The sequence below is a fragment of the Eptatretus burgeri genome, chromosome 9 (assembly GCF_056783735.1).
Source record: "Eptatretus burgeri isolate ZD-2024b chromosome 9, Ebu_testis_v1, whole genome shotgun sequence".
Classification (NCBI taxonomy): Eukaryota; Metazoa; Chordata; class Myxini; order Myxiniformes; family Myxinidae; genus Eptatretus; species Eptatretus burgeri.
In genome coordinates this window covers 23,022,794-23,145,259 of record NC_140969.1, presented here as the reverse complement: position 1 = coordinate 23,145,259, position 122,466 = coordinate 23,022,794, and the positions used below count along the sequence as shown (strand labels likewise).

Below are 122,466 nucleotides of genomic sequence, written 5' to 3'. Positions count from 1 at the left end.
CGTCAACCTGAACGAGCGGTTCGTGCTCAGTCACCCTGAGCAAGCGGTTCATGCTCCGTCAGCCTGAGTGAGTGGTTTGTGCTCCATCACCCTGAGCGAGTGGTTCGCGCTCAGTCACCCTGAGGGATCGTGTTCCGTCACCCTGAGCAAGCAGTTCGGTTCGTGCTCCGTCACCCTAAGCGAGCAGTTTGTGCTCTATCACCCTGAGCGAGTGGTTCATGCTCCGTCACCCTGAGCGAGTGGTTCGTGCTCCGTCACCCTGAGCGAGAGGTTGGTGCTCCCTCACCCTGAACGTGCGGTTCATGCTCCGTCACCCTGAGCGAGTGGTTCGTGCTCCGTCACCCTGAGCGAGCGGTTCGTGCTCCGCCACCCTGAGCGAGCAGTTCGTGCTCCATCACCCTGAGCGAGTGGTTCGTGCTCCGTCACCCAGAGCGAGCAGTTCGTGCTCCATCACCCTGAGCGAGCGGTTCCTGCTCCGTCACCCTGAGCGAGCGGTTCCTGCTCCGTCACCCTGAGTGAGTGGTTCGTGCTCAATCACCCTTGAGTGCCTGCTGCGCCTGCTGCACGACCCTGACACACATCTGTTGAGAAGGATTAATGTTTGTGAACATATCCCTGAAATGTCTATATAAATGTTACGTTGTTTTTCGGTGAAAGCTGCTCAAGGTTTCTGGGTTGTATACAGTACGTACTGCAGTTGGTAAAGCATGAGCCATATTTGCTCTATGGCTAAGATACGGCGGCCGTACCCCCCCTGAATTGACAGAAATGTGCGGCGGCCGCAGTTTCTGAGGTGGCCTCAGGATGGCCCTATGCCGTATGGCTATCTTTCACAAGCCGTTGGGGTCTCCGTGGAATTAAAGCGCGGAGTTATAACTTTTTTTCATTTCTAGGTTGGCCGTAGCAATTCGACAAGCCGTAGCCATGACGTAGATGTGTTCCACGTCGACCATACGTAGGGCGTACGGTTGGCTTGCGTTATTCGTGTGGCTGCCGTAGGCTCTTATCAATGAAAAATGAATTTTGCCAACCCCCAAAAAATTACGGCGGCCGCACTATTTCCACGGTCGCCGTAGGGTAGTCCTAAGGCATCCGTGTTCACCGTATGGTGGCCTTGCAGTCTGTGTGACTACCTACGGGCAACGCAGGGTCGACGCACGGTTCCCCTAAGCCCGCTGTGCGTCCTACGTACGGCCTCCGTGGCAGTCTGCGTCGACCGTGCGTCCACCGTGCGCTACCGCTAGAGATCGGAGTATAGGTGTTTGCCACACACATCATCACATTTCACCAGCAGCTCAGACCAGACACAACACCATGCCTCCAAAGAAGCGATCAACCATCTTTATATAACCTGGTCCAGAATCAATATGACAGATATGAGATATGATATCCTTACGGTGCCGGGGGTCGGCCACGAGCCGACCGCTCTGACGGAGCCGCAATTCGAGTCGGCCCGACCGATCGCCCGGAATATAGATTGCTGCCCGGATAACTCCGAAGCCGACGGGTCCTTGTGCAAGAACCGTGAAGGGTCAATTTTTCCACCACGTGGTACAGGGTTATTTGCCAATTCTTCAAAATACCTAGAGACCAAGTGGCGATCCACCGAGCCTCCACACCCTCGACGGAACTCGTACGAAACAAGCTGCTTAAGCGAGCCTGTCCTGTGCGCGATTCCGAGCGGGTTAATCGCCAAGAACCGTCGGTCTGAATGTCCCCCTTTTACGTCAAACCAATGGCTTTCTAACTACCAACACACAAAATGCTCAGTCAATGAAAGAATTGATGCGACGAGCTGAAAACATTTAACAATTGGGGTATTTATTAATAATAATGGGGAATTAGGGAAGCACATAAGAGCAGAACTATACCGACTATACGAAATACAATGCAATCATTTACAGCACACAAAGCACTTAACAGTTTCCTACTTGTTAGACGGGCCCAGAGACACACATATGTACACACACACCCAAGAAATGGTGACTGATGCCTTTACTAAGGACTCCAACTCAGAGGACAGATGAGCTGAAACCCAGAACCTATCTCGAACCTCTCCACCTCGTGTGGTCTTCAAGCTGTTCGGACCCGGGCTCCAGTGAGAGCGAGCTGGATCCAATCGGCGTGAGCCCCGATCCTTCCCGAGCTCCAGTGAATCCTCTCGCGCTTGTGAACACGTGCTGGTGAGACGAGGCGCCGATCCTTCCCGTCGATGCGTCGCTATCTCGAAGAACCACCTCCAAGATGAAGCCAAGGAGTCGCACCAAGCTGGGAGCCAAGCGGAGAACAAAGAGCTTCGAGCCGAGCAACCAGCTCAACTCTCTTCCGATGAACAAAGCCTCTCACAACACGAATCAAGAACTCTGAGCTGAGCAACCAGCTCAACTCTCTTCCGATGAACAAAGCCTCTCTCTTCCACGAACCAAGCCAGAGCCCAAAAAGCGAACCGAGCCAAGCTGAACCCGAAGATCTGCTGAAAAGCCAAGCCGAAGCAAAAAGCTCCCCAAAAAGCCTCCACCTCGCCAAGCAGAACCGAAGCTCACTGAACCAAAAGTCTCAACCCTCGCCAAGCAAAACCCAAAGGCCTGCGAAAAGCCAAGCCGAAGCAAAACGCCTTCAAAGAGCCTTTAAAAAGCCTCGACCCTAACCCGAGCCAAGCAGAAGCCGAAGCTTACTACAAGCCAGCCCGAACACATGAACCAACTGGAGGATCTCTTCCTTATCCTCCTCTGGGAGGGCTCTTCTTCCTCTTCGCAGAAGAGGGGGAGGGGCGTCTTCCTTTGTGTTGTGATTGCTTCCTCACTATTAAATTAAATCACAGCGCGTTTAATCAATTTCTGCCCATTAAACAATGGAAGGTGACCTATCTATAGAACATGCACTTATCGACATATCTGAGCTAAAGGAACCTGTATGTCGAGTGCGATCGAATTCCAAATTCGTAACTATATATATATATATATACATATACATATATATATACATATATATATATATATATACATATACATATATATATACATATATATATATGAAAAAGAACTGGTATATATACCCACTCGTTACCGTCTGTCTGGCCGCACGTTCGCCTTAGGGCCCCCCTGCAGTCGCCTTGCGGGCACCTTGCGTCTGCCTTGAAAATTCTATGGCCGCCGCAGGGACGCCCTAAGGTCACCGTGCGACATCAAATCAAAGACCGCACAGCACCCCCACGTTTTCAGTCTCCACAATTTCTAAATACCCCGTGCGGCTCCCCGAAAAATAAAAACATATGTGACTGCTACATTGTGTGACCGTGGAAATACTGTGGCCGCCCTATAATTGCGAGTGGCCGTAGATTTTTTAGACCCTACGGCCGCCGAGCCAAATGTGACTGAAGCACAAACACACTGACTCCAACCTGCCGATTCCCCCAAAAACTGCTGATATTGGCCAAGCACGTGTGTGCGTGTTTGTGTGTGTGTTTTTCATTACATATTCTTTCTGCTTACTCATATGTCTGCATATATGTAGATATATATATATATATATATATATATATATATATATATATATATATATATATATATATATATATATATATACATATTGATAAATTTTTGCTCCGTCACCAACCCCAACCCTAACAGCTGCAGATAATAAATGCATATACATACATACACATACTGAAACGAACCCCCTAACTTGACGAGTCTGCATGGTAAAAATCGAGTTCGATCACAGCGCCTGCTGCACGACCTGTCAGCAACAAGCATCACCTGCCACGTGAACACATTGTCTCTGCCCTGCTGATCATGAGGCAGGAGGTGTTTTTATATATATATATATATATATATATATATATATATATATATATATATATATATATATATATATATATATATTTAATCAACTTGTATATGAATCTCTTTATAACCACTTACTCACTGACAGATATTAAAGATTCTTCTTTAGATTCTTGGTGCACTTTCCAGGTGATGTAGAAAGCTGAAATTTTGCATGCCAATGGACATCGATGCTGGTACACTGGGAAAAAAAATCACCGAATCTTCAGACAACATCCATCAATGAAAATATTAATAAATGAAAAACGAAATGCAGATGAGTGACCCGAGACAATGGGGATGCTCGGTTCATTTGCTCACACAATGTGTAAGCACACTACGCTATATATATATATATATATATATATATATATATATATATATATATATATATATATATATATATATATATATATATATATATTAGTATATATATATATATATATATATATTAGTATATATATATATATATATATATATATTAGTATATATATATATATATATATATATATATATATATATATATATATATATATATATATATATATATATATATATATATATATATAGTTACGGATTTTAGAATCCGGTCTGATGAATGCATCCACACATCCAGGTCCTCAGACAGTTATTTCCTTAAATGCATGTTCGGATTATCCCCATCCCCACGTCTAATGGGAACTGAAATGTGACTCGCCAAACCCGCGCTCTGCGCGAAGTTTCGAAAGTGAGGGTTCGTTCGGACGTCAATATTATCCAGTGTTCACAATGTGCTTTATCGAATTTCTTTATATACAATGTTTCTTGTTACATTTTTCGTGTCAAATGCACCTTCTGAGGTAGTCAGCATGTTCAGAAGAGGGTTTCACATTGCAGACGCTGTTGTCTCAGAGTGGCATTACGCCTCTCAGCGGTGGTCTGTAGACGACAGACGTAATGACGTCAGCGAATGACAGACGATGTCATGACGTCATTACGCCTCTCAGCGGTGACGTCACACGTCGCCGTGCAAACGAATGTAAAAATTAGAAAATCGCCAAAAATTCCCAAACCTGTCCGTCTGGCGTGATCTCACATAGTCCATGCTGTTCATTAGACCACAGACGACCCACATGCCGAAAGTGGCGACAATCATTCCGGCAGTTTCGGAGGAGATACGTCAAATTACGCGCAGACATTAACAGAAAAATATATATATATATATATTTCTATCTTCTTCTTCTTTCAGCTATTCCCGTTAGGGGTCGCCACAGCGGATCATCCGTATGATCTGCATAGTGATTTGGCACATGTTTTACACCGGATGCCCTTCCTGATGCAACCCTGGTCGCCTCTTACGACACAGGGATATGGTACACCTATTTTAACCAGGGTATACACTGGCCCAGTATACTGGTACTCATTTCGCCGACCTCAGAGGATGACAGGCTGAGTCAACCCCCTGGTGTATTAATTCAGTGGCCCAACGGGGCTTGAACTCAGGACCTCTTGGATCCCATGCCGCTGCCCAAACCACTGCGCCAACACCAGGCTCATATATATATATATATATATATATATATGTATATATATATATATATATATATATATATATATATATATATATATATATTTATATATATATATATATATATATATATATATATATATATATATATATATATATATATATATATATATATATATATATATATATATATATATATATATATATATATATATATATATGATGCGATCATTGATCCCTGGACAAAGGACCAACAAAATTAGATTGGAGTGGGTGCAATGAACCTGCATTTTGGGAGTTTAACCAGGAGAGAATCAATGGAACACTGCGGACATCTTCGATGTGGTGGGGAGGTCTGAGTGTCTGGGAGAGCAGAGGAAGCTGGACCACTCTGACCTGGCAATGATTTGAAAGAAACAGGCCTTGTGCGTTGGCGTCATCTTCTGGCATGTGTGAGTACTGTGTGTAATAATTTTGATTTATGTTGATAACTTTAGATTCCACCGATGGCAAGTGAGACACATGATATTCTGGGATCCAGCCTGGAGGGGAAAGTGCTCTTGCATTGAACTTCAGACTTAACCATCTTAGTCTGTGATTAGTTTTGATTTTTCAAAGCATAATGGAGGATGCTCAGTGTGCAGCTAGATTTAGAGGCCAGCTTTCCATGTGATTGGCCCAAGAGAGGTTGTAGCTCATGATCAGGCCTTTAAATTCAAGACACTGAACCTCTTCCATTGGCTGACCATTTACATATATCCGTACGTCACTTGGTTTCATGAGCCTTCTGGAGAAACAAGGTGAATCTACGTGATCTTCCAGGATTTAAAGATGTGTTCCATTTGTCTTATGAACAAACGAGCAAGGGGGTACCCAGCATTGCCCGTTGTTGTTCGAATCCTGCTGTTCTAATTTAAGATTTTTTTGTGGGGGGGCTTAAAACACTTCCCTATACCCATTAAGGAATGGGGTCAGGGATCATTATTTAATACCTTTCACATAGCTATAAAGGCTTAGACACAAGAGAGTAACTACAAAAAAAATTCAAACTTTTTCTTAATCAAATTTTTTTTTGCCTAAAACGCTTCCCAGCACTCAATGATTAATCTCTGAGAGTTTGACAAAGATCCGTTAGCTCCTCTCTGAGAAAATGGCGACAGTCAAAGAGACAGATATCTCTCTTTCAATGTAGAATATAGATAGTCAAGTCCACATAGAATATGGGACTTTCAAAATTATGAAATTCACCCCAGGATGCTTGGCGAGCATGTGCAGAAACCCTTAGAAATAGCGATCTTTGCTTCTTCGGAACATGTGACCTGCTATTTTGTGTGCACGGTAAAGATTATTACCTGATATGGCTCACTAATCTTCTAAAAGAAGCCGAAAATACTTGGAAAAGTACCTGAGAGAAAGCTGGGGTGTGTCTATGCACAATGAAAGAGCTGGATTTGAGGGAGACAATGTATCTGGTTTGGGTGCTTCAAAATACCAATCGGAAGAACATTTCTGGGGCTTCCGAATGCACAGAGTAAGTTTATAATCAACCTTTAAAATGATTTTACTATTAATAATGTTTGGGGAGAGGTTGGTGGGAGCTGCGAGGGCTGCTATAAGTATATTGTTTGTTTGGTTCTGGCAATACAAGAGAAACTATATTCGATTTTTGCATCTATTGCTAAAAGGAGGGGTGGCGGTGTGTGCATTTTATATAGTTATCAGATTAAAACAAGTGTTTTTCAAGGTCACAAGATAATACCAAATATATATTCTAAACATTTTCAGTAGTTGCTTTAGCTCACTCGGGGGTGGTGCAGTCAGGCATGGAAAATCCATTCAAACCACTGTTTCTGTATTTGCCGATTCAGTGGTAAGCATAATTTTGGTGTTAATCAATTGGTTCACTTTGTCTGTCTGTCTGCCCACAAATGTCAGTTTTTGATCGAGGAATGACTTCATTTCAATTGAAGGTTATATATTGAACACAAATCGGAACACGAACTTGTAGTTTTATAGTACTGGACTTTGGCTCTGAATTCGTCCTGATCACACATCTGCAGAGGATTGATATCTTTTATTTTACTGTCTGCCTGTCTGGCAGTCAAGCAAAATTGAGAATCATTCTCAACAGGAAACTTACTGTTTTTAAGGACGTCACAAAGGACACAAACAACAGATACGAATAACCAATGTAACTCTGCATCAACAGCAATAAACTTCCATAAAAAGTTTTTTTACTACAATCTTTAAAATACTTATTTTACTTCAATTGAATTATATACTGTACTTGAAAACTGCAGAACACATATCGCTTTTTTGGGACTTTCAAACCCTTCCATTTAGCAGTACCATGCCAGGACATAATAGTACAGCATTTTACGTACACCATTCAATTTTGCCACTCGCAGACCCCGCCCATGTCCTTGTTTCTCAAGACTGTGTGGGGTAAGGTGTTCTATGAACTCTTTCTTGTTCTGCCTCTTCATGTCCTCTTCCTCTTTTCATCAACACCTTCAATCGATATGTTTCAAACAGGAGAGGAAGTTAATCATAAGTTAATCATAAGGTCACAGAGGTCAAAACGGGAAAATAAATTTTAACTCAAAATTTGATATTGGATCATTCCTGGTGGAACTTTTTGCCATCTTTTAACTTCGCCTTCGTTGGGAAGAGTGGGGGTATGTGATGGCATGTCATCGACGTTGCTTTAGTGGGTACTGTACTATTAACATGTAAGTTAATCCTCTTGAAAATAACACAAAAATTGGGGTCTTGGTCATCCTTATTGTATCTCGTTTTATGTTAAATGTAACTTAACTCTTAGTTACATATCATAGCTACCTTTTCCCTATAAATTTGAATCCCTTTTTGTTTTTATTTCACCGTTATGTATGGGTAACGTGGCGGTGAAAGGTTTTCGTGGCTAATCTCCATCAGAGATTCAGCCAACGTAGTTACTCACGAAAAGCTTGATCAACCAGCAGACCGTATACCTCGAATTTGAATAAATGTGGAATACTAGGTTGAGTTAGAAAAGATTGCACACACTGAAGACCGATGTTGATTTAGTGTTGCTTATCAGCCTATGACAACAAAGTCGGACAGGTAACTGGTGATTGCTTTTAACCATAGTCAGTTTTTGTCACCAAACAAGGATAAATCAAAGTGTGTTTTTGTTGCAGCTCATGAGTGTCATGAAATCGGATACACAACGAGTATCTGGCAATCAGGTTTCAGCAAATCCAGTAGTTGACGACTCAAAGGATTTTGTGCTATTGTGAAAATCCAGTTCATCTCTTGTGGTTGTCTGGTGGGAAGTTGACAGTGGGTATTAGGTAGCCCGGAAAGATTAGGCGTTTTCCCGAAGCTGTTGGGCATTTTCTCCCAGCCTCATGTGCAGCACTCTTCACCATCTGCCCACCCATAATGCAATTCCTTTAAACATGTTACAGTTCAACCTTAATAGCAACTTATTTGAAGGAACAATCATTCTGTGAGCAGAAGAGAAAGATGTATTTTGCGAAATAAATAAAATAAAAAGGTCATGATTATCTCTCAAGGCTTAACACACAAAAATGCAGTGTTCACAAAAAAGCTCACTCTGTTCCCTGAGAGTTGGTAATACAAACGTTGTCAATGATCGATTGTCGATAGTTAAATTTACAAGATTATGGATGAACGAGTTGAACGATATGTATGTGTATCTGCTACTACTCACGACAACATCGAAAGTGGGCCCAATTATTCCCACCTTCTTGTGGAGTTGGTTGGCAACGTTTGACCAAAACTTTTACGAACAGTTGGCCAGACCTGCCATCAACACGTCGCTGGCAGGAATTCCGAATTTGGCCAGGGGTGCATGGTATGATTTGCCTACTCTACACGAAAGGCACTATGGGATCTTTAACATCCACCAAAGTCTCTAGTGTTGGCAGACGGGCCCTCCAATTTAACGTCCTTCCAATGGACAGCACGTACATCGATGCCTCACCCTGCAGGGCAACATCAGTCGGTTCGAGATTTGAACCCAGGTGAGATATCTCATAGGCAAGTGTGCAAATCTTTGAGCAATCCTGCCAGCCCATTTGTGCATATGCAGTAATATATATATATATATATATATATATATATATATATATATATATATATATATATATATATATATATATATATATATATATATATATATATATATATATATATATATATATATATATATAATTCCAGCAATCTCTGTGTGTCTGTGTGTCTGTGACCGCTGTTTCTCGACAACCACTGGTCTGATCTCATTGAAACTTGCCAGGTATATTGCTGGGGACCTGAGTATGTGCCTTTTCAAGGTTTGATATTGATCCGACAAGTGGTTCCCAAGTTATGGCCATTTATTTGACAGGACATGGTGCTATGACGTCATGATTGACGTCACAGTTCTTTTCTTTTCCTTTTTTTTGCACGTACGGGCACGCGAAAGCGAAGGAACGGCCTGTGTGGTTGTTGTTTCTGGCACGCGGTTTGAGTTTTTTATTTTTGCACGTACGGGCACGCGAGAGTGAAGGAACGGCCTGTGTGGTTGTTGTTTCTGGCAAATTATGGCCATTTATTTACCAAACCAATGACAAGACATGGTGCTATGACATCACGATTGACGTCACAATTCTTCTTATTATTCTTTTTTGCACGTATGACAACGCATGTACGGGCACGTACTCGTATATATATATATATATTTTTTTTTTTTTTGCATGTTTGTTTGTTTTGTTTCGGTTCTGGAAACCGCATCCCTCCAACACCAATGGCATCCAACATACAGTGGTCCCCAGAGAGTTATTTCATTAATGCACGTAAAGATAGTCCCTTCCTTCTTGCCTAATTGGACAAATGGGACAAGTGCGTTGTGTGAATCTCATAGTTCGGTCATATTATATCTCTGAACTCATTCCTATTCTTTTTCTCTATTCCTGAGGTAAATCCAAGCAAGGGGTCCTCGCAAAAGCCAGCAGGCACTACCCTCGGACACCCACCTGTAGAAAACTGCGGCCGCACCCTTAGCCGTAAGAACACGTCCTCACAGAAGACCAAAAGGAACAAAACACCAAATGGCCACACTGCACGAAACACGTGCAGCACAGCGATAATTTCCACCCATTGGGCAGAAGAGATAGGAAAGATAACCTACATGATGGCATGCTGCAGGAATGTCGTGCTGAGGAAATATAAGGAACAACACACCAAATGCTAACTTACAGTACGCACGCGGCGCACTCTTTTCAACCCATTTCTGAGTCTAATAATTATATCTTTCTTCTTCTTCTTCTTCTTCAACCCAAACCAACATCTCATAATTCTATCCATTCTTTTCCTTCGATTCATGACACAGATGAGCACTGGCTCCGCGCACACCGCTTTTGATAAATGACCACATGCTCGATGGCGGTAGATCCACGCGCAGCCCCGGGGTAATTTGTTGTCGCACACAGAGCAGGGCACGAATGGCACATATCTTGTTCGGGCCTGCGCATGTGTTTACCATAGCATCTTACCGACGGTCTTCTCCGGGTGTCTCCCGCTGACGGGGGAACGTCCTCTCGCCTCTCCGCCCGGTGAGGCTGCAGACAGGCAGAGGCGCGCTGTATGGCACAGACCACATGGCTTACAGACAGGCAGCGCATTGACCGGCGCTGACCGCCGGACGCCGTGGACGGCTAAGGAGTTCGGTGCAGGGTGATTCGTGTCACGGTGCACGGAGCGAGATGATTCCACAGCTTGGAACCATCTGGCCAGATGTAAAGTGGAGCCGCTTCCGGCCATCATGGCTGGGCTGTGTGCTGACCAGGGCCCAACCAGAGCTCCCAATTCGGATGACGACACATCGTTTCGGGTCGTTCGCCCCGCCCAGCACCACAGGATCTATAAAAGGACGGGTTGCAGGGCAGTTTGAGCATTCCTCATCTACTGATTCCACCTTCATCACCAATTCACCTGCTGACTCCGCCTTCGTTACCAACTCACCGGTGATTCCACCCCTCCACCCTCCCACCTGATCCTGTCTGCCAATCCGCCCACTGCTCTGGGGTCCGCCTTTCTCCACCCACTGGCTTCCGACTCCACCCAGAATCCTTCCTTCACGCCTGTCGGTCGCACTCCATTCTCTGGATCGATGCTTAGCTGCACGAAGTGCCTCAAAGCAGGAGACGACGTGCCAGCCGTCAGGGAAGCAGTGCCGGATTAAGCCTCGGCTGGTCCTAAGGCACATTTTGAAATTTTAGAGAATGGCCTGAAAATTTTAAATTAGATCTCGGGCTCATGGAAATGGACCCCAGACAAAAGATGAACTGATTCAAGAACAAAATATTTAATACAAAAAAAGACAAATATTTAATGTGAAAATAATTTTTGGCCCGAATTTTTGGCTGGCCCGAAGGCACATGCCTTGTCTGCCTAATGGTTAATCCAGCACTGCAGGGAGGTATCACCCAGTGGAGGATCCCCCCAAAACATACTGGTGGCACGATCAGTCAATCGTGCAAGTTATTGAGAGACCATTAGCATCATCTCCTCTCCTCTTTCTTCTCATTAACTCCTCATCAGGGTGTGTGTGTGTGTGTGTGTGTGTGTGTGTGTGTGTGTGTGTGTGTGTGTGTGTGTGTGTGTGTGTGTGTGTGTGTGTGTGTGTGTGTGTGTGTGTGTGTCATGGCGCCTGTCCTCGTTTAAGTTAAGAGTGTGGAAGAAATATATCAGGATAACTCTGCTCTGTGTCTGCTATTGGAAGTTTCTTGTATTATTATTGCACCTTTCACATTTCTTGCCTCCTTACATCCAACAATAAAAACTATTCACTGTGCCACATATCTTTCCTGGCCTGGCTGTTAATAAATTATTAGTTGAAATGTTTTCAGCTCGTTTTTGTCTTTTCTTTCATTGATCCAGCATGGTCCATATCTTAGCCTAGCCAGGACTTTCTTCCCAACGATCCGTTCCTGTAAGCCGGTACGTCCTTGGCAGTGTCGCTTGGCTGCATCTGATCCGGTAAAGTGATCCAATTCGGACAAGGCGTACCGAGGGAATGTCCCCCGGTAACCCGGATAACACGTAGACGGAGGACCCTAGGTCACGTGGTTGAGTTATTGACATTCACGGTCGGTTCGTGACCCGCCGCGTCATGGAATTATCCGTGTGCCTGCAATTCCAGGGAATCTAGTGGGAACCCGAGATAGCTTCCACCCCTGGTGGTCTTCTCACCCACCCCTAGCCCACAACACTATATATATATATATATATATATATATATATATATATATATATATATATATATATATATATATATATATATATATATATATATATATATATATATATATATATATATATATATATATATATATATATATATATATATATATATATATATATATATATATATATATATATATATATATATATATATATATATATATACATATATATATATATATATATATATATATATATATATATATATATATATATATATATATATATATACATATATATATATATATATATATATATATATACATATATATATATATATATATACATATATATATATATATATATATATATATATATATATATATATATATATATATATATATATATATATATATATATATATATATATATATATATAGTTATATTTTCATATTGATGCGGATCCGGGGTGGCGGGATTCTCACCCGGTCCTGGGTGCCACCCTCACCACCACCGTCTCCGGGGTTTATAACGCCGGCCGGCTCAGCACAGGCTTCGGGTCACGCGTCTTCAATCGCGATACCAACGAAATCCTTGTACCTTGCCAGTTGGGGAAATAGAACCCCTGGTTACAGACTGGTTTTGTCAGATATGATATGGTTTTGTCAGTCAGATTTGTCAGACAAGATATGCCTTAAACAACGTGCAGACAAGGACAGACAGCATCTATGCAAGACAGAGTACTTGGTGATGTCTCATGGATGAGAGGACAGTGTCAAAAGCACGAATGTCGCTCGCAACAGGTGGATGTCCATGAATTCGAGCTCCAGCTCGAACGCTCCGCGTGGCGAAATGGAGCTCGTCCTCCTTTTGTCGCAGACCTCACGCACGCGGTCTCCGCGCACTCTGACCCCGCATAAGGTCGACAGCACAAGACCGCCAGATCAACGATGGGCCTCAGCCAATCTCTTTCAAGGTCCAGCATACAAATCCAGGCCTGGCCTGTTCTCCAGACAAGGCCCAAGTCGAGGTGCCGAGCTCCGCAGGCGGATCGACAAATGTGTCGAGCCGTGAGGTGAGTAACTACGGAGGCTCCGCGTCCAGACGCAGGCCGAACCTGTCGATTACCTCCCCATACGAGTCGATCGCCGACTCGACATGCAGGCTGCCTCTCCCACTGCCCAAAAAGGCAGACTCGACGTGCAGGCAGCCTCTCAAAGCCCACTGCCGTTTCTCTAAACTCAACTCCTTTTCTCTCTTTTACAGTTTTCTTTTGTTCGCTCGCTTCGAACCATGAGCACGCCTCTCTCAGCGAAGCCGACAAACTCCTCCCCTTCGCGTCACTTCCTCTTTTTGGCCACACCCTCTAAGCCGACTGGGCGGGGCCTCGTCCGGGATGGGGAAGGAGAAGAGGGGTTCTCGTTCCACCACCACCGCACAACAATAATACAGCCTCTTCATCTCCTGACACACATATAACGTCCATTTTACCAAACAACCTAACTATACATGCATTTCATGGGGGATCTGAGCTAATCCTATTGTTACGAATCTGCTGCCCGCCCAGCGTGCGAACGACCGCTTTTAGCCGAATCACGGCCATACGCCCACCGGACGAACAATTCAGTCGCGACTTTCCGGAACAACGCCGGAAACCAGTCACAGGTGTGCTCCAAGCGCACACCATCACCTAGTCAACACTCTACCCACGCGTGACAGGGTCAATCGCCGAATTGTCGATATACCTCAGTATTCGCGCGGGCAGACTACCGAGAGACCGTACCTCAGCGAGGTCTGCTTGGACACGAACCGCTTAAGCGGTTCGTTCCTTCTGAGATAGCCGAGCGGTGTATTGTCGCGAGATCTCGCTGGACCCAATTCTTTTATCGGCTCTTAAAAAGCCCGCTATTATTCCGAGATACAATATAGCATTTCAATTAGGGGGAAATGGCACGACGAACAGGTCAACATTTAAACAAGCACATTTATTATTTACACGTATACACATGCATGTATACAGAAAAGCAATGAATGGGTGAACACGCATGCAGTTATGCAACCATACAAAAGCAATGAATGCGGGACGGGGACTAAACACTACAATCATCTATTATTAATGTACTGTCACTTAGCAGTTCTACTTATCGCGACATTGCGCCACATCATTCACACAAAGAAAAGTAAAGAAAGACCCCCTCAAAGACAAGGGGGTCAGACTGGACCCGGAGGCCTTTATGTCCAAGGAGCTTGGTTGACCGAAGGAACTCCAAGAGGCCGCCGCAGGTTACCTTCACCCTCGTGGTGACTTTCTTGGGCGACCCTTGATGGTCCTTCTCCAGTGACCCACCGACTGCGGGGAGTCTGGACTTCAGGCTCCAGCGCGGCTACCCACAACTCCGCACTCCCACATGAGCCCAGATCTCCACCGACTGACTGACTCCGAACCCAACTCGACAACCACCTGCTTCTCTTCGCTTCTCGACTCAGTTCTCTCTACGCAGCTCTCCACGCTGCGTCCAGCGCGCCCTTTTATTTCCAACGCTCCCACCCCTCCCCTCACGGCGCGTGGGCGAAGAAGAATTCGCTGCCCTAGCCCCAAGGGGGTGGGGTGCCGGGCCCATTTTTCGCCCAAAAACAGGCCCCCACTCTACATCACCTTTGACCCCGGGTCAATCTGCCCTTCCCCCATCCCGAAGTGCGGGAAAGCAGGAGGGAAAATCCCATGCGTGTTATTGGAGCTTCTTCTTGTTCTCCATGGCGTAGATGTTATTCGCTGCGGCGAGGTTTGTGGTGTGGTTGTTTGTTGTGGTGGCGTGGCCGGTGGTTGGCGTTGTGGTTGAGATGGTGGTTAGGTGATTGGCGGGGTGGAGAAGGTGGTGAGGTGATGTTGGCGGTTGTGGGTATAGTGGTGAGGATGGCGTAGTTTGTTGAGATGCGGGTGTGATTGTGGTGGTAGAAAGGCGGTTGGTCTGAAGCAGTTGTTGAGAGCGATGTTGGTGGTGGTGGTGGTTGGTGTGTGGTTGGTGGTTGGTCCAAAATAACGATAGTAAAGAAAAACGGCTAACTCAAAGATCACAGCCCTGTCCACACGGATAAATCCCATTAAACAACGGTGGGGAAATCTAACTGAACACGGACTTATCGGCATAATTGAACTAAGGACCTATATGGTGTTCTGCGAATTTCCACAGCCATAACACCATATTTAGTAGTCCAATAAGGGCCATTTCCGTAACAATATATTTACCTATAGATATATACACATGTATATATACACATGTAGAAATATTATATATATATATATATGAGTACCAGTATACTGGGCCGGTGTATACCCCGGTTAAAATCGGTGCACCATATCCCTGTGTCGTAAGAGGCGACCAGGGTTGCGTCAGGAAGGGCATCCGGCGTAAAACCTGTGCCAAATCACTATGCGGATCATACGGATGATCCACTGTGGCGACCCCTCACGGGAGCAGCCGAAGGAAGAAGATATATATATATATATATATATATATATATATATATATATATATATATATATATATATATATATATATATATACACACATATATTTACATATATATATATATATATATACTTATATATATATATATATATATATATATATATATACTTATATATTTATATATACATATATATTTACATTAACATATATATATATATATATATATATGTAAAAACATATATATAAACATATATATATATATAAACATCTATATATATATATATATATATATATATATATATATATATATATGTTTATATAAATATATATGTTTATATATATATATATGTTTATATAAATATATATATATATATATATATATATATATATATATATATATATATATACACTGTATATACACATACACATATATATGTATTCGTATATGTGTACATATGTACACATATATATGTATGTATATATATATATATATATATATATATATATATATATATATATATATATATATACACATATATATATATTTGTATAATAGTGGGTATGGTGGGTACAGGAAGGGACGAATTTGAGACCTTGGCCTTTTACTGAAGGCAGAGTTTAAGAACTCTGCTTTTTCTTGGGCAATGTCCAGCATGACTCAGTTCTTTAGGAGGGAAGGAATGGAATGGAAATGTGTACTAGACATGGACTGACCTGACCAGCTCCCACCAGGCTTTGGAGGATGTTGAGCCCTGGATCTTTGGAGGACAGATGCATAATGTTTCTGTCGAAGAAATTCTCAATTCCTCCTGTACATTTGAGTCATTTATTAAACACAAAACATAAACAAATTCAACCAAACACAAACATTTCGATATGAAGAATTATAGAGGAAGTTGAGCAACACAGTCTTCCTCCGATTTCTGAAATACATGGAAATATTGAATTCTTATCTAGTATTCAGTGAGACGAGGTCTGTTCATCCTCCAAACATGCTGACACCACAGCTGATGCGTTGAGGGTTCAAAGGAGATATCATTCACAGCTTTGTGGCAGCAGCCATTTGGAAATCAGCTTAATTTTGAAGGGCTGAGGAATATTTATGATCTGAGGGTTGATAGAAGTTTTTTATATAATATTCAGGGATCAGAGCATTGAGATCATCCTCGGAACAGAATGGCATCAAGACTGCAACCCTTTGGGTGCGAGGATGGATCACACATGGCTCCTTGGTCCGGAGGTCAGAAAGTCAGCCTGCATTAAATAAGGCTAGGGAACGGTTTATAATCCGAAGCTGACAAGAGTGCAAAAATACATCTGGATATCACCTTAAGCAAACATTCCATTGAAGCTAGAATTGTGCCTCCAGACTTCCAGACACCAATATAATTTTTTTATATATGAGAATCCCTTAACAAGCAGAATAAAATCACATAATCGGTGATTCTATTATACTGAATAATAATTAAAGATTATTTGAAAGGCCAATCTGCTTTGGGGGACAAGGGGCACTTTTACTGTGCAGATTGATCATCTTTCAATACAAAAAAAAGAGATATAAAGTCATTTAAAATGCAAATATATATTATTAAAATAGACACATGTTCAAGCACATTGATGTAATAACCATGTCATATTTGAGTACATTTCCCATTAAAGAGTTACAATAATATATTGTGCTATTAACTAAAAAAAATATTTACTTTTCAATAAAGTTTAATTATCAATCAAGTTTAATTGGCAACATTTTATTGTTATTCTTATTTTTATCACCCTCAAACCCATTATGCTAATTTGGGAGAAATTTACATCGACAGTTCCAAGCTGTGCAGAGACTGTAGGTTGCCAAAAGTTAGGTTTGTCAATGGCTTCGTTGCACCACCACCGCACAGTCTTATTGTGCTGTACAAGTTGCAACTTTTCAAAAATATTAGTTACACCAAAAAATGACTGACCATTTTTGTTAATTTTTACGTAACTGGCTTTAAAGCATAACTTTAATGTGGGGGGGTGGGAGGGGTTGGGGTTTGGGAGAGTGGTCAATCAATGGGAATTACAAAATGTAATATTGTGAATTAACAAAAGATGTCACCTATTTTTTGTTGAAACTAAAACTAATATTTAATACTAACTAAAAGTTGTAGCCTTGTTTAATTTTCTGACATTAGTGTTCACCCCTGTTTTTCTGTTTGTGAGCATGAAATCTCAAAACGTTAGGGACATATTTGGACAAAATTTGGTGGACAGATTGAGTGTTTCACAAAGACGAATTGATTCGAATTTGTTGCAGATCCGGAGAGAATAATTTTTTTTTTAAATTCTTAAAGTGATTCTTCACCATTGAAAGACGGGGGCCAAAAACGATATACAGCAGGATATTTCAAAACGTTATATTAAGGATGGAATTGGACAAAACGTGGTGGGCAGGTTGAGTGTGTTAAAAGGACGAATTGGTTCGATTTTGGTGAAGATCCGGATCTGGATCGCCTATCTGCGAGATACAAAACATATCTGTGGGATACAAAGCATTTAGTTTTCGTCTGTTATGTCCTGATCCATTCAATGTACTAGCTCTTCCATGAGCCTTGACTGTGTATCCCAAAATAATAATAAATAAATAAAATTGCTCAGCCAGTCGGAGGTATGTGCTCCACAGAGTGCCGTTGTACTCAATAATGTATTTGAATCACAAATATGTTGATGAATGAAGATGGGATTTGCCTAGTCTATCGGGTGTTCTGTTATCATTGGGTTTTGTGACATTTAAACAGGATATAAGTTTTACTGGTGCAAGCATTTACTCGAAAGAACAAAGAAACGAGAACAGCAATCTTCGACGTCATGACGTCGACAGATATGCCTCTGCCCACATTATTACATCACAATACATACTTGTACCAAGTTCAACTTAGATCCCTTCAGCCATTCTTAAGTTATTGTGTTAACGAAAACCTATCACGGACAGACAGACAACTTGAAAGCATAATGCCTCCAGCGACTTCATCGGCGGAGACATACAAACTGTGTACATTCATGCACAAAATGTCAGTTTGGTTAGTGTGTCCGCTCTGAGTCCGAGAGCTCAACGGTCCAATTCTGACCCCGGGGAGGGGGGGGGAAATAAGAGTACATGATCCCAAAGACTAAAAAAAAAGTACATGTGTTGCTTCTTTACCTCATGCTCACCATTTTGGGGCTGATGCTGGGACAAGAAAGATGAAATGGTCAAAAAAAAAAAAAAACAACTGCTGAAATATTAGTTCCTGGAAAGGTGAAAGGAAAACGTTTTGAGGGACACAGATGGCATCCAAAGCATTCACGGAAACAGTGTTCTCTTTCAAACAAATCTTGAGGGTCGAAACACCAATTGGTACTGAACCACGAGATGTCCAGACATGCTCTCATACACATAGATATTTCTGATTTTAAGTTACCTGTTGTTCATGAGCACCTCTTTCACATGAAGACTTTCTCTCAGACACATCAATGTCTTGCTCAACGTCGTGGCTTTCACCAGCAACTTTATTTTGCTCTTCAAATTCCATCGCCATTTCAACTGCTTGGTTTTCTCGACCACTTACGAACTTCATCTCCCGACTGTTCACGCGAGGACCAGGTACGCAGCAGGAAAACACCGCATTCAAAGCACGTAACGTCGTTGCTCGGACGTTTCCCAGTCGTCTTCTTCCTTCATCAGCAACAAAGAGGTGTAAGAAGGGATCCAATGCACTGTTGAATGATGTAAATACGAGTGTTGTACGGTAAGCACATTCAACGATGCGCTCAGTGCTGCAACTGATGCAGCCGACGTGAAATTGGCTGCGCAGCGTGCGAACAAGAAGCACAATGTGGTAGGGCGCAAATGTGATGACACAAATGGCGATGAGTGCCAGGCTAAGGGACACGACCTTCACTTTACCCTGCGTTCCCAATCCCTGGCATCGGCTTGCAGCGTGAATGACTAACGCATAGCAGGTGACCAGAATGACTAACGGGGCAAAAAATCCGACCGATATCCGGAAATAATTGATATTTGCTGACCAGTGTTCCAGTGGGTAGGATGGAAAACAAAGTGTGAGGTTCTGCTCTACTTGAATGAGCTCTGAGTGTGTTAACAGAGGCACGTGAGCGAGAAGGAGCAGAAGCCAAACGGCAGCAGTAGTCAATGTGGCCGCAGTAACCGAACGCAAGCTGTGACAGCGAAAAGGGAAAATGATTGCAAGGAACCGTTCAAAACTAATGCAGCAAAGAATCAAAATGGTGACATAGTTGTTGGTGTAAAACACAAAGCCTGCAACGTTGCAGGCTGTCTCTCCGTAATCCCACTCATGCCTCTGCAAACTGTAGGATGCCCAGAAAGGTAGGGTTAACAAGTAAAGCAGGTCCGAGATGCAAAGGTTCAGAAGGTACACTCCAAGAGAATTTCCCTGTTGGATGATATTGGGTATAAGGCACAGGGCCACGATATTGGAAGGTAAGCCAATGGCAAAGACCACGGAGTATACTACAGGAAATAGAATTCGGTGGAACGGAAACTCAATATTGCAGTCACTGGGACTTCCATCAGGAATGTCTTTACAGGTGTTGTTCCCAAAGGCTTCACTAAGGTTGAAGTGGGAAAGGTGCATGTTGTTAATATCTGCAGGAATGACAAACAAGGTGGCAAGAAGGTACATCATTAGTCTCACATTTGTAAGTGAACAAAACAACCAAATTGTGGCCGATTAAGTGACCAGCAGAGTAAATTTCAATCTTCTAAGTTACTAGAGCAACTAGAGTTACTAGGTGGAGCAATGGGCAACTCAGTCTGTGAAAGTTTAAAAAAAAAATTTTTAAAGCATGATCTTTGGGTATTTATTGTTAACCCTTTGAACCCTGAGCTCCTTGAACCTTCGGCTCGCCCACCCTGGGCTCCCTGGAGAAAAATCCTGCCACTTGGGTATATGGAGTTTGAACAGTGGCAAGTAAACCGGCCACTTAGATATAGGGAGTTTGAACAGTGGCAAGTAAACCGGCCACTTAGATATAGGGAGTTTGAACAGTGGCAAGTAAACCGGCCACTTAGATATAGGGAGTTTGAACAGTGGCGAGTAAACTGGCCACTTAGATATAGGGAGTTTGAACAGTGGCAAGTAAACCGGCCACTTAGATATAGGGAGTTTGAACAGTGGCAAGTAAACCGGCCACTTAGATATAGGGAGTTTGAACAGTGGCAAGTAAACTGGCCACTTAGATATAGGGAGTTTGAACAGTGGCAAGTAAACCGGCCACTTAGATATAGGGAGTTTGAACAGTGGCAAGTAAACCGGCCACTTAGATATAGGGAGTTTGAACAGTGGCAAGTAAACCGGCCACTTAGATATAGGGAGTTTGAACAGTGGCGAGTAAACTGGCCACTTAGATATAGGGAGTTAGAACAGTGGCAAGTAAACTGGCCACTGAGATATAGGGAGTTTGAACAGTGGCGAGTAAACCGGCCACTTAGATATAGGGAGTTTGAACAGTGGCGAGTAAACCGGCCACTTAGATATAGGGAGTTTGAACAGTGGCGAGTAAACTGGCCACTTAGATATAGGGAGTTTGAACAGTGGCGAGTAAACCGGCCACTTAGATATAGGGAGTTTGAACAGTGGCGAGTAAACCGGCCACTTAGATATAGGGAGTTTGAACAGTGGCGAGTAAACTGGCCACTTAGATATAGGGAGTTTGAACAGTGGTGAGTAAACCGGCCACTGAGATATAGGGAGTTTGAACAGTGGCGAGTAAACCGGCCACTTAGATATAGGGAGTTTGAACAGTGGCGAGTAAACTGGCCACTTAGATATAGGGAGTTTGAACAGTGGCGAGTAAACTGGCCACTTAGATATAGGGAGTTTGAACAGTAGCCAGTAAATTGGCTACTTAGATATATGGAATTTTGAACAGTGGCCAGTAAATCGGCCGCTTGGGTACGAGCAGATGGAGATTTGGAGAGTGGCCAGTAAACCGGCCGCTCGGGTATATGGAGATTTGGATCGTGGCCAGTAAACCGGCCACTCGGGTATATGGAGATTTGGATAGTGGCCAGTAAACCGGCCACTCGGGTATGTGGAGATTTGGATAGTGGCCAGTAAACCGGCCACTCGGGTATGTGGAGATTTGGATAGTGGCCAGTAAACCGGCCACTCGGGTATGTGGAGATTTGGATAGTGACCAGTAAACCAGCTGCTTGGGTATATGGAGGTTTGGATAGTAGCAAGTAAACCGGCCACTCGGGTATATGGAGGTTTGGATAGTAACCAGTAAACCGGCCACTCGGGTATATGGAGGTTTGATGAGCGGTTGGTAAAACGGCCACTCGGGTTCAAGGGGTTAAGCGGTGAAAGCACAATGTACAACTGGCTAATTGCTTAAAATCGCACACAATGTGCCAACTGCACACTGAGGCGATGGATTACACTGGGTGGTTTTGCCTTTGCTTTGCCTGTGGTATCCAGGGCAGGATTTCATCACTTGTTCAGGGTGTTGGCGATAACTCTCCAAATCTTCGTTAAAGACGCTGCCTGATCTTCAACGATCACCAGCTAATGTTAGCAGACTGGACACCCGGCTTAAGGAGCAGGCGACGGATGACAAACTTTGAAACACCGATCCCACAGTTTGTCATCGAGTCGGGAATTTAACGCAGACTGGACAGCTGAAAGGTCAGTGTGCTACCTCTGAACAATCCTGTCGGACTACCAGGATACTTGTACGATGAAGATTTTTAAATTCAAGGTGAATTTTTATCTCATGCTAGAAGTACAAGAGATTATCTATTGATGATGTACACAAATAGGGCACTACCTCCAACCACTGACGACACTTTCCCCAATCAATGAAGGACCACTGATGTCGTTTGAAGATTTATTATATCCAGAAAACAAGACACAAGAGTCCAAGGGAAGGGCTAAGTCACTGAGTCCATTGTTCTGGTTTCTTTTCCTTCTTTATGGAACAACCATGTGTGTAGCCTTGTTCCTAGTAAACCTCCCAAGAAGGTGAGCTATGCAATGGTAGCTCCAGCAACTCTGGGTTAAAGTTTCACTCCAGTCTCTTTTCATCTCCATGGAGTGTGGAAGAACCTCCGCCGAACACAGCAAGGTATTGTTGTGAAGTTGGGAGAAGGGATTGGGCGGGGGTGGGAACAGGGGGGTGGGAACGGGGGGGGTGGGAACGGGGGTGGGAACGGGGGGTGGGAACGGGGGGGGGTGGGAACAGGGTGGTGGGAACGGGGGAAGAGGGGTGAGGAGAGGACGGTGGAAGCAGGATTGCTTTAATATAATTCAAACCAGAGAAATAGTTTTCCAAAAAAAAATCTGAATTAATTAATTCCTCAGTATTCTAGCCTGGTGTTGGCTTCGTGGTTCGAGCGGTCTCTTTGGATCCTACGGTCTTGAGTTTGAGCCCCAAACCGTTGAATTAACACCAGGAGGTTGACTCAGCCTGCCATCCTTCCGAGGTCAGAAAAATGAGCACCAGTGTGTTCAGGTAAACCTCCCATCCATTGCTCTCTTAGATTTTATGTATATAGTATATATACATATATATGGGCACTGCATCAGCGGCACAGCTGCGCCCCTAACCAGTGACGCAACCAGCAGCCAAACAGGTTGTACACGAAGGGAGGGGGGTTCGGTATTCTGATTCTGATGTATCATACTCTATTATGAAGCATTGGTTCTGCTGCAGTAATTTATTAGCAAGGGTTATACTGGGTGGTTTGCCATTGCCTTCCCAGCAGTAGTTAGGGGAAGAATGTGGCCAGAGTGCCAGAGATAGCTCACCCACTCTTCATTAAAAACCATGAGATCTTTAACATCCACCAACTAATACCGGCAGACAGGACTCCCATTTTAACGTCCATCCGAGGAACGGACCACACATTGATGAATCACCCTCCCTGGGAAACACCGGGATGACAGTTTGTAGCTGTGTTGGGATTCGAACCCAGGATAGACAGCTTGGAGGTGAGGATGCATACCTCAAGGCAATCCTATCAGCCCATGACAATGATACATAATGATAATGATAATGTTCCATCTGCTTGGAAATTGGCCAACATCACAGCATTACATAAAAAAAGGTGCAAAAACAGATCCCCCTAACAACTGCCCAATTAGCTTCCTGTACTTCCAATCATCAGCAAGGTCATGGAATCGATTCAGATTTTTACCCGGTCACTCTACCTTGATTTATACCTGGACATGATATTTCTACTCTCCCAACAATGGATGGAAGCATCAAGTCATGAGATCAGGGCTGTCTCTCTGGACACATCTCAAGCTTCCGATGCAGTCTGACATCCTGCCTTGCCTTGCTCTCCAAACTGATTGCCGATGTAATCAAGCCAAGCTGAACTCCGATCAACCTACAAAGTTTTCATACATCTTGATGGCAAACTGTTCTCCCCTCTGGAGTGGCTCCACTGCCTCACATCTTGCTCAGATTGACGCCATGGAAACCATGCCTCTCTCTGCCTTATTCTGACTCATTTCTGGTCTTGTACCCTCTGCCCTCTGCCCTCTGCGTGCTTTGTCCCCCCCCCCAAGGTATGATGCACGCGGTCTATCAGCAACCCCCTCCCTCCTTGTGAAACTGCTGTCCTCCACTCATTTATTCCTCTTTTTCCCCACATATGGAACCAACTTCCACAGTCTCTTCAATCTCGTTCTTCCCTCCAGGTCTTCAAGACAGGTCTTCACCACCATCTCAAGTCATCCCCCCTCCAAAACCTTGATCTTTTATACACCCATTGAACCCCTCCCCTCCCTGTTGTTTGTCCTTCTTCATCTACTTTTAATGAGTTTTTTGTTTTTTTACAGAAATAGGTTCTTCACTAGATAGCTCCATTTCACCAAGTCAAGTTAATTTTCACTATTATTTGAATGACCCTCACTTTAATTCTCTATCTTTTTTTTTTACCCCACACCCAATTTGAAGTCTGTGATATTGTTTGTTCATATAAAAATAGGAAGGTTTTGAATCAGCCGAGTCCGAAAGTAATTAAATCATTGATTGTGCACATTAGTAATACAAGTCATGATGTCATAATGTTCAAAATTAAATTTAAACAAAGGCATTTTCCCAAACAAATCGAAAGTTGCTCAGGTTACATGATTTTTTTTTTTAATTGGGACAAAAGAGAACTGACAAATTACAGGCCCGTATTAGTTCTTCCAATCATTTACAAAACACTGGAGAGAATTGCTTCTGCACAGTCATTCAAATTCCTCGACAAACATAATATTCTTTCCCAGTCACAGTAATGATTCCATAAAGGTCACTCAACATCTTTGGCATTAATTGATCTTTCCCAAGAGAATAATCGATATATCTGAAAATAATTGTCAAGCCATAGGTGTGTTTGTTGATTCTTCTACAGATATGATTCATAAAATATTGTTTTCCAACTTATACTATTATGGATTCCAGGTTGTTACATATGTTCTCAATGTACAAGGAACAAATCCTCTCCAGGTCAGAGTTGAAGTGAGTTTTCTGTGGTATTCCCCAAGGTTCGTTACTTGGTCCATTATTGTTTATTTTGTATGTTAATGACATTCATAAATCCACTAAATTACCTTCTCTTATTTTATATGCTGACAATACAAATGTCTTGGAATGGTGATAAAAATTTTGATTCTTTATTCAATGTTGTAAATGAGAATCTCTTTAAAGTATGTGATTCGTTTTAAAGCTTGGGAGGTTGGGTAGCAGGTAGCATTTCAGGTAATGCTACCTGAAATGCAGGTTGTCTGTTATGCCTGGTGTTGGCTTAATGGTTAGGGTGGTGGGCTTGGGATCCGAGGATCCTGAGTTCAAATCCCACTCGGCTGTTGAATTAATACTAGCTAGGGTTGACTCGGCCTGTCATCCTGAAATCCGTGTCCTGTGTCCGAGTGGCAACCCGTCCAGTATTGTGCCCAAGAGGCAAGGAGACTGCTTAGGGCAGCACCAATGCTCTGCACAGAGTATGGTCCCAATGGATGGTTGTCTGCTAACTCAAAAAAAATGTAATTATGAATTACATTGACTTTCGTAAAAAAATTCAAATGTACTGATTCTCCGACTGCAAATGTCTCTATCAGTTCTGACCTAATTTTGGAAGTTTGAAGACACCAAGTTTCTCGGTATATATATATATATATATATATATATATATATATATATATATATATATATATATATATATATATATATATATATATATATATATATATATATATATATTAATTACAAACTTTCTTGGAAATATCATATTCAGGAAATCACAAATAAAGACGCAAAAATATTGGTGTAATCTATAGATTTAGAATTATTTGCTCCCAAATACAATACTTTGATTTCTTTATTGCTCACTTGTCATTCCATATCTTACATACGAGATTCGTCTAAAAAGTAACGGGACTGAGCCTGCTGTGTGTTCCACTTACACAACTTGAATGAACGGGTTGTGTCACAGTCTTTTGCAACATTCCAGCAATATATATGTGATTGGTGATGGTTGACTGCGCACATTGCGTGATTTTTAACAGGTCGTGCTTTACACGTTGTCGAGTCTGAGTCGTCGCGCTATGAGTCGTGAGCAGAGAGCCAATCTGAAGTTTCTTGCCAAGTTTGGCAAAACACCTTACAAATCCTTCGCAATGCTGCAGCAAGTCTACGGGGAGGAAACGATGTCATGTACACGTGCATTTGAATGGCACAAGAGGTTCCAAGAGGGACGAGAGGAGGTTGAAGACTATCCATGGTCTGGAAGACCTTCAACGAGCAGAATGGCGGACAACATAGAGTGTATGAAACATGGTGCGCGCAGATCATCGATTCACAGTGCGGATGATTGCTGATGAACTTTTTATCAACAAGGACACTGTCTGGAGCATCATCACAGAAAATCTCGAAATGCGCAAGGTGTGCGCAAAGATGGTCCCCAAGCTGTTGTCCGAGGACCAGAAACAGCAAAGATTCACTGTCTGTCAAGACATTATCGAGCACCTCGAGGACGATCCAGACCTGCTCGGGAGAGTCATTACTGGCGATGAATCGTGGATATTCGAATGCGATCCCAAGACCAAACGGCAGAGTCGTCAGTGGAAAAGTCTGGCATCACCAAGACCAAAGAAAGCGAGGATGTCGAAGTCGAAGGTCAAGGTGATGCTCATCGCGTTTTTTGACATCAAGGGCATCGTCCACTTCGAGTTTCTACCACAGGGTCAAACAGTGAATCAATACGTGTACAAGGAGATCCTCTGGTGCGTCATGAGATCAGTCCGGGACAAGAGGAGGGATCTGTGGGAGAACAACGTCTGGGTGCTCCACCATGACAACGCCCCTACTCACAGTGCTCTGAGCATCCGACAGTTTCTGGTGGAGAGGAACGTGCCAACTCTGGAGCAACCCCCGTATTCACCAGACTTGGCCCCTTGTGATTTTTTATTATTCCCCAAGCTCAAGGGGGTGATCAAGGGGACCAGATTTCCTGATGTGGAGGCCATCAAAAGGGCCATGACTACGGAGTTCCGGAGGATTCCAGAAGAAGCCTTCCGGGGGTGCATCGAAGCGTGGAAGAAGAGGATGGACAAGTGTGTGAGACTAGAGGGAAACTGTTTTGAAGGGGACAAGCTGTGATTTCAATATATTTTTTGGAATAAAATTTCTGTGAAGTCAGTCCCGTTACTTTTTAGACGGACGTCGTACACTACTATAATTTAGTTTGGGGAAATACATTTCAATCACATTTAAATAAATTGGTAGTATTGCAGAAAAAAAAAATTCAGATCATATCCCGAGAACCACCAAGAACTTGAACGAACCTGTTATTTCATCATTTAAATATTCTGAAATTGTGTGCAATGTCACATCACATCAGCAAAGTATTTTCATGTATGAATGCATTAATAAACTACTTCCTTCTAAATTTTGTGATCTTTTTGAATATAATTATGAAGTTCATATGGATGATATCATATTTGCCACTGATATACATTTTTCGAAACGCAGAACCCTTGCTTTTCAACATAATATTCGTTTCTCGTCTGGCCCTAAACTCTACAATGATTTACCAGATAATATTGTAAAATCTCTGTCATTGAATAATTTCTCATTCAAGCTTAATTATTTTGTCTCACGGTATTGTACAATGTACATAGGTCATTTAAGAAATATATTTAATATTTGTCTATTGAATTCTCACACTGGTGCTTTCCATTGATTTATTGATCTACTGACCCACTCATTCATCCTGTCAAATTGTTTGCCCATGAATATGTTTCTTTCATTTACACCATGATTTATCTATATATTTTATATAATTTCATGTGGTTTTATAGCTTTTTCCAAATTTCAACTGTATGTGTAAGGGTGTTGCCACTCCAAGCTTGCTGTTTGGGATTCAGCTATATATCCTCCTTCAGCTATTCAAATATCTTCTTTCTACATTATTGTTTTTTTAATGGAAATAAATGTTGTTTTGATTTTATTTAAATAATATTGACAATGGGACATAATAATAATGATCATAAAAATGATACATAATGGTAGTGATAATGATATATAACAATAATAAAAATAATAATGGTACATGATAATAATAATGATCATGGCAAACAATGATAAACAATAATGGTAAATAATGATTAATGATGATAACAATAACAATAATAGTTATGATAATGATGATGGTACATAAGGATAATGCTAATGGAACATACAGTAATAATAATGCTGTATTATGATAATGGTAAATAATGATCAATGATAATGCCACAGAATGGTAATAATATTGATAACGAGACACACATAATGATAATGACAATAATAATGATACATAATGTTTATGATATATAATGATATTGTTATGGCTGTATAAATTTGCAGAACACCATTAAGGTCCTTAGATCAGTTAGATCGACAAGTCTGTGTTCAGTTAGATTTCCCCACCGTTGTTTAATGGAAATTTTTCGTGTCCACCAGGCTGTGACCATTTGAGGTAGCATTTTCTGTTTCTATCGTTATTTTGAACCAACCACATCTCCACCACCATTACAACAACCAACATTGCTCCCCTTAACCACAACACCAACCACAACCACACCTGCCTCTCAACAACCACGCCATCCTCACCACTCTGCCAGCAACCGTCAATATCTCCACGCCACAAACATCGCCTCACCTTCGTTTCCGAAACGACGCCATCTTTGCGCCAGCAGCGGCAGGATCCGATCAAACGGCATCGCTGCAGGGAGAGGCAAGGGTTCTCTCGCCGTGCAGCGCAAGTCTGGTGATTTCTACCACGTCCGCTTTGTGTGGAAGCTTCGCCTCGAAAAACGGATCACAGGAGAGAAAGGGGCGGGGCCTGTGGGGGTCGAAGGGTGTTGATTTCTACCACGTCCGCTTTGTGTGGAAGCTTCGCCTCGAAAAACGAATCACAGGAGAGAAAGGGGTGGGGCCTGTGGGGGTCGAAGGGTGTTGATTTCTACCACGTCCACTTTGTGTGGAAGCTTCGCTCTCAGAGAATCGGATCCAGAGGGCCGGTGATCTCTACCACATCCGCTTTCCGGTCAGAGGTCAAGGGTCAGAGAGCAAAGGCCAAATCTCGTCCCCCCAGCCCTATATCAGGGCAAGCAGAACGGAGCTTCAAGGGAGTCTGGAGGGGTCAGAGAGCCGAGTGGAGCCCAAAGTCTGGAGAGAGTCTGTCGGAGAAAGCCAAGGAGCTGCGTGGAGACCACAGCCGGGGAGACCTTGCCAGCGTCAAGGCAGTCCAAGGTGATCGGACATCAGCGCAGTTCGCACATCGCTGAGGAACGGACGGGGTCTTAGAGCATTCGACTCTTATAGAGCATCAACTCTTACAGAGCACTAAAAGACCCGTTCGTTCCTCTCAACCGCGTTGCCGTCCGGGGCCCGGATCACCTCGCCGTCACAAGGCCGCAATCAGGCGCAGCTGTCCTCGTGGCCGTGGGGAAACAGATGTCACGACCTGCTCATCGTCGCAAGGCCGCAATCAGGTGCGGCTGTCCTGATGGCCGTGGGGAGCAGACGTCGTGACCTGCCCATCGTCGCACAATGAGGATGCGGGTAAGCCGCATCGGTCTCGTGAGCCCATTCGGTCAACCAAGGCTCACGCACTATAAAGGTCCACGGACCCTGTCTGCCACTCTCGTCTATGAGAGTGGCCCTTTCCTTCCTTTTGAGTGAATCTTGTGGCGCCGTGTCCTGACAAGTAAAAACTGCCGAAGTGACTGTACATTTATTAATTATATTCGGTCATAGTGCTTTTCCTTTGCATATGTCACGTGATTGCTTTTGTTTGCCTGCATGATTGACTGTACATGTGTACGTGTAAAATAAATGTGCTTTGTTTGAATGTAACCTGTTCGTCGCATCCTCTTTCTCCTCTTGAAAATGCCATCTTGCATCGTGGAATAAATAGTGGGGTTTCAGACACCTGTTAAATAGAATTGGATCCGGCGAGGTCGGCGATAATACCTGCTCGGTTATCACTGCAGAACGGAACGGACCGCTTAAGCGGTTCGTGTCCCAAGCCGACCTGCGTCGAGGTACGGCTGCCCGCGCAGGTACTTAGGTATATCGAATTCGGCGAGTGACCCTATCTTGCGCGGGTAGACAATTGGCACGGCCGTGGTGGGGTTGAAGACCCATCCGTGACAGGGTTCCGGCGTTAGCTCCGGAAAGTCACGACTGAATTGTCCGTCCGGTGGGCGACGCGGTTGCGATTCGAGGTACGCGGCCAATCGCACGCCGGCGGGCGCGTATTCGTAACAATATTAATGATAAGGGTACATAATGATAATAATAATGATAATGATTAATGGAAAATGATGATCAATGATAATAGTACATAATAATGGGTCATAATGATAATAATAATAATAATAATAATAATGGCAATAATTATGGTACATAATGATAATGAAAATAATAATGACAATAAATATAAAATATTGATAGTAAAAATAATAATGACAGTATTGAAAATTATAAGGATAATAATGATAATGATAACAATGAAAATGATAACGATGATAATAATAACAAGAAGAGCACTCGGTGGAGCGCATCCTTCCACCAGGTCAGGTCAGGTATGGGAGCATGTGCCAGAACAGCACGTCGCTGCGTCCACTTTCCGCCGGTACTCCAGGGGCCTCCGTCTGGCCATCCCCCAGGCAGATGCCAGGCCCATCCCCATCTCCTTGAGATGATGGTCAACCTGCTGCAACCATGAGGCACGTGGTCGGCCCACTGGCCTCCTCCACTCATGAGACTCCCTCGCTGAGAGAATCTGGTGAGCAGGATCAGCGTCAGGAAAACGAGCCACATGTCCATACAGCCGCAGCTGACGCTCACGGACTATGCAGGTAACAAATCTCATCCGAGTCTCTCTCAGCAACCGCTCGTTGGACACAAAATCCGACCAGCGATAGCCAAGGATTCTCCGAAGAGACCTGGTACCAAAGGAATTAAGTCTCCGTCTCAGATCCTTGGTCAAAGTCCAAGTCTCGCACCCATAGAGCAAGACTGGAAGTACCAAGGACCTGAAGACTCGGACTTTCGTCCTCCCGCACAGGTACCGGCAGCGCCACACCCCATGATCCAGTGAATCCATGACTCCCCAGGCCCGACCCAGACGTCTATTGACCTCCGGCTCACAACCTGCGGAGACATGAATATCACTGCCAAGGTAAGTGAATCTATCCACGACCTCAACATCCTCACCACAAACAGACACAGACAGGACAGCAGCATCCAAGATGTCACCGAAAGCCTGGATCTTTGTTTTGACCCAAGAAATCCGTAATCCCAACGGCTCCGACTCCTCATTCAGCACCTCGAGGGCCCCCAAGAGGATGTCTAAAGTCTCCGCAAAGATGACTGCATCATCTGCAAAATCAAGGTCCGAGATCTTGACATTGCCAAACGATGCACCGCAACTTGATCTCTCCGACATCCTCCCAAAAATCCAGTCCATACAAGTGCTGAAAAGTGTGGGGGCAAGTACACATCCCTGACGAACTCCAGTAACAACTGGAAATAAGTCAGAGATGGTACCACCACACTTCACAGCACTCTCAGTACCAGAGTAGAGTTCAGACATCAGATCGATCAGTTTCGGTGGCACCCCACGAAGACCAAGAATCCTCCAGAGGACATCCCGATTCACTGAATCGAACGCTTTACAGAGATCAACATAGGCTGCAAGCAGCCCCTGCCGAAACTCTCGCCTGCGTTCAGTGAGGACACGAAGTGCAAGGATACGGTCAATCGTTGACCTCTTTGGTGTAAAGCCTGACTGCTCTGGACGCTGGTGCTCAAGCAGATGGTGGCGAACCCTATCAAGAATTATCCGAGCAAAGACCTTGCCCGGCACTGAGAGCAGCGTCACCCCTCGGTAGTTGTTGCAGTCTTGGCGATCACCCTTCCCTTTCCAGAGAGGGACAACAAGGCCCCTCTTCCAGTCAGTTGGGATGATGCCTGTGTTCCAGGCAGAGCACAAAACTGCATGCAACGACGCGAGTGCAGCATTTCCACCAGCCTTGAGAAGTTCAGCATGGATGCCACAGATCCATGGAGCTTTGCCCCGTTTCAACTGGTTCACCGCAGCCCGTGTTTCCACAAGCGATGGTGGACCACAGTTGATTCGAGGGTCAGCAACAGGGATTGTAACACCCTTGACGTCCAACTCGACAGCTGGGGGATCAGCCTGGTACAACCGCTCAAAGTAACCGGCCCAGCGGGCCTTCACTTCAGACTCCTCTGTCAAGAGCCTACCAGTCTCTGCTCGAACTGCAGTGCTCCGAGGGATGGGCTTGGATGAACGTAATGCGCGAATTCCCCTGTAAACGGGACGAGAATCACCTGTCCACAGGTGATGCTCTACCCCCTCACAGATTCCTCGCACATAGGCCTCCTTGTCCACCCTCAGTGCACGTACAGTTTTACGCCTCAGCTCCCTGAACAGCTCAGCTCTGCCATTCAGCCTGGCCCTGCGACTCTGGTCAATGGTATCCAGTGTCCCTTGAGAGACAAAATTCTTCTTTGCCCTGCGGTGAACTCCAAGGCATCCACCGGCAACATCAAGGACGGTGGTCTTGAAGGTGCTCCACAACTCTTCAGGACCCCCAAAGCACCCAGACCCCCAAGTGTCCACTCAGCCTGTTCGCAAACTCCTCAGCTACTCTCTCATCCCTGAGCTTGGCAACATCCAGCCTAGGCTGGGATGGTACCATTCTCCAGGATTTAAGGTGCAGCTTTAGAGTTGCTACAACAAGCCTGTGGTCAGTATTGAGGAACTGAGCACTCCGGTAGACCCTGCAGTTCTGGATCATCCTCCAACGACCGTCAATGAGGACATGGTCAATCTCCTTTGCCACACCGCCAGCGTTGGAATACCAAGTCCAGCGATGAGCTTGCGGGCGCTGAAACCATGAACCAGCCACCCTAAGTCCATGGCTTCTTGCAAAGTCAAGGAACTTAGTGCTATTCTGGTTCATAGTTCCTGACCCATGGGGACCAACACACACCTCATAACCATCCCTATCAGTTCCAGTCGATGCATTGAAATCCCCCAAGACTAGAAGTGTATCTCGTCTGGGGCACTGATCAACCACAGACTCGAGTGTGGCGTAGAATGCATCCTTCACGGTAAGATCATTCGCCTCAGTCGGAGCATAAACAGAGACCAGGGAAATGACACCGAAGGAGTGACGAATCCTTAATCTCATAATACGCTCGTTGACCGGTGTTACCTCAATTATCATTGGGGTCAGCTTATTGGACACAGCTACAGCAACTCCTTGGGTATGGTAACCATCAGAGCGACCAGACCAATAGTAGGTGTAACCACCCACCATTATCTCGCCGCAATCCGGTCTCCGAACCTCAGAGAGAGCTGCAATCCCGATGTCCAAACGCTTGAGCTCAGATGATAACAGAGACAGGTGATCATCCTCTCTTAGGGATAGGACATTCCAGGCACCCACCCGAAGGGACCGCCTCAGGTTAACCCAAGGAGACCGCCGTCTGGTGGACGACACCTCAGCACCACTCCGACTGCTTCCACCAGCATGAACATTTTATGTTTTGTATCCCACTGATAGGCCGGATCTGGATCCTGACCTGAAACAAAATCAAATTAGCTTGTTCTTGTCACCTAACCAACTCATCCACCTAGTTTTGTCATACCTCGTCCACAATTTTTTGAAATAACATGATATGTATCGTTTTTGGCCCTATATCTCAATGGTGAAAATCACTTTAAAAATTACAGTGTCCGGATGCGGATATTCATCAAAATCTAATCATTTCGGCCTTGGCACACACCCAACCTCTCCACCAAATTTCATCCAAGTCCATCTACAACTTTATGAGATATCCTGCTCACAGACAAACAAACAGACAGATAGACAGACATGAGTGAAAACATAACCTGTCCACCTTCAGTGGCTAAGGTAATAATATTGATGATAATGGAAAGTAGAACAGCACTTGGTAGAGAGCATACCTCCACCAGCTTACATTATGTAACCCACTGAGAGGCCGGATCTGCATCCAGACCTCAAAAATCTAATTGACTTGTTCTTGTAACCTACCGAACTCATCCACCAAGTTTAGTCCGAATTTCCATTGGGATGGGGGGGGAGGTTAGACATCGCTTTAGAACAGATAGAAACCTGGTGTTGGCTTGGTGGTTTGGGTGGCGGCTTGGGATCCTAGGGTCCTGAGTTCAAGCCTCGTTGGCCGCTGAATTAATACACCAGGAGGTTGACTCAGCCTGTCATCCTTCCGAGGTCGGCAAAATGAGCACCAGTGTACTGGTAAGGGGGACACTACATCAGCGGCATAGCTGCGTCCCAACCAATGATGCAACCAGCAGCCACAGGCTGCACTCGATAGAGATAGAGAGAGAACAGATAAAAGTGTATGGAATAGCATGGTCCGTGTATGAGTAGTTACCCCATCTTAATGTGATCAAGTAGGGAAACGTTAGCTTAAGATTTGTCTTGTTTGAATGTGTACTATACAGGGTGATGGTGCGTGGTAATAATTAATTAGAGATTAAGGTTATGGAAATTGTGTATAAGCCCTTGTAATGTCCCACCAGATGAGGTCCTACTCCTGCATCGTGATTCCACCATCTCCTGGTTCTTTTTATCTATTTCATTCGGGAAATAAACCCGTTGGTTTTGAACGAGTTCAGAGCATCATGTGCCTCTTGCGATCCCCACGTGTGCAAAGCCGCCATTGTTCGAATGCTGTTCAAGGGAGTAAAAGCCAATTTCGGTCGATCTGTCCAGCTTAATAAAAGCCAAGTCTTAATCAGTGTGGACATAACAATATCGTTTTTGACCCTATCTCTTAATGGTGAAGAATCACTGATTTTTTTTTTTAATCCTCGTATCCAGATTTGGATCTTCACCAAAATCGAATCGATTCGTCCATGTCATACATCAAACCTGTCCACCAAATTTCGTCCGAATCAGTCCATCGTTTTTTTTTTTTTTTTGAGATATCGTGTTATATATCGTTTTTAGCCCGATCACTCAGTGATGAAGAATTACTTTAAAAATTCTCGGATCCACATCCAGACCTGGATCTTCAAAATTGAATCAATCCTTCCTTGTCACACACCCAACCTGTCCACCAAATTTCGTCTGAATCTGTCCACAACCTTTTAAGATATCATGTTCACAAACAAACAAACAAATGAAAAAATCACTCACAGAGCAACACTTCGCAAAACAGGACAAAGTCGAACGGCACTCAGTTGAGAGCATATCTCCACCAGGGTGAACAGTTCACATTTTGTATCCCACTGATGGGCTGGATCTGAACCAAAATCGAATCTGCTTGTTCTTGTCACCGAACCAACTCATCCACCTCATTTTGTCATAAACCGTTCACAACTTTTTGAGATATCATGATATACAGTGTACAGTTTTTGGCCCGATCTCTAAATTTTAGAAATTAGGCCGATGTTGATCTTTTGACATTAAAAATAATTTGCGGTTGCATTCATTGACATCCTGTTCATATCAGGTCACTAAATTCAAAATCCTGTACAAATTTCACATTAATTGGATGAAAATTGACAGAGGTATGCGCTCTACCGAGTGCTGTCCCGTTTCCATCCCGTTTTTGGCCCCATCTCTGAGTGGTGAAGAATCACTTGAAAAACTCTCGGATCCAGATCGCGATCCGGATTCGGATCTTCACCAAAATCGAATCAATAAGTCCTTTTTCACACACCCAAGCAGTCCACAAATTTTCTGCGGAATCCATGTATAACCATTTGAGATATTGTGCTACATATCGTTTTTGACCCGATCTCTCAATGGTGAAGAATCAGTTTTTGAAATTCTCACATCTGATTCGGATCTTCACCAAAATTAAGCGTTGCTGTCCTTGGCCGGTCACCTACACACACAAAAAATTTCAGAACGATTGCTTGAAAATTGTGGCCAAAAACCGTTCAACAGACAGACAGACAGACAAGCACTACAGACCAACATATTTGGTGAAATAGTGTCTATTAATGATGCACTATAGGAATGCGAGTATGTCCATTTCATATTCGTCCTCATGCAATGTGAGTACATCTATTAATTACGTAGTAATGAAATGTGAGTACATCTATTAATTACGTAGTAATGAAATGTGAGTACATCTATTAATTACGTAGTAATGAAATGTGAGTACATCTATTAATTACATAGTAATGAAATGTGCGTACATCTATTAATTACGTAGTAATGAAATGTGAGTACATCTATTAATTACATAGTTATGAAATGTGAGTACATCTATTAATTACATAATAATGAAATGTAAGTACATTGATTAATTACATAGTAATGCAATGTGAGTACGTCTATTAATGACATAGCAATGAAATGTGAGTACATCCATTAATTACGAAGTAATGAAATGTGAGTACATCTATTAATCACGTAGTAATGCAATGTGAGTACATCTATTAATTACATAGTAATGCAATGTGAGTACATCTATTAATTACGTAGTAATGCAATGTGAGTGCATCGATTAATTACATAGTAATGCAATGTGAGTACATCTATTTATTACGTAGTAATGAAATGTGAGTACATGTATTAATTACATAGTAATGAAATGTGAGTACATCTATTTATTACGTAGTAATGAAATGTGAGTACATGTATTAATTACATAGTAATGAAATGTGAGTACATGTATTAATTATGTAGTCATGAAATGTGAGTACATCTATTAATTACGTAGTCATGAAATGTGAGTACATCTATTAATTACATAGTAATGAAATGTGAGTACATCTATAAATTACATCGGAATGCAACATGAGTAAATCTATTAATTACATAGTCATGAAATGTGAGTACATCTATTAATGACGTAGCAATGAAATGTGAGTACATCTATTAATTACAAAGTAATGCAATGTGAGTCCATCTATTAATTACATAGCAATGAAATGTGAGTACATCTATTAATTACAGAGTAATGCAATGTGAGTATATCTATAAACTACATCGCAATGCAATGTGAGTACATCTATTAATTACATAGTAATGCAATGTGAGTACATCTATTAATTACAGAGTAATGCAATGTGAGTACATCTATTAATTACAGAGTTATGCAATGTGAGTAAATCTATTAATTACATAGTAATGCAATGTGAGTACATCTATTAATTACATAGTAATGAAATGTGAGTACATCTATTAATTACGTCGTCATGAAATGTGAGTGTATCTATGAATTACATAGTAATGCAATGTGACTACATCTATTAATTACATAGGAATGAAATGTGAGTACGACGTCAATTACGTTTCATTGGTGACGTGAACATGTCTATTAATTACGTAGTTATGAAATGTGAGTACTCCATCGAGTACATTTCATTGGTGACGTGAACATGTCTATTAATTACGTAGGAATGAAATGCGAGTACATCTATTAATTACGTCGTAATGAAATGTGAGTACATCTATTAATTACGAAGTAATGAAATGTGAGTACATCTATGAATTACGTAGTAATGAAATGTGAGGTCAGGTCAGGTATGGGAGCATGTGCCAGAACAGCGCGTCGCTGCGTCCACTTTCCGCCGGTACTCCAGGGGCCTCCGTCTGGCCATCCCCCAGGCAGATGCCAGGCCCATCCCCATCTCCTTGAGATGATGGTCAACCTGCTGCAACCATGAGGCACGTGGTCGGCCCACTGGCCTCCTCCACTCATGAGACTCCCTCGCTGAGAGAATCTGGTGAGCAGGATCAGCGTCAGGAAAACGAGCCACATGTCCATACAGCCGCAGCTGACGCTCACGGACTATGCAGGTAACAAATCTCATCCGAGTCTCTCTCAGCAACCGCTCGTTGGACACAAAATCCGACCAGCGATAGCCAAGGATTCTCCGAAGAGACCTGGTACCAAAGGAATTAAGTCTCCGTCTCAGATCCTTGGTCAAAGTCCAAGTCTCGCACCCATAGAGCAAGACTGGAAGTACCAAGGACCTGAAGACTCGGACTTTCGTCCTCCCGCACAGGTACCGGCAGCGCCACACCCCATGATCCAGTGAATCCATGACTCCCCAGGCCCGACCCAGACGTCTATTGACCTCCGGCTCACAACCTGCGGAGACATGAATATCACTGCCAAGGTAAGTGAATCTATCCACGACCTCAACATCCTCACCACAAACAGACACAGACAGGACAGCAGCATCCAAGATGTCACCGAAAGCCTGGATCTTTGTTTTGACCCAAGAAATCCGTAATCCCAACGGCTCCGACTCCTCATTCAGCACCTCGAGGGCCCCCAAGAGGATGTCTAAAGTCTCCGCAAAGATGACTGCATCATCTGCAAAATCAAGGTCCGAGATCTTGACATTGCCAAACGATGCACCGCAACTTGATCTCTCCGACATCCTCCCAAAAATGCAGTCCATACAAGTGCTGAAAAGTGTGGGGGCAAGTACACATCCCTGACGAACTCCAGTAACAACTGGAAATAAGTCAGAGGCGGTACCACCACACTTCACAGCACTCTCAGTACCAGAGTAGAGTTCAGACATCAGATCGATCAGTTTCGGTGGCACCCCACGAAGACCAAGAATCCTCCAGAGGACATCCCGATTCACTGAATCGAACGCTTTACAGAGATCAACATAGGCTGCAAGCAGCCCCTGCCGAAACTCTCGTCTGCGTTCAGTGAGGACACGAAGAGCAAGGATACGGTCAATCGTTGACCTCTTTGGTGTAAAGCCTGACTGCTCTGGACGCTGGTGCTCAAGCAGATGGTGGCGAACCCTATCAAGAATTATCCGAGCAAAGACCTTGCCCGGCACTGAGAGCAGCGTCACCCCTCGGTAGTTGTTGCAGTCTTGGCGATCACCCTTCCCTTTCCAGAGAGGGACAACAAGGCCCCTCTTCCAGTCAGTTGGGATGATGCCTGTGTTCCAGGCAGAGCACAAAACTGCATGCAACGACGCGAGTGCAGCATTTCCACCAGCCTTGAGAAGTTCAGCATGGATGCCACAGATCCCTGGAGCTTTGCCCCGTTTCAACTGGTTCACCGCAGCCCGTGTTTCCACAAGCGATGGTGGACCACAGTTGATTCGAGGGTCAGCAACAGGGATTGTAACACCCTTGATGTCCAACTCAACAGCTGGGGGATCAGCCTGGTACAACCGCTCAAAGTAACCGGCCCAGCGGGCCTTCACTTCAGACTCCTCTGTCAAGAGCCTACCACTCTCTGCTCGAACTGCAGTGCTCCGAGGGATGGGCTTGGATGAACGTAATGCGCGAATTCCCCTGTAAGCGGGACGAGAATCACCTGTCCACAGGTGATGCTCTACCCCCTCACAGATTCCTCGCACATAGGCCTCCTTGTCCACCCTCAGTGCACGTACAGTTTTACGCCTCAGCTCCCTGAACAGCTCAGCTCTGCCATTCAGCCTGGCCCTGCGACTCTGGTCAATGGTATCCAGTGTCCCTTGAGAGACAAAATTCTTCTTTGCCCTGCGGTGAACTCCAAGGCATCCACCGACAACATCAAGGATGGTGGTCTTGAAGGTGCTCCACAACTCTTCAGGACCCCCCACAGCACCCAGACCCCCCAAGTGTCCACTCAGCCTGTTCGCAAACTCCTCAGCTACTCTCTCATCCCTGAGCTTGGCAACATCCAGCCTAGGCTGGGATGGTACCATTCTCCAGGATTTAAGGTGCAGCTTTAGAGTTGCTACAACAAGCCTGTGGTCAGTATTGAGGAACTGAGCACTCCGGTAGACCCTGCAGTTCTGGATCATCCTCCAACGACCGTCAATGAGGACATGGTCAATCTCCTTTGCCACACCGCCAGCGTTGGAATACCAAGTCCAGCGATGAGCTTGCGGGCGCTGAAACCATGAACCAGCCACCCTAAGTCCATGACTTCTTGCAAAGTCAAGGAACTTAGTGCTATTCTGGTTCATAGTTCCTGACCCATGGGGACCAACACACACCTCATAACCATCCCTATCAGTTCCAGTCGATGCATTGAAATCCCCCAAGACTAGAAGTGTATCTCGTCTGGGGCACTGATCAACCACAGATTCGAGTGTGGCGTAGAATGCATCCTTCACGGTAAGATCACTCGCCTCAGTCGGAGCATAAATAGAGACCAGGGAAATGACACCTAAGGAGTGACGAATCCTTAATCTCATGATACGCTCGTTGACCGGTGTTACCTCAATTATCATTGGGGTCAGCTTATTGGACACAGCTACAGCAACTCCTTGGGTATGGTAACCATCAGAGCGACCAGACCAATAGTAGGTGTAACCACCCACCATTATCTCGCCGCAATCCGGTCTCCGAACCTCAGAGAGAGCTGCAATCCCGATGTCCAAACGCTTGAGCTCAGATGATAACAGAGACAGGTGATCATCCTCTCTTAGGGATAGGACATTCCAGGCACCCACCCGAAGGGACCGCCTCAGGTTAACCCAAGGAGACCGCCGTCTGGTGGACGACACCTCAGCACCACTCCGACACACTCTCCCGCAATCTGACCCAGGGATGTTACCCCGTGGTTTCCCTCCTATCAAAGATTGGGGGTCCCGAAGGCTTTGCCCCAATCCCATCATCCGGTGAGCTGCCCTGCGAAGGGAAGCTGCACAGGAGGTACTCCCACGGAGTGGGTTTTCAGATTTTTTTGCGTTTTTGCGTTTTGCGGAATGAAGCGTTTTACGGTGGCTGGAGTGCAAATCCTGCCACCAACCTCCTAATAAGAAGTAACCCAACTGCAGGAGGACGTCCGCAGACACAGTTGGGCACTAGATATGGATGGCCGTTGGCTCACAAGGAGCTCCTCCGCCCTTTGAGTACATCTTTTAATTACGTGAGTACAATTACAAGTAATTACGTGAGTAGTTTAATTACGTGAAATGTGAGTACATCTTTTAATTACGTAGTAATGCAATGTGAGTACATCTATTCATTACGTAGTCATGAAATGTGAGTACATCTATTAATGACGTCGCAATGAAATGTGAGTACATCCATTAATTACAAAGTAATGCAATGTGAGTACATGTATTAATTACATAGTAATGAAATGTGAGTACATCTATTAATTACGTAGTCATGAAATGTGAGTACATCTATTAATTACATAGTAATGAAATGTGAGTACATCTATAAATTACATAGTAATGCAACGTGAGTAAATCTATTAATTACGTAGTCATGAAATGCGAGTACATCTATTAATGACGTCGCAATGAAATGTGAGTACATCTATTAATTACAAAGTAATGCAATGTGAGTACATCTATTAATTATGTAGTAATGCAATGTGAGTGCATCTATGAATTACATGGTAATGCAATGTGAGTACATCGATTAATTACATAGTAATGCAATGTGAGTACATCTATTACTTACATAGCAATGAAATGTGAGTACATCTATTAATTACAGAGTAATGCAATGTGAGTATATCTATAAACTACATCGTAATGCAATGTGAGTACATCTATTAATTACATAGTAATGCAATGTGAGTACATCTATTAATTACAGAGTAATGCAATGTGAGTACATCTATGAAATACATAGTAATGCAATGTTACTACATCTACTAATTACATAGTAATGAAATGTGAGTACATCTATTAATTACATAGTAATGAAATGTGAGTACGACGTCAATTACGTTTCATTGGTGACGTGAACATGTCTATTAATTACGTAGTAATGAAATGTGAGTACTCCATCGAGTACATTTCATTGGTGACGTGAACATGTCTATTAATTACGTAGGAATGAAATGTGAGTACATCTATTAATTACGTCGTAATGAAATGTGAGTACATCTATTAATATAATTACGAAGTAATGAAATGTGAGTACATCTATGAATTACGAAGTAATGAAATGTGAGTACATCTTTTAATTACGTAGTAATGCAATGTGAGTACATCTATTAATTACGTAGTAATGAAATGCGAGTACATCTATTAATTACGTAGTAATGAAATGTGAGTACCTCTATTAATTACATAGTAATGAAATGTGAGTACATCTATTAATTACGTAGTCATGAAATGTGAGTACATCTATTACTTACATAGTAATGAAATGTGAGAACATCTATTAATTACAAAGTAATGCAATGTGAGTAAATCTATTAATTAAGTTGTTATGCAATGTAATTACATCTATTAATTACATAGTAATGAAATGTGAGTACATCTATTAATTACATAGTAATGCAATGTGAGTACGCCTATTAATTACGTAGTAATGAAATGTGAGTACATCTATTAATTATGTGGTAATGAAATGTGAGTACATCTATTAATTACAAAGTAATGCAATGTGAGTAAATCTATTAATTAAGTTGTTATGCAATGTAATTACATCTATTAATTACATAGTAATGCAATGTGAGTACATCTATTAATTACAGAGTAATGCAATGTGAGTACATCTATGAATTACATAGTAATGCAATGTTACTACATCTACTAATTACATAGTAATGAAATGTGAGTACATCTATTAATTACATAGTAATGAAATGTGAGTACGACGTCAATTACGTTTCATTGGTGACGTGAACATGTCTATTAATTACGTAGTTATGAAATGTGAGTACTCCATCGAGTACATTTCATTGGTGACGTGAACATGTCTATTAATTACGTAGGAATGAAATGTGAGTACATCTATTAATTACATCGTAATGAAATGTGAGTACATCTTTTAATATAATTACGAAGTAATGAAATGTGAGTACATCTTTTAATTACGTAGTAATGCAATGTGAGTACATCTATTAATTACGTAGTAATGAAATGCGAGTACATCTATTAATTACGTAGTAATGAAATGTGAGTACCTCTATTAATTACATAGTAATGAAATGTGAGTACATCTATTAATTACGTAGTCATGAAATGTGAGTACATCTATTACTTACATAGTAATGAAATGTGAGAACATCTATTAATTACAAAGTAATGCAATGTGAGTAAATCTATTAATTAAGTTGTTATGCAATGTAATTACATCTATTAATTACATAGTAATGAAATGTGAGTACATCTATTAATTACATAGTAATGCAATGTGAGTACGCCTATTAATTACGTAGTAATGAAATGTGAGTACATCTATTAATTATGTGGTAATGAAATGTGAGTACATCTATTAATTACAAAGTAATGCAATGTGAGTAAATCTATTAATTAAGTTGTTATGCAATGTAATTACATCTATTAATTACATAGTAATGAAATGTGAGTACATCTATTAATTACATAGTAATGCAATGTGAGTACGCCTATTAATTACATAGTAATGAAATGTGAGTACATCTATTAATTATGTGGTAATGAAATGTGAGTACATCTATTAATTACGCAGTAATGAAATGTGAGCACATCTATTAATTACATAGTAATGCAATGTGAGTACATCTATTAATTACATAGTAATGCAATGTGAGTACATCTATTAATTACAGAGTAATGCAATGTGAGTACATCTATTAATTACAGAGTTATGCAATGTGAGTAAATCTATTAATTACATAGTAATGCAATGTGAGTACATCTATTAATTACAGAGTAATGCAATGTGAGTACATCTATGAATTACATCGTAATGCAATGTGACTACATCCATTAATTACATAGTAATGAAATGTGAGTACATCTATTAATTACGTCGTCATGAAATGTGAGTATATCTATGAATTACATAGTAATGCAATGTGACTACATCTATTAATTACATAGGAATGAAATGTGAGTACGACGTCAATTACGTTTCATTGGTGACGTGAACATGTCTATTAATTACGTAGTTATGAAATGTGAGTACTCCATCGAGTACATTTCATTGGTGACGTGAACATGTCTATTAATTACGTAGGAATGAAATGCGAGTACATCTATTAATTACGTCGTAATGAAATGTGAGTACATCTATTAATTACGAAGTAATGAAATGTGAGTACATCTATGAATTACGTAGTAATGAAATGTGAGTACATCTTTTAATTACGTAGTAATGCAATGTGAGTACATCTATTAATTACGTAGTCATGAAATGTGAGTACATCTATTCATTACGTAGTCATGAAATGTGAGTACATCTATTAATTACAAAGTAATGCAATGTGAGTACATGTATTAATTACATAGTAATGAAATGTGAGTACATCTATTAATTACATAGTAATGAAATGTGAGTACATCTATAAATTACATAGTAATGCAACGTGAGTAAATCTATTAATTACGTAGTCATGAAATGCGAGTACATCTATTAATGACGTCGCAACGAAATGTGAGTACATCTATTAATTACAAAGTAATGCAATGTGAGTACATCTATTAATTATGTAGTAATGCAATGTGAGTGCATCTATGAATTACATGGTAATGCAATGTGAGTACATCGATTAATTACATAGTAATGCAATGTGAGTACATCTATTACTTACATAGCAATGAAATGTGAGTACATCTATTAATTACAGAGTAATGCAATGTGAGTATATCTATAAACTACATCGTAATGCAATGTGAGTACATCTATTAATTACATAGTAATGCAATGTGAGTACATCTATTAATTACAGAGTAATGCAATGTGAGTACATCTATGAATTACAGAGTAATGCAATGTTACTACATCTACTAATTACATAGTAATGAAATGTGAGTACATCTATTAATTACATAGTAATGAAATGTGAGTACGACGTCAATTACGTTTCATTGGTGACGTGAACATGTCTATTAATTACGTAGTTATGAAATGTGAGTACTCCATCGAGTACATTTCATTGGTGACGTGAACATGTCTATTAATTACGTAGGAATGAAATGTGAGTACATCTATTAATTACGTCGTAATGAAATGTGAGTACATCTATTAATATAATTATGAAGTAATGAAATGTGAGTACATCTATGAATTACGAAGTAATGAAATGTGAGTACATCTTTTAATTACGTAGTAATGCAATGTGAGTACATCTATTAATTACGTAGTAATGAAATGCGAGTGCATCTATTAATTACGTAGTAATGAAATGTGAGTACCTCTATTAATTACATAGTAATGAAATGTGAGTACATCTATTAATTACGTAGTCATGAAATGTGAGTACATCTATTACTTACATAATAATGAAATGTGAGAACATCTATTAATTACAAAGTAATGCAATGTGAGTAAATCTATTAATTAAGTTGTTATGCAATGTAATTACATCTATTAATTACATAGTAATGAAATGTGAGTACATCTATTAATTACATAGTAATGCAATGTGAGTACGCCTATTAATTACGTAGTAATGAAATGTGAGTACATCTATTAATTATGTGGTAATGAAATGTGAGTACATCTATTAATTACGCAGTAATGAAATGTGAGCACATCTATTAATTACATAGTAATGCAATGTGAGTACATCTATTAATTACGTTGTAATGAAATGTGAGTACAATCAGAACATCGATTAATTAAATAGTAATGCAATGTGAGTACATCTATTAATTACATAGTAATGAAATGTGAGTACAATCAGAACATCAATTAATTTAATAGTAATGCAATGTGAGTACATCTATTAATTACATAGTAATGAAATGCGAGTACATCTATTAATTACGTAGTCATGAAATGCGAGTACATCTATTAATTACACCGTAATGAAATGTGAGTACATCTATTAATTACGTAGTAATGAAATGCGAGTACATCTATTAATTACATAGTAATGAAATATGAGTTCATCTATTAATTACGCACTATAGGAATTTGAGTCTGCCCATTTAATATTCGTCCTCATACAATGTGAGTACATTTATTAATTATGTACTAATGAAATGTGAGTACATCTATTAATTACATGGTAATGAAATGTGAGTACATCTATTAATTACATAGTAATGAAATGTGAGTACATCTATTAATTACATAGCCATGAAATGTGAGTACATCTATTAATTACGTAGTAATGTAATGTGAGTACATCTATTAATTAAGTAGTAATGAAATGTGAGTACATCTATTAATTACGTAGTCATGAAATGTGAGTACATCTATTAATAACATCGTAATGCAATGTGAGTCCATCTATTAATTACGTAGTAATGAAATGTGAGTACATATATTAATTGCATAGTAATGAAATGTGAGTACTACGTCTATTACGTTTCATTGGTGACGTGAACATGTCTATTAAGTACATAGTATTTTAATGTGAGTGCAGTTCGTCTATGAGTTATGTAGTTTGAACGTGAGTTGGTACCATGATTACATGTATCAATTACGTCTATTAATTAGGTCCATTAATTACGTACTATTGCAATGTACCTTTGAGACCTTTACAGCATTTAGATCCCACGATACCCTTCAGACCTGTAAGATCCTTTTTAGACCTTTTAAGACCCTTTAGACACTTCAAACCCCTTTAGACCCTAACACCCTTTATACTTTACAGCATTTAGATGCCTTAGACCCTTTCATAACTTTTTCAGACCTTCACACCTTTTAATACCCTTTTGACCTTTAGACCCTTATAGACGTTTCTGGACTTTAAATTACACTCTTCAGACCCGTCAAAACCCCCGAGACCTTTGAAGATTCTTAAGACTTTTTCAGACCTTTTGACTTTACAACCTTTACACCTTTACAGATCTTTGCCCTTTAGACCATTTCAACCTTTCTTTTGCAATTAATGACTTATTTTTGTTTTTTTACTTAACCCTTCCATGAATTTGCCACACAAGATACATCACACAGAACAATCGAGGGTCTGCAATCTTTGATTGTTCTTTCTGGTTTACATATTGAGAAAGAAAGAACAAAGCTGGCACGTCTTGTACCATCTCAGGGAAAAATAACATTCTTTTCCTGTCATAATTCTCTGCAGACTATTGTAGTAGGACCTGTTACCAACCATAGTATATTAGAGTACTACTCTCATATACTATAGTTCTAACGGAAGCATTTTTGCCTGGGATTGTATCTCGTTCCTAGAACTCCTTGAAGAGACTACTTAATATTATAGTGTTACGATGTCACTTTGACAAATATTTATGAACAAACTGGCCTACTCTTCGCAAAGGTCACCGTGGGATCGTGAACATCCACCAAGCACCGACTAATGCCGGCAGATAGGACATCCAGTTTAATGTCCATCGGATGAACGGTACTCACATTGATGAATCTCCCTGCCTTATAATTATTGTCGGAAACTCAACTTACACACAAAGGTAGAAAGCAAACAGTTACGGGTCGGTTTCAGGAGTTTTAAGCTTTGGAACATCACCATGACGACAATTGTAAAGTACTTGCAATAAGAACTTGTACATCACATGTGGAATGCATTGCCATTAAATTAAATTATTAAATTATTAAATTGATCACCGAAACGCAGCGTTATAATTACACCAACGCAATCCCACCTGGAAAGGTCCGAATCTGATTTGCTTCGAATCAGGTTGACATACATCTCGGAGAAAGGTCAACGTGGGGTGTCGAAAACTTGGTGCCTTCTGTAAGTTTTGTAAGGACAGCGATTATAACCGGCCAATGAGCAGCGACGCTGTTTGTCTCCATTTATTGGCCCAACCTCACGACACCCCCTCCATCGACCCCACGAAGCTCCATGGTCTGTCACACTCAGAAGGAAACCTGTGCTTGTCTCAAACCACACAATGATGTCACTCCATACAAAGGCTTAAGAGAGGGGCACCAAAGAGGATGTTCAAAAAGCCCAAACTCACCCCCACAACACCCCAGCCCCACCAGGAGCACTACCAGAAATTTTCTAAGATTGGGGGGGGGTGGTGGTTAATGGTCCTACCAGTTAAGCATCAGACATCACTATATGGATATGACAAAAAGGATTATGGAGCTGAAGATGTGTAATTTGTAAACATGAGCAACACTCTCTGGATTGCGGCCGAGGGGGAGCCCCCTCTCCCATTGTGGCCTCCGATCCCACTAAGCTCCATGGGCCGTGAAACTCAGGAGGAAACCTCGGCTCGTCTCGAATCACACAATGATGTCACTGCACACAACGAGCTCGGGCCGAACAAAAGCTTTGACAAGGGTCTCTAAGCAGGATTCCTACAATCATTAGCCTGGCAGGCAGGAATCAGCAAGGAAAGGTTTCTTGGGAAACTTTCCCGATCTGAACATGTTATTCGTTGACCAGGTGAGATTACTGGCCTTCGGAGGAGGGACCTTACAGATCTGCAGACAAATCTACAATCTGTTATAAGTTGGGTATATAAACCATACTTGATTGGGCAAACATTTGTCACAAGCTGTGAAATCAATCATTCCAGTCATCACCATGAGGTCCTCAAAAAGGATTCATTCTTCCATTTAACCCAGAAAGTGCTGCAGCAAACACAATGAATAGCCATACCGAATACTGTACTGAGATAAGGGATGTAAGGGCAAGAGAAAGGTGAGAAGGAAGGGTGTGGGGTAGTTGGAGAGGTGATTTGGGGAGGGAAAGGGGGTAATGGAGCGAATAGTAGGCCACGAGCTAAAGGCAGAGTGGAGATGTATCGATACGTGTGTCTCGTCTCCACTAGCAAGTTCCAGATGAGTTCATTTTGGAAGTATAGACTAAAGCCAGAACTAAATTCTATGTTCCCATTACCAAAAAGGCCAAAACGGTCTGAGTTGGCAGGTTCGTCAATAAGTTAGGGAACTTTTCTTGGTTCAGAACGATTTAGTGGATACAGTGAGTGGAGTATGAACTTGTTCCAAACTACCCAATGGAGACGAGGCATGATTAATGAATGGAACATGATGTTTGGCATCAATGTAATGACGTTTATAAAAAGGTCAGACTCACGACCAGACCATCGGTATAATCACAAGAAATGTTCAATTTGCTCTTTTAACAGGGGCCAGTGGCAGGCCGAGGCAATGGCATCCATGAAGTCGCACAGGTGGGAGGCTCTGTTGTTATATGTATGTATATGTGTTTTATTGCTCAACGTTTCTATTGGCAACTATCTTCCCACGAATCAGATTTAGATAAAACCAAGTTCAATGTGTAGATTGATGTTTATTGAACATGGTAATGTCGACTTTAGATGCCTTAGACCCTTTCATAACTTTTTCAGACCTTCACACCTTTTAATACCCTTTTGACCTTTAGACCCTTATAGACGTTTCTGGACCTTAAATTACACCCTTCAGACCCGTCAAAACCCCCGAGACCTTTGAAGATTCTTAAGACTTTTTCAGACCTTTTGACTTTACAACCTTTACACCTTTACAGATCTTTGCCCTTTAGACCATTTCAACCTTTCTTTTGCAATTAATGACTTATTTTTGTTATATATATATATATATATATATATATATATATATATATATATATATATATATATATATATATATATATATATATATATATATACTTATATACTTATATACATATATATATATATACTTATATACATATATACATATATACATATATACATATATATATATATATACATATATATATATATATATATATATATATATATATATATATATTACGATATCTCAAAAAATTTGGATGGATTCGGACAAAATTTGGTGGATGAGCTGGATCAGTGACAAGAACAAGCAGATTAAATTTTGGTTCATGTCCAGATTCAGAACTAGCATATCAATGGGATACAAAACATAAAGTGTTCAGCCTGGTGGTGGTATGCTCTCTACCGAGTGCCGCTCTAATTGTTGTTGTCATTGCTGTCGTGGTGGCTGTGGTTGTTGTTGTTTGGGTGCTCCTTCCATGTACTTTCATATATATATTTTTACTATTGTTTCAAGAACTATTACTTTGTATAATTTTGTGTGCTTCTCCCGTGTCCTTCGAATAATAAATGTTACCATTGGAAGTGCTGCTTCAAGCTCCCACTCCCACTTCTTTTTCCTCAATCTTGGAAAGAGGGCTTTCAAAACAGGCATCTATTGTATATTGTGAAACAGACACATTTTTGTTCCAAGTTCATCGAATATTACCTTTCCAACGGTGCCATTTCTATTATTCTACAGCAGGAACAACTTTAGAATGAAGCATCTCAAACAAACAGTTGGAAGGATGGACAGACAACGAACGCTTCCTCCTTTTAGTCACAGATGCAGTGCGTCCCCACAATTTGCGACACCCAAACTTGAAATATTTTTCGATCTACAAAAAGAGCTCGTAAAATGAGCCAAATCGTAAACGATAACCAGGAAGCATCTGATAATGCCAAGACAATCCACTTTGTATTCACACTTCTTCGTCTTCTGGATGCTCAACGGAACATTTGACCTTTTGACCAAATTATTTAATTTGACTTCTCCATATTCTTGTAATAAAGTTTTGTTGAAAATTTGATGACAGAAGCTCAAATGGTAAAAAATAAAAATAAAAAATGCAAAACCCCATCTCCCGCTGCGCAGGAGACGGGCTAATAAACTCGACATTACCATGTTCAATAAACATCAATCTACACATTGAACTTGGTTTTATCTAAATCTGATTCGTGGGAAGATAGTTGCCAATAGAAACGTTGAGCAATAAAACACATTTGAAGGGTGGAGACTGGAGAGGCACAGTGACATTACATGCACAGTAAGTCCTCTCCATATGAGACTTTATTATGTGCTATTTCGATATTACGCAAAGACCCTTCTTCAACCAGAAGCTTGTTATATGCAAAAAAATTTACGATGATGAGATCAAGTGATGCGTGACGTCACAATCAAGGAACAGTATTGTTGTTCAAGGTACTCCTTGTACCTGGATAATGCCCCTGGCCACCACAGACACCTGATGAACATCTGCCCCAATGTCAATGTTCTCTTCTTGCCCCGGTAACACCACCTCAATACTACAGCTTCCAGACGAGGGGGTGGTCGCCACGTTCAAGACTTATGGGATAATATCCCAGATGATAATTCTCACAGATGAATAAAACAAGCCAGACAAGTTTGCATAATACGGTCGAGTTAAGTGTTGATAACCTCAAGAAATAACAAATTAAGAAGATTATCAACAACAAGAAGACGACGAGGAACTTCTGGCGGTTAAGGACTGAACATCGAGTAAATTGGCTCACTTTATTTCACTCTCTGAGTAACCGTCGCAAGCTGCCCTTTACTCTGGACCCAAGAAGCCTGCAGTTAAACGCTACTTGAATGCCACTGTTAGTCCCTACAAGGAAATCTACGATCAAAAGTGGCAATTGGCCAAGCAGTCGAGCATCTTGCACTTCTTCAAGCAACCTCCTAGCCAATCAACCACCCTGACACCTCCTGCATCTTCATGCCCATCGACATCCGCTCTGACACCTGCACTACTTCCATAGCCCGACACCTGCACCACCAATCAATGGGATTGTCATTTGTCATGCGTGTACTATTTGTGAATGTCTTTTCAGCTGTGGAGGAACTCTGGGAAGGGTTTAAAAAGGCAAAGGGTTGACCTTGCGCAGCCTTTCTTGGGTGCTTTATGCAGCTTCTTCGGCGAGAAGAGCATGAGAGGAGTCAATTTATTTACATAATTCTAGCCACCTGGATTTAATTGATTAGGTGAGAGCTAATTGGTTATTCCCTCCATTCACAGGTGAGAGATGTGGGTGGGTCTTCCTTTTTTCATTTATATGTTGACTACTTTTGACGTTTACATGTGGTACAAGCTTGGGAGCCTCAGTCGTGCATGTTTCTGTCTGTGCTGTCGCTGATGATTCACCAACAAGTGATGAAACCAGTCTGGCAGCTGAGGGGGTGTGTTTAGCATTGGAATTCTCATGTATGTACTATTTGCGAATGTCTTTACAGCTATGGAGGAACTTTGGGAAGGGTTTGAAACAGTAAATGGTTTACCTTTGGTAGACTTTCATGGTTGCTTTATGCAACTTTCTTTGGCTGGAAAAGCATGGGGGGAGTCTGCATGTGTGTGCAGATATATATATATATATATATATATATATATATATATATATATATATATATATATATATATATATATATATATATATATGGCACTTCGAGGGTGGGGGTATCCCTGGTTACCGTGGACTCACTGAGAATCGCAGGCTATCGCACACGAAAAACTTTGTGTTGCAGTGGGTCACTAAACCACGAACGCCAATAGCTTGACCACGTGACTTAGGGTCCTCCATCTGACAATGTTTACCTTAGAAGATGTGATCTTTTTGGGGAATCACGTCCTCGGCAATTATGCTATTGTCTTGGTTGGATCGTGATCAATGCGGCCGAGATTTCCGCAAGCACAATGCCGGACTGATATGAGAGCCAATGAGTGGGGAATTATAACCTCCCAGCTAATCTACATACGGACATTGTTGGACCAATGGAAGAGAGCATCACCACAGGCAGATTGGAAATATAACAAGAATAATTTATTTACAATGAGCGATGAGGGGTATGAGAAGGAAGAAGGGGAACTTAAGAGCTTTCATGGCGTCAAAGGGGAACCGGGGCAGGAAAAGGGGGAATGCAATAAAATAATCAAGACGTGTATTTACAAAAAGGGAAAGCAAATGTACTAGTTGCAGACCTAACCCATGCCTTACCTACCAGCGAAGAAAACAGGGTACCCATCAGACCACACACACACAGGGAGACAAATTGGGACTGGTGCGTGCATCACCGTCACCCTCCCCAACATGGTACCGCACTCCGAAATGGCCCCGGAACTACTCTCCACCACCGAGGGTCCACCAGCTCCTTTGGGAGCACAAACCAACACATCCAGGACCAGGAAAGAGACGAGTGTGATGACCCAGGCAGAGAGAGAACAAGCACGTGCCACGATCAGGACTCCGATAGCTCTAGGCAAAAGAAGAAAGACAGCGCAGAAACCAGGACCAAGGGAGCTCAGGTTGATGACAGAGACAGTAGCAACCAGGGCCCAGGTAGCTCGGGGTGACGACAGAGACAATAACAACCAGGACCAAGGTAACTCGAGGGCGACGATAGAGAGAGAGAGAGAGAGAGAGAGAGAGAGAGAGAGAGAGAGAGAGAGAGAGAGAGAGAGAGAGAGAGAGAGAGAGAGAGAGAGAGAGAGAGAGAGAGAGAGAGAGAGAGAGAGAGAGAGAGAGAGAGAGAGAGAGAGAGAGAGAGAGAGAGAGAGAGAGAGAGCGAGAGAGAGAGAGAGAGGTAACCAGGGCCAAGGTAGCTCGGGGCAACGACAGAGCGAGAGAATCAGTGCGCCGAGTGCAACTTTATAGCCATGGGGGCGGGCGGGGTCAAAGAGCCACATGCCACATCCGCAAAGGTGGCCTGGGACCAGCCAGTAGGCCATGTCAGACCCCACGAGCCAGTCCCATGCCAGCCATTGGAGGGTTCCCTTGCAGCCCCACCTATTCTGCTGCCCAGCCGGATATTCAGTCATTTGGTCCTTCCGGCTGTCGTCATGAACAGAGTTCGCACTTAACGTGGGGGGAATATCTTCTACCCCCATACTCCTGGGACGAACCCCAAATATCCAACAATGTTAATGGCGCAAAGCCAGGGACTGGGGTAATCATTCCAGGGAGGCTGGGTCATGACCTGGTTCGTTTGCCAGTCAATTCGGGTGGAGGGGAATAAACGGGGATTAGGGGAAGAAAATACAGTACAGGGGAAGACGGAAATAAATTACATTACAGGGTAGACGTCCATTCAGATGAACAGACAAACAAAGACTTTGCGGAGCATGAAACAATAAAGGGAAATGGGAGAATTTGGCACGCGTTCCAGAATGCTGGTGTACGAAGCACACTTTGAATTCCATGGCAGTAAAACACACACACACCCTGTGCAGATGTGTCATGGCACATGCCATCAGGTGTGAATGGCTCCATTCTCCCAACGGGTTGACAGGGGACACTAACTACCCAACCAATGCATTTAATTACGTAATAACCCCTATAAGGAAGGCGCTATTCTTAAAGTTCATAATGGAGGGAATTACTCGAAAAGTCGACGTGCTATGTGTGTTTCAACTTCAGCATACGGTTTACAAAACCGCAACAATATGTTGAACAAAAAAAAAATGGAAACATCTGGGTGAATGAGGGACACCAAGTACATTGAAAGCAAAGGCTTCGATACAACAGGTGTGGTCCACATGATAATGAAGCACATAACATGCCAGCATGCTTAGGGTCATGTATAAAAATGCTGCACAGGCCTAGGTCAGGTCAGGTGTGGGAGCATGGACCAGAACAGCGCGTCGCTGCGTCCACTTTCCGCCAGTACTCCAGGGGCCTCCGTCTGGCCATCCCCCAGGCAGATGCCAGGCCCATCCCCATCTCCTTGAGAAGCCGATCAACCTGCTGCAACCACGAGGCACGTGGTCAGCCCATTGGCCTCCTCCACTTATGGGACTCCCTCGCTGAGAGAATCTGGTGAGCAGGATCAGCGTCAGGAAAACGAGCCACACGTCCATACAGCCGCAGCTGACGCTCACGGACCATGCAGGTAACAGATCTCATCCGAGTCTCTCTCAGCAACCGCTCGTTGGACACAAAGTCCGACCAGCGATAGCCAAGGATTCTCCGAAGAGACCTGGTACCAAAGGAATTAAGTCTCCGTCTCAGATCCCTGGTCAGAGTCCAAGTCTCGCATCCATAGAGCAAGACTGGAAGCACCAAGGACCTGAAGACTCGGACTTTCGTCCTCCCGCACAGGTACCGGAGGCGCCACACCCCATGATCCAGTGAATCCATGACTCCCCAGGCCCGACCCAGACATCTATTGACCTCTGACTCACAGCCAGCAGAGACATGAATATCACTGCCAAGGTAAGTGAATCTCTCCACGACCTCAACATCCTCTCCACAAACAGACGCCTGGCCTCGTTGCCTCTATTTATGGCTACCATGGCTGCAAGAGGAGACCTCAGTGACTTTGAAAGAGGGGTGATTGTTGGAGCACGTTTGGCAGGAGCTTCAGTGACAAAGGCAGCTCCACTTGCTGATGTTTCGCGCTCAACGGTGTCTGGGATGATGTCGGCAGGAAACTCAGGGAGAAAGACATAATCAGGAAAGGGCAACAGTGGGCGGAATCTCGTTGCGTGATTGTGACTCGTGGGTTGCGTAATTGGTGGAGTTTCCATTGAGTGTGGTAAATGTGTGCGTGTGGTGTTAGAGATCGAGCATTGTTGATTTTTGCTCACCGTCCGCAGCTCTTTGCACCATCCAGTTTTGCCATTTGCATCAGACGTGTGTATGGTGTGGGTATGTGCACCATCTCCCCAGTTAGACCACCCTCTCGGCTCTTGCTGTGCCATTCCTGCAGGATCAATCTGTGTCATTAGTTGGAAGTCATGTCTCGGACACAGGTCCCACACAAGTAAAATTTGTGGTCAGATTGCACGCAATGGCACGATATGTCCGAATATCTCGACTACCTTGGCCCTGGTTATCTCTGGTTATCTCTCTGGTTATCTCGATCTCGATCTCTCTCTCTCTCTCTCTCTCTCTCTCTCTCTCTCTCTCTCTCTCTCTCTCTCTCTCTCTCTCTCTCTCTCTCTCTCTCTCTCTCTCTCTCTCTCTCTCTCTCTCTCTCTCTCTCTCTCTCTCTCTCTCTCTCTCTCTCTCTCTCTCTCTCTTTCTCTCTCTCTGTCGTCGCCCTCGAGCTACTTTGGTCCTGGTTGCTACTGTCCCTGTCGTCACCCCGAGCTACCTTGGTCCTGGTTGCTGTGCTGTCAATGGCCTTCCTTCGCCTAACTGCTCGACCATGTTCATCTCGCCTTTGTTTCAAATTCTTCCAGTTTCACCAGTGTAGAATTGGTCACAGTCTCTACATGATGAGTGATAAACTACTGATTTGTCACCGGTTGATATCCCGTCCTTTAGCTTTGAAATGACATTATGGATGGCCCGCAGTGTAGCACAGACGTTGGCAGCTCGGGTATGGACTGTCATCTTCCAAAGTCGATGCAATTAAAGAAATTAGATTAATTGGAGGAGTCAAGTTCCATAAGGGGTATCGCAAAAGGATACTCCCTACCCCGAGAGAACCAAAAACTGGCAGAACGGAAGGGGCTATACATGCTAGGGAAGTGTGTACTGCCGAATTACCCGGGCCTTTCCAAAAGGATTGGCAAAATAGTACACAGCGTGCCGATTGGTGGAGCATACAAGCCTCTACGCACCATCCGTAGCGTCATTTCAAAGGTAAAGGGCAGGATATCAACCGGTGCAAATCCGGAGTGGTTCACCACTCATCGTGCAGAGACCTCTAGACTGTCCTGCCAGCCCTTCACTATATTTTTTATTCATATATAAAAAAGAAAGAAAGAAAAACTCATGTATAAAATGCATGAATTTTTAAATATATATATGGATATGGATATGGATATGGATATGGATATGGATATGGATATCCTCAGCACACAAAAATACCACCAGTAAACAAACAAGTGGAACTGCCTGCCATCACCCACCTCCACCACACACACACACCTCTTCCCTCCACCACCTCACCCCACCATAGAGTTAAAATAGCGTCATTATATTAACATTAAAAACATCCAAAAGCACCTTGTAATTTTTGGCTTTATTAGTGTGGAGCTGATTACAGACAATGAATGTGATGCTCTGTTCTACTAACACGAAGGGGCTAATGCTCGAAACATCAGCTGCATCTCATTTCTCATGGCAATACATCCACTTTTATGAACTTTTAGTTCATAAAATCCATTGTTAAAGAAAATAACCAGTTGTTAATGCAACCATACCGTTCTTATAATCACAGCCAAACACGGGCTAAATTGTCAACACGAAGAGAAGAAGACCTTGCCTTATTTAACTCCCTCGGGTGTTGATAAAGACAACCTTGTCAACACACCTCTATCAACACACCTATACTCCAGGCAAGTTTGTATGATTCATCGCTCAACAAGACAAATATTTTAAATACCATGTCCTCCGAGTCGTAGACTAGCCCGTTTTGAGTTGCTTGTACAAGGCGAGCCGGTTTTGAACGAAAATAAGCTTCAACAAAAACATGAAGTCTAAAATTCCATCCACATGACCATTTCAACGTACCCATTTTGGGTGGTCCTCGGTATGACCCAATGGGGATCTCTCGTTTTCCATCTGCTGTCACTCTCTGTTGATATTACAAAAGCACACAATGGGGTCCTGGAGCTGATGAATGACTTGGTAGCGGTGGGAGGAGAGTACGTGGGCATGGATGTAGTCGGCTCGAGGGGGGTGAGGAGGGCAGCAACGATGCGGGAGAGCATTCTCTCTCAAAAAATGCAGCCATGCGTGGGGATTGAATTGGGAGCCATAATGGAAGCAAACAGTACACAAGGCTTGGCAGGAAAGAAGGAATAAATACGAAAATAAGTCAGAAGAAAGACAAAGCCAATCCACATCACATTAAAATTTATTATTGTTTGTAAATCTGGATCTGCAAGCTAATCCAACAGATGTAGAAGGTTGTGCGCCTCCTGCAATTGTGAGATAAAATTATATATTATAATATCATGAAAACTCAACCGATTAGTTCAGATCGAGTTCGGTTCGTCAACCTCCAAGAAAAGTCAGGTAGATTGTTGTCGGTTGCTGGACGGCACTGCATCCTAAAGCACAGCATCCCTTGGATGTGGACTTACGGCAAGCTGTCCCCTCCGCGTTGATCCCAAGGTATCTCTTCAAAATAATAGAGTGCTGCGTCCTGACATCCTGACTGTTTTTCTGTCTCAAAATCAAATGGATTATACATGTCATTATCAGGGATTTTGGTGGTAAGTTTGATAAGTTATTGGTCATATGGAGGTGGTAAACTGATGAATTAGGTTAACGGCATACAGACGCAACATGGGATTGATGTATCAAATGGCATCCGCGTTTAATCATACGAGGTATTTCTGCAGCCGAGTCCGTTATACACCTTGAAAGAGTATTTCTTAATGATACCATGTTAGTAAGGTACAATGTTTATCATAAGGTACAACGACAGTTAGGTACAATGTTCATGATCAGCTCGATCACTTTAGGGGAGTGTTGCCCAAGACGGGACATTATTTTTTTCTCTGGAATCATTTTTTTTCTAATTTTCTGGTTTAAAATAAAATGACGACATTCATGAACACATTAAAAAAAAAAAAGATATTCATGAGTGCATTCATAGAAATTACCGAACCTCAAGGACTCGTGGCAAATACACGGCATTAGAGCCCGTGTTAATTGCACGGAAAAAAATGACAATATCCCATCTCTGGCACCATTCCATCTTGGGTAGCTCTCACCGATGGAAGCGGTTCATCTTTAAGGTTTTGACCTTGTATTTCGGAGATTGGGTAAAAAGGAGATATTTTACAAATTACCAAAACTAACGGAGGAATAATTAGGAAAATTGCTTTATCAAAACCACAGTGCAATAAATTTGTTACAATATTGTCGTGTGGATGGCAACCTCCCAACGAGATGCAACTACACCTGAGCGGTTACCATCCACGCTGAAGTTGAAAATTGAAGGATGGCCAAACTATCAAACTAGCTGGCCACACGAGACACGTCTCTCACAAGGGGTATTCACCGACCTGTGATCGAGGGGGGGGGGGCTATTGCAGCCCCGGTTATAAAACCATCATTACGGCAAAATAAATCCTCCAGGAATACTCAATTAACCCAATCATTTGCGTGACAAAATGGCTGCAACACGAGGCAAACCGTTCCGTAGGAGATAAATAAATAATTTATTGCACAAAACACAGTATAAACACAAATCCTAAAAGACAAGACAACAACCTACTCCCTCACTCCTCCCCCCCCCCCCACACACACACCCTGGTGCCACACACACACACACACACACGGCAGCAGCAAAGAGGGGAAGGCTTGTGGTGGAGAGCATGCAACTGGTGAAGGAAAGCTGCAGCATGAAGATAGAGAACTCCAGGGACAGGACGTTGGAGCAGAACACGGAACAAGAAAACACACACAGTGTAGTCTCATCTCGCCCAGAGCAAGGTCAGGAGGCAGACAGTGGGGGCAGATAACGCCAGAGGGTCAAAGTTTGTGGGTCAGTGGGTCAGTGGGTCAGACAGAGAACATTTCCTGTCGAGCCAGGGTTATCCTCATGCATCGTGGTTTCTCATGCAGAGTTTATAAGGTAATATTAGATCACTAAGCAAGTATTTCTCATGGAAACAAGTGTTAAGGCACACATGGTATTGTGAAATATCCTTCAGCTTTTCAGCATAAATATGGGATTTGATTAGTCATGATAAAATCATTAAGGGAGGTATACAGAAGTCGTCCTTTTTTAAAAATTCAAACAAAAAGTTGATTCCCATCATCATCATCACCACCATCATCATCATCATCATCATCATAAATGTACCACACTCTTTACAGAGCATCGGTGTTGCCGTAGCAGATACCGATGGGCAAGGGTTATGGTTATGCTGGAAGGTTTGCCTTTATCTTCCCAGCAGTTAATGCAGGAATTTGTGATTTGTTCAGAGTCCCGGCGATAACTCACACATTTTGAGTGAAGGACACCATCGGATATTTAAAGTCCACCAATGACCTGCGTTGGCAGATGGGTCCTCCTGCTCAACGTCCTTGTGATGAACAACGCATACATGATGTATGGCCCTGCAGGACAAACACCAGGATGACGGGTTATAGCTGGGTAGAGGTTTGAACCCAGTGTAGCGAGCACAGAGGCGAGTGCGCATCCCTCAAGCTCGACCTTCCTTCAGACCCCTTCCTACATAAGGTAAACAGATGTCATCTCTTTGTGCAAATGCAAATGTTTCTTTTCCCACCTTCATATCACATTCAAAATTTTCACACCACTCCGTGTCTCAAAGCTGGAATAAATACCTTCATACTCCTGTAGTCATGGTTGATCATATACTTCGGCAAAGGTGAAACTGTTGATCATAAAATATGAGCAAATGTGAGGCTGAATCAGGCAGACAGCTTTCATCAAGGTCACTCAGGGTTTCCAAAGTTATCAACAAAGAGAAATAACAGGTGAGAGGGAGAAATAAAGTTTTAAAAAAATAAATAATTAAAAGTTACGAATATATTCTTAAGATTCTGGGTCTTCGATTTTGAGGTGGGTAGGGGGAAAATGCAAAAATATATATATATTCAAGGACGAATAGGGAAAGAGTGGGAAGAAAAGGGAAGGTGGGAGAGTTGAGGGAAGGATGGAGACAAAAAGGTAGGAATATTGGGAAGAGTAATGAGAGGGAGCTATGGGTAGGGAATGTGGGGAGATTTGGGAGGATGCCGAACGAGCAAAATGAGTTCTTGCACAGCTGCTGCCATTACTCACCTATTGGAGGGTTAAAAATCCTACAAAAGGGAGAAGAACAAAAAAAAATAAAACAGCGTTCAACAAACATTGTGCTTGGCAGACATGCTGAACCAGAAGGGCACTCGGTGGAGCGCATACCTCCGCCATGTAATGCCTGATCCAGCAGATCATATCAGGCCCAATACATTTTTGAAATACCATGCTATACTGCACATCGTTTTTGGAGCTATCTCTCAATGGTGAAGAATCACATAAAAAATTTAAATAATCCTCGTATCCGGATCCGGATCTTCACCAAAATCGAATCAATTCGTCATTGCGACACACCCAAACCAGTCCACCAAGTTTCATCGGAATCCGTCCGCAACTTTTTCAGATATCGTGCTAAATATCAGTTTAACCCTTTCAATCAATGGTGAAAAATCACTGAAAACATTGGAGAAGCCGTCCGTGTTCATGAAGTTGGTTTTCGTGGTTTTCATGAAATAAGCAATCAAAGCTTGGTGCTACAATGGGCTCGACTACTGTGCCAATGACATCAAATGCACTTTGGGGCCCATCTATGACCTCAGCAAAGATAGTGAAAAGTTTGACCCTTCAAAAACTTTACCCAAAATTTGTCCTGTAAATCCTTTTGTTCCTCCTTTTGTCTCATCTCCGCCCAACCCTCCATTGCTTTATCTACATACCCCCCTATCCTCCTATTTCTCCTATATATTCCTCCCTTCCTTTTCTCAATTCATATCGCTGTTACCCCTCACCCCCTCACTTTTTAACCTCCGCCACTAAAAGTACACTGAGGTTATGTTTTTACCCCTGTTTGTCTGTTTGTTTGCTTGGTTGGTTGTTTGTCCGCGAGCACATATCTCAAAAAGTTGCGGACAGATTCCCATGAAACTTGGTGGGCTGATTGGGTGTGTGACAAGGAAGATTCTGGATCTGTATCCGAGAAGTTTTTTTTCAATTCGTCACCATTGAGAGATATTGCCAAAAATGATAAAAACAATACATGATATCTTAAACAGTTATGGCCGGATAACTACAAAACTTGGTGGATGAGTTGATGAGGTGACAAGAACAACCCGATTTGATCAGGTTCAGGTCCAGATCCAGATGCGACCTCTCAGTGGGATACAAAACGTGAAGTGTTCAGCCTGATAGAGGTATGTGATCTACGGAGTATCATTCTAGTTACTTAACGTCATTTGGAGACAGCCACTTATTATAACGATTGTGCTGTACACCAGTGAACAGGTAACAGTATCTAGTTCTGACATTATGTGACCTCGTTTGGTAAATTAATGTAAATGTTCATTTCATTAAGTGAAGGAAGTTCTATAAAGGAAGAGAATGAGAATAAAGAAACGTTCTGGGGATTTGTGGAAGAAGCTTGTGAAAAAGGAAAAAGGGAACTCATAACGAAACGACTGTAGGTTATTGTTTGGAAGAGGAAAACGAATATAATGTACATACACAATTTTAGATTGAAAAACGAATAATTATCCACAGCTGAGTAAGAGTGAAACATATCGAACACTCCTTGGAGGGAGTAAAAAAAAATACGAAGATGTGTAGGACTATATATTATGTTATATGATTATATATATATATATATATATATATATATATATATATATATATATATATATATATATATATATATATATATATACATACAGTAAGTAGACTGCAAAGGTATTCACCCCGACCAATAATAACACATTTAGATGAATTACTAATTATATAGAAACAATTTTTCAAAATGAACTTTTTTATTAATCACTGAAGAGATCAAACGAAACACTGTTCTAGTTGAAGGAGGTCACATGTCAGGAATACCTGCACAAACAAGTACAAATTAAAATTCACTGGTTGTAAAAGTATTCAGTACCTTAGGTCAGTACTTGGTGGAAGAACCTTTTGCAGCAATGATTGCTATGAGTCTTTTTTGGGGTAGGTCTCCACCAGCTTTGTACAGCGAGATGGTGAAAACTTTACCCGTTCATGTGAAAATTGATCTTGTTCTGCCAAGTTTGATGGGGATCGTCGATGGACTGCAATCTACAAGTCTCGCCAAAAATGTTCAATTGGCTTCAAGTCAGGACTTTGACTGGGGCACTCAAGAACATTTATTTTCTTCTTTTTCAGGAACTCCAGTGTGGCTTTAGCTTTGTGCTTCGGATCATTGTCCTGCTGAAATGTGAATCTCCTTCCCAGTTTCAGATTCGTGGCCGACTCAAACAGATTTTCATCAAGGAGTCTCAAGTACTTTGAACCATCCATTGTCCCTTCTATCCTGACAAGCTTGCCAGTCCCTACTGATGAAAAGCAGCCCCATGACATGACGCTGCCACCACCGTGCTTGATGATTATGTGCAAGATTTGTGTTGACAGGACTATGTGCAGTGTTAGGCTTGCGCTAGACATAACGCATTGAATTTAGATCAAAAAATTTCAATTTTTGTCTCTTCTGATGACAAAACTTTTCGCCAAATGCCTGCAGTATCATTACATGCTTTGTCACAAACTCCACACGAGCTATTAGATGCGTCTTTTCAGTAATGGCCTCTCTCTTGCCACCTGTCCATAGAGGCCAGCTTTGTGAAGGGAACGGGATATTGTTGATTGATGAACACTGACCCCCATCTCGGACATAGAGCGTTGCAGATCTTTCAAAACCATTGTTGGATTTACAGTGACATCCCGAACCAGCTTCTTGCTTTCTCGGCTGCTGAGTTTGGATGGACTAGATCTGGGTAGAGTCTGGGTGGTATGTCTTCCATTTCTTCATTATGGATTTCACCGTACTCAAAGGGATAATAAGTGATGAAAATGTTCTTATAACCCTCTCCTGAATGGTGCTTCTCCACCACTTTATGTCTGACTTCTTTGGAAAGCTCCTTGGTCTTCATGTTTGCCGTGTTGGTTGACCAAGTGAGTCACACCTTAAGATAAGTGGAGGAGCTTAATGTTTAAGTTAAACCACTGATGACAAAGAGGTAAAACCTATTACACTTGTTTTGTAAACTTTCAAACAAATAATTTGCTCCTGGAGTGATTTAGGGTTTGAACGCTTTTGCAACTGAGAATCATCTGATTTTCACTGTTCATTTTACTTATGCACATTTTATCTGCATTTTTTTTAGTTTTATTACTTTGCGGTTGTTTGTGAAGATTAAATGTTAACTTTGATTTGAAAGCATCATGAAATAAGCTGAGGTGGCATCAAAATGTGAACACGTTGGAGGGAGGGTGAATACTTTTGCAGATCACTGAATGCATATATATATATATATATATATATATATATATATATATATATATATATATATATATATATATATATATATATATATATATATATCACAATGGAAAATTGAATCCAGGTCCTCAGGAAAACCATACCAGTGCTCTGCCATCTGCGCTATCTGGGTGACCCACCAGATGAGCAATGCAATTGTTGCACAAAAATAAGTGCCACTCTCTTTCCCCCACTGCTTCCGGGGCACTCGCTGCCAAGTGCCAGCTCTAAGCTCTCATGCCAGCCCATAAGTTCTTCTTTGAAGTTGTCTCTGACAAGCTTCAGTTTATCCATTGCGCATTCTGTTCTTCATTCCGGAACCTTTGCAGCTTGTCCTGCACAATAATCTCTCCACTCACTTCTTCAACGAGAGAACAAGTAGAGACGCTGAGAAGATCATTCCTCGCAGACATTGATGATTTTCTCTTTCTAGAATGTGGTAGCATAGACGATGGCCACCACCAGAACGTTGGCCACTGTAGCGACAACAGCCAGCATAAGACCCAGCGAGAACCGTCGATGTTCTTGTGGCTTATCATCTGCCTCCATGCCTTCGTGCATTTCCTGAACACAAGTTTTACATCAGCAGATTATTTAATTGGTTGGTACCCATACAGAATTTATTAATTATTATTATTATTATTATTATTATTATTATTATTATTATTATTACTTTAACTCAATGATTCCACAAAGAAACCAAACATTTAATCAATGAAGGTGAAAAATATTAGCTTAGGGCTTTCAACTCCGAGCGAAGGAATACCTACCTGTAAATTTGAGCACATGATCAAAGAGGTTGTTGAGGATGGCCCAGGATAGCTAAGCCCAGGGTCCATTCGGCTCGTTAGATGTGGTTCAATATTTATGAGAGCGGAACAGCTCGAACCAGGTTCCATTTGCAAAGGTGGTTCATCTTCCTCTATGTCGTCATCCTGCACTGGGTAATCCATGAAGGCGGCACCCATCATCGGGATGTTCTGCAGATGGTGAGAGTGCAGAGCAATCAAACAAAACAAAAAGTCAAAATGCTGCAATGGCAAATTAGTTTGACTAATAATGCTGATGACAATGACTATAAATTAGGAATAATAGTTGTCATTAAACCACCAGTAAAAACAATAAGACATTTGGATTTGTCTGTTCTTTGCTGCCATTTGAGCAGAGCTCATGATACTGGGATCTGTTGTGTAAAACATATATATATATATATATATATATATATATATATATATATATATATATATATATATATATATATATATATATATATAGTACGATATATTTGTGTGGGAAGGAGGGGTTGAGGGGTTGGGGGGGTAGTGTTTCCATGGCAAAGCAGGGGACCATTGGAAAATAATATTGAGATATTTGTGAATGTGGTTTCGTTAGACAATGTGCTTATGTTTGAATCTTATCCTATTGTCTTGTCTGTAACTCGTTTGTTCATCTTATTGATGAGACTGGTCATGTGAGGGATATTCACCATGCATTGTCTCAAGGCAGCTGTACAAACATTGCCATGAAGGATGCACAGGCTACAGGCCATTTCAAACTCATTAAATGCACAACTTCAGTATATTGTGCCGTAGCCTTGGAAACCTGGTGTTGGCTGAACGATTAAGGTGGCTGGCTAGATTTTAGGGTTCTGAGTTTGAGCTTTTGTCGTTCTGTTGACAAAGCACTAGTTGGGTTGACTCAGCCTGTCGTCCTTCGGAGGTACCTTCCCCCTCTCCACCATTTCTCACCTGCCCCAGATAATGACACTTCTAAATGTCAAATCCCATATATTGTGTTGCTTTTTATCCCACTATGAACATGCCTCCCCATTATAAGCAATGGGACTGGGCAGGCACAGCCGTGGTGGGGAGGTGACGTGAAGGTGTGACTGACGTTATGGTGTAGTATGTAGTTCATGTACTTTGTAAAAGTACACTGAAGTCTCCTTATGTCCTTGTCCTACATGCGTCCAACCTCCTGCATGAACCTTAGATCAATGCATAAAACAAAAGTAAGATGTTTTTAGATAAACTGAATTCCCATCATATCTGTCATTACCCCGACACACGCGTAGCGAAAAACAGGGTTCAGCAATTTTGGTTCACGTCTGGTCCATCTCTCCGTCTGATCAGAATCGTCAGTTTATGATCGAGGAACAACTTACTTGAAATGGTTGTTATATTTGGAACACGAATCGGAACATGAAAAGGAAGACAAGTTTGCCATTTTACCCTACTTTGTCTCTGAATTCATCCTGATCACTTGTGCGCAGAGAGGACCGAGATCATACTTTTACTCTGTCTACCTGCCTGAAACAAAAAAATTGAAAAATCATTCCAAACAGGAAACTTACCGTTTTTTTAATGGACGTCATAAAGGACACAAACAACAGGCACTAAGAACTAATGTAACGTGTAAGATTGGGTGATGCAGTAGACACTGCGTCAACGGCGGTAAATTCTGGAATTAATTAATTTATTTATTCTACTTTTTAAAATCTTTATTTCATTTAAATTTAATATATTACTTGAACAATGCAGAACACAAATCACCTTCTGGTCAATTCCAAGAACCTCCAGGTTTGCGGTACGTACTCGGACGCGCTATATTGGGTGGTGTATAAAGATTGCTTCAATAGTGCTGAACTTCTGGAATTTTTTTTAAAATAAAAAACGAATTTTAAAATCATTCTTTTATTTCAATTGAAGTATATATTATTTGAACACTGTGCGGAGTAACGTGTTCTATGATCTCTCTCTAGTTGATGAAAACTGCTGTGGACAATTACTTCCACTGTCCATGTTTAGGAATATAAGATTCCCTACCAATTTTGAGGAGGCCTGGACTGCCCTATGGACTCTTGAGCATCTGTTACTACCATCGAGAGTTTTAAACAAATTCATCAAAGCATCAACACAAACACAGAGTTGGCTCGGTCCCAAGCCAACTGACCTACTCTCTTTGCCCTTGTTGGAGTATCAGTGGCAAAAAATAAAACCTTCAAAGTTTGGCCATTACATTCCACCTCTGATTCTGCAGCCAAAACTGCAATACAGTAATTTTAAATTCCTACATGACAAAATGAAAACATACCAGCACTGATAATGAAGGGGGGGAGGGGACCAAACGACATTCCAAACAAGGTACTTGTCTTCTGAAAGACAGTAAATAAAGACAGGATAACCATTAACGATGGTGAGACAGAGCGAAGTGATTACATTCATTAAATTGTCTTCTTCAAATGGTCTAAAAATGAACATTTGTTCGAAACAATTGATGTTTCACTATCATCCATCATCGAAATAAGCACATATAGGTGCTGCGGTAGCCATGTTTCATGGCAACATTGACAGGGTCAGGGGTCAGGTATGGGAGCATGCGCCGAAGCAGCACGTCGAAATCCATGGGTGACAACTGACAACGACAACTGACAACACTGACAACTGATGTAAAATGGATGTGATCAATGGGTTTCACTGCAGTCCTGACAGTGACTCTCTGAGCCGTCTTGTCTGGGTTCGATTTATTGACCCGACTATCAACTGTTGGGTTGGTGCTTCATAGGCAGAGAGTTCCATCACAAGGTGTGCCATCCCTCGAGGGGGGACGTCAAGTTGGGTGTCCCGTCCGCTAGCATCAGCTGGTAGACGTCAATGATCCCACGACGTCTTTAGCGAAGAGAAGGCGAACCATCGCCAGTTCCTTAACGAATTCCAAAGCCCTTCTTGAACCGACAGGGGCCACCACATCAGTGGCACAGCTGCCAGATCCCAGCAGAGATGGAACTGACAACCACATGTTGCAGACAAAATGATGACGAGTCATTCTTTCTTCGTATAAAATGGCCAGTTCACTGCACTTCAGCAATCGCAGCCACACAAAACATTTTCATGGTACTGTCCAAGCTTTTTGGGAAATTTCAGAAATGTGCTGCAAAGGAATCCAAATTTCATTGGGCGCGACATTCTGTGCACAATATTATATTCCACTGCTGAAAACAAAAATTGCAACACTTGATAAAAATGTAAATTCCAATTCTCATTGCATACACGAGTATATCAAAGCATTCCTACAGTGTCCTTTAATCAAGTGTGTGCAAGAAGTGCTGTGATGAAATTTATAATTAATTGTCAAAATCACCTTATACTGGTTCGAAGTCGTAAAATAACTCGGTGTCGTACGGAGACTAAATTACATCCCAGCCACTAGTGTCCGCACCTTTCATCTCCAAGGCCATTGGTGGCATGACATCGAGCTCATACCTGAATGCCAGCAGCCACAATAATGCAGCAAAGACCTCACTCTGCCAGTAAAAGCTGGTAGCTGGTCTCGACTGCTGCCCAGATCCCATAACCAGAGTGGAAGCCCTTCACACCCTCAGTTAACCTTTCTGTGCAGGAAAAACTCCTGGACTCATGAGCAAGCGGGAAGTCTGATGGTGATACGCTGACATGGGCATGCCTTATGCTGTGACATTCAGAGACAGGCAATTCACCATGGCTGATGATTGGGATGAATGGACAAAGAATGGTTATTAACCAGAAGTTACCAAAAGCAATTCAAAGGTGGTTTCGGCGAGGTGGTAGGACTGTAAGCAAGCTCTGCCAGCAGATTTGTGTCCAATCTCCGGTTTAATTGATAACCTCCAGTCTCTACGTCCTTTTCGACGCAGCAATACCTATCGAAGCAATGATACTGCTGACTCAGGATTTGGCCAGAATCACACAATTCATTCAGAACCATTTTTCATACGGATAGCTCGAAAAATTGTTAAGATGAACCAGCAACGCCTAATTTGATGCGTTTTCATTGAAATTCATTAATACATGACGGTAATATATCCAACTCTCATCCCTGATGGGTTGTGATTCCAGACTGTGTGTGTGTGTGTGTGTGTGTGTGTGTGTGTGTGTGTGTGTGTGTGTGTGTGTGTGTGTGTGTGTGTGTGTGTGTGTGTGTGTGTGTGTGTGTGTGTGTGTGTGTGTGTGTGTGTGTCGGCGACAGCTCGCCTACTCTTCGTGAAGGACACCGTTGGGTCTTTAACGTCCACCAACAACTAATGCCGGACAAACGGGACACAGTTTAACATCCATTCGAGGGATGGCACAGACATTGAATCATCCTGGCTGTGAAATGATGGGATGACAGTTTATAGCTGGGCCAAGATTCAAACTCAGGTGAGATGGCTTAGAGGTGAGTGTGCATAGAGGTGAGTGTGCATACCTCTTGGCCATTCTGCCAACCTACAATGAGAATAGAGAAAGATTTTAAATAATGTGAGAAATGTTTGAAATGGGCAATATTGAGAATAGTGGCAACAAAAGGGTCATCTTTGTTGAAGGAAATATCGAGAAATGGTACACCACAACATTGTTATTGGTGGGTTCAAGGAACACACGATTACTTTTCAGGAGGTAACAGAGTGTGAAGGACTTGTAGTGGTGAGTGTACTGAGTGCATGCAGGTGTAAGAGTGGAGCAAGTGCAGGCAGGGGTGAGGGGAGTGAGGGCAGGCACTGGTAAGAGTAGAATGAGTGTAGACAGGGGTGAGGGTGAAGCGAGTACAGGCAATGGCACGGTTGGAGTGAGCGCAGGCAGTATCCATTGAATGGCCTACGTGTCCCGATTCTTTGAATACAGAATGCTCCAGGCAGCTTACTAAACACTTAGAGGTTTAAATCACCTTCACTTTATTTTAAAACACTCCAAGTGCGATGGTTAAAAACCGTGCTTTGTCCACGTACAACCACCACCATTCCGCCAGACGGGGAACAGCCGCCCTCACCCTCTCCACCAGAGATGATGCAACACATAGGCGGAGCATATGTATGTGTGTGAGTGTGTGTGTGTGTGTGTGTGTGTGTGTGTGTGTGTGTGTGTGTGTGTGTGTGTGTGTGTGTGTGTGTGTGTGTGTGTGTGTGTGTGTGCGTGCGCACGAGGCAAAACATGAATATGCATGAAGCAAGACATATTATGTGGAACATAAATATACATTTTACATTCAACCTTGGTAACATCACACTCCTTGCCCGGTTGTCGTGCAAACCACAAAAGCAATTGATTGAGCAAAGTGAATTACATGAACAGGAAAACCAGGGTATCCAGCTTAGCTCGAAATATTGTCAAATTGTAATTGAACATTACAAAAAAAATGTTTAACATTTTGTCAAAAATGAAATAAACTTACTGCGTCATGGGCAGTTTTAAGTCATATCCAGTGACTAAATTCATGGAGCGAGTGGCCAGGTCTGCCAGGTTAATGTCGGTTGCCACATAGTTCCATTGAGAAGGTGATGTACTTTTATGGATCCTTTGAACACGGTTGGTCACAAACACATAGAACCGCCGAGATTTGCTGTTTGTACATCCAAGCACCGCACGACTGTCCGTGCAGAAAGTTCTACGTCGATCTCGTCTGTGATGATGTCGACCAATTTTTACAGCCAGAATAGCAGCACAGAGTTCTAAACACAGAATACTTCTTGCGTGTAGCAGTGCCAGCCTTGCTTTTCCTGCAACAAAACTTACAAAGACTTCACCGTTTCCATTGACATGCTGCAAAAAAACTGCAAGTTTTCAGACATTGGATGAGGACAATAAGCGTGCGGAACGCTCATGGTGGTGAGTGCGGTGAGAGAGGCACACCAGTTGGCCCATTGTTTTTTTTTGAAATGTTCAGGAAGTGCTTCATCTCATCCAAGTGCAGCTTCGGAATTGTTGGGTAAGGTCGTCTGACGCAGCAACATCTTTCTTGTAACGACGGCAGGTGCTGAGAAGCCAAAGGGATCATAAATGTTGTTGACTGGAGAAAGAACTCCACACTTTGTGAAGGACTTGTCCATGTTGGGAACAGTGATGATGATGATGATGATGATGATCTCCATTTCCAAATTCCATGACACTCCAAGTGACTGCTGAGCAGGTAGTGGGTCGGCACTCAGGTCAAGGTCACGTAAATCCTTAGCATGCTCACTGTATGGAAAATGAGCCATCACTTCCACGCTGTTGGAAGTGATTTTGTGCAGACGTAGATTCGCAGTCGTCAACATCACCTTGGTACGAGTCATGAGGTCTATTGCTTCAACAGAGAAGGTAAGCTCACCAAACCGTCATCGACGTGGAAGTTCCTTTCCACATAATGTCTTGCGTTGCATCCATATTTTTCATCACCATTCAACGCAGTTTTACGTCGTCCATGGGCAGTAATAGTAGGACTCGGACTGTTCCCAAACACTTGCACCTTCATACGAAATTTGGAGATGTCCGCTTTGGGGTCGTTGTTCTTAAACCAAAGAAATTGCAGAAAGTCTTGATCCTCAGGCACATAGAAGCAACAGAACATTTGCTCTAGGTCGGCAATGATGGCGATGGATTCCTATCTGAAGCATACTAATACCTCGAGGAGACTACTGACGAGGTCCGGACCAGGAAGTCGCACTGTATTTAGCGAGACATCATGATAGGTAGCATTGTTGTCGAACAGCACACAAATATTTTCAGGTTTGCATGGATGGAACACTGTAAAATGAGGGAGATACCATCGTGGTTGTTTCACCTCTGTTCCGGGTTCAAGAGGTTCGGCATGTCCTTTGGAAAGGAGTTTAGCCATGAATTCCACGTACGATTGTTTCTGGGCTGGATTCTCATTCAGAAGCTTGCATAGAGACTTGAAGCAGTTGATTGCAAGGGGTCGATTGTCTGGAAGTTTTACATCGTCTTTGAAGGGTAACGGAGGTACCCGATTGCCACTGTCATTCCTGATGAAACCGTCCTCCATGATCACGAGAAAATGGTTGTGTTCTATGGAGCGACCCGGCATATCATCATTCCTTGTTCACTGATAGACGTCACTGCTGACCCCATCTTCGTAGGCTCTGTGGTCACAGGATCTCCCGAAGAGCTGACCTGAAAGTACGGGATGATGTGGCAGGATGACGTCCTTGACAGTAACAGGATTAGGGCATGGCAAGAAGATTGATAGTCTTCCATTTTCGAGAATGTGGGTATGGATAGGCCTCCACTCGCTCAGGGCTATGGACACTGTCCAGATATACATCACCAATAATTGTCACCCATCCAAGGTCCATTTGCTGTGCCCACGGAGCATTCGGTGATCCATTCCGAGATTCTCTGACCTTAAGCAACTGTGGAGCATCTCGTCCAGTTAACAGCAGGGCGGTCACTTTTGGGTCAGGTTCGGGAAACATTTCAGCAATGAGACATATATTTGAGTGGAGCCTTGTGACCTCAGGTGTTGGAATCTTGGAGGAATTACAAGGAATAGCATTACACTCGGCTAGCACCGGGAGCGGCAGGTGCACGATTCCATCGAAAGATTTGATGACGAGATTCCTGACATGCCGACCAATGGCTGCCATCGTTTATTTTTTATTTTGTATACCTTGTCGAGGCTCATATGAGAGCTAACACACAATGCACATCAAGGTGGGCATGAGACGAGATGGGCGGGAGTGGGGGGGGGGACAAAACAGTGGGGAATAGCGACATTAGGAGATCTATGGAAGGGAGTGGGATGGGGTGGGGAACATGAGGAAGAGAAGATGGACATTACAGGGACTTTCAGGAAGTAAAGCAGGGAATTTGAAGGAGGTGGGTTTGGGGTGGATTAACGGGGGTAGAAAAGATCGAGGATTTCGATGGGGGACGATAAGAGGTGGTGGTGAACAGACGTTTTGAAGGCCTGGAGGGAAGAATGGGAATGAACAGAGTGAGGGAGTTTATTCCAGAGCAGGTTTTGAGTTCATCGGAGATGAAATCATTTCGCACGTTGAAGTAGTCAAAGAGTTCTCTGCGGCCCACAAGACCGATTTGACTGGTCATCCAACATAGCAAAAGTTTTCAGAAAGTTTTCAGGATTACCAGCAATGAATAACTTCACAAGATAGATTTTGGAACAAGACTTTCCTCTGGATCCACTACAAATGTCCATACACCTGTTAATCACTGGGGGTCACTCATCGATATGCTTTTGAAGCCAATCCGATAATCTCTCAGGGTTCAAAGAGCTTCTGATAAATTGCTTCCCAGCTGGTCTGTCGAGGGTAGCACAACTACATCATTAAGTGCTGAGCAAATGACAGGTGCTATCGCATTGAGAACAAGGTAACTTTACTTGACAATGCTTGGCTGAATGGTTAGTTGACAGAACACATCTGGGACATATTTCCCATTGGTTAAGAAGGATGAGTCCGGATTGCAATCTATTTTCTTTGAATGTTCTGAAATGCGCAAGAGGATGTTTGGTCTTGTGAATAGGACAGAATTGTTGCAGATCTTCCATTTGACGATGAGTGTGCTGATTTTCAAAAAGGCGACGTGACTGCTGCGGTCAGTTGCTCAACAATCTGCGGCAGCAATTCACCCGTGACTTCGCTCTTGCTTCCTCTGACCCTTGGATGAGTGTCACTTGTGAAGGCCAACATTCCGTTCTTCGTGGTGAGTGGAGTTTTCATCTTTGTACCCAAAGAACATGACCCAACATCATATCCCGAGAAAACCATCAGACTGAGATCATTTTGAATCTTTGCATTGCGCCGAATGAAGGATGCGAGCACGAAAATGGCAGAAAGGTGACATTGTGCATTTCCTCTACATTTGAAGGCCTCCATCCTCCAATGATCTACAAGGTCAGGTGAAAGCTTCACGCCGATTGGTTTGAGGAACAGAAATATATCCAAAGCTGCAAGTCCGAGAAGGGAATCATCGTTTTTGGTGGCCTCTATTTCCTCGATGGTGTCGCTAAACTTCTGCAAAGTTTTGTGGTCATGAGAAGAGACTTGAGGCAAAAGTTCCAGCTTGTTTTGCAATGATTGTGTAACTGCTTCATCGCTGGCGAATATTTCTTGAAGGCGATTCCAAACCTGCTCCAAACCGATATCAGGGGTACAAAATGTAGACTCGGTTAAGATGCTCTACAAGTGCTTTGGATTCCGAACCATCAACCATATGTTAAACCATGAGGTTAAGCTGCTCATCGGATGCTAGTGGTACTCCTCTGATCGTGTTCTCGAAGGCTGCACGCTATGTCCTGAATTTCTCTAGCTGATCGACAAACACTGAAATCCGATTTGAAATGAAGTCTCAATGACACAGATAGTTTACACATTCCTGCATAACAGGCATCACTGTTGGCATGATATGTGGGTAGAGCATGGGTGTCCATTGGATTTGGTGAGAAACAACCCAATTGGTTGTTGGTTGTAATCCCACTGGATGGTGACATAATGTCAGTATCTACCGAGCAGCCATAAAAGGAGCTGGGTTTGTGACCCATGAGCTCAGAACGGGACATGTTAAAACATTGGGTGGGTCGATGTACAACCGTGACATGTAGCATTGGAGAAAGATGATGACATGACGGTGCGTGAAAGGCATTAGTTGGTGTCTGGTGAGTTGCGTACGATAGACCAGGAGCTGTCATCGTGTTATACTGAACAGACAGAACTTGCCTGTTGGACATGTTTGATGTCGATGAGTTCTCCATGGATGCTGGTGCTGCAGCGTTGACGGCTGATGAAAGGGAGTCTGCCCAAAATGACACTAGTTTGAGCGAAGTATGTACCCTGTTATCTGGTGGAACCTTCAATGTCATCTTCAGATAGAATGGATGGTGGCAGAGACATGGCATTCCTGAGCAGCAGCATTCCCACCTTCTCTGCCAGTGCAGGTAATCCAGCTACCGATATATTGTCGAATCCACCCTAACACAGAGCGACAGCTGGTTCCTGTTGCAGGAACCAGCAACAGACCACGTGGAAAGTGAGCTCAGCATGGTGGCTCTTCTTCCGCCTGGCAGTGAAACGAACGTGAAGTCAAGTTTTTACTATCCTGGAATGGTCTACGTGTCCCGATTCTTTGAATAAAGAAGTCTCCAGGCCGCTCATCAAACACTTAAAGGTTTAAATCACTTTTACTTTATTTTAAAACACACCAAGTGTGACGGTAAAAACGGTGCTGTCTCAATTTACAACCACCAATGTTCTGCCAGACAGGGAAGAGCCGCCATCGCTCTCTCCAGCAGAGATGATGCAACACATGGGTGGAGCATAAATACTCATGAGGCAAAACATGCTGGAACATAATATACACTTCACATTCAAACTTGGTTACATCACAGGCCGGGGGAGGTTAAAGTGAGTGTCAGCAAGGGGGGTAATTAGGTTGGAGCAAATGATGCAGGGGTATGGTTTAAGCAAATGTAGGCAGAGGTAAAGTTAGAAGAGTAGAAACAGAGGTGAAGGTAGAGTGAGTGTAGGTAGGGATGAGGGTGGAGTAAGTGCAGGCAGTGGTGCAGGAGAGGGGTCGAGATAGTTTTTGTTGGTGATGGACTATTAAACATGTAGATCCTTAATTCTGCAGGAAGGATCATAGACATAGAGCTGTGTGTTTTGAAAGAGCAGAAGTAAGGGATATTGATGAAAAATAAAATAAAATGACCATTTTTACAGCCATTTTTCCCTGCTGTGCAGGGGTTATGCTTTTTCTTGAGGCAATGTTTTATGGCCGGATGCCCTTCCTGACGCCAACCCTGGTCGCCTCTTACGACACACAGGGATATGGTATACCTATTCTAACCGGGGCATACACCGGGACCAGTACACTGGTACTCACTTTGCCGACCTCAGATGGATGACAGGCTGAGTCAACCCCCTGGTGTTAATTCAGCAGCCAACGGGGCTTGAACTCAGGACCCTGGGATCCCAAGCCACCACCCTAACCACTAAGCCAAAGTAAGGGATATTGATGGAAGGATAAATTACATAATGTTGAGTCATGGCAGGAGGATGTTGGATGTGGTGCATGTGGCTGATGAAGATGGTCAATGCAGTATTTGGTCTTCCATTTGATTATGTTTGTTCCACATCCTGATGCTGTGTGGACTGTGCTTCCCCACTGATGGACCTCCGGTAGCTTGTACATGTTGCTGCATTTGAGCCTGGGGAGTAACTGCTGATGTAACTTATCTGGGGATGTAACTGGGGAGTAACTTATCTCTTTTACTCTCTATTTCTCTTTTGTTATCTATCCATCTTGGAGAAGTAAATTCTTGTATGAAGTTTTCTGTAAGGCTCACTTGGCTGCGCCTGGATGGGTTTGAGGGGAATAGAGTAGCGCCTGAAACCAGAATCCAAAAACCAAAATGGCTGCCACCCACCATCTTGATAATTGGTTTTTCAATTGTTTGGCCTAAAGTGCTGATCAGCATATGCTTTCTGGGGTTTTTGGGTCGAGGAATTCATATTTAATATCAGTTTTATGATCCGGCCTCGTTATGGCCTCCAAATCAAAGATGGCCACCGCCCACCATATTGTAAATTGGTTTTTCAATGGTTTGGCCTACAGTGCTGATCAGAATATGCTTTCTGGGGTTTTTTGAGGTCGAGGAATTCATATTTAATATCAGTTTTATGATCCAGACTCGTTATGGCCTCCAAATCAAAGATGGCCGCCGTCCGCCATATTGTAAATTGGTGTTTCAATGGTCAGGCCTACAGTGCTGATCAGCATATATGCTTTATGGGGTTGTTTGGATCAAAGATTTCATATTTAATATCAGTTATGTGTGTGATCTCGTTATGAGCAGCAATACCAAGATGGCCACCGTCGGCCATCTTGAAAAAAATAGTTTGTAAATGTCATTGCCAAGAGCGCTGAGCTGCATATGCCTGATACTTTTATTAAATAACGTGCATGTACTTTTGTATTTTTTCAGGTCTACCTGCATGTGTGCTGTTGGATACCACTGCATCTGAGGATACCACTGCATCTGAGGATACCACTGCATCTGAGGATACCACTGCATCTGAGGATAAAAGCCTGGCATGTCGTTTCAAACTAGACGTTGGTTTTATACTTTCAGGTCTGCATGCATCTTGCTCTGCATTTCTGAGGCATCAGTATAAAGGATAAACGCTACTTCAAAGCCGTTTCCTGTTACCAGTCATGTCTTATGAATGCATGCTAAAATGTGGAAAGCCTTGCAATGCTGCTGATACTATTACTCAAGCTAAATCAAAAAACTGGATAGGACTGGACAAATTTGGTGATGTTCATAACAACACTGCATGGGATAAAGGGCCAACTGGTTACTATGTGCACGATTCATGGTATGTCACACTATCATCATCGTCCAACCTCGGGAAAGCCATAAAACGCAAAGAGAAAGAAAGTGACATTGCCCAGAGTTTCAGTCAAACTCTTGGTTCAGAACGATGTGATGATGATCCAGAGACCCTTTTATCACCCAAGCGTCTGCGTTCCTCAATGGGTGGACCACTCCATGATAAAACGAAGTGTTTGGTGTACGAAAGGTGAGGACACCAAGCACCCAAACAGATCACGCAACAAGCTCTTTAGAATCAATACTAAATCAGCATGGCGAGCCTTCAGACGCCATCCTATCCTGATCGAAGAAGATAGGCAGCTGAGAGATCGTTTGACTCGGCTTATTGAATCAACATCAGCACCGGCAGATCCTTTTGCAAATGATATCATGTACCACCATACCTGTTGGCAGAAGTACATCAGTCACAGACAGTTGAAGCCTGAAGATGCGATGCACCTGCAGAGTGTGTCTCTTTCAGAGGCCAGGAGTGTGTTTTTCAGACATGTGGACTTGGTCATCTTTGTAGATACTTTACGCAAGAGTGGTGTTTGCATCAGCTTTGCAGACACTCTGCTCCTCTATGATCACTGGGCTTTAATGGATGTTAACGCATCGGGAACCTGCCCACAGGAGATCGCAGATGGCAAACCAGCCATTGTGGTTGTTGACAATGATGACTTCAACATTGATGCCATGACAGGCAATGCATCGGGGGCTCATCGAACAAACGTCATGTTTGTACAGCCACAGGACTATGAGAAGAAACCTAACAAGGATCCTCCTTCAAAGCTTGTGAAGAAAGAAATTTCTGCACAGCTGACGCAAAAGTGCGCCAATCTAACACAGGTCCAGCAATGCAGGTGTCCTCCTGGTAGTACGAGTGAACCACCAGCTCGGGAGAAGGTAGATCCACCTGTGGATGGCTTGAACCCACAACGTGCTCGTTCTGTGATACATGCACTATCTCGAGCAGATAACCATGGAACAAGACCACCTCCTGAGAAGCAATGTGCTCCAGCATACAGCGGTGCCCAGTCCTGCCATCATCCACCACTCAAAAGGAGCAAGCCAGACTATCACACTACCTACAATGAACCTCCAAGCAAATCAGTCGTGCATGATATTATGGTGAAACTACTTGCAGCTATGCGGGAGAAGAGTATTCCATTCTCCTTTCTCGTAGGTGACATGCCAACCTAAGACAATTGTGCAACTGAAAGCAGAGAATCCAGAATTGTTTAAGAACATCATCCCAATTATTGGTGCATTTCACCAGCAGATGTCCTACATCTATGCTGTCTGTAAGAGATTTGAGGGATCTGGTATGGCAGGTACTCTGGTTGCAGCTGGGGTAGTAGTGGAGGGATCTGTTGACCAGGCACTACGAGGAAAGCACTACAGGTGGGAAATGCGCTGCATTGTGCTCTTAAGAGAGGTCCTTATCCATAAACGTGTGTGTAAACTCCTGGAGCAAGGAGAACTCTCTGAAGACATCAAATCCAATGTGGACATTCTTCGCAATGCACTTACTGAGACACAAGAGGCCCTTCAAAAGGCACACAGTGATCTCCAGGAGGAGGATGAGATAAAGGAGCTGATTAAAAAAGTTTATGAGAAGACTGGTACCGACATGGGTGACTTCTGGCTCTCGTTCATAGAAATGACTGATCCTCGAGTAATCTAGTTCAGATTATTGATGCATGTGTTGCACGAAATGGCCCGCAATACTTATCATCAACATACCACATGTTGCCTGGACTGATGGCGTACGATAACCATGATTATGGGCGGTGGTTGCCCGATTATTGGGCAATGCTGTCTTCACTGTCAGATGAACAAATGGCCTTCTTCAATGAGCATTTTGCACAGTCAATGACAGGGCTACCCTATTCTTGCCAGCCAATGGACCTTTGGATAGAAACGACTATGAATCTCAACTCGAAGTTGAAATCAGGGTGGCTTCAACTCCTGCAGAATGAGAAGCAACTCTTTTCAACAACAAGGAATGCAAACAATGTTGCAAGGGTAAAAGCTGCTGTTAATCAGAATCTCAAGTGCAAGCGTCGAAATAGGAAACATGCTGAGTGTCAACCAGCTAGAATGAAAAAAGATGAGCAGGCAGTTCAGGATCTACAAGCGTGCTTGACTGAGTTTGAAGCCGATCCATTTGGTGAATCAAAACCAACACTAAGATTGCTACAGTCCGGTCTGGTTGCTTCACCACAGCAAGTCAATGACCTCAAGACAGCACTACAAGATGGTCAGACGCAGGTTGAAACTTTCCGACAGGAGCGTGTTTTTACGAAGATCTAGCCTCTCACTGCAACAATTCACAGGAATAAAAGACTGAATTTTGCAAGGGACCAGGTCTGTATCCCATCTGGTACAGCCATAAAAGTGGTCCAAATGGAGAAGTCTGGGTTGGCTACCTTGATAGACCTTACAGTGGGATCTGGTATGGTCAAACTTGAGTCGGTTCTAGAATGGCGAGTTACTGATGAGTGCTTGTCAGTCTACAATGTAGATGGCTCAATGCGAAAAACCTGTAAGAGCAAGCTGTTGTACAAATTCAAGCTACACCCAGTTCCTGAGAAACCACAGGACCACATCAATCTTGTGGACATGGGACTGATCTGGCAGTTCGCCACCCCCACATCGGATGATCGTGAGGCTGTACAAAGGGATGGTTTGCAATATCGCTGGAATGACTATTTAGATAAGATCTGCAATATTGTCATCTCACGCCACGCTGATGCACGTCTGATCATTCTAGTCAATGACAGGTATGACCTTCAGTTCAGCATCAAGGATGATGAGCACGAGCGACGGGCAGCCAAACATCAACACATCCCAAATGTTTTCCCCAAGCCTGAAGACATATTTCCAGGATCTGTTGAGTTCAACAAACTAATGGTCAATTCGGATAACAAGATCAGATTGCAAAAACTTGTGATGGAACAGATGAAAACACATGTTGGTCAAGTGAAAGGTAGCATCATATACTGCAAGGGTGAGAAGTCAATCGACTTGAGAACATGCGTGCCGACCACAGACTTTGGATTCAAGCATCCTGAGGCAGATACAATGCTACTATCTGTCTATGCCAGACTACGGACCAACAACGTCACTGGGGCAGTTGTTATAGACAGTGAGGACACAGATGTGTATGTCCAAGCGGCGTATGTCTCGCATAAACTTCATAGTGATCTTCTGATTAAACGCAAGGATGGTTTAGTCAATTGTCATGCCATGCTCTCACAGGATGTCGCAAATATTATAATACCTCTCCATGTGATAACCGGTAGTGATCACACATCAGGTTTCTATGGTCATGGGAAAAAGAAGATCTGCTGGAGAAGTGTGTGAATGATCCTGAAGCTAGAGAGCTTCTTGGGCGAGTTGGAAAGAGACTTGAATTACAGGACGATATTATAGCTGATATGAAAGCATTTGTCCTTTCAAAGGTCTACGATGAGAATGCAGATGGTACTTGTGGACAGGCCAGAGCTTCCAAGTGGCATAAAATGAAGAAAACAAAAAGAGTACAGCCCGACTTCCACCCAATGATGACACGTTGAATCAACATGTGGAACGAACGAACTTCATCACCTACTGCCAACTCCATTACAACTTGGTTGAGCATCCGTCCCCAATCGGCCATGGTTGGGAAATCATAAATGGGAAGTGCAAACCAGTGCGCCACACCAACCCTGCCTTGTCCAAGAAGCTCAAACTTTCTGACTGCCCAGAGGATAGCAATGATGAGTGCAGTGATGATGAAAGTGAGATCGGGGAATCTACAGATTCGGATAAGTAACTAAGGTGTTCAGGCAGGACACCTGAATATTCAAAGGGGCTTGGAGTGCTTCGTTTACCCTAAACGTGCCCCAGGTTTTGTGATTAAATGGATTTCATGACAGAAATGAAGCCTAAGGACCTAAGTTAACATGTAATCCACCACAACTGTTGCTGACATGATGAATAAACATGTCGGAGTATATGCACATTTCATTAGATGGGTCATTTTGGGTACAGGACTTTCGTGACTTTGGGGAGGATGGGCAATTGTTTGTACAAACCATTGAAACACCAATTTACAATATGGCGGATGGTGGCCATATTTGATTTGGAGGCCATAACGAGGCCGGATCATAAAACTGATATTAAATATGAATTCCTCGACCCCCAAAAAAAACCCAGAAAGCATATGCTGATCAGCACTGTCGGCCAAACCATTGAAAAACCAATTTACAATATGGCGGGCGGCGGCCATCTTTGATTTGGAGGCCATAATGAGGTCAATCATAAAACTGATATTAAATATGAATTCCTCGACCCCCAAAAAAAACCCAGAAAGCATATGCTGATCAGCACTGTCGGCCAAACCATTGAAAAACCAATTTACAATATGGCGGGCGGCGGCCATCTTTGATTTGGAGGCCATAATGAGGTCGAATCATAAAACTGATATTAAATATGAATTCCTCGACCCCCAAAAAAAACCCCAGAAAGCATATGCTGATCAGCACTTTAGGCCAAGTGACCCACACTTTCGCGAGGGTCACCCCCGCTATTTTTTCAAATTAACCCTCATAGAAGACAAATCCATTGAGAAACCAACCTTCGCTCTCCACGGTCACGGAAGTTCTCCAGATGACCCAACTATGAGTAGACTGTAGAGCGATAGATGTCAAGCTATGGTGGAGATAGCAATGTTTTGTGCTATTCCTCAATGGGCCCACTCACTTGTCTTAACCGATTATTTAATAATAATCATAATAATGTCATTCATTTCGTTCCACAAAGGCACATAGGGCTGCCGAGCCAGTTTCATTGGCAATGAGAACAGTCCTGGACGGGTCACCACTCCGACACAGGATACCAGCAAGCTGGCACTCATTTTTGCCGACCTCAGAAGGATGACAGGCAGAGTCAACCCCACCTGGTATTAATTCAACAGCAAAGTGGGATTTGAACTCAGGATCATGGGATCCCAAGCCCACCACCCTAACCAGTGAGCCAACACCAGCCATACATCCAAGATGGTTGCTTATAAGGTTGATTACAAAACCACAGAAAGCCATGTCGTAATTCATGTTGGTGATGTACTCTGTATCTGTATCAACACTTGTAATGAATCACAGTCTATGCGATGTATACTGGAGTGAGAGGCCTGTTCTTGAAATTGCACTCAGCATGCAATGTGGATGTTTGGATACAGTTACCAAAACTCGCCGGTGAAGATGGTCTTCTATGATTTGTGTGTGATTAGTTATAGTCATATTTTGGGTAAAATATGCTTCATTTTGACCCTCTACATACAAATGGGTTTACATTATAAAAACAATTACATGCAATGCCTATTGTTACATAGTCATCAAAAAAAAACAATGACATACAATGTCTATTGTTACATAGTCATCATAAAAAACAATTATATACAATGCCTATTGTTACATCACAATCATATAAAAACAATTACATACAATGCCTATTGTTACAGAGTCATCATAATAAATAATTATATACAATGACTATTGTTACATCACCATCATATAAAAACAATGACATACAATGTCTTTTGTTACATAGTTATCATATAAAAGCAATTACATACAATGACTATTGTTACATAATCATCATGAAAAAAATTATATACAATGCCTATTGTTACATCGCCGTCATATAAAAACAATGACATACAATGCCTCTTGTTCCATAGTCATCAAATAAAAACAATTACATGCAATGCCTATTGTTACATAGTCATCATATAAAAACAATGACAAACAATGTCTATTGTTCCATAGTCATCAAATAAAAATAATTACATACAATGCCTATTGTTACATAGTCATCACATAAAAGCAATTGCATACAATGCCTATTGTTGCATCGCCATCATATAAAAACAATTACGTACAATGCCTCTTGTTCCATAGTCATCTAGTAAATACAATTACATACAATGCGTATTGTTACATCGTCATCATATAAAAACAATGACAAACAATGTCTATTGTTCCATAGTCATCAAATAAAAATAATTACATACAATGCCTATTGTTACATAGTCATCACATAAAAGCAATTGCATACAATGCCTATTGTTGCATCGTCATCATAATAAAACAATTACATACAATGCATCTTGTTCCATAGTCATCAAATAAAAACAATTACATACAATGACTATTGTTACATCACCATCATATAAAAACAATGACATACAATGTCTTTTGTTACATCGTCATCATATAAAAACAATGACAAACAATGTCTATTGTTCCATAGTCATCAAATAAAAATAATTACATACAATGCCTATTGTTACATAGTCATCACATAAAAGCAATTGCATACAATGCCTATTGTTGCATCGTCATCATAATAAAACAATTACATACAATGCATCTTGTTCCATAGTCATCAAATAAAAACAATTACATACAATGCCTATTGTTACATAGTCATCACAAAAAATGCAATTGCATACAATGCCTACTGTTACATATACATTGAAAACAATTACATACAATTAATATTGTTACATAGTCATCATATGAAAACAATTACATGCAATGCCTCTTGTTCCATCGTCATGAAATAAAAACAATTACATACAATGCTTATTGTTACATAGTCATCATATAAAAGCAATTGCATACAATGCCTCTTGTTCCATAGTCATCAAATAAAAAGAATTACATACAATGCCTATTGTTACATAGTTATCATATAAAAACAATTACATACAATGACTATTGTTAAATAATCATATAAACAATTAAATACAATGCCTCTTGTTACATCTCCATCATATAAAAACAATTACATTCAATGCCTATTGTTGCATCGTCATCATATAAAAACAATTACATACAATGCCTCTTGTTCCATAGTCATCAAATAAAAACAATTACGTACAATGCCTATTGTTACATAGTCATCATATAAAAGCAATTACATACAATGCCTCTTGTTCCATTGTCATCAAATAAAAATAATTACATACAATGCCTATTGTTGCATCGTCAACATATGAAAACAATTACATACAATGCCTCTTGTTCCATAGTCATCAAATAAAAACAATTACATACAATGCCTATTGTTACATTGTCATCATATAAATGCAATTGCATACAATGCCTACTGTTACATTTACATTGAAAACAATTACATACAATTAATATTGTTACATAGTCATCATATAAAAACAATTACATACAATGACTATTGTTACATAATCATCAAATAAAAACAATTACATACAATGTCTATTGTTACATAGTCATCATGTAAAAATAATGACATACAATGTCTGTTGTTACATTATCTCATATAAAAACAATTACATACAATGACTGTTGTTAGATAGTCATCATATAAAAACAATTACATACAATGACTATTGTTACATAGTCATCATATAAAAACAATTACATACAATGACTATTGTTACATAGTCATCATATAAAAACAATTACATACAATGACTATTGTTACATAGTCATCATATAAAAACAATTACATACAATGACTATTGTTACATAATCATCATATCAAAACAATTACATACAATGTCTATTGTTACATAGTCATCATGTAAAAATAATGACATACAATGTCTGTTGTTACATTATCTCATATAAAAACAATTACATACAATGACTGTTGTTAGATAGTCATCATATAAAAACAATTACATACAATGACTATTGTTACATAGTCATCATATAAAAACAATTACATACAATGACTATTGTTACATAGTAATCATATAAAAATAATTACATACAATGACTATTGTTACATAATCATCATATAAAAGCAATTACATACAATGACTATTGTTACATAATCATCATATCAAAACAATTACATACAATGACTATTGTTACATAATCATCATATCAAAACAATTACATACAATGACTATTGTTACATAATCATCATATCAAAACAATTACATACATTGCCTCTTGTTGATGCCTGTTGCTTTCATTGTTATTTCTGTTGACCTGAACCAGCGAACGGTCCGTGTTGTACATTTTGTGGTTGTACAGATATTTTAGATTCAAATCAAATCACTGATGCGTTTACCACATCTTGCTCCATCGAACCCTCAACAGACTTTCTGCGTGAGATACCCAGCCTGAACGCACAACCACAAAACGTGCTCCACGGACAACTGGCTCAGTTCAACAGAAGCAATGATAGTATCAGGCTACACCGGCGTCATGGAAACAAGGAGGCATTGTATGGAAGTGTTTCTATAGGATCACGACGCTAATACTATGAAGTGAGAGTTTTCATGACAATAAATGATAACTCGCATTATTTATTATTACTCGCGTGCATGAAAATTCGATTGAAACACTTACAGAGGAGCCCAGGAAAGAAAGATCCATGCTTGCACGTCTGACAACTGGTCGAAGAAAGCAAAACGGAGGGAGGTGGTGGTGCTTGTGGTTGGGGACGTGAGAAGACGAGTTGATGGGAGGAGCGAAAGCGGAATAAAAGCTTGGCGGTGGAGAGAAGGACGAGGCAGGAAGGGGATGTGATGGCTTATTGTTTTTAATCGAATCTCACTCCAAGCTTCTCAAGCAACAAGGAACGATGTGCAAGATTGGGGTCACCGATCGTCACGTGCTCATTTATCTCATGGTAATGACAGTCCATTTGTGCACAGACCGACCATGACCTTTGCTTTCTTTCATTCATTGTAAATTGGTATACCTATAACCTAATAAGGTATTTATTGTCGTTAGAATTATGCACATCCATCCATTCGGACCATACTCTGTGCAGAGCGTTGGTGCCGCCGAAGCAGTCTCCTTGGCTATTGGGCACAATCCTGGACGGGTCGCCACTCCGACACAGGATACCAGCATGCTGGCACTCATTTTGCCGACCTCGGAAGGATGACAGGCAGAGTCAACCCCACCTGGTGTTAATTCAACAGCTGAGCAGGATTTGAACTCAGGACCCTAGGATCCCAAGCCCGCTACCATAACCATTAAGCCAACACCAGGCATATTATGCACATGAAAACTAACAATGATTATGGCTGAGTGATACAAACGAGTCTTCATGTTAAATGGAGATATTAAGACTACGCCCTTGTCATAGGATAGGCTGCCACAGCAGGACCCCCCCCCCCCCTTTTAGCAAGAATTTTATTTGATGTCAAGAATTTATTTATTTAGTTTACTTAACCTAATAACTGTAGCATGGTCATATCAGGTTACCTGTGTGTTTCAGTGGCTGCCCCGTGGCCCATACCGCACTCGGTGTTCGGATGAGGGATGTGGTTGGCTCATTTCGGAGTTGCCAGTTGCTCCTAGCAAGTTGCCATGCCCGCACGGAGTTCCAAATGGGGTCGGGATGAAGTCAGCAAAAAAGAAAATGGCGTCGTCTGTCATCGAGCCGGCAAGCTGGGAGAAACAATAAAGGCCGGATTTGGACATGCGGTGGCCCCTGGGCAGCCTTCAGTCGTGGAGGCCCACCCTACCTTAGAATACTAAACAGGTGACAAGACATAGTTACAGTCATCCATGAAGTATATTTTTTAAGAACAAACAATCTGAACTTCTATATAAAATAGAGAATGAGATAAGATGAATATCTTATATCTGTTCTACTAACTACCAACTACCATTCAGGCACTCACAAATACATTTTTCCTTACAATTTTTTTTCATGAAATATGTGGAGGCCCCCTGGTTGTGGAGGTCCCTGAGCAACTGCCCAGCTTGCCCATGCCTAAATCCGGCCCTGGAAACAATTCACATTTATTTCCACGTCTGATGAAATTTAAATGCTCTAATGGTGGCGAACATCTTAGATGCCTCGGGCTCATAATAAAAAATTTGTGTTGGTGTAAAAGCCAGTGACAAATTACAGATTAATAGTCGGAGGATGTAGAATGTCATACATGGGCAGGGAGACGATGGCGGATACAATGGCGGATCCAGGGGGTTCACCGGGTGCACGTGAACCCTCATTCCCCTCCACCATTACAATTATGTCACTTGATTGTCGTGTGAGATATCACTGGGAAATCGGCAATCGCACGTCTTTTGCCTTCACTCAGCAATTAATCCGAGCCACGATACTTTTCTCTGCCGGTTCCGTATTAATCCCTGCGACTCGGTGTTTAGTTCCGGCTCCGAAGAGAAAGGAAACACATTCGGGATTGTGTCTTTCGGCAAAGCGCAGCACAATCCTGAACTATTTCACCAGGTAATTAAAAGTTTCAATGACTACATCGTCCATTTTTATAATTAATGATCTGATGATCCGCAATGGTGGGTTGAGGTTTCCCGCTCGGGGTCATTTCGCCGCATTTTGTGTTTGGTGGTCCGTTCGATATTTTCATCGATTTGTTTTGGAAACATTTTGTGTATTTACATTGTTGTTGTAAAGATCCGTCGCAAAGATTCCAAAATCTTCAGCTTCTCTTGAGAATCAGTGACCTTGGTGCGGTTTCAGAGATACAGAGGTCCAAAGTTTTTCTGTTTTTCCAACATGGCTGCCACACCACGTGACCTATGATGTCATAATTATCAATTCAGCTGAGGCCTTTTCATCAAGTAGCTCGATATTCCCAAATTTTCCAGTGGAGAAAGTAAATTTATGGTCGGACACTGCTAGCTCTGGATAGATTAACCGGTTTTTCCTCGACTATTACATTGACTTGAATAAGGCTTGGTGGTATATTTCACAATATGACAACACAACCTTAAGTAAAACCCCCTAAAAATTTTCTGGATCTGCCCCTGTGTATAATGAATCATTGTGGTGATGTCCAGGTATCTGTAAAAAGTCAGCATTCACCTGATGGTGCAGATCACCTGATAGCAAAAAAAGGTTTTTATTTCATCCCAAAATATGCCTGGACTATTTGTCATGGCATAATTTGGCCTTTTAGTGGGGCAACTTAGCATAACAATTGTGCATCTTGTGAGGAAAGCACCAAATTTGGCACAATAGTAGCCAAACATGTTATGAACAGATTTGGATATTGGGCCATCTCAAATTCAGCCGCTGATGGCTGTGGCAGCCATTTTCCACTACCATCAAAAATATTGAGATGGCCCAATATCCAAATCTGTTCATAATATGATAGGCTACTAGTGTGCCAAATTTGGTGCTTTCCTCACAAAATACACAATTGTTATGCTATGTTTAGCTAAGTTGCCCCACTATTTGGGTTTGTAATATGTGAATAAGTTTTAGCTTTAGTTTAACGGGGTTTCCTGGCAGGGGTTTTTTGGACTTTTTACCGTGGCAGCTTAATAAAGAATCGACTCAGAATCTGAATGTCTCGGGCATCGTTTTTTCTTAGTTAAATTGGTGATCCAAAGGGACGGACAAGGAGTTACAAGCGCGCAACCAGTCACCGGGAATGACCAACCAGCCATGCCCTTCCCAGACACTCAACCAGCTTCATCAGTAGCAGTGATTTCGATAAAGCCTAATGACCTACAGCTGTGGTTTACCTAAGTCGAAGCCCTTCTCTTCTTCATGTGCTCCTTGTCGGGATCGAGAGCAACGTGGTGGCTCACGCTACCGTTCACCTTCAGTGAACACCCAAAATTCGTGTTGATACCATGTGACCTTCAGTGCGAATGCTCGTCAGTGTGGAGCACCATGCTCACACCGGCTGCAGGGAAATGATGAGGCCACAACTAATGACGAGTTCACCTGGACCATACGTCAGTCACCTTCTCTTCCTCATGGATCTTACTAGCGGACTTCATTTTCTTGTGGATACGGGGGCAGAGGTGAGCATTGTGCCACTATCTATAACTGAACGAATATATATATATATATATATATATATATATATATATATATATATATTTAACAGCAACGTTCATGACATGCTGCTAACAACAGTGCTATTGCTACTTTTGGAGAACGTCTCCTCCAGCTTGATTTGTGTCGACATCACTCATTTCCATGGGTGTTTACCATTGCCGACGTCAGATACTCCATCCAAGGTGCGGGATTTTTTGCGTAATTTCAATCTCCTCAAAGATGTAAAGCATCGCCGTCAATTGGATGCCTTGACACAGCTTCGTGTTCTCGGTAAAGCATCCACCATTTCATCGCTGAAATTCACATGTCTTCCATCCACACCCAAGTGCCCTTTTCAGAAAGTACTACGCACCCATCAGTGGCAATCCAACCCATCAAACACAAGATCATGCATCACATCAAGAGCAAGGAACCCCCACCGTCTTCGCCAACTAGCACCCCATATATTATGTATCGCCCGTCAGGAGTTTGACCATATGTTACAGCATGGAATCATCAGACCATCGTTCAGCAGTTGGCCTTCACCGCTGCATATGGCACCCAAAAAGACACCTGGGGATTGGCATCCTTGCAGGGATTACTCGGTCCTTCAACAACACCACTGTTCCAGACCGTTATCCCATTCCACACATTCAGGATTTCTCCACGACACTCCATGGCATTGCAATCTTCTCCAAGGTCAACCCCGTTCGTGCGTACCATCAGATTCCCGTAAATCCAGATGACTTTGTAAAGATAGCAATCACCACGCCTTTCAGCAGGTTGGAATTCTGTTCTCTGCGCATGTGCAATCGAAACAAATTCAGAGGCAAAGTACTGCTAAACTACAGTTAGCTTTCCAATTCATGTTCAAGCAAGAAAAAGAGCAAGCAGAGATTGCAGACCCTTGCCAGGACTTGTTTTTGTGTCCTGGTGTGTCACAGAATTAATGAGACATAACTAGAACTGCCACTTTATAACTGCTGGCAGTGATGACCGGGTACCAAGACATCCCGCTTTGATGCAACCCCGCGATGATCGGACACCTGACCATGACCCATGACGTTATTCATTATTCAATTGAATTTAGAATGGGATTAAATAAATTCAATTCAAATCAAATGGAAGACCAAATAGGTCCAGTCCTGCATTGGAGTCATCAAAAAGCAAAGATTAAGTCATCAGGAGGAACATGGACAGGATTCACATTTCAGCTGCTACTACTCTACCCCCAAACCCATCCAGCTACAGCCAAGTGAGCCTTTTAAAATAAAAAATAATTTAAAAAATTTCTTTTAATCAAAAAGAACCAAGACCAAAAATTAATAATAATTCTGGCTGCCAGACCATGTGTCTGATCAAGTGGAAATTTAAAATGTGTATTTCTCCATCACTACTGGATCATAATTGTGAAGTTTCATGTAGATTGATTAAGCAGTTCCAGAGAAAACATTATTTAATATTTTTCTTCAATCCAATATGGCTGCCAAACCATGTGACCTATCAATTATTCCTTAACAAACTTGTACACACAAGGATGAGGGAACATTTGTGTGAAGTTTCCCCTTGATTTGTCAGCCGTTCTGGAGAAGAAGATTTTTTTTATGTTTTAGGGTAAATCCAATATGGCAGCCAAACTATGTGACCTATGATGTCATATGTGTGAACCTTTTGTTCCTCATGGACAGGAGGTCATACGTGTAAAGTTTCGCCTTGATCTGTTCAGCCAATTCAGAGAATATTTTTTAAGGGTTTTTTTTTTTAAACAATGTGGCTGCTGAATTACGTGACAGATGACGTCATTAAAAAATTCTGTCGACCATTTTATCCTGAGATGACCTTAAAAATTTTTCATACTGATCAGATGTCGTGTTCTACATATGTAACTATGACGTCATAACAAAAGCATCTATGACATTAAAAAATCACACTTCTTCCCCATGAGGAGTACTTGACGTGTGCCAAGTTTCAATTTTTTTTCTTGGTGCAGTTTCAGAGATACAGAGGTCCAAAGTTTTTCTGTTTCTCCAACATGGCTGCCACACCACGTGACCTACGATGCCATAATTATCAATGACATTCTACATGAGTACTTGCCTCCCTCCCAGCAGCGCAGGACTTGGATGTGGTTGCGTCAGGTGCCGGGCCCACTGAGATGAGAGGAGAGAACGTTGTGGGAAAGGTCGTTGCTCCAGTGGTGGGGTCTGAGGGAACAACCTCCATTCAAGAGACCCTGCTGCTGGGGGTTGAAAGAGCGGATGCGGGGATGGACACAGGAGAATGGACCTTGAACAAGCGCCGGAGGAGGGGCCTGAAGGGCAAAAGACCACCCGCCTCCCTGGGCAGAGCCCTACAGGGAATTTATCATTTGCGAACTTTCACGAAGAAACCTGTGGGGTATAGAGCCCCCTGGGCATCAGATGGCCCACCTAGGGCCGGGGCAGATTGGGGACACAATGCGGCAGACCACAGCGAGGGTTCCCCAAGTCATCGCTCCATAGTTCCTTCCCACTCCCACTCCAAAAGATGGAGCCCGCATCCCTCTTCCCCACCCCACCCCCCTTCAGGTGCAGCGGAGGCAATGGGGATTGAAAGGGTGGGATAATTGTTCTTGCTTATTTTTATTTGGGTCCGTTTGTTTGTCTGCACAGAACTTTAGTGTTCTCCGCAACCGCTTGTCGGATCGAGACAAAATTTTCACCATCGGAGCAACGACTGATGGAGAATGTTTCAACGATAATTATGTCCGACAATCGTGGCCAAAAATATGGACACACTTGCACTCTTTTCAAATAACTCACAATTTTCTCTAAAAAATAAGTTGATATTGACCAAAGTATTTTGTCTCCACAATTCTTTATTTCACCGTTAATATTACAGAACCTTCATTTTTGATTCAGAACGTAATATATCCATTTAAATCAGAAAATTAAAAATAAATGGCATTGAGAAAATTATTGACACCCTCGACTTAATATTTGGTAGCACAGACTTTGAAAAAATAGCTGCAGCCAAGTCCTTCCTATAGCCATGAATGAGCTTCGTGCATCTCTCTACCGGAAGTGTGGCCCACTCTTCTTGTGCAAACTGTTCCAGTTGTCCCACATTTGAAGGGTGCCAGGACTCAATGCTGGTCCCCTCAGAAGAGTCCAGTGTTTTGTCTTGAATCATTTCTGGGTGCTTTTTGCAGTGTGTTTGGGGTCATTGTCGTGTTCATGCATTGGTTGTGAAAACACAGCATCCAGGTTGTTCGGGGATGAGGATGTCAAAATCTCTGATTCCCATAACGAATCATAAAGATACGTGCAGATTTACGCTGACAAGTGTTCTTCCAAATACTCTTTTTTTATATATTAGTCTTATTCTTTGTTTCATTATATCTGAAGGACTACTACTTCTTTATCTTCTTGAGATAATGTAGCTTTTCGAGAAAACATGTACATCCCATAGACCAGTAATGCAAATGATAAACCGACCTGATTATTTTTTTCAAGAACCCATTACTTGGTTACAAGTGATAACCAAACATGAATCTCTTTAACGCCTTCACCAAGTCATGTATTCTGTGAATGTTGTGAAATTACCAGCCACGCAATTAAACATACTTCCCCTGATATTACTGGAAACAGCGGCTGTCCCTATGTTCTGCATGTGTGCATATTATATAATATCGGCGATACATTATTATCATCAAGGGACTGGCAGGATGGCTTAGAGGTACATACACTCGGCTCGAAGCTGTCTCACCTGGGTTCGAATCCAGACCGAGCTATTAAACTGTTATCCTGGTGTTTTCATTGATGTGTGTCGTCCCTCGGATGGGCTTTAAATTGGCCTCCCGTCTGCTGACATTAAAAAAAAAATCCCACGGTGTACTTCGTGAAGGGTAGGCGAGCTAATGCAGTCACCCTGAAAAAATTACAAATTCCTGTTCTAACTACTGCTGGAAAAGCAATGGCAAACCACCTAATGCAACACTTGCCAAGAAACTGCTGCGCCAGCACAAACACTCTAAGCGAGTATGGTGCATTGGAATATACAGGTAGTGGAAATTTCGTCCAAATCCATCCACAACTTTTTAGATATCCTGTTCACAAACAGACAAAGGTGAAACTGACTCCCATCCACCTTCGGTGGAGGAACGAACTAGAACGACACTAGGTAGAGCACATACCTCCGCCAGGTTGAACAGTTTACGTTTTGTATCCCATGGATAGGCTGGATCTGCATCTGTTCCTGAACCAAAAATCGAATCAATTAGTCCTCATCACACACCAACCAATCCACCAAATTCGTTCAGAACTTGAGATATCCTGCTCACAGACAAACAGACAGGGGTGAAAACATAACCTTCATCCACCTGCGGTGGCGGAGGTAAAAAAAAAAATACCAAACAAATTTTTTAGGAAGTAAATTAAAAAGTATATGAAGTGTTTACAACTTAAATAAATTGATTAACTTATTGATGAACATTAAGTGAGTCAGGTCAATCTTTTGGGACTGCCACTGGTAACATGTAACCCAATGCTACCTGCATTATCAGGGATGTCGGCGATTAAACAGACACCACTGATTTGCTTTGCTTGTGGGGAGGGTTATTGTGCCAGGAGTAAAAACTACACCTGACAAATGAGTGATGAGCTCCCTTCGGGAGCCAACGGCCATCCGGTGAGGAGATGGTGTCTCCTAAAAACACACCCGTCCGGATTGGATAGGTTCGTGGCGAGTCAGGTAGCCGAGAGACGTCGTGGAACCATTGATGTGAGGCGGATGAGCTAGTATCAGACAAAACTACACCGTGGGGAAGAGGGTGGGTACAGAGTGTCGCTGAAGCCGTGGAAGGCAGGTTCCTCGTCCAGTGGAGGACACTGCGCTTCAATTCTTCCCGAACCACTTTTGTACCATTTTCATGGTACAAGTGGGCACTGATATTTATTGTCAGTACTTATTCGTAAAATAAATAAATAATTAAAATTAAAAAGGCCAGAAAAGCAACCAGTCACTTTGAAGGTTCATCTCTTATAGATGGTGTGTGTGTGTGTGTGTGTGTGTGTGTGTGTGTGTGTGTGTGTGTGTGTGTGTGTGTGTGTGTGTGTGTGTGTGTGTGTGTGTGAGAGACGTCACCACATTTATCATCCGCCATCTTGTATTCCAAGCAAACAAAGCGAAATGACACGTGTCAGGTCAATCTGCATCATTGGGTTTACATTTGTTAAAATGGTGAATTTTTGCGTTGCATTTCGTGATGGCAATCATGCCGATAGGGAGGATTCGTTGTCGTATCATCGGACGTAGACGGCCTACATGCAACAACAAAGATTTTGAAACAGAGGCTTGACTTCGAGTTATGAGGGGTGTTCAAAAGAGATTCAAAATGACATTCAAGACACTTAGTCCAAGAAACGGCGAATTTATCTTTTATTTCTCAATATCTAATTATGTACACAAAGTAAGGTGTGTCGGAGCAGATAAGCATGATGTTAACGCATATGTACCACATCATGCTTATCTGCTTTACCAAGATGAATTGGTGTCATTGATGTAGTACAGGATTAGGAGGCCTACCTTTGTGATGGTTATTAGTCACAAAAACAGCCACATCGATGATCCAGCAAGTTGTTGGCATCCAAACTTTTCTGTGCCTTCACAATGTCTTGGGTGTAAAAACTTTTAGTGAATACAACTAATACGAGATAATTAATTAAATCCGGATATAAAATGGTTGGAAAGTTTGTCTCCCTTCTGGACGACACTGTATTTGGCAATTAATGCGGGTCTGCGTTGCCTATAACCTGCATTTTGTTACAATATTGCTCGCTAGACAAAGTGTCCAACGTATCAACATACCCAAACTTGGGGACAACCTTTAAGCCCGATTGTTTGGCCATGACAAAGCTTGTACTCCAACATGGCCGCAGAGTTGTGCGTGTGTGTGTGTGTGTGTGTGTGTGTGTGTGCTCACGTGCACAAATTGCTGACGTCCCTAAACTCCCTGCATCATCCAAAAGTTTTGAAAATGAATTCCTCATCACGTTGAAACCTTTCTCTCTCGCCACCTGCAAGGAAATCTATTCGTTTCACTTATCCGAATGTTGTGGCTTCACAAGCGTTCTCTTTTTCTTTCGTATAAAGCACAAGGCTGTGGGGTAACATCATGGCTGAGGGCACGGCTGCGATGCTGATGTAATGCCCTCTGTAGATGAAGGCAGGAATTTGTAATTTGCTCCGGGTGCAAGCGATAGCTCAGCTACTCTTCGCAAAGGACACCATGGGATCTTCAACTTCCACCAACTAATGCTGCCAGATGGAAAGCCCAGTTTGACGTCCATCCGAAGGACGGAGAAAACATTGAATCCTCGCCCTGCATGCAAAATACCAGGATGACAGTTTGTAGCTTGGTGAACATTCAAACCCAGGATAGACAGTTCAGAGTCGAGTGCACATACCTCTAGGCTACCCTACCGGCAGGCTTGTGAGATAGGCAAGCAAGGAACGCAGGTATACAATTTGTCATGCAGTCAAGCAGTCATGCAGCGAGGAACGCAACACTTCTTCCACTCGCAACACCAAGCAGGTTTTAAATGTTGTGGTTTCTCGAAATGCATCAATTTCCTTTGACTACATTCACAGACCGTACTAATCTATAGTGCCGTTGATGGTTTTATAGGCGTGCATCGTATTTTTGTTGCAGCTGCGTGGTTTGCAAAGCTTACATTTCAGGGATGCCAAGTTTGTTGGACCATAAACACATGGGCCACCGAAAAAGGTCTTCTGAAACGTATGGTGTGCTAATTGTATGCTTGCCTTCAACTTTAAAAGTTGAACTATGAAGGTATTTAGCAATAAATATGACATTTCGTCGTGTGCAGGAACATACCCAATACGCAGCATGCTATTGAGGTCGTCAGAAATGAAAACCGACGTCTTGAGGGATTTATATTTCTGCAAAGCTGGTTCTCCTTAGTCGTAATCGACTATGCTTTGGACCTGTCAAATTTCAACCTCAGAATGACTTTTATTTTCTCCATCCGAAAAAAGAAACTTTTTTTGATGTTGGCATTTTAAAGTTGGCATGTTGGCATCATGTTGGCATGATGTTGGCAAATGTTGGCATTTAAATTGGCATGTTGGCTTTTTTGATGTTGGCAAAGCTTGACAAACCGTGGTGTTTATTGTCAAGCTGAACTCTTGAGGCGGTGAGAGAATCAATCATACATATATTCCCCAGCTGTCTGTCGCACTGAAGTTCTGTCTGTCCAGGGTGGAGCTTCACTGGCCTCACTCCACCCACAATTGTGACCTCACAAAAAATAAAATCCGTGCCATTTTGATTTCTTACTTTTCAGCCTCAGGTGCGCATTTAAAAACTGAAAACATCGTCTATCATAAAAGAAAGGTATGTTTTGATTACAACAAATGCAGAGGAAAGAAAAGTCACGATTAATATTTGAAGTCTTTAATAAATAAATCAAACTCCAAGCTGTCCCCGACGCTAACCACCGGCAAAAAAATGGAAGGTTGTTGTCGGTAATTTCGGTTTTTGCCCAAGTTTTCAAGGTTGAATAGTGTGCAAATTACAGGATTTATAAACGAACTGTACATTTTGCGTGTGCATGGACATGTATTCACACATGTAAAGTAAATAAATTGTTTACATTACATCATTACTGGATTTGCAGAATGGCAGGTACCCATTTTGGAAAACTATGTGTGCAGTATCTGTGTGTTGTAAAGTACATTGAAAGTAGACGTAACGTATACTTGGGATTGATTACATTGCAGCTCGGCCGGTGGTGTGGCTTGCTTCATGTAAGGGCTGTTGTGGTTACTTAAATTGCCATAAAAATTCTAACCTTATATATCACCTGTGCCATTCTGTTTGTCTGTGTGTCTGTCCATCCGTTTGGGGAGGAGCTTCTCAGTGAGGGCAGGCAGTGCTGGATTAACCAATAGGCAGACAAGGCATGTGCCTTAGGGCCAGCCAAAAATTCGGGCCACAAAAATTTAGGCAACTTTTTATTTTTATTTTTTACATGCAATTCTTATTGGTCTAGTAATATATAGCATTATCGGCAATGATAAACTCATAAATTTTCGTTATTAGCTGTGCGAATGGCATTCGTACTAGTACTACTCGTCTCGTGCTATGGATCTTTCTATAGATCTATCACATTATAATTATGATTGTGTTTATCCCTACATTGGGTGACAGTCTGTCTCAGCAAATCAGAAGAGCGGTTACATTATGGCTTTAGAAAATGAGGTCATTGGGAATTCGGGATTGTCCATCATCTGATATAATCATAATATTCATATTGATTGTCATTTTTTTTAATATGGACAAGCAGTTTTCATCAAATTTTTTTATTTTAAACAAATTATTTCTAATTTCTGTCCCTGCCAGGGTAATTATATTTAAATATTTAAAATATTTAATATTTAAAATATTAACATTAAATATTTGTCTTTTTTTGTATTAAATATTTTGTTCTTGAATCAGTTCATCTTTTGTCTGGGGTCCATTTCCATGAGCCCAAGATCTAATTTATAATTTTCAGGCCATTCTCTAAAACAGTGGTTCCCAAACTTTTTTGTCCATGACCCAAAATTTGAAATCACATTTGCCTCGTAACCCAAATGATACTGGTACCTAGTGTACCTATGATAAAAATTGTCAGAGAAAATGCTTTTGACATGAAACCCCCTTCAAAAACTGAGATTTTTTGAGAGTTCAAGTTTGGGTCACGACCCTGGGTTTGGGAACCCCTGCTCTAAAATTTCAAAATGTGCCTTATTGCCAGCCGAGGCTGAATCCGGCACTGAGGGCAGGGCTTCTCACGCAGCCATTTTGTTTGCTCCGTGGGGCCTCTTTTGTAAGGCTTGCATTTCATTACACTGTCACGGCTTTATCTTAACTCCAATTCGATATCTGATTTCATTTTTTTGCAGTCGCGAAGATGGTGTTTCGGATGCCAAAAAAAAAAAAAAAATCCAGGAAGAAAATTTGCGTTTTTACACAAAAATGAAATTAAAGTGAAATCAAGACCTGCAATATAAAGTCCACTCAGACTCCCTCACAGCTATATCTCTACTCTAATTCACCATCTGATTCCATTTTTTTGTAGTGGTTAAGATGGTTCAAGTTTCAGTCGCAGAAAAATGTGAGAAAAATCGGACGAACATTGGTGTTTTTACACAAAAATGCATTCTAATAGCCGTTTTGAATATATCTGGTCGGACGTGATGTGGGGACGGGAGTTATTACAGCAGCGGTCTATGATATACCGCCCAAAGAAGGTACGTTTTCATTACGCAGAGGAAAGAAAATGATGAAGTCTTTAATAAAAAAATTTTTAAACTTCATTTTCGCATGAGTTTTTCAAGACTGAATTATGCGCAAGTACAGGATTAATTAGCAAACTGCAGTTCACATGTGCATGGGCATCTAATTCACATATATTGTTACGGATTTGTGAGCAAACTGTAGTTCACATGTGCATGGGCATCTAATTCACATATATTGTTACGGATTTGTGAGCAAACTGTAGTTCACATGTGCATGGGCATCTAATTCACATATGTTACGTGAAATAAATAAAAGTTAGAAGGAAAATTCCCGTGAGATATTTTTTCGTTCATATTTTCAAGTCAGGCGCACGTACACTTTAAAGAAGTTTATTTTAAATCTTCAATTAAAAAAAAAATGTCCTTTTGTGTCCTGTACATGTACAAAAATAATAATTTCGGTTTTCGCCAGGGTGTAATGCCCATACACACCAGACTTTTTCCCAGAGACTTTTCCATTTGAGCTGTATTCTTCTGACAGTCGTAACAATAAAATACTTCATTCTTTAGACAAAGTCACAATAAAAAGTTGCAAATCTGAAGTACTCTTTGATCCCAGGGTCACACAAGCATAAAGCTCCTGTGTGAAGCAGGATGACATCGACATGATGTCGTCACAAATCTTAAGCATAGTAAAAGTAAAGTATTATTTCAAATAATTATTTTCAAATAATAATTATAATTATTATAATCAATCACATTGCATTTGCTATTTGATGGTTTGTCAGGATAGCTTAGACTCTCAAAGGATTTCACATTCGGCTTTGAGCTACCTTGCCAGGGTTGGAATCTCAACCCAGGTATAAACTACTACACTGGTGTTTGGCACGCAGGGCGAGGCATCAATCGGAGGGAAGTTAAACATGAGGACGCGAAGCGTTGCATTTGGAACTGCCATTTCCAAAAAGAAAAAAAGAACAAGGGAACAGAATGAAACAGCTGATGAACGTCATAGGCTTGCACGGGAAGCAGAAAGAAAAAGAATGAGGTGGGAGAATGAGACGGCTGATCGACTTCAACACAGACTTGCACAGGATGCTGAGCAACGAAGACTTTGGAGGGTAATGCATGCTCAGCAAACATAAACAACAGCATCCGTAATGAATTGGACGAAGTATCTGATAATATTGTGTAAGAGCATAATTGTGGTCCTCTGACCTCAGCATGCCGCATGCGTGTACAGCTTTGCGAAACATATCACAAATGAATCAACAGGGAAAGGGGATGGATTTACACTTTGTTGCTCCAAGAGAAAAGCCCAATTAACTCCACTATTTGACGTACCTGCTCGACTGCAACAACTTTATCAAGGTAATGATGGAAAAATGTCGCAACTCCCGAGACAACATCTGAAGTTGCAATTCGGCTTTTCTCCAAACAGCCAATTCAGATATCTGGGATTTATAAGCAAACTGTATTTCACATGTGCATGGACATGCATTCACATGTTATGTGAAGTAAATAAATTGTGTACATTATACGTCATTTCTGGATCTGATGAATTACCAGGACCCATTTTGGAAGATTTTACATGCAGCATTTAACTCAAGATGTCCAAATGTCAGAAATTTCTATGCCTGTGGGTTTCCCATGGGTGCACTACTAGTATAAGTATAAATAAATATATACATATATACCAGAGAAAAAAAACATTGGGCCTGGGTGGTGTATAAAGCAACAGACCGCTGCCCCGATTTTGTGTGTGTGTGTGTGTGTGTGTGTGTGTGTGTGTGTGTGTGTGTGTGTGTGTGTGTGTGTGTGTGTGTGTGTGTGTGTGTGTGTGTGTGTGTGTGTGTGTGTGTGTGTGTGTGTGTGTGTGTGTGTGTGTGTGTGCGTGCGTGCGTGCGTGCGTAGAAATGTGATTATTTTGGAATTTGACACTCTATACATCTATGTATATAATATGCTGGCTCATCCATCTGTTTGTAACATTCCATTCCACCAATTGGTAGGCAGCTTTGCTTATACTACCATTGTCGCTTTTTTTGTTCCATGTGATTTTTTTTCTTCTTTCTTTCCCCATCTTGTGTGCTGACAAATACTAATTTGGCGGTGGACGGTACTTGCACTTGTGAGGTCAAGCATTTTAATTTTGAGCTGACAAAGAAACGGCACCTCGGATGGGAGGGAGGGTGGGGACCAGAGTCCACAGTGTATTCTGGAGGATGTTGCTGAATGTACAGAATAACAATTACAAGAAAACCATAAATTTACATATATTTCACCATCACCAAATATACAATCTGAGCAGAGGGACAAAAACGTATTTCCATGAGAGAAGTATTTTCGATTGCTCACAAATTCCACAATGAAAAGTGCTACAAATTATAAAGAACCTCTTATCGATGAATATAAATCACACAAAGTGCAAAAGTTGAAAACGAGTGAATGAACCACTCGCTTCCCTTCCCTCAGCTTAAGATTAGCCATGAAATCAAGACCATTGTTCATCAGACTGGAACATTGCCATAAACCCCATGCCAAATGAGAATAACAACAATAAAAACAACACACATGAAAGAAAGGATCAAATTCAAGCAACGAAAGGAAGAAAGCATTAGGAGAGGTAGAAACAAAGAGCTTTCACCAGTGCAACAGCAACAAATAATAATAATCATTAGCTTTTACGACCCCGTTTACCACCCCCCTCCCCCCACCCCCTTTAAATTACTTGCATCAAACATGCTCCACAAGCCCAAACGAAGCTTTTGCTTACAAAGAAAGGATGGGAGTGGGGGGTGGGACAAAAACATTGAATTTACACTGAAATAAGCCAACATTTTCAAGGTACGATGTGTCATCGGAACTGTTCAAACTTAAACACGTCCCAGCAGGTGATAAATATGCAAGTTTAAACGCGACAACATAGCATGGGACAACATGGCTGGCAATGCATCTGCAAAAAAGGCATCTGTGGCGATTGTAACCTCGAGACGATTTCAGAATCCAGCGCCATGAGCCATCTTTGTATCCCACTACGGATAATGTGCAGCCTTTCCGGCGGAGTCCGTTATGTGGCCAGGCCCTTACGTACCGTACGTTTTGAAAATGTCCTCACCCAGCAATTTGAACAGAGCAGCATGCACATTGCATCACATTAAACTTCAGCAATGGTGGATGCTCTGTTGGTTTTGCTCTGCCAGTTTATGTACCTGTATATGGCATTAACCCACATGATCTCGTGGCCAGGATACCTGGTTTATATGTCCAGGTGGCCTGGGGGTTCCATTCCCGGTGTGGGCACCACACCAGCAGGAGCTGCGACCGCTAGTGTAGGGACTCGAGTAAAATGGAGTGGCAAGCAATCGAAAGGTGTAATCGAGTCCGCTCGATCAGATGACGATGACGATGACGATGACGATGATATCAAGGTCGATCAAAAACCGCAATAGGGTATAAAAATGCCGGTTCAGTCATCGTCATTTTGTGTGCAACACGTGGCTGTGGGTTTGCGTCCTCGCTGGGAGCACAGCAGTGCTGATGATGCAGTGCCACGTGTGGGTTCGAACAGGACTTTGGAATTTTTGCCAGGGTGCCGGCGATAACTCGGCTCTACTTGGAGGAGAAATGACACTAATTTCCACGCACTCGCGCATGTATCACACAAGTGGGTCACGTTCCGTACGCTCATGAAAAGATACAGGTTCAGATTAATGCAATTACATAATCAGTGAAATGCGCGGTTGTGCCAAGCATCAAGAATGAGGAAGCAAAATAGGATGATTGTACAAAAATAATCTGAGCATTGTACACACTCTTTTTTGTGAGCAGTTAATGTGAGTTTTTTTTTTGTACATTCCTGCACAGCAGTAATATACAAGATGAGATCACATTGGAACAGCATTTAACTTCTCGCTCGATAGGTTTTATGACGACGTATTCAGCTTTGTGTGTGGAGAAGGTCTCATAGTGTTACATTTCTATGACAACAATCCTAAATATCCAGTTTGATTATTGCACAATCAGGCTCCAATTATCACCGCTAACGACCATTGTTACAAATCCTGCACCCACCACAACCAGCGAAACGTCCTCCTTGTTTATGACAATTTAATGTGGATTTGAATTGAACTGCAATAGATGTTCTTCCTGTTGTCTTATCCGCACTCTCGTTACAAATTCCTTGCCTCACAACTCTGGTTTATGAATGGTCTCTGGAGAGAGGTCGTTGGGAGAGGTCAGTTTGGCTGCTGCTGCTACCTCTGTAAGGACTCAACCTTGGTGTGGTTCCTCCTCCTTCTCCTCTCTGCAGAAAAGAAAACAGGTACGAGTGAAAACCTGAACCAGTCATTGAAATTCTCCTTTGGAGAGCAGATTAATTTGCTTTTAAATGACAAACATTTGCCTTTTTTTTTTTTGCAACATTGTTAAAAAAACAAGACCTTTTCTAATCAGAGATCATATTGTTGCGGTTCTGCGAAACCGTCATACCCGAGGCAACGGCACACGGCATATAGTGGTCCCGAGACAGTTATTTCATGAGTATTACTTTTAGATGGCCCTTCCCTATTGTGTAATGGGTTTATAGGTCATATGAATTGTGTGGGTTTTTCGGCAGGTCTTTATTACCATTGTTTATCTATTTTATTTACTTTGTCACACACACACACACACACACACACACACACACACACACACACACACACACACACACACACACACACACACACACACACACACACACACACACACACAGACACACACACACACACGACCTCTCCATCACACAAGCATGCAGACCACAGCAACAGTCAGCTCATTAGCATACACGCACCCTTTCACATTCAATTGCAAGCCATTGCCCAACGGATGCTCACCTCAAACGTTCACCAGACTCAGACCACAACGTCACAATGCCTTCATATTAATTCCCCCACACCATCGAACCACAACTTGAGCTCATATACACTCACCATTGATGCCACAACCTCAATGCTGAAAGCTCACCACAATGCTACACTACACCACCGCTGCCATCACTCAATCACCGTCACCACCGATGTTCACCACCTCCCTCTGGACCAGCAGGAGACATCATGCGGATAGCCTAACATTTCTCTCAATTACGGCCCTCATTGGGTGGCCGGTGCACATTCGTGGCCGGAGCGCGCAACCAAATACCCCAGCACCATGTTAACCTGAGAGCTCCATCCCGTGGCAGAGTTCGGGGCGAGTGAGGGCATCTCCGCTGCCAAGGCCTTGCATGGGCGGAGCTAGCGCCGGGGTAATGGTCAATATATCGATGAGGGTGCTGTAGAACACCCCTCGCTCCGCCTGTTCCGCGCTCACCCAGGCAAAAAATAGCGTTCCTTTCCTGCAGTAATTCTCTGCAGATTACGTCAGTAGGACCTTTACCAACTATAATATACGAGTACAACTCTCAGACTATAGTTCTAACTGTAGTAATTTTGAATGGGCAAACACCACCCATTCTGGGGGATTAGAAAAGGGAGCTGTGCGCTTTGGTTCTCTCTCTTGTTCTTGGGGTCACGGAGTGCAATAGAGCGAGTGTGACGAGCAGAATGGATGCAACTGAGAGTGGAACAATAATTATTAGCCCATGAGTAATTAACTGGAATTAAATTGCATTAAATCTTGCTTCTTCAGGTCAGGACAGGTATGGGAGCATGTGCCAGAGCAGCACGTCGCTGCGTCCACTTTCCGCCGGTACTCCAGGGGCCTCCGTCTGGCCATCCCCCAGGCAGATGCCAGGCCCATCCCCATCTCCTTGAGATGATGGTCAACCTGCTGCAACCACGAGGCATGTGGTCGGCCCACTGGCCTCCTCCATTCATGAGACTCCCTCGCTGAGAGAATCTGGTGAGCAGGATCAGCGTCAGGAAAACGAGCCACATGTCCATACAGCCGCAACTGACGCTCACGGACTATGCAGGTAACAAATCTCATCCGAGTTTCTCTCAGCAACCGTTCGTTGGACACAAAATCTGACCAGCGAGAGCCAAGGATTCTCCGAAGAGACCTGGTACCAAAGGAATTAAGTCTCCGTCTCAGATCCTTGGTCAGAGTCCAAGTCTCACATCCATATAGCAAGACTGGAAGTACCAAGGACCTGAAGACTCGGACTTTCGTCCTCCCGCACAGGTACCGGCAGCGCCACACCCCATGATCCAGTGAATCCATGACTCCCCAGGCCCGACCCAGACATCTATTGACCTCTGACTCGCAGCCAGCAGAGACATGAATATCACTGCCAAGGTAAGTGAATCTCTCCATGACCTCAACATCCTTACCACCTTTATTTAAACACCGTAACCCACAACTTCCAAGTGAAAAACAAATTCTGCAAATATCAGAAAATTAATTTAGAATACTAAACTAGAATATCTTGGTTGGATAAGTGTCCACCACCCCCCACCCACCCCGAGTTAATACTTGGTGGAAGCACCTTTGACAGCAATTACAACTGTAAGTCTGTTGGGATAGGTCACGACCAACTTTGCACACCTTCATTGGGAAATATTTGCCAATCTGTGTAAAACTGTTCAAGCTCAATCAAGTTGTGTGGGGAGCGTGATGGAGAGCAATCTTCAAGTCATGCCACAGATACTCAATTGGATTTCGGTTGGGGTTCTGACTCGGCCACTCAAGGACATTTATCTTTTTATTCCTTAGCCACTCCAGTGTAGCTTTGGCTGTGTGCTTCGGGTCGTTGTCATGCTGAAAGGTGAACTTCCATCTCAATTTCAGCTTTCTTGCAGAGTGAAGCAGGTTTTCCTCTCTGATTTTCCGGTATTTTGCTTCATCCATTCTCACTTCTATCCTGACAAGTTAGTAGAGTTCCCACAATAGGGTCCCGTGACCGTTTTTCCGGGACCAAGGTTTGAAGGGTGATTTTAGTAAATTTGAGGGTGCTGATTAAAATGAGCTGGGGTGAACCTCGTGAAAATGTGGGATCACTCGGCCAGATGCGAAAATTCAAAATGGCCGCCATGCGACTTCCAGTATATCAAAAATTGCATATCTTTGGTTCTTCATGTCCGATTTTTATGATTTTTGGGTCAAAATGTATGTTTTGAAGGTCAAGGTTGTCATATATTACCATTCCAGATTGTTATATTTAAGGCTTAAGTCACAAAATATGAAATTTAACTTTTCGGGGGCCAAATCCAAGATTGTCGTCGAGTAACATCTGGAAAATAGTAAAAATTCAATTTTTTTCTCATAATATTATTGGCAGTGAATCTTTTCATGCAAGTAAATGTTTGTTTCTACGTGGGAGTGCACAACAAATCGAGACACGGAGAGAAGGACGCAATCATTGTCTTTATTTTCAGAACATGATGTGTACATAATATCAATTTCTCAACTTTTACACTGTTCAGGTAGGTTATACCATTCTTTTGTATGTCCCTCCTGTACTTTATCTAGAACAGTAATATGATGAAAGCATATCAACATTCCTTCATTTTGTCTGTAGAGCAACAGTGTTTGAATGGAAAAATGAAATAAAACATGAATTATCTGAATTCCCGGCAATTGGACGCTTTCCCGGTAAGTATTCTTGTAATTTGCATTGACCAAAGTTTGATGTACTGTCCAAACTGTCTTTTATCTAAGACAGTCATAATAAAATAATATTAACATCTCTTATATTTTGACTGTGGCAATGTTTTTACAGTTGTAAATTAAATGAAATGAAATCTCCATTGAAACACATACATGTAATCCTTCAGTCATTACCTGAGTCGCTGGCTCCAGAGTCACAAGCAGCATCATTACTTTCAGCCCCATCATCGTGCAACAATGTCTGTTCTTGTTCAACCAAGTCATGTAAACTTCTTGGGAGTGCATCATGGGTATACCTCACTGACACACATCTACCGTCTTTCATCGTCCATCCATGGTTGGTGGGATTTGGGGGTGCATCCGGCTTGTCATAATTTAGTTGAATGTAAACTTGGGAGTTAACTCGCGTCACATGCAGATTTTGAGAATCTGGATCTGGTGGGATTCGGGACGTGGGCTTGTTTTTCATCTGACCCCACTTCCGTGCTCTGGCTTCACCTAAAGTTTTACTGATTGTGTCATTATAGATGTGTCTAATAGTGAATGTGGCCATTTGCTGAAGCACCTCTTGTGTCACTGGAAGTGTTTTGCCAACATCTTTCAAAAGATTGCGTGCCTCCTGAGTTCCTGTTCCTTTTTCATAAACTGTGTTTTTCCCATGTCCATAGAAGCCAGATGTTGTATCAGAGCAAGCCAGATAGTTTTTGTAGATGATGCCGATGGTGTGGAAAACTCCATCAAAGACAGTGAGCATGAGCGTCGTAAATCCACGACAGCATATCGAGATGGGTCCAGAAATGTGTACATGAAAACATCAGATAGGTTTCCTGCCACGAAGAACTTCCAGGTGCTGTTCAGTAATCAGGGAAACAAAGGCTGCCAAAGTTTCTAAAGGATGAGTTCACCAAGTTTGTAAAGAATCATAGAGAAATTGACTTTGTGTACTCCATCAGGCAAAATTGTTGGAACATCTCCTCCGGAGAAAGGATGGAAGAATTTGAATGTAGTCACATTGCGGCGGACACAATGCTGTTCTTCATCTATTCGCAAATCCGAAAAGCAGGAAAAATGGAGACAGTCGTGATTGATGCCGAGGACACAGATGTAGTGATTCTTTCTGCATATGTTGCACATCAACTGGAGGGCACCCTTGCTATCAAACGGAAAGACAAAATCATCAGCTGCAGAGACCTTTGCTCTGATGATGGAGCTGAAATATTAATCCCATTACAAATCCATAGTGGATCTGATACAACATCTGGCTTCTATGGACATGGGAAAAACACAGTTTATGAAAAAGGAACAGGAACTCAGGAGGCACGCAATCTTTTGAAAAATGTTGGCAAAACACTTCCAGTGACACAAGAGGTGCTTCAGCAAATGGCCACATTCACTATTAGACACATCTATAATGACACAATCAGTAAAACGTTAAGTGAAGCCAGAGCACAGAAGTGGGGTCAGATGAAAAACAAGTCCACGTCCCGCATCCCACCAGATCCAGATTCTCACAATCTGCATGTGACGTGAGTTAACTACCAAGTTTACATTCAACTAAACTATGACAAGCCGGATGCACCCCCAAATCCCACCAACCATGGATGGACGATGAAAGACGGTAGATGTGTGTCAGTGAGGTATACCCATGATGCACTCCCAAGAAGTTTACATGACTTGGTTGAACAAGAACAGACATTGTTGCACGATGATGAGGGTGAAAGTAATGATGAGGTTTGTGATTCTGGAGCCAGCGACTCAGATAGTGACTGAAGGATTACATGTATGTGTTTCAATGGAGATTTCATTTCATTTAATTTACAACTGTAAAAACATTGCAACAGTCAAAATATAAGAGATGTTAATATTATTTTATTATGACTGTCTTGAGCCATTCCATGCAACTTTCTCTAGCGGTCACATGAGTCACAGATTTCAAAGTGCTGTCATTCAATGAAGAATGATTCATTCGGAATTTTATTTCTGCAGGCTTGTAGAACGTTGGGCCCTTTGGATGTGGGCCAAAAATAAATCCGAATGAATCATTCTTCATTGAATGACAGCACTTTGAAATCTGTGACTCGCATGACCACTAGAGAAAGTTACATGGAATGGCTCTCTTAGATAAAAGACAGTTTGGACAGTACATCAAACTTTGGTCAATGCAAATTACAAGAATACTTACCGGGAAAGCGTCAATGCCGGGAATTCAGATAATTCATGTTTTCTTTCATTTTTCCATTCAAACACTGTTGCTCTACAGACAAAATGAAGGAATGTTGATATTCTTTCATTATATTACTGTTCTAGATAAAGTACAGGAGGGACATACAAAAGAATGGTATAACCTGCCTCAACAGTGTAAAAGTTGAGAAATTGATATTATGTACACATCATGTTCTGAAAATAAAGACAATGATTGCGTCCTTCTCTTCGTGTCTCATTTTGTTGTGCACTCCCACATATAAACAAACATTTACTTGCATGAAAAGATTCACTGCCAATAATATTATGAGAAGAAAATTGATTTTTTACTATTTTCCAGATGTTACTCGACGACAATCTTGGATTTGGCCCCCGAAAAGTCATATTTCATATTTTGTGACTTAACCCTTAAATATAACAATCTGGAATGGTAATATATGACATCCTTGACCTTCAAAACATATATTTTGACCCAAAAATCATAAAAATCGGACATGAAGAACCAAAGATATGCAATTTTTGATATACTGGAAGTAGCATGGCGGCCATTTTGAATTTTCGCATCTGGCCAAGTTAGCTCACATTTTCACGAGGTTCACCCCAGCTCATTTTAATCAGCACCCTCAAGTTGACTAAAATCAACCTTCAAACCTTGGTCCCGGAAAAACGGTCACGGGACCCTATTGTGGGAACTCCACTAAGTGCCCCAGTCCCTGCTGAGAAACGTCCCCAAAACATGATGCTGCCACCACCATGCTTCACAGTGGGGATGGTGTTCTTTGGGTGATGTGCTGTGTTGGATTTGTGGCAAACATAACGTTTTGCATTTAAGCCAAAAAGTTCCATCTTTGTTTCCTCAGACCAAAAAACCTTTTGCCACGTGGCTTCAGAATCTCCAGTGGTTTTTTTTGCAAACCTCAAATGGGACTTAAGGTTGGCTTTTTTGAGTAATGGCTTCCTTCTTGCCACCCTACCATACAGGCCAGACTTGTGGCGTGCGTGGGATATTGGTGTCACATGCACAACAGTAAACAGTCTTTGCTATAAAGGCTTGTAGCTCTTTCAAAGTTGCCATTGGCTCTTGGTGGCCTCTGTGATCAGTCCCCTCCTTGCTTGGTCATCCAGTTTAAAGAGACGACCTGATCTCGGCAGTATTTTGGTGGTACCATACGTCTTCCACTTCTTAATGATTGTCTTGACTGTGCTCCAAGGGATATTCATGGTCTTTGAAATATTTTATACCCATCCCCTGAATTGTGCCTTTCCACAACTTTATCCTGGAGGTCTTTTGAAAGCTCCTTGGGTCTCATGGTTGAGTCTTTGCTGTGAAATGCACTACCCAGCAGAGGAAACCCACAGGAAGAACTGATTTTATTCTGAAATCATCATAATCACAATCACAATTTAACACAGGTGAAGGTGAATTAACTTGGTGTGTGATATTGAAGGTGATTGGTTACACCTGAGCTAAATTACAATTGCTATTATAAGGGGGGGGGGAGGTGGACAGTTATCCAACCAAGATATTCTCGGTTTGTATTCTTCAGACATTTTCTGATTTTTTTTTTTTTTTGGAAGTTGTGGGTTACGATGTGTAAATAAAGGTTGAAAAGTCTGATTTAATGGAATTTAATTCCAGGCTGCAACGCGACAAAAGGTGATATATATATATATATATATATATATATATATATATATATATATATATATATATATATATATATATATATTCAAAACATGTGGAATGTGACGAGCACTCCACCAATCCCCATTAGACACAGTCCACACCAAAGCATCGCCTGCAACACAGTGATTCACCTCGGTGACTGTGAAACAGACATAGATTATTCATGGTCATCATCAGTTAAACATCAACCAGAACCACCGATACAGATTTCAGGCTATTTACCCTCATCAGGATGGTATACCCATAAATATCTAACCAATGATGACCACATTCGTCATTTATACATCAGATACACCTCCTGACTGTTGTGTGCGTCGCCGTGAATTATGTCTCACATGGTAAAAGCGCATAATCAGCAGAGAACAACCATCTGTCTGCCACCCAGACAATTGTTCCTGCTAATGCAAACCATTCAATCAGAAGGCACGTGATGATCTCACATGATGTATGTATGTATGTATGCATGTAAGTGTGTGTGTATATATGTACAGTATATATACATATATATTTAACAACCTTGCACAATAACAGGTACAGCACAGGGTAAGCCACAAAAATGACATTTTCATACCACAATTTTACTTCTAACAATGGTAGAAACTCGCGATACACCAAAATGACAATACAACGTTTAATTTTGTTCTCGTGTTCAAATTGTCCTAAGCTTTGTGCATACATGTGAAGTCCGCAAGCAGAATCAATCGTCATCCAAAATTTTGCGTGAAACGTTCAACAATAACTTGTTTGCTTTCACGTCGGCCAAATAAAGTAATCGAGGGGAAACGGATCAGCTGACCTGCCTGGCAGGCCATGGATATCGCGATCTGTGGGAGATGAGACAATTAGGAAAGGGGTCATATGGTGGGATCATATGGCACCATCTTGCATAGTGCACGTGCACGCACATGGCGTGTGAACGTACCTTTTTAACTCACAGTAACAGCTTCACCCGATTCGGGATCCTCAAATAAAGATAGGAGCTGCAAATGTGATTCGTGCTTTGGCCACAGCACACTTATTTTGGGATTGTGTAAAGTCGATTCAACAAAATCAACATTTGTTTCCCATCCATAAAAAAAAGACATGATTTCAGTTTGTTGAGCATCACGTGGAGATACACGCGGCCCTGGTAAATGAAAACGGGGTCATCAAGGTTTATCTAGTTATGATATGGTCATCATAGATTTGAACATGAAATTCCATGAGACGGCGCTGGTCGTCCTCCGTCGAATCCTGCAATAAATTAATCCCTTTATATTGCAAGAGAAACTAGCACGGCACTCTGACGTCGTGATGTCAACACATGTGCCTCCACCCACATAATTACATCGTTATACATACTTGTACCAAGTTTGATTTAAATCCCTTCAGTTGTTCTCAAGTATCACATTTTTACCAGACATGACCGCTTGATGCTGAAATTGAATCAGTTCATCGTTGCATCATCATATACAGTATATACTTATACCAAGTTTGGTCAAAATCCCATGACTGGTTCACAAGTTAGCGTGGTAACAGACTTTTTACTGAACAGGACACCTCTGACCTCAATCTCATCAGTTAGTTTGTGGGCGCCAGCAGTGACCACTATTTTCGTTGTGTCTGCGTGTCTGTCTGTCTGTTTGTGACTTTTCAGAGCATAGCTCCATGACATTTGATGCGATCTTGATGAAACTTGGACACAAGCGAGATATCATGGTCGAGTTGTGTCTTTTTGTATGAGAGGCGTCCCACACCCCTTGTGGGCAGAGCCACGCCCACTTGAACCTTTTATTTATTTATTTTTTTCTCAATTTTTTTCTCGCAATTTCATTTTCTAGAAGCTGTACGTAATATCCATCAGTACAACATATAAAAAATCCGATTTGATTTGGTCAATTTTGACGGAAGAGCTTCCACTAACTCAATTGTATCATGGCATTGTTCAATAATACCCGAGAACCATCGTCGCCTCCCGGCTTGTTTATTTTAACATCATTATACACACATTTGGACCTAGTTTGACTTGGATCCCTTCAGCCGTTCTTAAATTATCGTGGTAACGCAAATCTATCACAGTCGCACGGATGGACAGACGGACAGCCGGACGGACAACCCAAAAGCATAATGTCGCCGGCAAAAAAACGTTTTTGTATAAAATAAACTTTACCGTACATTTATACCACTCGACGAGATTCTTCCTTATAGGCATAGTCACATTTATTTGGCCCATCCTGTATTTATGCCAAGATGAACATAGCTTTTCCTGGGAGCAGGGAACAGATCTGAACAGTCCCATGAGCTTGAACAGTCATACACTTTGACGACACTTGAAGCAAAAATCCAAAAATAGTTCACTTTCTCTTCGCGAAGGACAGCGTGGGATCTTTAAAGTCCATCGACTCGTGCCCACAGACGGGACGCCCGGTTTAACGTCCACCCAAGGGATGGCACACAGAATGACGAATCATCCTGCCAGTGACAACACTGGGATGACAGCTTATAGCTGGGCTGAGATTCAAACCCAGGCTCGATAGCATGAAGGGGACTGTGCGCTACCTCTAAGGTATATTACTAGTCCCAAAACTTGTAATATCAGCAATATTTTTTAGCTTATCTGGAATTTAAATTCCAGATAAGGGAATGTGATCGCGCAGCGTCCGTCCATCTCCTATTTCGACTTCTCCGGCTGAAATTTGGCAGCAACATTCCTCTCCTGACTGGTAACAGGGATTGCGAAGCTCGTTCTGACGACTCGACTTCAAGTATGTTAAAATGGCCGACTTAGTCAATTTCTTCAAAAATCTTCTCCAGACCCACCAGTCAGAATGCTACTAAATGTGTGACATTAGGCTCGGGCAGGGATGTTAAAATTGCAGAGGTCATGCTGATCACATGACCAGAAGTGTGTCAAAATGGCAGTCACACAAATTCCTTCCAAATTCTTCTTCCCCTGATCCACAAGTGAGAATGCAACCAAATTCGGGTTACAACATTAGGCCAGGGCCCAGATAAGCTACAATCCAGTGGTCCAATTTTTAAAATGATGGTTCACCAGAATTGTTCAATTGTCCCTTCAGAACCGCTCACAACACGAACCCAATGTGAAATGGAATGCAATACATGCAGATAAACGATGTTTGTACTTGACTACCTGTCACAGTCCAGAACATTTATTAGATATCCGCAACTTCCTCCCAAGAATTACACTTTGCAGAGGTTCTCCGGTCAACCCTTAACGACACACGGGTCCTGCTGTACCTGAACAGGGTCATCCCAGGGCCGGCCGCTTCCAGTCAATGCATTCAGAGAACTTGCGCGCTTCATGCTGTGGATAAGAACACGGATCATCACGTTAATAAGCTCGGTAAAGCCAGGAATCGGAGGCTCAATGCTCACGAGGCAGAAGGGATCGATGATTTAGTAATCAGAAATGCAAAGAACAAAGTTATGTCAAGCAAAAGTTATGCTTGATAATGGGAAACATAAATCCAGATAAACCGAAAGCAAAAAGTGTCATGTTATGTTCGTCATGATGTATGCCAACAAAGCTGGTTTTAAAGTCCTGGGTGTTTGTTATACTACTTTTGAAATAGTTACGTTGGAGAAGGTATGTACGAGCTAGGATATCAAGTTATAGGGGTCCACGTGATCACGCAGGGTAGATCATTTTCTGTCACTAGAGACATGTTATAGTGAAGTTGTTCTGTTTCTACGTATGCTGTGAGAGGCGGTATAGTTTACTCTGAAGCTGAGGGAGGCAGGTGCGATTCATACGTGTCTTCTCTTTATAACCAGCCAAGGCCCAGGTAAGGGAAGGGGAGGAATCCAATTGGAGACGTCGGCCGTTGGTGGGCAAGTCGATAACCACCCCCCACCCTCACAGTCCACACCCCGAGTGCAAGGAGTGCGGCATGGTACCGATCGTCATGGGGACCCAAAGGGCGCAATGCTATTGACGGCTTGAAAAGCTGCACATCACTGTTCGAGTGACGCCAGGGGCACCGCCACACCAGCGTGATGCAGCCGCGGCACGAGTGGCTTGATAGGGCAGTGCCGCGCCACGAGCGAACGGGGCATGGTCACGGGGGGGGGGGGGGGAGGGGATAAAAGGTCGTGCACAGACACTGACAGTTTTTGTTGGGGAGTTTAGTTGGTACATGCTGCTTCTTCGCTTGATGCTCAGCATTTAAGGATGGGGATTGGCATCTCGTGTTGGGACAGGAGGTGGAGGGAAGGGGACCTGTGAAAACTGCTCCTCTTTAATTATCCTTAATTGTTCCACTGACTGTAAAGACAAAAGTAATAAAGAGAGCCTGTAAAAATGTGGAAATAAAAACAATTTGTAAATCACCTCCTTCACCTTCGGGGGCGGAGGTAACGAGCATGATAAGATCCATCAAAGAGGACAACCTTGTCGAAGAGACGAAGTTGGTGCACGTCACGAGACAATCTCCATATCTTATATGACAGCACATGTGACACAAAGCTCAAGAGCATTCTGAGTAGTTGTGAGTGCTTCATCGTCTGACATTTTGTCAAGAACCAAAAGTAGGTGGAAAGTAATAAAACCTTTTATTATTGGGAAATACAAGCAGACCAACCAAGTCCACAAACCCCTACCATCGACGAGGCATTCCGTGAGAATAGAAGAATAAAAGATGTCCGCCAGATTGTTTCATGTCCTTCACCGTACCTTCTTCCACACAAACTCGGACAGCTAGAGGTCAAATATCACCATCATGGAAGTTGATTCAGATTAGAATGTTTGTTTGTTTGTTTTTAATACCTGAGCATCCCCGAATGCCATAATTACCTCCAACACCGAAGGTGGATGGAGGTTATGTTTTTGCCCCTGTCTATCTGTCTGTTTGTCTGTCTGTGAACATTATATTTCAAAAAGTTGAGGACAGATTATAACAAAACTTGGTGGATGAGTTAGGTTGGTGACAAGAACAAGCCAATTAGATTTTGGTTCAGGTCCGAATCCAGATTCGGCCTATCAGTGGAATACAGGAAGCCTGGTGTTGGCTTAGTGGTTAGGGTGGTGGCTTGGGATCCTCGGGTCCTGAGTTTAAGCCCCGTTAAATGAGCACCAGTGTACTGCTGAGGGGGACACTGCATCAGCGGCATAGCTGCGTCCCAATCAATGATGCAACCAGCAGCCACAGGCTGCACTCGATAGAGAGAGAGAGGAATACAAAACGTAAACTGTTCAGCCTTGTGGAGGTACGCGCACCACCGAGTGCCGTTATAGTTAATACCTGCTTTTATGACTGTACACGGACTTAGGGGTGACATCATGCTTCAACGTGTGCTTAAAGGTACCCAGGGTTAGGTGGATCATCCGGCTGTCCCTTCAGCTTCATGACGAGCTTCTCACTGCTGCGCAAGATCGTCTCGCGAAGGCGCCCAAAAGAACTGCTCCGCACCAGCTTTCCAGAACCATCCTGCACCACAAAACCTGCACCTCAATGGTTTTCAACGGTTCCTTAACACTTGATAAATTGGCCTGTTGAGGTGTCATATCTAAACTGATGATCCAGTGCTCATAACACAGGTTACAATAAAATCATCTATATATTACTAAAACTCTCATCCATCTTGTGTGTGTGTGTGTATATATGTATGTATGTATGTATGTATGTATGTATGTATGTATGTTCCCAAAATACAGCCAAAACGGTACACGACAGTGCAAAAATTTTCAGCCCACCTTACTCACCATTCTCCTGCAGTGTGCAGTATCAAGTTTCGTTGAAATCGGGAAACAAAAAAATTATTAAAAAATCCATTCCCGATTCAGTCAAGTACTCTTCGAGAGAATTTGATCAATGCAAACAACCTCAGCGGTATAGTTCGCTGGAGCTATCTTCTTCGTCTTCTTTTTTTTTTTTCGAAATGATTTTTTTCATCAACCGCTGTCACAACGGGAACCCAACGGGTTCACAGGTCGTCTGGTATATTATATAACACAGCCATCTGATGAGGTCATCATGGCGTTTGTCAAAGTTCGAAGAATTTTGGAGTTTCCATTGCTCCATTCCCCAACTGCTTAATAACAACATTGGTACTTCCTGGTTGTGATTGGTGCATGTAACACAATGTGTCCATGTGGCAAATGGCACTTGTTGGGGCCAAACGCAATCGGGCCTCACCAGTCCCAGTCAATGGGGCATCAATAGCCAATACGCGCGCACGCACGCACACGCACACACAATAATGTGCAACTCTTCAAACAGCTGTCATAATTTTACGAATATGACCATCTTTTCTTACTTTCACATCACCGAAAGAACCAGTTTGAATGTTTCTTTCCATTGACATTTCAACCCTGTCGAACAGTCTCTCTGTGTACCAGCAGATGCGTGTTTTAGAGACGTTTCTCTTTTTTTCTTAACGACAAAGTCATACGTTTCTAAACAAGGCAGTTTCCTAGGGTCTATTCAAATGCAAGAATCCCACAATACAAAACCATCAAATGTATGGTTGGAAAGTGCAGAGACACGGGAAGCGTGGAAGACCAAATTAAAGGGCACAGTGGTAAAAAAAAAAAAACCTTCAAGTGCAAACGCCAGATAATATAGCGGCCACAAGAGAAGCTTTGCAGGATTCTCCGAAAAAGTCAACATGCCAACGAACTTCTCGCAGAACCATTTGCAGACTCATACAAGATGATCTGAAACTGTAACTGCACAGATGCTACAGCACCAGACCAAAACGAACTCGAAGGGCACTCGGTAGAACACATTGCTCCGCCACATCATGCCTGATCCACGACATTTCAGGCCCAATACATTTTTGAAATATCATGTTATACAGTACTATATCGTTTTTGGCCCTTTCTCTCAATGGTGAAGAATCGCTTTAGAAACGAAATAATTCTCGTATCCAGATCGGGATTCGGATCTTCACCAAAATCCCCACCTCCTATCTGCCATGATCTTTCCTGGGAAAGCCACATTTCCAACCTGGCCTCCAAAGCCAGTGGCCGACTGGGAATCCTCCATCATGCAAAGTCCTTCCTTGGCCCACCTGAGATCCTGACCACATACAAAGCTTTTGTCCGCAGCCTGATGGAGTACTGCTCTCTCCTCTGGGCTGGTGCTCCTGCCTCTCACCTTTCTCGGCTTCACGCTGTGGAAACCAAGGCATTTTGGATCATTGATGTCTCCCACGATGAGGGTGAGTCTTTGGGCCTCTCACTCTCTCACTGCAGGCAGGTCGTTGGTCTTTCTGTCTTCTACTGTCTCCTCCCCGATCTCTCCCCCCCCCCCCACTCTATCTGCGATATGTCCCCAACATATTTCTGCAGAGTGCTCAAGGTCCGCCAACAACCCCTTCTGGTAAAACTACCAAAATCACGAATCACTGCTCACCTTCACTCTTTCACTCCTTCCCCCCCCCCACCCCATCTTTGGAATAAACTCCCTCACACTCTTCAATCCCATTCTTCCCTCCAGGCCTTCAAAACAGCAGTTCACCACCACCTATCTTCCCCCATCCAAACCCTCGATCTTTTGTACCCCCGTTAATCCACCCCAAACCCACCTCCTTCAAATTCCCTGCTTTCCTTCCTGAAAGTCCCTGGAGTGTCCCTCTTGTATTCCCCATGTTCCCCACTGTTTTCTCCTTCCCTCTCCCACCCCTCTTGTCTCACACCCCCCGTGCTGTGTGTTGTGTGTTAGCTCTCATAGGAGCCTCGGCAATGTATACAAAAAAAAATCGAATTAATTTGTCCTTGGAACACACCCAATCTGTCCATCAAGTTTCATCTGAATCCATCCACAACTTTTTGAGATACAGTGCTATATATCGTTTCGCTCTATCAATGGTGAACAATCACTTAAAAAATTATCAGATCCGGATCCGGATCCGAATCTCCATCAAAATCTAATCAGTTTGTCCTTGTCACACACCCAACCTGTCCACAAAATTTCATCCGGATCCGTCCACAACTTCTTGAGATATCCTGTACACAAACAGACAAACAAAGGGGTGAAAACATAACCTCCTTCACCTTCGGTGGCGAAGGTAATAAGAGGTGGTGTTCAAATGTTTCTCAACAGACAATTAACCCATGACCTCCCTCCTCCCTGGATCCCTCTCCTCCCAACTCCTACAGATGGGGGCCCCTCAAAGCTAACGCCTGAGAAAACAACCGAAGTGCTAAAGTCAAAGTGCTGAGCATCGAGCAAGGGGAGCAGCAGGCACCACTTTATTTTAAAGTCTTTGGTTTGACTCGGCCGGGGTTTGAACCAATGACGTCTCAGACTCAGAGCAGCTCCTCCAACCATTACCATTCTGCCAACAAGTATTGTGTAAAGCAAAAAAAAGAAAATATATATATATATATATATATATATATATATATATATATATATATATATATATATATATATATATATATATATATATATATATATATTCAAAGTCCAGAGAGCAGGACATGCACAACCACCAGTTTTCAAGTCATTCAGTCCAGCAGTTCAAGAGTGCATACAGGTCAAACAGACATGCAAAACACTTGTGAAATTATTGTATGTATGATGCAAATACAAAGCAATCAGGTAGAAATAAATAAACATACCATTCAAGTTAAACTGCTCAGTTGCTCACTTAATCAGTCAACCCCTTCTGTGAACGACCACCCACTTACCCCAGACCAATGAGGAGTTACAATGACGTCTCCACGCCCGTCTGACCCACCATCGTAGCGAACAACCTCTCCAATGGAAGAATGACCCCGTCGCCTATCCACACCTTCTGTCTGCACAAAATGATGTAAAAGTAGGGTATTATAAACATTTGAACGTGGAAAAAATAAATAAAACCAATGTCACCCACAGGGTGACCCGTATCTCGCCAAAAGGTGACCACGTGCGACTTCTTTAAGGTCACACTGAGGTGAACAGAGCTGCTATCCACCAGGAGCGACTCCTTGAGGAATATCTGCCTACGAGAGATTCCGATGAGACTCGTTCTACAGAGCAACCATGAAAAATATGCGTTTTTTCGTCATGTCGTCATCAAATGATGTCAGCGTCAAACTTTTGACAGATCTGGAAAGCACTTATCAAGCGCTTCCAGAAGAGGTATTACTCGATATGGTATCTAAGATTTCAAAATTTGACCTTGGGGTCAAAAACTTTCGACCTCCAGCGCTCACCATGAAGGTCAAGGCCGATCACCCCCAAAAAATAATCAGCTGAGCGCCAGACCATGAACTATATTCCCATGAAGTTTGAAGACGATCCGATCAAAATTACTCAAAAAATAAGGGTTTCGTCGACTCCCCTGATTTGCGATAAAGTGACCTTGACCTTGAAAATTTTATGCGCTGAAAGGGACCTCCTATAGGCCTCTGATATGCGAAGTTACAAAAATTTCCAATGATAACTTGATTATGGATGGATTATGGATAACTTAAACAATGGATAACTTGGTAAAATGATTACAGACAAAAAAAAAAAAAAAAAAAAAAAAAAAAACATACAAGCTGACTAACATATCTTGCAAAAACTTCGTTTTGGCAAGATAACAATAATATGAATAAAATTTCAGCAAATTATTGCCCATCAAACAAAAAGCAAGGCTTAGGTGGATAAATTCACAAAAAAAAACCCTCAAAAATTTATTTTACACTTAATTCTTCCCCAATTTTGCTGAATGTGTTTATCTACTTATATTATACAATGACAAAGCACATCTCGGTTTTATGAAAAAAATATTATTTCAATCAAATCAGCTGACCTTTATCTTCACTATTCCTCACATTTGTACTCTTTCCCCAATTCTCTGTAAGGCTTATTAAAAAAACACTAAAAAAAACACACACACACACACACACACACACACACACACACACACACACACACACACACACACACACACACACACACACACACACACACACACACACATACACACATACACACACACACACACACCTCATGGCCATTTGTGACAAGTGTTCAATTTGTTCCAAAAAGGAAGTCGATCATTAGTTTTGAACAAAATCATACCCTTTGTGTCCACACAATGGCGAAAGCATGTGTTTTTTTGAACCCCAACATGACCTACTTTTTTAAAATGGTAGCTTGGGAAGGTCTCAAAATCAACTCAAGAATGAACACCAGTTTTGTGAAAATCCCACCATTGCTTTAAGAAACAAAGTTTAACACATATAATGATGAACTGATTTATTAAATGCCACAGCAGGAGCTTCCGTTCATTCAAAGCAAGTTTGGATCTCCTTCAGGCCGGCACTAGTTTGAGCTCAAACTAAATACCCATGTTCCCATGAGCAGAAGCCTGAACCAGGGTGACCAGCAGTTCAGGAGGAAAGATTTTGCTTGGGTCAGAATCAGGTAGTGTGTGACACCTGCAAGAAGAGACACTACAAATATGGCCCGAACTAGTACAGAACTCGGTGAACGAGACAAGACAAACCAGAGGATGTCGAAGTGCCAGACAGCCTTCTCAGCATGGCATCAACCCACCTCTTTGCGAGCACGTGCCACATACTCATCAAGCGTCTCTGCAGCCTCGATGCGGCCCTGACGCCGATACAATACTCCGAGATTCTTGAGTGTGTTGGTCACTGTTGAACTGAGGAGATAAATTGTAGCTCACATGAATACACACAAACAAACTAGTCTAAATTAAGATAGAGATAAGCTTGGTGGGGGCTTAATGGTTTAGGCGGTTGGCATTTTTTTATTTTTTTACATACACCGTCGAGGCTCGTATGAGAGCTAACACACAGAATAGACAACAAGGGGAGAAGGACACAAGAGGGGTGAGAAAGGGAATGAAAAAACAGGGTGGAACAGAGACATGAGGGGAGATCTGTGGAAGGGAGAGGGATGGGGTAGGGGTACATAGGGTAAACAAGATGGACACTACAGGGACTTTCAGGTCCTTACACGACAGGGACTTTCAGGAAGGAAAGCAGGGAATTTGAAGGAGGTTGGTTTGGGATGGATTAACAGGGGGTACAATCGATCATGGTTTTGGATGGGGGAAGATAAGAGATGGTGGTGAACAGCTGTTTTGAACACCTGGAGGGAAGAGTGGGATTGAAGAGAGTGAGGAAGTTTATTCCAAAGATGGGGGGGAAAAAAAAAAGAAAAAAAAAGGATATGATCTTAAGGTCCTGAGTTCAAGCTTGTTTCTGGTGTATGTTCCCCCTCCATCCCCTCCTTTACCTCAAATGGCCGCACTGCTGACACCGCACGTGAAAAGGCTGAATGCCTAAACTCGGTGTTTGCATCGAAATCTTGTGTCCGAAACCCATCGCTTTCTGCACCCACCTTATCCAGTCACACCCAGCTGTCCCTGGACTCAGTGTCCTTTTCTCCTGACAGGGGTGGAGAGCTTGCTGTCAAATCTCGACAAATTCTGCAACCGGTCCAAACGGCATCAGCCCACATGTCCTAAAAACCTGCTCTTCTGATCTTGCTCACCCTCTCTCTGTTCTATTCACCCTCTCATTTGCTCAAGGCCATCTGCTTGGGAATCAGCAAACATTACTGCCCTGCATAGAAAGGTACAAAGACAGATCCCTGTAACTACAGACCAATCAGCCTTCTCCCAATCATCAGCAAAGTTATGGAATCCATCATCGCTTCAGACATTAAATCCTTCCTCTTCTCCAAGGCTTGATTTCCAATCATCAATTTGGTTTCAGACCAGGTCACTCTACCCTGGATATGCTGCTTCTGCTCTCCCATCAATGGATGGAGGTCCTCAATGCCAGACAGGAAATGAGAGCCATCTCCCGAGACATATCATGTGCTTTTGACACGGTCTGGCATCCTGCCCTGCTCACTAAACTCTCTTCCTATGGTATCCAAGGCAATCTCCACTCATGGCTTCCTCTCCTGTCACAGGCAACGTGTGGCCCTAAATGGAGTTCTTTCATCCCCTCTTCCTGTCCAGGCTGGAGTTCCTCAAGGTAGCATTCTGGGCCCTGTTCTTTTTCTGGTTTTCATCAATGATCTCTCCGACTCCCTGGAAAATCCTCTATATCTCTTTGCTGATGACTCCACCCTCTGCCGTACCATCTGTCATCCCTCAGACCGGCAAGCTGCAGCTTCTTCGCTCACTGCAGACCTGGACAAAAATCACAAACTGGTCCAACACGTGGAACATGTCTTTCAATCCAGACAAATCTCACACTCTCACTTTGTCTCTCCAAAAGGACCGTTTGGAAACCCCCCCCCCCATCCACTTTCTCAACAATCTTCTGGAAGAAGTCCTTTCTTTCAAGCTTCTGGGTCTCACTATCTGCCATGACCTTTCCTGGGAAAGCCACATTTCCAACCTCGCCTCCAAAGCCATTCGCCGACTGGGAATGCTCCATCATGCAAAGTCCTTCCTTGGTTGGCCTGAGCTCCTGTTCACGTACAAAGCTTTTGTCCGCAGCTTGATTGAGTACTGCTCTCCCCTCTGGGCTGGTGCTCCTGCCTCTCACCTTTCTCGGCTTCACGCTGTGGAAACCAAGGCACTGCGGATCATTGGCATCTCCTGCGATGAGGCAGAGTCGTTGGGCCTCTCACTCTCTCACCGCAGGCAGGTCGGTGGTCTTTCTGTCTT

At 42.4% G+C, this 122,466-nt stretch overlaps 3 protein-coding genes across 12 annotated transcripts in view; all 3 read right to left on the bottom strand.

Moving 5' to 3' along the window:
• Positions 1-16,843: 16,843 nt before the first annotated feature.
• Positions 16,844-63,946, bottom strand: LOC147019715 (G protein-coupled receptor 68-like). 4 transcript variants are annotated; one of them, XM_085894378.1, is made up of 6 exons: positions 60,911-63,946; positions 60,451-60,500; positions 60,104-60,219; positions 55,779-55,894; positions 19,466-20,670; positions 16,844-19,294 (listed from the first exon to the last, which is right to left on the bottom strand). In XM_085894378.1, the coding sequence occupies exons 4-6, from the start codon at positions 55,798-55,800 to the stop codon at positions 19,214-19,216; spliced, it is 1,308 nt and encodes a 435-aa protein (XP_085750504.1). In that variant the 5' UTR covers positions 55,801-55,894; positions 60,104-60,219; positions 60,451-60,500; positions 60,911-63,946; the 3' UTR covers positions 16,844-19,213. The 4 variants fall into 4 exon arrangements, with proteins under 4 accessions (XP_085750504.1, XP_085750505.1, XP_085750503.1 ...); XM_085894379.1 differs by lacking the exon at positions 55,779-55,894 and having other exon boundaries at positions 60,451-63,946; XM_085894377.1 differs by lacking the exons at positions 55,779-55,894; positions 60,451-60,500; positions 60,911-63,946 and having other exon boundaries at positions 60,104-60,304.
• Positions 63,947-64,261: 315 nt separating this feature from the next.
• On the bottom strand, positions 64,262-85,845 carry C9H14orf132 (chromosome 9 C14orf132 homolog). The gene is made up of 3 exons (XM_085894380.1): positions 85,706-85,845; positions 64,964-65,173; positions 64,262-64,757 (listed from the first exon to the last, which is right to left on the bottom strand). Exons 1-3 carry the CDS (start codon positions 85,730-85,732, stop codon positions 64,623-64,625), a joined length of 372 nt encoding a protein of 123 aa, XP_085750506.1. The 5' UTR covers positions 85,733-85,845; the 3' UTR covers positions 64,262-64,622.
• Positions 85,846-100,592: 14,747 nt separating this feature from the next.
• LOC147019713 (kinesin light chain 1-like) overlaps positions 100,593-122,466 on the bottom strand; it is a 66,002-nt gene continuing 44,128 nt past the window's right edge. For 5 of the 7 annotated variants that reach the window (XM_085894365.1, XM_085894363.1, XM_085894364.1 and 2 more), the window contains exons 12-16: positions 120,369-120,477; positions 118,526-118,636; positions 115,195-115,316; positions 113,128-113,194; positions 100,593-102,717 (exon numbers count right to left, since the gene is read on the bottom strand). In XM_085894365.1, coding sequence (XP_085750491.1) covers positions 102,613-102,717; positions 113,128-113,194; positions 115,195-115,316; positions 118,526-118,636; positions 120,369-120,477 — 514 coding nt within the window. In that variant the 3' untranslated portion in view covers positions 100,593-102,612. The remainder of the gene's footprint in view (positions 102,718-113,127; positions 113,195-115,194; positions 115,317-118,525; positions 118,637-120,368; positions 120,478-122,466) is intronic. The other 2 variants (XM_085894369.1, XM_085894368.1) reach the window with 2 other exon arrangements.

Bases quoted from the DNA above. Each gene is read 5' to 3' on its own strand.
- LOC147019715 (XM_085894376.1), bottom strand. From the start codon at position 35,003: ATGCTATTCCATACACTTTTATCTGTTCTCTCTCTATCTCTATCGAGT. The intron at 20,671-34,741 runs GTTTCTATCTGT...TCATTCCTGCAG, and splicing joins AACCACCAAGCCAACACCAG to ATATTAACAACATGCACCTT. The intron at 19,295-19,465 runs GTAACTTAAAAT...TCACCTTTCCAG, and splicing joins GAGGTGCTCATGAACAACAG to GAACTAATATTTCAGCAGTT.
- C9H14orf132 (XM_085894380.1), bottom strand. From the start codon at position 85,732: ATGGATCTTTCTTTCCTGGGCTCCTCT. The intron at 65,174-85,705 runs GTAAGTGTTTCA...CACCATCTGCAG, and splicing joins TTTCTTTCCTGGGCTCCTCT to AACATCCCGATGATGGGTGC. The intron at 64,758-64,963 runs GTAGGTATTCCT...ACTTGTGTTCAG, and splicing joins TCATGTGCTCAAATTTACAG to GAAATGCACGAAGGCATGGA.